Source organism: Mus caroli, unplaced genomic scaffold (assembly GCF_978045245.1).
Source record: "Mus caroli unplaced genomic scaffold, Mus_caroli_1 scaffold_17, whole genome shotgun sequence".
Lineage (NCBI taxonomy): Eukaryota > Metazoa > Chordata > Mammalia > Rodentia > Muridae > Mus > Mus caroli.
In genome coordinates, this window is record NW_028227272.1 from 56720594 (window position 1) to 56826285 (window position 105692).

At 42.9% G+C, this 105692-nt stretch overlaps 1 protein-coding gene across 1 annotated transcript; it reads right to left on the bottom strand.

The window, feature by feature from the left end:
• Positions 1–1146: 1146 nt before the first annotated feature.
• On the bottom strand, positions 1147–105112 carry Crybg3 (crystallin beta-gamma domain containing 3). The gene is made up of 22 exons (XM_021184559.3): positions 104822–105112; positions 82498–82564; positions 69680–70113; positions 58720–64834; positions 57165–57209; positions 56802–56917; positions 55034–55181; positions 50508–50644; positions 49654–49768; positions 48527–48562; positions 46244–46377; positions 43076–43202; positions 36110–36252; positions 35885–36011; positions 35019–35051; positions 29841–29950; positions 27049–27175; positions 13472–13611; positions 10310–10433; positions 3398–3556; positions 2400–2559; positions 1147–1395 (listed from the first exon to the last, which is right to left on the bottom strand). Exons 1-22 carry the CDS (start codon positions 104968–104970, stop codon positions 1307–1309), a joined length of 8835 nt encoding a protein of 2944 aa, XP_021040218.1. The 5' UTR covers positions 104971–105112; the 3' UTR covers positions 1147–1306.
• Positions 105113–105692: the final 580 nt, after the last annotated feature.

Here is a 105692-nt window from a genome sequence, read left to right on the forward strand (position 1 = left end):
CCCCATTAAAATAAACATGTTTCATGTAATACTGCCATACCCATAAGAGGTACCCAGCATCTGTGGCCGTGCAGAGCTCTCAGATGCTGCTTGGAAGATGACAGAAGAGCCAGAGATTGGAAAAAAACAGAGGCCGGTATATACATGGAAAGACCAATATAAAAAATAATCAAAGTAGTGGTGGCTCTTTGAGTCTTAAGTATCCACTGTTATTTTACATTCTAAAGTGCATACAAGTTGGTATTTTTAAAAATATTGCTGGAGAATTTCTGTAAAAATAAGTATTTTTTCTTTCTGGCCAAAATTGGGGCTGAAAGCAGTGGCCATCTGAATTAAGTCCATCTTAGGAGGGAGAAGGCTGTTGACCTGTACCTGTGCAGGTCATGGTAGTGCCTCTAAACTTGGTTTTGCTTAGCTGTAATTGTTTAAAATGGGAGGAAAACTTGGTTGTAGGTCACTGAGCAGACAAAGTAGAAGCCCTGTTTGCTTGATGTGAACTTGCGTGGAGTGCTTTACTCCAGGGAGCCGGTCAGCGCTTACACGTAAGTCACTCAGTCCTATACTACTTTTCCTCCTTAAGTCGGGTAAAATGTAAGGTTAGCACTGAGTATTGTCACCACCGCAGGACATGTTGATGGACACTCCAAGGATGTTCATACATGTGTAGTTAGAAAAACAGTAAAGGTTGGTCACGCCACAGAAAGTACTTTAAGTACTACTAGTGCCTTTTGCCTCAAGAAGCCGAGGTCCCTCCTTGTGGGTCAGATAATTAAAGAATATAAATACTTACGGGTGTTTCAGTTACAACGTTTCTATATAGAAACTAAGGTCTGTTTAATACAGCAGCAGTTTAATATGAAAGCTTTTTAAAATAAGTCTTCAGGTGGTGCTGAAAATGACTCATCTTCCTGCAGGAGCATGACAGCCTGTAGAAGTTTGTTTTCCTGTGCCTCGTTCACACAAGCATGGAGCAGGACACTAGGACACTAACTAATGCTTGTAACTGCACTTTCCAGATAGCTTAGCGCCATCAAGGACAGAATTCATGGTTAGTGCTTAGGAGAGAAAAGACAGGTTTCAGGAAATTGGTCACTACAACTGGATCCATCAGAAGAAGGAATACATTTTCTTCACAAGGATACTCCCGAACTGGCGAGAATATTTTAGCTCTCCCATGGAGCCGTCACCGCTGGGGAGAAAGTTCTTTCTGTGTGCGGTGCAGTGCGGTGCAGTAGTGTGAACACAGCGGCCTCCTTCCCATGCACACAGGACGGCGTGAGTGGGTGGAGGTGCCTTTGTGATTCTCTCACAGGATTTCAATGTCCCACTTCTGGGTCTCTTCCCCCTCCAGGGGCTGATTCACAATGACATGAGTCTTGTCATAATAGTTTCCTCCTAAGATAGAAATTTCAGAAGAAATGATTTGTTCAACACACTGTTTAAGTAGACTAATATATTATTTGAAAGCAGTTGGAAAATGGGTTTGAACCACAAAGCCAGTATTCACCTCAAATTGGACCCTCTTGTCAAACTGAAAAACTAAAACTAAATGCATAATGCCCAAAGAAATATGCCATACAAAAACAGTCTCCCAAATAAACTCTAGGTGACTGCCAGGTACTGTTTTTGTTTCTTACAGCAACAGTTGGGTTGTGCTTAACCCAACTAAAGCCACAGCCATACTAGCTCTGACCTTGTAATATTAAAACACAAGGTTAATTGCTCCTGCCGTCAATTTTAACTGAGGGCTTTTTAAGGATCACAGCAATTTGGAAAAGAAACAGATGACATCTTTATTTTGTAGATTTTGGTACTTCAAATTTAGAATCCCAACGGTTCATGAAAATTAAGGTTGCAAGTGAAATTTTTACTATTGCTTTTTTTGTTTTTGTTTTTGTTTTCCGAGACAGGGTTTCTCTGTATAGCCCTGGCTGTCCTGGAACTCACTCTGTAGACCAGGCTGGCCTCGAACTCAGAAATTCGCTTGCCTCTGCCTCCTGAGTGGTAGGATTAAAGGTATGCACCACCACGCCTGGCAAATTTTTACTATTCTAACGAAGGAAAAGCTATTTAGATTTTATTGTTGGGTTTTTTGTTGGTTGCTGGCTATATGACTCTTAGAGTTCATTATTTTCTTTTTAGAACTTTTCCCCCGCCAAGTGAACATTTTTCAGTGTGCATTGATGTGAGGGTAACCAATCCCCTGGCCTTGGAGTTGCAAATAGTTGTGAGCTACCATGTGAGTAGTGGGAATTGAACTCTCTTCCTCTGGAAGAGCAGCCAGTGCTCTTAACCACTGAGCTATCTCCACAGACTAAAAGAATGTTCTTTACTTGGGAGGAGGGGGCTTGGAACTTACACTCGGAGGCATATAATATTGGTTATTATCAAAGGCCCACCTTTAACATCCAGGACAAGTTCATCACTGAGATAAGAGCTGATGGTTCCGTTTCTGTTCATTCTCCACTTCTGCCTGAACTGCCCATGTTCAGTCCACAAGGCTACCTTGGCTCCAGGAGTGTCCCGGCCTCCAATCACATCAAGACATGTATCACTGGCCTATGCAAGAGTCAAGGAATAAAATGAATCCATTGCCAATATAAATGCAGTAGCTATGTCTTAACTGAAAAACATAATTTCCATTTATCTTAAAAAGCTGTAGTTCCAGGACAGCCAGGGCTATACAGAAAAACCCTGTCTTGAAAAACCAAAAAAAAAAAAAAAAAAAAAAAAAAAGCCTTTATAGCTGATGAGGAAGAGTAGATACCAAAAGTGAAATACGACAAACACTTGTTTTGAAAAGGCTCTGCCTCTGACACCAGGTCTTCAGTAAAGGTATGCTGAACTCTGGAACGTTAAGTCCCTGTTAGCTTAAATATATGATGTTTGGTTTTCTATTTTAAATGACAAAACACTGTACCAAAGATAACCAGATAAAGTAGGCAGGTACTAATTAGGTCATTGATGATAAAATCAAAACATAGTAGTGTTTTTCTGAGTTAGTGCTCTGTTCCCCCATAACATCAAGCATGATGAGGGGGAAATCTTATATTTCATTTTTTTTAAGCATCGTTCATGACAGTTTCTTCTACAATGGCTCCACTCTATATCCTAAAAGTTTTCTTTTAGATTTTAACATGTTTGGAATCACAAGAGAGAGAACTGATCTTATCTGGATGTCAAATAAGGAACCCTTCTCCCACAAACATATTACCTGATTTGGCCCCAGTGAGAGGATCATTTAGGTTATCTTCTTAAAAAACGGAATCTCTGTTTTTATGATTATGCAGTGAACTGTTTCTAGGAAGCCAACATTGTTTTCAGCATGCCAGCTGATCTGGTAGTATTACAGTTAGCATACACATATGGACATCAGAAAGAAAACATGATCTTTTACCTTGGATTTAAAGAGTCCTCGGCAGTAGTGCCAGATCTGAGTGTCCTTCCCACTGTAGGGAGAGATGCATACGGACATTGTTCGTGCATCTGCTGGGTTCCCGGTGACTGTCAAGTATTCATCCTGGGCTCGGTTCCTTATTCTGATGTACACTGCAGGCTACACAAAGAGGAAAAAACCATTGAGGGATGGGGACCTTAAACTTCCCGATTGAAAAAATCAAAGCAGGAAAGTGAGGAGGTACTAACTTTAATAAATACTTTTTACTCACTTCCCTTGGCTGTTATGTATATATTATTTTCTGCTGATAAATCCTTGAGCACAAAGTTTAAATTATGCACTGTCTTCTAAATGTTCTGAACAAGGGCCCATCTGAACCAGAACTCAATGTGGCAAGGCTCAGGCAGCATGGAATTCCGGGTTTAGTGACTTTCATCATGTGTCACATATGCTGAGAGGGATGGTGAGAAGGGCCTGGTACCGCCCAACACGAGTCTTAATGACAACACAGGAATAGCAAGCATGGTACTCGGGCACACTGTGTGGAGCAGTGATTAAATGGCCAACAGTTGTTAGGGAAGGTCTTGAAATCCCAGGCAGCAAGGCCTTGGTCTTTCATCTAATGAAGAAATTTCTTCTGCATTCAAAACTCAGACTATACTCTTTTGTCTGGAAAATACGTGACACACAGTTTTTAGAAGACGAAATCTGATACCACTAAGGATAAGGGCTAATATTTGCTGAGCCCTTAGACACATCAAGCCACATTTGTGTGTGTGTGTGCTCATAATTTTGTCAGAAGAATCTTTCAGAAAAAGGTTTTCCAAATAATGCTGTCACAGATGGGAGTCAGGATGACTCAAGAGACCCATGCAGGAGCACACCAGTTATCCCTATGTCACTGTCCCTGTGGTTATAAGACAATAATAGAAGGGCACTGGAACCAACTCAACAGGAATCATACTGAATCCAAGACCTCAGGTCCCGAAGATAAAATGGAAGATACTGCTATCCCCTCTGGATAGAGCTGGCATCCTACGTAGAACTCTAGCACTGTAATAAAGTGATCTGCTACTTGGAGTACTTTCACTGTGAAACTCGAGTGCTGGCCAGAGAAGTAAAGTTTGGTATGATATGGCAAGATTAACAAAGAATGTTGTAGTTTGAAAATTACAACACATCAACACGAAGGTAGGTTGCCTTTTGGTAAACTGCTACTGTGTTGAGCATGTCTAAAGAAACATCACTTAAGTATTTAAATTGCCAAGTAGAAGGGCAAATAACTTGGCTGTAAAAACCCAGGAACAAGACTGCTTCCACATTCAATGTCTATAACCATCCTGGTAGAACAAGATATCATCATGTGGCCATCCCTTTAGCTATTGACATCCTGAAAGAATTGAAATTTCCACAGGAATCCCATGCAGAGAGAAGGGGAAAGCTGAAGCCCCTTTGTCAGCCAGAGGAAGAACTGCCTCTCAACAAGAGATTGTATGGTTCTGACAACTTAACAGACCACCACACAGGTCAGACTTGTCCACCATCAGTCCTGGGAACCAAACCTTGACAAGGACTGCTGTTTTCTGCATATCTCTAGCCCTCAAAACCTATACTTCTCATATCATTGTCTCCAAGACTAGGTGGTTGCGATGGGTGGTTTCGGTGGGATCCGTTATTTATTCTGAGTGTTGTACATTGAATACATCTGTCTCTCCTTTTACTACTTCGTCCATGAGTGTATTGAAGACATGAGATTGAGACTAGCTTGTTGGGCTGCCATTACCCAGGCTTTTACTGTAAGAACTCTGGCATCAGTAATTATAACTCTAATAATGTACATAAGTATCCACAACTCAGTGTCGTCTCCCGCAATAACAATTACTAATTCTCTACACTTCAGTGAACTTTTATAGTTGTAGTACCTTGCATATACAAAGAAACAGGCATGACCTTCATGAATGACAGAACTCCAGTTACTTTAGTACTAAATAGCACAGTTTTAATCAGTAAGACCAAGCAAGGTACTAATTACCCTTATTACCGTTTGTAGTCTGATGGCTCTGTAATTACACTTAGAAATCACTGACATGCATTATAAGTGCCTTAGTGACTTCTGTATTCCCAGCCTCAAAGGAGAATCATGTTTTGATTATTTCCTGGTTCCTCAACAAGGGAAAGAATTATAGCAGCACCAGTCCTGTACCAAATTTATATGGAGTAACAAACTACTGTTTTCAAAACTGAGAATTCTTTTGTTGGGTTTTAAAGCTGTGGCCTAATTAAACAATGGGGGAAATAATCTAAAACATTACTTGAAATTAACTTAAATCACAATAGTTGTTACTGGCATGCAAGAATTTGAGGAATGCCAGGAAGAATTTGAGAGGCTGAACTTTAAGTCCCCTTGCTGAAGATACCATGTACTTTGGACACAGGACTCAGAAGGTGTGAACTGGATTTAACCTGAAAACCTCCCCTTGGACCAGCATTCAGAGTACCAGAAGATGCTATGCAAACTGCCAATGGAGGGCAGTAATCAACAGTCCTACCCAGATGTAAATCACATTAGCCAGCATGGCCACCTTGCCTTGACAATGACCAATAGCTTTCTAGTTGTACATAAAGCGCATTTAACAAGAGGGAAACCATGGGAACCACTGGAAAGCCAGCCAGACCTGGAGAGGCCGTGGGTCTTCAGAGGGAAGTGCACTACTATCACTTCACTGAGCCAGCACAATCCTAACTGTATTCTAAATACTTCACCACACAGATAACGCTAGCTCTCACCCCTCATCAAGCAAGCTTCTCCTTGCAGCAGATGGAGATTACCACAGAAGAAATACATTGAATAATGATGACACCAAAGGCATGGCAGCGTGTGTATGTGTGTGTGTGTGCATGCACATGTGAGTGTGTATAACAAAAATAAAAAGAGGCCATGAATTTTAAAAGGAGTAAGGAGGTTCCAAATGAAAAGGGTTGCATAGAGGACAGAAAAGACAGGAAATGATGTAATTATATTTCATATTAAAGTTATGCAAAAGGGACTTGCTTGTAAAAGTAAGAGGGTATTCTAAGCATTCTTGATCACAGGACCTGGAACACTGGAAATGGATCTCCATGTCCAGCAGAGAAACTCAAAAATGAGATGACTGGGGATCTAACTCAGTGGTAGAGGCGTACCATGCATTAGGCCCTTGGTTGGAAAGAAGCCAGCAGAGGAAGCCAAAACAGGAACACTGTCACACTGGCTGCTATGGTTTTTGGAACATTGCATTCGTGTTATTAGCTAGTCTTTAAAAGCCAAACCTGACTTCCCACCTCTACCTTTCTTTTCCCTGTGGCTATTTACTTTGAATACCCCTTATCCCATGAACTGGGAATGAGGAGCTTCCTGGAACATTAGCATATCAACAAATCACTACTGGTTTGGGGTCCTTAAGCGGAATGTCGCTGGCTCTCTCCTGGAGTATGGTGAGTAACTAATAAGCTTTCAAAGTCAACGTGGTACCACAGTTGATACAAGGTCAGTGTGCATCCATGTGCTACTCCATATTCACAGAGATGATAATAGCATTCCCAGTGTGGAACCTGGGGTGACTGATCAAAATCGCACTGCTAGCAAACAGCTATGGTTTGACGTGACAGAACCTGAGACTGTATCAAAGGACATGGCAAGAGTTTGGTAACTATCAAACACTGAGGTTGATAAGAGGCTCAGCTCCTGGATCTACTGAACCTACTGCTTACTTCCTGGAGTCCATGGGAGAACTCTGCAAATGCTGATCTTACTATCAAAGAGCCCATGTGCTTAAAAATCTAGTATATAAATGATCTGGGCTCAAATTACGGTGCTAACAGTTGGGTTGTCTTTGTCAAACTGTTTGGCATCCAATAATAATCCTTACCTCAGCACTACCGTGAGAGTCAAGTGAAGCAGTGTTCCAGACTGGCAACCAAAACCTAACCACCCAATCAAAGACTGGGGTATAGAACTAAACCGAGATTTCACAACTGAGGAGTCCTGAATGGCTGAGAAGCACCATGCTCAAAGTCCTTAGTGATCAGAGAAATGCGATTCAAAACGACCAATCAGAATGGCTAAGATCAAAACCACAGGTGACAGCACATGTTGGAGAGGATGTGGAAAAAGACTCCTCCATTGGTGGTAGGATGGCACTCTGTAACAACCACTCTGGAAATCAATCTGGAGATTCCTCAGGAAACTGGAACTAGATCTACATGAAGACCCAGCTATACCACTCTTAGGGATATACCCAAAAGATGCCCCACCATGCCACAGGGGCACATGTTCCACTATGTTCATAGCGGCCTTATTTGTGATAGCCAGGAGCTGGAGACAAGCCAGATGTCCCAAGACAGAAGAATGGATACAGAAAATGTGGTTTGTTTACACAATGGAATACTTCTCAGCTATTAAGAACAAGGACATGCCGAGTTTTGCAGGCAAATTGATGGAACTAGAAAATACCATCCTGAGTGTAGTAACTCAGACTCATTAGTTAGTGGATGTTAGCAAAAACAAAAGTGCATAATACCCAAGATACAGTCCACAAAACCCAAAAAGATCAAGCTGAAGTGCCCAAGTGAGGATGCCTCAGTCCCACTTGGAAGGGAGAAGAAAGCAATCCCAAGTGTGTGTTTGTAGGGGGAACCTGATCTGGGTGAGAGAAAGGACTGAAGCCCTGAGGGCCAGAAGGAGGAATGGAAACAGGCAACCTACTTAGATAGGAGGTTGGGGGGGGGGTGCGACCCTTCAGAGTGCACCAGTGACCTGGGAAGTGAGAGACTCTCAGAACTCAAAGGGATATTAGATTAAATGCCCGACAGTAGGGAGAGGGAACTTATAGAGCTCACCTCCAGCAGGAAGACAGGAAATCAAATGAGGGATGGGTTTACCATCCTACAGTCACAACTCTGACCCATAACTGTTCCTGTCTGAAAGAATAACAGGGACAGAAATGGAGAGGAGTCTGAGGAAAAGAAGGTCTAGCAACAAGCCCAAAATGGATCCATCTCAAGGGGAGGTCCCTAAGGCCTGACACTATTACTGAGGCTATGGAACACTCACAAAAAGAATCCTATCATGACTGCCCTACAAAAGATCCAGCAAGCAGCTGAAAGAGTCAGATGCAGGTATTTGCACCCAACCTCTTTTTGAATTAGGAAAGGCTGAAAGAAGCTGAGGAGAAGGGCAATCCTGTAGGAGAATCAGCAGTCTCAATTAAACTGGACCCCAAGATCTCTCAAACACTGGACCACGAAACAGGCAGCATACACCAGCTGATATGAGGTCCCCAAAACACATACAGTAGAGGACTGCCGGGCCTGTGTTCATTCAGAGATGATGCACCTAACACTCAAGAGACTGGAGGACCTAGGAAGTTTAGAGGTCAGGTGGAGTGGGAGGAGTGGGGACATCCATGTGGAAATGGGTGTGGGGAGAAGGTTTGGGATGTGGAACGGCCGGGGGGTAGGTGGGGGAGGGGATAAAATATGGAGTGTAAAAAGAGTTAATTTTTTTTTTAAAAGAGAAAACACAGGTAGATAGCTCATCTGCCACCCATTACATAAGTGGCCTGCCTGGGGAGCTTTTCAAGGTCTACGCATACCACCTCCCTTCTTGGTGTCACACACTACCTAAGGCTTTTGATAATCGTATGTTGTTTTATGTTCCAGTCTTGTGTGATGTTGGGGGCTCACAAGTATGCATATTTATATCCATGTGGAAGTAAGGTATATTTTTGGGCCACACCTACATTTAAGGTAGGGTCTTTTCACTTGCCTGGAACTTCACAACTGTTCCAGGGAAGACCCTCAATGCCCTACTTCCCTCTTGATGGAATTACACTTTATGCCTGGCTTTTAATGTGGGTGCTGGGGATCAACCGTGTCAGCTTTGAGTTTAATTAAAAATTACAGTTCAACTAAGGAACTGATGATTTCTGTCCTAGCATCTACCATATCTTAGAGGACTCTAAACATCCATTATTCCTTTATTGAACAAACAGTTTGAGCCCTTGAGTCCTTGCCATTGTGACAGGTACCAAAGATAGAACAATAAGCAAACAAAACAGGCACTTCCGCTTCTCAAAAGTGCATTCCAACATAGTAGGAATGAGCCCAACTCATCTGAACCTATGTGCTTGTAAGCTACATACCATGTCATGTAGTAAAAAATAAAATAAAATAAAATTAAAAAAAATCAAGTCTTTTAGGGTTTTAATCTAGACAAAAGAGACGGAGCAGGCATCTAAGAGGACCTGGCACATTGAATTAAAAGGATAGTTAGGAACTAGTTTGGCAAATGAGAAAACATTCTACCCAGAGGGCACAGCCTTGTTATCAGGCAGGAAGGAAAGCCCTTGGCACTTGGGCGCAAGTGATACAGACATGTAAGTGAGAAGGGGAGGCTGGGGCCACAAGGGGGAAGCAAGAAGGAATTTGATCTCAGACTGTGAGGAACAGCGATTATCTCCTAAGTGCAGTGGGAATCTTTGGAATGGAGGACTGATAAGCAGGAGGTGAGGGCTAAATACTATTGTTATTAAGTTGCAAGGATTTAACCTGAAGATTACATAAGGGAAAACTCTAAATGCAAAGAAAGTAAAACTCATTATATTAATCATGTCCCCATTGTTTATCACAGAATTTACATTATTTTAATTTTGTGAAAAAAAAAATGTGCCTGATAAAACTTTGGGTTCAACACTAACATCCAGTATTGACCTTAGATAACATTTTATGAACTGGCTAAAATGTGTAAGATTCCTGCCAAAGAGGAACCTGCCTCCCTGGATACAGTAGTGACCAAGTGGTCAATATTTCAGATCCTGTGGTTTGTGGCATTTCTGTCACGCTCTCTGGGTCTGCTGGTTCTCTGCTCCTTACCTGCTTCATAGGACGCACGGAGCCGATTGTCTTCCACCCACTGAATGCTGTCCAATTTGGAATCTCGTTAGGCATAAGGAGGATTTGCCTTCCCAAGAAATTGGAACCTTCATAAGCTATCCATCTGCAGGAAAAGAAAGCAGGGAAGAAAAACGTGGGACACTGCAACCACGAAAAGCAGCTTCTCAACTAAAACCAACTCTTACACCACCAGGAGTTACAGCCTCTAGATCTGTAGATTTTATACATAGGTAACTACACAGTTTTCCTTGGTAGGGGTTGAGAAGATAGCCACTGCATCTGGAGTCAAAATGAAATGTTAGGCTCCTGCACTTTCAAAATGGACGATGTTCCTTCAAATTAGGAAATTGTTTTCCTTCGCTATAGCAAGCCTCAAAGCATTTTAACATTGAGATATCTCAATTGGCCTCCCACCATTGCCTGGGAGGAAAATATTCCTCCTTCCTTAGGTTGTCCCCTGTGCTTCAGGGCTTTTCCAGAGAGCTAAAACTGCTCAACATTTCTTCTACATCTGTGTCCACAACTGTCTACGCCACCAAGGTCTACAAAGAGAAATTCCCGTTGCAGTCTTTTTTTTTCAAAGATAGCTCCTCTGTAAATCTTCCCCAACACTGCTGTGTTCAGTCTCGCTTGTGTTAAAGTCTCTAAACGTGGCCTAGGGTGAGAACAAGGACCGGTGCACAGTCAGCGTGCCCATTTCTTCCCAGACTGGCTATAGCTGCTTTTGTACCACTTGTGACAGTTTCCTAGGTGTGAGACAGAGCTAGCCAGCCCACAAACAGATAGCCCTTGACAGCTTGCTGAGCCCTGTGTATACTAGTTGCTGAGCCCTGTGTATACTAGTTGCTGAGCCCTATGTATACTAGTTGCTGAGCCCTATGTATACTAGTTGCTGAGCCCTGTGTATACTAGTTGCCAAACTGGGTGACTAAACACTAGGGATTGCTAGAAGAACCCAAAATTTTTAGGGAGACTCAAGGTCTCTGCAGACCCTTTACATGAAGTGTGGAGGATAAAGCTTGCTTCAGGCAACAGGACTTGGGAAATGCAGTCAGTATGTGTCACCTGGGATGAGGACCTAAGTCTGCCTATCAGCAGGGACAGTCCCCAGAAACAGGTCTCCCCCTAGAGCTTGCTGTGGTGTGGACCAGGGTCCCACAAGGTCCCTTGTGAAGAACCTGCTCTGCAGGATAGCTCCTCTGGGATGTGACACCTTGTAAGAGGTGCTGGAAAAGAGGGCTACTCTGGTCACTTCCGTTTGCTTCTTGGCTCAGGGTTTTTATTTTCTCCAACTCCCATTCCTTTGCTGGTGTACTACTCAAAGGCCTAAAGCAGTCAGTCACGCTGATGATCTCAGACTGGAACCTTCAAAACGAATCTGTTTGAAGTTTAAGTGTAGGGAACCATTGCTGCTATAGAGGAAAATGCCTTTATCTTACAGAGCTGCATTCCTTTATAAAATTGTGAGCAGGAAGGAGGAACTCAAAGCCTGATTTCTTAACTCGGATAAGAGCACGGGTAGAGTCCTGCCTCAAGCCGACTGCTGTGAGGGAAAAGTCCACCCATTTGTCCACAAGTGAGATCAGGCTTGGACAAATTATGGGTATATTGAGTGGGTGAGGTGGACTGCTTTCCTTTGACCTGTTACACTGCCTGCACAAATCTGATCAACCCTGTGCAAAGGCAGGTCAGCATGACCACAGATGCTTAACCACCTCTCTAGCTTTTAACAAATGAAGCACACACATGGCATCTCATTACCATCATAGAGCCAAAAAAAAAAAAAACAAAAACAAAACCCAACGATTTAAAAATATGAATCACAGAGTAGGTGCTTCAGCATGAAATGGTATCCTGGAAGCCCACAGGAGCCCAGGCAGGGATTTAAACAGATCCACTGTGTCCTTGAATCTGCCCAGTAACTCTGTAGTAGATACATTAAAAAAAAAATTTTTTTTTTAAACTATCAAGAATAAATGGTGTCAAGATGAACTTGCACAAGGAGTAAAAATAGAAAGGTGAGAACTTTACAGCAGTGTGTCAAATACCAGTTTGACTTAGATATGTAAAAATAAAAGTGTGAAAATCCTATAGAGTTTTGAAATGCAGCTCAAGTTGTCTTAGTTAACTGGAAAGTAATATTCTAGAATCCTATTCTGAGGCAGAGTAAATAGATTGACTTTAATAAAGGCCAAACTGTGTCAGATACTTGTCAGGGGAAAATTTAAATTGTTATGTATGAATTATGTAGGAGCCATTTGGTGTAATAGTTGACTTAGTTTTCAATTTATCTTCTGACTTTTGTTGTTGTTGATTACCTCATATGTTTAAACAGAGTTAATTACCACACAATTTAAAAGCCACAAACAGTAAAAAGTCATTTTTATACTATCAATAGCTATGCATGTTTTCTTTGTTGTCTTAGGAAAAGATGCCAGCAGTATAAGAGCAGGAGCTGGCTCCTCTGCCAGACTCTTCATAAGTGAACAGAAAGGCAGATTTCCCACGGAACAAAGCTTCAGCTACAGACCTCTCCACAGCCTCTGTTAAACACAAATGCTCAGATACATACCTAATCTGGACATTAATAACAACAGTGCTTTTTTAAAGACTATTTCCCCAAACGTAAGCACACAAGGCCTGGGCCACCTGGCTCCACATTGACTAGTAACCGAAATGACCAGGTGTCAGCAGGCAGGCTGCTTCAACCCAAATGAGCTAGATGAAAATGAGCACTTGGGTAGGGACTGAACAAGCTGTCAGGTCAAAGTCAAATCCAACCATCTTAGTCTTTTACATAGTCACTTGCCTTACACAGGTGATGCTGTTCGCAACTTAAATAGATGATTTAATGAAATTTCCCCTGAAAAGGAAGTAGGCTCAAGTATAGAACACTACCTGGTGGAACTGTTCTGTGATCCGTCCTCTGACGGGGTACCAACCCTCCTCCCCAAAGGGTTCTTGTTCCAGATCACTGCATATTACTGTGTATTGGTCATGCTTCCATCTTGTCTTAGAACCAACTGTTATATCCAGATAAACAGGAGCAGGAGTACCAACAGACTAAAAGCCATTGTGGGGAAAGAGCAACTAGTCGACTCTATCTTAAATCAGTGACCAAGACCCGCTTCCCACACTCACAAGCCACTCTTTATCCACACAGACTGGGTGTAGAAGTGTAGGTCCTTGTTCAAAACGGAATTCACGGCGTCTTCAAGATGTAGTTCTCTTCCCTCACAATGTTCCAGAGCAAAAAGGCTGATGGAAGGTTCTTCAAAAACCTAACACATACAAAAAAGAGGAAAAAGCATCAGTGTGTGTGTGTGTGTGTGTGTGTGTGTGTGTGTGTGTGGTGGGGGGTGTGGGGGTGTGGGAGTGTGGGGGTGTGAGAGGCACAACTGAAAGACAACGTAGTCTCAAATACAAGCCTAGGAGGAAGAGAAAGGGCTCTTAATTGGAAACATTTAGAATGTGAAGAGACAGAGGCAGTTCCTCACTGAAATCAATCCATGTCAGACAGAAGAAATGCCATTCTGTTTACTCATTAGTATTAGTATAAACATGACAGCAGACACGAGACTTGGGGAATGAGATACCAAAACGAGGCCACGCCTCAGTGTTTGAGGCATTATTAACTAGCAGAGAAGTTTGGAGACAGAGTAATAGTTTAAAATGTAATATATGGTATAAAAATTAACAAGTATGCCCTGTGAGGGTACCCAGGAAAATCATGGTTCCTTTTTTGCAAGAAAAAGAATCCGTGAGGATGCATGACTGGAAGGATGGAGCACATTTAGAAAGTAGACAAGATCTGGGGAAGGTGCTTATGCAGTGCAGGCATGTGGGGGGACACAGACATGCACGGGCTGCCTTAGAGGAGTAGCCAGGAGAACCAACTACCAAGCAAACAAGTCCCACAGGAAAGGTGTTAGGTGTGCTCACTGACTGTCATCATGTATGGAGTTGCCACACTTCTTGCTACACAGCCAGGGAAGGATCAGACTGACTGCCAAGGCAGAGCCAAGGACAAGACTGCAGTGAACCAACTTGCTATAAAGGCAGAAGTAGCCATGCAACAGGAACCGTGGCTGGTCAAATATGAGTAACCAGAGACTCTTGGCTTCTTCTCGTCTTCATGGATGCTTATCTATGTGGAGATGGGATGCTAACAGAACACATGCTATGAAAGAAAGGGGGGAGTGCTGGAGCTGAAGAGCTTGGGGCGGGGCTGAAGAGTGGATCAGAGGAAGTGTCAACCAAAAATATGTACCAGGAAAATGTTACAGGAACACCTGCTACTTTGTAAGCCAATTGAAGTGTGTGTGTGTGTCTGTGTGTGTGTCTGTGTGTGTCTGTGTGTCTCTGTGTGTGTGTGTGTGTCTGTGTTTAAAGAGACAATAAAACATCAAAACCCAAGTGGCTTGCTCATTAAGTGGTCTGCAGATAGATTTGCAGTGGAAAAGATGACTTGTGAGTTATCCCTTACAGAGGTGTTCAGAATTGCCAAGGCATGAGAATCTTTTAAATGGGACTCACAGAAGGGACTGGCTCAGTAAATATGACAATCACAGAGAGGGCGTCTAGAGAGCTGTGGAAAGGACAGGAAACTCTACATGGAGAGAGAGATCACCAAGACACAGTCTGCAGAGGCAGGAAAAGAGAGATCATATAAAGTAGCCTGCTTCACAGGGCTTGCAGGAAAAGGAAAATTTACACATACACATATGTGCTTATATACGCATTAAATTTTGTCTAGAAAAACTACTGCCTTTTCTGAGACAGTGTCTAAGAAACCAAAGGGCACAAGAGGAACAAAAGCTTTTTACTAGACACCTTTTGCTGATTTTTCATTTTGAACCCTGGTAATATATAATTTATTCAGAAATTTATATTGGTAGTTAATGTTAATATATTTAGATATGCATGTATTTGTGGGTTTTTTATAATATGGCCACTAGGAGATTTATCTCGCAACAGCATGAATAAAACATAGAGGGATATCCAATAGAAAGAGAACAAGACATGATGGGGGAGGGGATAATTTAGAGACAAGGCAAGGCCAGGAAACCCAGAATAGTGATAAAGCAGATATGCTAGGTCAAACAAATGGATACAAGAGGAAGAAGTGCAAAGGTAGGCCTGGGGGGATGGCTTCACTAGTAAAGTATCTGCCTTGCAATCATAAGAACTGGAATTTCGATCTTTAGCCCCCACATAAAAGCTGAGCCTGGTAGCATGCATTTGTAACCCTAGGGCTGGGGGAGAGGGGACAGAGAGATCCCTGGAGCTTGCTGTACCCAGCCATTCTAGCTGTCCAGCTGAGCTCAGTGAGAGTATTCCCTGCCTCAAAAACCAAGGTGGACGGTGATAAAGGAAAGCACCTTGTGTCAGCCTCTGGCCTCTACCTTCCCACATATGGGCATGCAGACCCACATTTTAAAGAAAAGTTAAAAAAAAAAAAAGCTATGACTAGAATCATTGGGGGTACATCGTGTTATCTACAAGGAGACCTGGAGGAAAAGCCCTGCCCAAGAGCTAGGAACAAATCATTAGAGCTGGAGGTCTTCATAAGCCAGAGAGTAGGATAAGTAGAGAGACATGTGGACTCTAGATATCCTAGACTCTAGATTTGGGCTTAAGAGGTGGCTCTGGTATAGAGAGGGTGCCTTTGGAAATGCCCAGAAGCTGTCTAATGACTGATGCCCAGGCTGAAAGCAGGGACTAGGAGGAGGAGATCACTGTCCCAGCAGACACACAGGAGGGGCGGGTGGGGAGTGATGACACACCGACCAGGACGGTAGTGGCCTTCTCACTACAAGAAGATGCCTGGTGAGTCAGAGCTGGCGATGGGGCAGTGCGGGTGTGGCGGCGAGGCACAGCGAGGGTGGCCTGAGTGAGACCCATTTTACTGGCGAGTTGGATGAGGAGAGAATCTGTGCTGGGAAGGCTGGAGAATGCACGTCAACGCCGTGCAGGCAGGGTGTACACACGATCCTTTGGAGATAACCACGCGGAGAATGAGGGAAATGGCAGAATAGGGATCTACAAACGGGCTTACGGGCACCACAGAAAGTCACAACCAACAGAAAGGAAACGAATGGTGGAAAGCGAGGGATGGCTGAGAGGTAGAGAAAGACATTTGGTCCTATTACTGTCATTTCAGAACTGATCGCTGCGTGGCCCAGGGGAGGATGGTTTTTGGTAAAGGGATTTACTACACCTCCTCTGAAGCACAGCCTGTACCGTCTGTATAATGCTGCATGTATGGATATGACCTCAAGGCCTACAACCTGGTACTAGAGAACCAATTTGGAGGTGTACCATAGTTAAGACTATCGCTCCTCTTCTCAGCATTCTGCCTGGAGTCTCACCAGCATGGCTACATGAACAAGTCCTGAACACTACCCCCAGATATGCTAACATGGAAGGGGGAAGTCTCACAGGACCTTAACTCTAAAGAGAATGAGAATGCGTACTTTTTACACCGTGTGCCTAATGGCCTAGACATCAAATCTTGCACTCTCCCCACAACCTTCTGTAGCTACAGAAACAGTGTCTATCTGCCTTGTTCAATTTAGCTCTCCTAGAGGTGCGTTGCCAATAAACACTTAGAATGTAGTTCATCTGACCGGTGGACCATGTGATTACATTTAAACTTAAATAACCACAAGTGTTTAGTACACAGGACTGGACTGTGCTGACCTAGAAATAGTAGAAAAGAAGGAAATACTACCCAGAAGCACTGGTCTTCTCGACCACGACTTACTGGCCTAGGAGGAGAAACTCATTACTAGTCACTGGCTCCCCGATGCTCTAGTTGCTTCCCCTGAGACCTACAAACAAAATATTACAAGCATTCCAATAGCTGACCAAACAGAAGTGATTAAGAAATGAGGTCATCAAAGTCCGTAACAAACTCCTGAATTTATTGTTGAGACTTTCTAAATACCCTTGTCCTCAGGGTTTTGTTTGTTTGTTTAATGTATGTGAGTACATTGTTGCTGTCTTCAGACACACCAGAATAGGGCATCTGATCTCATTAAAGATGGTGGTGAGCTACCATGTGGTTGCTGGGAATTGAACTCAGGACCTCTGGAAGAGTAGTCAGTGCTCTCAACCGCTGAGCCATCTCTCCAGCCCCTCTCAGGGTTTTTAAAAAGCATTTCAGTGACCTCTGTCCACGTATCTGTCCAGTCAGCCATGGCTTAGGAAGAAAGGGCAGACGGGCAAGGAACTTGGAAAGGGTTCAGAATAAACCACCAGTGGCTTTCTCCAGAAAAAGGGTAACGGACAGTAAAGTTCTACCCAGAAGGGGAAAAATAAATGCCTATGAACACATAATTAAAATGCTATGAAATATTCTAACTAGACCAGGCATAGTGTATAGTCCCCTTTGAGAGGCTCATTTTGAGCTCAAACTCCATCAACTTTGTTCCCTTTAGCAAGTCAACATCTTAGAAATTTATCTTAATAAAATATGGAAAGTTTGGGGGTACAAATACGATTTGTTCCTCTATTTAAAATGATGCAGGCAATGTGAGGATAACGTGTCAAACAACCAAGATAGTGTTTTCAAGGGTTTCCTAAGAGTTTTTATGAATCAAGAGAGGGCACTTGAGTGAGCAAGTAGGTTAAGCCAGCAAACAGTACCCTAGCAGCATTAGCCAAATAAGAGAGGACTAACAAGGCAAGCAGGGAGATAACCCACTTCCCTACGGACAGTAAATGGACACCATTGAGTCCAGGCTGGCAGACTTTTTACTTGTGGGCATCCATTGTTCATAAACCCAAAGGTACCTCTGACAGACCAGAAATGTCTGTGTCTGAGTTATTAAATTTTACACTGTTTCAGCTTAAATGTCTCATTTATATTTATATATGTAAATGTACAAGTTCAACTGATTTACTACATGCATTCACAAAGAATGGGAAGATTCGGAAGGAGTGCCCAGTGCTAATCTGAACAGGATCTTGGTGGCAGTGACTGATAGCTGATCATTTAGAAAGAGTGTCCCAGAAAAAGTTTATAAACTCTTCCATGTTCTCATGCACTTCCCAGATCTCAAGATCTCAGGAAACAAAAATTAGTGGTGAGTGTTCAAACCTGAACATGACAGAATCATCTGTGCTTTCTAAAGACAATAGAAACCACAAGGACTTAATTACAAATTGAGCTCTGTAAATGTCATGGCTGTGGTCCATGCTAAATTCGCCTACCACTTGGGGCTAAAGGTTCCTCTTGGGAGTCGGCAGCAACAAGACATTCCTGCTAGGTCAAGTCTAAGCCATGTAAAGTGGATCTCGTTTCAGAGAGGAGCGTGTGGGCAGGTTATGAAAGAAAAAGAATGTCTGAATAGTTTATACGTAAGTGAAAATTTAAATTAGGAAAGAAAACCAGTTCCATTAATCTATGCTGAGATAATAATAGTAATAATTACCATTGCTTAATAAGTACTTATTTATCATTTCTGCTCTAAGAGACTAATGCTGTTAGTCTTATTCATATAAATAGATATATATATTATATATAAATAAATAAATATTCATATTCCAATGATAATAAGGGTCTAAAACCGATTTCCTCCCTAATTTATTTGGCAACAAGTTTAGCCTGAACAAACATAAGTATATTTATAACATTTATCTGGTCTATATAGATATATAAAATTCATATTAGAAACAGATATGAGTTTAATTACAGAATGCTTTCTGGAATCCTTAGCGTGTTTTCTTATACACCATATATAAAGATTCAATTCTTCTTAAAATGTGAAAAACTCCAAATTCTAAATACATTCATTTATGTTAGGGATTATGGAACTCAATTCACACACTTAATCCCTAAGGTTTCCTCTGATGTGGGTACTGCCCGTACATACTCTGCAGTTGAACAGTCAAGGAACAGGTCACAGAGGAAGGGAAGGGACGACAGGCTTTTGAGCCTATACCCAATGGTCCCTGAAGGTATATCCCTCTACTGTTACTCTAAAATGTTCTAGGTGCCAATCACTTTATGATGCAGGATATAAGCAGTCACCAAGTGTGCGGTTTCCTGAAGAACTGAGCTTCCCCAAGCTCGGCTGGGGAGCATCTGAGATCCCCACTTTCTATATACACATACATCTGTCAACTGCACCTGAGGGCCTGAGACCTGTGCTAGAAAAACTCCAGCCACACCATCACACCTTCAGTATAATTATACAAAACGCTTACATCCGAGTGCTAATCCTAACTTGCTAAGAACGGATCTGTGACATATTTTGACACTGTATAGTTCTTTAGATTTCAGATCACTGTTTACAGGGGAAAATGTGCTGACAGTAAACCAAGATTAGTAACTGGGTAGGCTGTACACAGAACACTTTTACTCAGTATTAGACACTCATAGCAAGTCTGTCTGTACAGCTCAACCACTCCAGCTCCATCAGGTATTTGCCAAATGGACCACTTAAAAAGGAAGTGCAACCAGACTTAGTGACACTGACCATAATGTGTGCCTAAATATCATTCCAAAGACATGCCAAACTACTGGGAAAGGCTAAAAGAAATGACAACAACTTAATAGAAGTCTCATAAATCTTTAAAAGGAATCTAATATATCCTCTGGGCTACAAAATCCTATTGACACCATCAGTCTATCCTCGTCTATAAATGGCGGGTTTGTATCCTCTGTTGACTTTCTCTCCTTGTATTCTATACATGAAGTTTTTACAAGTTAATATAGGCTGCAAGCATATTCTTCCCACTTGTGGCCTGCTGTCGCAGACGAGTAATTAATATCTGACCATGAGAAACATAACGATTCCCCCACCCCACCCCCACCCGCATCCTAATTCTGGGATCCAGTGAATACAGTGTTATTTAACATGGAACAGGTAATTTCAAGGACATGACTAGTGGCTAAGGATCTTAAACTGGCTTACTGAGGTAGGCCAGGTATAACCACAAGGTCCCCTCAGAGCAAGGCAGGAGGTCAGAGATAAACCACAGCAAGCAGATACACTTCAGAGACAGCAGGGCCCTGAATCAAGCAAAACTGGTAGCCTCTAGAAGAGCTTAGGACACAGATTACTACCTAGAGGTTTACAAAAGAAAAACAGTCCTATCTGTACTTTAAATTTGCCGCAGAAGACTTCTGACCTCTAGGATTGTAAGACTGAATTCCTGCTCAGTGGCCACATTTTCAACAATTTATTGCGGCAGTGCTGAGTTTCAGTGTCCCTACCAACACTCATGCTGAAACAATCTTCAACATTAAGTGGGAAGTGTGTATAAACTCATCAGTGTGGGTGTTTGGAAGAGGGACCTTCAAGAGGTAATTAAGGCTTAAACAAGGATATAAGTTGGGCCTGAATCTAGAAAGAACAGTGCTCTATAGGAAGAGGAGAGATTATAGCTATGATGCTCACTCCCTCACCCAATGTGACCCTCCCCCCGCTGCCTGAGGCCCCTAGAGCCAAGGGACATCACCAGAGGCAGTTGTATCTAGCACTTCCCACATTTTCCAATCATAAGCTAAACAAGTGGTTTTTTCCTTTGCAAATTACCAAGCCTGTGGTATTCACTTACAGCAATAAGACATAGATTATGACAAACAGCATCAACTCATGTTTGCTTCTCAATTCTTTTCTCACTAGTTCCTGCTTTCTATACCTAAAAGATGCCCATCCTGCTCTGATGTCACTGGAAGTATCTCCTGTAATATCTTCTAACTCATAAAATTGGCTTTTCATACTTAGGTTATGGTTAGAGTACAAGACCCTAGTTATTGTTTTTCCCCCATGTGAGTGGTAACTATCTCTGTAACAGTGTCTGTGTGTGTGTATATATGTATGTGTGTGTGTATATATATATATATATATATATATATATATATATATATATATATAAAATGTATATATACTGTATGTTACATATACACTGTATGTTACACAGTCTTCTTATTCTAACTCTCCTGAAGACTTTATATGTCATCAGAATCCTAATTTCACTCCGACTTCTCATACAGGCTCTTGTAACATGTCTCTGTGGCTTTGCCCGCTTGTAGCTGCCAGGATAAGAATTATTATTTCAGAAAGCCGGACTTCTATGCCAAGCCTCCATGGAGACACTGGCAAAGCACGGGGTAGACTTCTGCTCCCGTGGTAATGTAGTCAACAGGTTGCCCAACAAGACACTGGGCCAGCATTTACTTGTCTCGGCGTGGCAGTCTGAAGCACACTCAGCTCAGCTCACAGCCAGTAACTGCTCAGGTGTCCTGCTCTCATGTCTGTGCCCAATATTCTTAAAACAGCCTGCTCAGTTTTAAAGCCATTCTTCAACAGATGACAGTGGTAAATGGTTCTCCCCACATCCTTCAACTTTCAAAGCTACACAGAACATTTTAAGAAGATTAGACACAAGCCCACCTCAACCTCAAAGTATAGCCCCTGTTATGGAGTAGACTGGAAAACAAGAACGAACTGGATACAGGCCCTGCCTGTTTATATTTGGAAGTACTGGATCACTGTCCTAATTTTTAAATAATGAAACCCTGAGTTTTATGGCCATGGGCTAAGCAGAGGAGACTACAGGTCACACAATTCAAAACAAGCATAATGATATGCAGCTTATCCACAGTGACTGTAGTTCAGTAGTTGTGACTACATGCAGGGAGATTTGAAAGAAAGAAATGAGGGGGAGATGGAGGAGGAGGAAGAAGATGAGGAACAGCAGCAAAAAACAAAAACAAAAAAAACAAAACAAAAAACAAACAAACGAACAAACAAACAAAACCCAAGAAAGCAGCTAGAAGCATAAAGAATGGCCATTTAGGACAGAAAAAAAAAGGCCTTGTGGTAAGTCTGCTGCTATTATGAATGTTTGAGTGCTGGGGCTGCACAGCTAGAATCATCTGGGAAGAGAGAACCTCAGTTGACAAGATGCCTTCATGATAGTGGGCTGTAGGCAAGTCTATGGGGGCATTTTCTGATGAAAGGCTGAAGTGGCCCTGGCCACTGTGTGTGGTGCCCTTGAGCATGTGGTGCTAGACATAAGAAGGACGCTGAGCCAGACCGCAAGGAGCAATCTAGTAAGCAGCATCCCTCCACGGCCTCCATCTGCTTCAGTTCCTGCCTCCAGGTTCCTGTCTTGGGTTCCTTCTCCGATTTTCCTCAGTGTTCGTGGGACCTCAGAGTTTTAAGTCAAAACCAATCCTCTCCTCCACAAGGTTCTCTTGGTTGTGGTATTTTAGGACGGTGATAAAAGCAAACTAAGACAGACTTCAAACATGAGGCCACCCGTGGTTCTCCAATTTAGATCCTAAAGGACATAGGCAGAGGAATCAAAATGTGCATTTGTTTCCACAATGCAGGGCAAAATAGAAAAAGCTAAATAATAAAGGGTACTGGCAGGGGCCAAGGGGAGAGTTTGGTGAAGGAGACTCAACAATGGAATGGGGATGAGAGACTACCAGAAAGCCACACAAAAACTTTAGGGAAGAAATGAAATGTACAGCTCAGAGGGAAAGAGTTAAGAGGCTTTCATGGTGGTTTGTATCTGTGTGTAAGAGAGAGGGAAGAGTGGGAGGGAAGGAGGGAGAGAAGGAGGGGAGGGAGAGAAGGAGGGAGAGAATATTCCTAAATTCCTTAATGGGATGGAGAGTGAGGAGAGGGGAGAGAAAACAATTCTATCTAGTACTCTCCACAGATTAGATGTTTGAAAGCTGTCATAGGAGCAGTGTGGGATAGTGATGATGTTGGCCTTTAACAGGACGGGGAATGAAAGAAGACGCCCGAGAGGGAAAGCGGGATGCCCAAGCACTGCTGTGGAGGGCGCACTGGGGACCTGAGAGGTGTCGGGGACAGCAGGCTGCTGCTGCGTGGGCTACAGGCAAGGAGTCCACTCTGTGGGCCCAGGGGTGCGGTACAGAGCCACCAGTCACAGAAACCCCCAGCTAACAGAGAACGTGGCCAAGGACAATTTCCAGGAACCACACACGGAGGGAGGGAGGGCAGGGCGATAAGGAAATCTGCATTTCATGGCATGAGTTCACTATACTAATCTCTACTGCCTTTTATTTAGTGCTTACTAAAACCTTGGTACATGATTGGTACTCAGTAATTAAAGTTCAGTAAAAATCATTCTTGTGCAGTATTCTTAATATATCTATAGAGAATTCAGTCACTTTAAACACCGCCACCATGCCAAATCAAAGCAAAAGAGAAAGCCTTTAAACTTTCTTCTCCCACATCACTAATCAGTTGAGCTTTCTATTCCCGGAGGCCGCAGGGCATGCCACAGCCACCAGGCTTGCGGTTCCTGTTGTCAGCTTGCTCTCTCGCACCCAATACAATCATTTCTAAATATAGAAGGCTGTGGTTTCAGCGAAACACTTAAGCTTCTTTAAACCTAGCAGTTGATCTCTTTCATCTTAGGAAGCCATCTGGTAACCATCACCAAGGTTGGTAAAACCCTTACAGAGAAACAACCCCACACAAACCCGCTCCAAGGGGGCTTGAAACTTACACTAAGGAACACTGTCAAACACATCAGCTTCCATAAACACGGCTACAGCTGGAGGAGATCTGGACGAAACCTCCGGGCCTCGGTTCTCTTTGCCAACACCACCTGCTCTGCCATTACTTTTCTCAGACACTGATACAACAACCAACAGTTCCCCATGGTAAATCCTACAGGAAATCTAAGAGGGAATTAGGACCATAGTCTATGGTGTGCCATGCTCCTCATGTGACAGGTCATCAGACCTCCTCTAGGCCAACAGTCCTTTTGTTCTTTTTTTAAAAAGGAGGCTGGCTTTGTGACAAGGACAGACAAAGAATATAGTGAGGACTTTTAAATGTGCCCACCTCATTGCCAAAACCCTGATAACAGAGACCACCTCCCTTGCCTCCATAGGTGTATGCTATGCCGTTTGAATATTATCTTGTCAGCTTTAGCTGTCCTCTAAAATGAAGGAGAAAAGCCAATTGATGACTCTGTCTTAAAAAGCTTTCATCCCTTGAACAGAAATGGATGCACGATGCTGAGTTTCTGCAGAAGCCCCAGATGTGACTCTGACTCCTGCCCTCCACTGTCATGAAAACAACCACGACCCTGATCAAAGGTCCATCATACCCACCCATCAGTAAGACACAAAACAAGTGTGTGTCTACAATCAGTGCTCAGTCTGAAACAGAAGCTACTCAACTGCTCTGTGACGGCTAAAAGAAGATGTGGAAAGTTAAAAAAGAAATTTTGTAAACACCCATGTTAGAAAGTACAAAGATTCTGAGACTTCTGTGAACGTTAATTCACAATATTACCTCTAACCATGTGAAAACTTGGGTGGGCCAACTTCTTTTTCATGCTCACTATATTTATCAGTCGATTTATCTGCACTAGAACTATAAGCTGTCACCAGTTCGATAATTCCTGCTGTAACTGGTTTCGTTTCCGAGGTGTTAACTGAGACCCAGACAAATTAAGAGACTGTCCCAAGTCACATTAGTGGGGCAACAAGTCTGGGAAACTCCTTCCACAGTGAAATCATCGCAACACTACAGATCATATATCCATGGACCTCTCAACTGTAACCTTCATCTCTACAGACAGAAGTTAGCCTGGATAAAACTGTCATTTATAGCCCAGGCTGATCCCACATGAAAATGAAATCTTAAGGCTCTCAGTGTGATAGCATTAAGGCACTGGGCACTTAGTCTTAACGTGTCCACAGAACTGCAGGCGATACCCTCAATAGCTGCAGGGCTCATCATTCAAAACAAACCCAACAGATTAGCTTTATATGTAAACTTAATGCAACCAGACAGAAACATTTCCTAGGATGAATCTAGAATCACACTGGCTAGTGGCACAACTACATACAAAAAGGCATATCATCTTAAGATCGCTATGGAGCAACAAAGAAAGCAGATGGGAGGGGGAGACAGAAGACCGATGTCTAGGACTCTCCATGGGAAGGAGACATGGAAACTACATGTGACTGGGATCTGGAGGGATGGCTCATTTGTCAGGAAATGGTAGCCTATAGGTATACTGATTTTGACATGCCTACTCCCTTATTGTAACCAAATACCATGCTCAAATACTAGCCTTTTGGTGACTGAAACAGTCTCACATGTTCCTCCTGATGGGCAGAAAATGCCCCGCATTTCAAGCATTCCAGCCATTAGGATCTACTTCTGTACAGATTACCTAAAATTGAGTTGATTCCATTCACCAAATTAAAAATCTTTCAAAAACCTTTTACTAAGGTACTTTCCTATTTAGGGCATCTTTTGTTTTCAGAGTTAATCGACACCAGGCATTATCTCAGTTGACATGACCACTAAAACGTGCTTTAAAAATACAATCCCTTCCCCTGTGAATACGGCCTACTTTTCCAATGCTTTTTCAAGATTGGTGCTGAGCATATCACACTTCTGTCTCCGTGCCTCTTACCATTTTAGCGGTCTTCCCTTGACAGACAGGAAGCATTAGGGGCCACTTACTCTTTCAGAGTTAGTGTCCATGGGGCAAGAGGGAGAGACCAAGAAGTCTATTTGTATTCTCATTCCTTAGCCAAGATGCTATTCTTAGCCTGATACCAAGAATACTCTCTCCAAGAATGCCTTGGGAAACAAGATGACACCACTAAGGTTCAGATCAAAGGAGCTGAATATGGACCTTACCCCCTAAAGTCACCTCTGGTTGGAAGGTCTGAGTCGCCCCTGCTATAACTCAGGGCTTATCATCAGCTCTGTGTGCATCTCAAGCTTTGACCAGCCATGTACTTGGGGAATCCTCTTAGTCAGATCCTTGATGTATCCTGGACTCCTGTTACCTCCCTCGCACAGATCCTGGAGAACAGAAGCCTAGGACAGAGAGCCCAGAGTGCTGGCTTTCTCACACTTAAGTTTCTAAATATACCTGTGGCAAAGAAGAACTTATGTACTCTACAGACGTGAGCCTCCATGGGGACGCAGTCTACTGCATAGGCCAGGGAGTGAAGTCCTTGCTTACCAGAATTCAAGTTGAAGTCAATACTAATGGTAGTCCATGTCTTAATGTGCACTGGAAACCTGAGTAGCAAGTTGTCCTGTGACTCAACTACTATGTAAATGGAATGATGCTATCCTTTTCATAATTAAGCAGCCATAACAATTTTAAGCATTCACTTAATACTGCAGTGGCTTTAGAGAGTCCATTTGTTGTTGTTGTTGTTTGTTACAGATAATAAATGAGAAAGTGCCAAACATCAACCAGGCAGAGGGAAAGTACCAAACTGAGATGTAAGCACACATCTCCATTTCCCTAGTACCATACTGAGATGTAAGCACACATCTCCATTTCCCTAGTGCTTGAGGTTACATCCTGACAGGTCCCCTTTAGCTGGATTTCATGACTGAACCTCACTTTCATAATAACCAATAGTTGAATTATTTCTGTTTTAATAATGTGGTGTTTCCCATAATAATATTTCTCCTCATTTCACACTATAGACCGTTCTGCAAAGAGCTTTGCCTTTCATGCACGTCAGGGTACTCCAGAGTTGTTAAGAATCCCGTGAGGCACACATGAGCACAGCTGTCTCCTTTTGCGCGCTCAAGTTGAGAGACACGGCCCAGTTTGCGTAGAGTTACAGGGCTGGAAGTGGTGCAACCACTGGACTCCTTGCCTCACCAGTACCCCAGGTCCTTAACACACCTGTCTCAGAACCCAACGCCCAGCAGGTTACTCACATAGTCGATGGGCTTGAGCGCTCTGATTCTAGCAGATGGGCAGCCGCAGGAAGTGAGGTCAACGTAGAGGCCCTCTTCCAGTACACACTGATGATAGAAACCGTCTTCTTGGTAATACAGGAGCCAGCTGTTAAACAAGCAGGAAGAGACTCAAACTGCAATCAGCCTCCAGGTTGTCCTGTCTCCAAGCTACAGAAACTAGGGTTCAGAAGTCATGTTGCTGAGGCATCCTGGTTCAGGAGACAGTGACTGCTCTTATTTAGTTTCTGCTTACTCCGCTCTGGGTATGAGTCATAGACATTGTTTCACTGTGCCCTCAATAACTGCTTAAACTGAAGATGTACGTTCGTTTTTACAACCAACATAATAACGATTATAAAAGCTAATATGCTTCTCCTAAGATGCACCAGTACATGGCACAGTTGAAATCTGAAATGAAAAGACATCTGCTTTATACTAATGACATTTGTAAATTTAGGGTCTTCAAGTAAAAAACCCTGGGATCAATTTATGGTGATGCGTAATCAGAGTGATTAAGTTATGTTGGGGAAAAGTTTTACTTTAAAGTATATCTGTCACTTTTGTGTCAGACAGTGAGGAGAATTTTTTTTCTTTAAAGTGAGTCCTTCACGTTACATTTCATTCACTACACCACACACTGAAAGCCTGGTTAAGGATTCAGGGTTTCCAAAGGAGGAGCCCAAGAGAATAATTAATTGGCTATCAGTAATGTAGTTTGGGCTTGTTTAAATTTTAGCCCTATAGTTTAAGAATGCCAGTACTTTACCTAGACCAGGTTAATTCTAATTACCACAGGAATGAGTGCCAGGGGGCACCACAGTTACTGTCATTTTTTCCCCTATGTAATGACATTTATCAGGGTTTTTTTTTTTTTTTAAATGTATTAGGCAAGAAGCAAAGTTCTTTGCTCGCATTATTTTATGTATAATTGCTTACAAATCCTTTGAAACGTGGCTCAGCGGTAGAGCATTTGCCTAGGTTCGATTCCCAGCACCAGGAGGAGAAAACCGCCTTTTGGGGAGGACACTATTACCATTCCTCCTTCATACAGGAGGAGTCTGAGAGCTGGGGATGGCCCGACTTAACTAGTTGCACAGCTGGGAAGGAGGGGGACTGGGCTTATATCCAGATCTCTCACAAAAACTCAGTGCTCAGACAATCCCCATGGCTCTCAAATTCCTTTCAAGGACTGAAGGAGTTGAAGGGGTTTGCAACCCCATAGGAAAAACAACAATACCTATCAACCAGACCCCCCAGGGCTCCCAGGGACTAAGCCATCAACCAAGGAGTACACATGGCTCCAGCTGCATATGTAGCAGTGGATGACCTTGTCAGGCATCAATGGGAGAGGTCCTTGGTCCTATGAAGGCTCTATAGATGCCCCAATGTGGGGAAACTGAGGGAGGTGGCAGTGGGTATGTGGGTGGAGGAACACCCTCATAGAAGCAGGGGGAGGAAGGAGGGGTTAGGGAGTTTCTGGGAGGGGGAGAAACTAGGAAAGGGGATAACATTTGAAATCTAAATAAAGAAAATATCCAATAAAAAAAAAAGAAAGAAAAAAATGATTATTTTTTTAAAAAATTCCTTTCAATTAACTAGAATTTAAACGTATACTTCCAGCACATGTGACTAGTTTGTCCTAGACTTCAATATCAGGAGAGAAAACAAAAATTTCCTTGCAGTGAAACTTCAATGCCTCTTTTTACTTGAGGGGTGAAAATTCATCTTGCAGAACATTTTCTTTTCCACCTTGATGGAGAAGAGACTCAAAGCCAGATGATGGTACGGAAACTATTTGGAGTCCTTGCTACATATTTCTCTCTCACAACAGTGAGAGCTGGTCATGTTTCTGAACTCACAAGACTTTATGTTTTAGAGCTGTAAAATTATCAAACCCTTTGGAAGTAAATATCAAAGCAGTAAGAGACGCAGAAAAGATCAAACTATAAGAGGGAGAAGGAAGCACAGAGGGAAAACTCTGCTTGATGGTTGAGAGTGGAGGTCAAGGAGGCCATGTTGGGGTTGGACCCTGAAGACTATATCTGGATGGGTAGTAAGCAAGGCTTACAACTTTGCAGCATGATGGAGGACAAGGAGGTAATGAGAGTCCATGATTAGAGTGCCCGGTGGAAAGCAACTGGGACAGACAGTGGCTCTGGGCAAGTGGGGAGCAAACGTGCCATCCATTAAGGCCAGCAATTATTTCCATGGTGACGGCTTTCTCACATTCACTTAAGGGGACGGTGGCAAGTGGGTGCTGCTGAAATAATATATATACTAGATCTCATGATCAGTCTGAGACTTTTGATTTGCTTTGTTTATCTTATTTTACTTTGTTTCTCAAGACCAGGTTTTTCTTTCTGTGTAGTAGCCCTGGCTGTCCTGGAACTCACTCTGTAGAACAGGCTGGCCTGGAACTCAGAGATCCGCCTGCCTCCCAAGTGCTGGGATTAAAGGCATGTGCCAACACTGACCACTCGACAGTATGAAGGTTTTTAACATATCCTACAGGATGAATATCATTTTTCTGGCTCCATTTACCAATAATCCACAGTCTTTGCCAGGATCAGCAAACACAACAGCCTTATCATTTATTTTCATACAGCCTACACGCTAAAAAGGTTTTTTTTTTTACATTTTAAGTGCTTTATAAAATTAAATTACTGTGTATGCCAAAATAAAATTAAAAAATTAAAAAAATAAAAAGCCAGACCTCCATAAACTTAAACACTTAGGACAATCGAAGGGAGAAGAGTCGGAAGCGCACTCACCAGCCACGGAGAACCTTAAAGGATGCCGGCGTGAACGAGGTCAGGTCGGCACATTCTTTTATGAAATCGATACACTCTCCTTGGAAGCTTGCTTTACTGAATGCTTTGAGCTGTGAGAACATAATAGTGATTGACCGTGAAATGGCTGCTTAACATCATCACAGGCTAATAAACATTTAGGCGCTCATAAAAGTTCAGCAGGACACTAGACTCATGTTTTATTTAGTATCAGTCAAGTTATGTGAAGAATGGTGACAGTCTCCTGAGTGCACCTTTATTCCTCCTTACCTGAGAATGAAATTTTTATATTTACCATATATTCATCATAGCTTGTGTCACACTGTGTGGGGTTTAACCCCAAATTTATGGTGAAGAACGTGAGAGGTATGTATTCTAGATTATGGGCTCACTTTTCTGATAATATCTCAAGTGTACAGTTGAGAGTTGATACAATATAACTGAATATCACACTATGTTTCTATTTGAGTTTTTGTCATGGTAAAACAGAGAATGAAATCCCAACTAAAATTCCCCCTTTGAGCTGGGAAAAAACAAAACAAAACAAAATCAAAAACAAACAAAAAACTAAACTGCAGTTCTAGAGGCCTTGAATGAATGAATGAAATGAATGAATGAATGTATGTCTGCGCCCTATGTACAAATATCTCACCATCCTCTGGAGACTCTAACAGGCCTGGCCCCAGGCCCATGCTGCCGCACAGACATGTTTGCATGGTAGCAAGGAGTGCACTGTAATAAATGCCCTGCACACAGGAGTCCTGCCAATGCAGCCATCAGAAACAAGGCTCCCTAAGCAGAGGCTGCTCGCCATCACCCTCATCCTCTGGTGGCATCTGGTTCTTAACAGCTTCATTCTTTGTTCACTCTGATACCAAAGAGCCGCCAAAATCTGGGCAGCAAGAACCCTGGCACTCCCCTGGCCCACAGAGGTGGCTGTCACAAGGTGGCTTCCTGTTGTGAAAGCACACCATACAGGGAGCATCAGGCACCAAGGAACTCCCTGTTTTAAGAAGATCCATCACATTTCAGTCGAGAGAAGAGTCCCAAACGAGATGTAGGCTTCACAATGAACACGAAGCACAAACTTCTAAAACTACAAATTTTCTACAGCTTGCAAACACTATCAAAATTCACAGAACAAACCAGAAACACTACTTGAAAGTGGATCCCACAGATGTTTTACTCAGAACATGTGCTTCTGGTTGGTAGGGTGTATTTTTCATGTAGCGTTGGGTTTAATGTTCATGTCTCATTCAGGCTTGAGACACTAGTATCCATGTAGACTTTGCTCAGCATGCAGGAGTTCGATCTCAGCACACTGCCCAACACACACACACACACACACACACACATACTCTTAAACATTTCACCACAAAGTCAGGAAATGTCAAATTCCAGACAGCAGTCAGGCGGGTGTAGTACAGCTCAGATAATTCAGTGGGAGGCCCCTTTCAGGTCTGAGTCTATTTTCATACACAGAAAAATTTAAATTCACACATAGTACTTTGATAAACTATTTCTGTGCAAACATATGGAAACTGGGTTCAACATATATTTTGAGTTTATTTCTTTCTTACCTGTAAATTAGAAAGTACATGGTTAAGTCAACATTAGACCAAAGCTACAAAACCACCCCCTCATTCTGGTGACCCCATCAGTGCATGGGAACAGAACAGCTCTCACAACGATGCTCTGAGAGTGGCCCGAGCTGGCCCACCCATGAAGAGCGCCCTCGAGATATCAGAAGCCAGCTCTAGGCACAGCAGCTGCAAACCGTTAAGCTGTAGTTTCCATTCTTAATAAAATTAACTGATAGTGGTTTTGAAAAATTAAGGTTGGAGAAAACCTAGCCATACAAATCACTATAGTATTTTCCTTTAGACTTTCTTGGACAATAGATGTACAAAACAGGTTGATGTGTTGCTTAGAAACTAAGCAAACAGAGGACAGGATATGAGTTATCTTCAAACTACATGCATTGCCATGGGCCATGTGGGAACTCGTCTGTGCTTACCAGTCTCCTCCATGGAAGTACACAGAAGCAAGAAAGTAGGGAGATGAAAGAAGAGGAGGAGAGAAGAAAGGAGGGAACAAGGGGAGAAGAGAAAAGGAAAACATATTCTGCCAGGAAAGAGAAGGCCATCTCCTCACATCACTGCCACATGTCTCCATTCTAACCGACCCCTTGAGGCACAAGTTGTCAACACTTTATGACTTAGACTTTGCAGAAATACATCTCACTGTGTAATTTTCATTTATGATGCACCCTAAGAAAATGTAATAGAATCTAACTTGACAAAATAAAAATCCAGTAAGTTAATTACTGACCAAACACAGATGGGCTGCTCAATTTATTTCACAGGGTCAGCTGGGACTCCTGAAATCATTTTATTTACTTTTACACTAAAATAACTTAAAGAGAAGTTCTCCTCTCTAACACGTCACACAACCATGTGGACCATCCTCATAGACAATACACAAACAAAAATCTGTTGGTTTCTAGTCTTCAATTAGACTCTACATAAATTGCTCACTTCAATTAAACACACCATAAAAATCTTATCTTGCTGGTTACCTAGGCAAGATCTTATTTGTTTAAATAATTCTTCCTGGGTTTTGACTGTATAAGAATCCCCGTATATTACCGCTTCTCAGCCTTTTTTGTGCTAGGAACATTTCAACAAAGTTTCTCATGTTGCGGGGACCCCCAACCATAAAATAATTTCATTGCTACTTCATACCTATAATCTTGCTATTGTTATAAACCATAAATATGCAGGATATCTGACACGTGACCCCCTCCCCCAAAGGGGTCACAGTGTACAGGTTGAGAACCACTGGCCTATAAGTCAACAGCAAACATAGTTATTATAAACCCTCCAGTCATTCAAAGCTTAATAAAGCTAAGTTATGCGGCACAAGAAATTGCCTCGTTTCTTTTTCACAGATACAATTATGTGTAGAGTAAAATAATAGTTCAGTGTTTCAAGAATATTCTAAGCAATTACTTTTGTAAAAAGAAATGAGAAAGGTCCCCAGGAATCCAAGGTGGCTGGCTAGGTCAAAGGGTAGAGTAGATTAGAATTCATACAAAATACTGGGTCACTCTAACTTCCCATGAGAAGAAATTACATTTCATAATAGTTAATCTAGTAATGGTTATGACATCAGGCACCTGCTAAGTCAGAGAGACGGTGACAATAATCCATAGTCTGCTCACTGTTTGCTTTGTTTGGGGGGAAAGTAGAAAAAGCAGAAATAAAGTGGCATGTCACCTCTGAGGATGGGGATCGCTACTCTGCTATGTGCATCTTGAGTTGGTATCAGACTTAGTGCCTGGTTTGCAGTCTTGGCAGAAGAGCCCTCTCCTCCATGAATGTTGGTTTTCTATTAGGATTAACAGTTAGATATAGTTTTTCACGCCTATCAAACCACCAGCAAGTGTATGTTTATAACTCTCATGGTGTATATATTGCTCTCTACACATTTTCTAGATTTCCCCCTCCCGAGTGGCTTGAAGTTTCTCTTGAGATAATGAACATAAAACACAACAACAACAAAAAAGTCCCTCTCTGACTTGAGCCCTAAAATGTAACTGTCTCTTTACTCAGACAGGAAAAAAATACCTTATGGGAACACAGCCAAGATTTGCTTGTTCTTGTTTATATAAACGTAAATAAGCAAATGTCTGAAATGGGGAGGGGCTTCTGACTCTCAGTATGCAACTTAGCAAGCATAACCTCTCACATGCCTGCTGCTTCCCCTCTTCAAGGTTGACCTGGAAAGTGAAAACACCAAAAGCCCAGCAGTCTGCACCCCCCCCCCCAAACATTGAAGTTCCTTTTTGAAAAACAAAGAGCAGAGGAGTTGGGAAGGGGAAAGAACTTAAAAGAACGGGATGTTTCATCCGCAGTTGAGAAATTATTCTTGTTAGCTTCATTATCTACACATGCTGTTTTGACCCATGTAAAACCCGGTGCTCTAGAAAAACCCAACAGCTGAAGGTTTCCAAAAGTCCAGAAGAATATTTCTGGCAAGACATGTCTCTAAAGATCAACCACTCAATTATGTCTAAGAAGGAACTGTCCCTGAAGGCCTCGGCTAACTAGAAAGTAATAAAACCATCAAAGCCTTTGCAGTGAGTGGGAGCATGGTTACACTAAGCTGAGCACTGACAGGAACATGGAGACTGGACATGCTCAGAAAAGACTTACACTATGGTAAGGCAGTGAATGTCACCGGTCATCAATAACTACACATGGAGTTTGGACAGGGGTTTTTTCTAACAAGGTTATTTTATAAGAAACAGAGAAAACAGTATTTGGCCTCCTCCCCCTCTTTCCCTTCCTTGGTGTTTCTGTCCCTATTTAGTCTTTCTTTCATGTAAGGTCTACTTTCCTTCCTCAAGCTGACTTTAATTTAGACAATAAACCAACACTGGGCTTTGGTGTCTTATCCAATCCCTTTTGAAACACACACACACACACACACACACACACACACGAGAGAAATAGAGAGAGAGAGAGAGAGAGAGAAGGGGGAGAGAGAGAAGGGGGAGAGGGAGATGGGAAAGTGAGTGCATTTAAGAGCTTTAAAAAATGATGCAAGTATCAGAAATCCCTGTGGACAGCACAATGAAAGGCTCAGTGGGAAAAGGTGCTTGTGGCCAATCCTGATGGCCTGAGTTTGAACACCAGAACCCACATGGCAGGAGTGAACCTTCTCCCACAAGTCTGCCGCACATAAGCACAGCCCTCCCCAGAAAAGAAATAAATTAACGTAGTTAATTCTCAGCCTGTGTCTATAATAAGCACTGCAGGCCAGCCCCTCTGAGGACACGGGGGCCGGTGGGGCTCAGCAAGATGGCAACAGGACAGAACAGGAAATGGCAAAGACAGAGAGGCAGAGGTCCCAAGGGCCCCACTGTGGGCAGAGCAACAGCTCTGTCAGGAGGAAAGGAAGGATGCTGTGACACATCCAGCCAGTCCAACTAACAAAAACCGACACCCCTCGCCCCACTGTCACTGAGGACATGAGGAACTTGCTTTGTGACAAAGCAACAAAACTAATCTCAGGGAAAGAGAAATGTTTGAGAAAGTCTAAGTGCCTTTGGTAAAAACTCCAAAAATGATAAACTAAGAATATTTTGAAACATACCAAGTGTGTAGGCTCATTTATCCCGAGTGGTTCCTGAAAGACATATTAAAATATTTTTAAGGAGTTGGCATCACATCATCTTAGCTGACTTCAGAGTATTTTGAAAATATACTTTGAAAACGATTTTCACAGTCTCATCAATTTCCTGAATTCCCTCACCTGCCTCTGCTCCAAATAGCCTATAGAAATTCCTTGGAATGATTTTAGGATTCGGGACTAGTTTATTTTGAGTGCTACTGCAGCTAGGAGCAAAGAGCTCCTGGGTACATTCTAGAAAGGGCCTCAAATTTCCGACGCTAAGGCACAGGGATCCAGGCCAACTCTGCGGTGCTTCTCATTACCACAGCGTTTGATGCTTCAGTACTCTTCCCAGGACGGGGAACTCCCGTAAGGTATGGAGGGAGTTCTTTCCTTGGGGAAGGTCTTGACCCCACGAGACAGAGCGTCCTCCTCCGCCTCTTCCAGCATGACCTCACACTTCCTGCTGACCACGCTATAACTGCCCACGAATCATCTCTCTCCCTTGAATGAGCAAGAGTCACCAGGGTCGTACTCATCTTGGATCTCCAGAAAGTGACTCAGCAGCAGCTGATTCATCAGGAGCACCAAGCAACACTGAAAGAACGAACGACCCTTGCCCGAGGGTCAACTGAGACCACAGGAAAACTCAGATGTGTACCTTATGACTCATAACTAGCAAAAGCACACTAATGATGGATTAGCAACAAAATAATCTTATGGCTGGGGGTCACCACAACACGAGGCGCTGGTTTTCGAGGGCTGCGGTGCTAAAAAGGTTAAGGACCACTGTTGTATAACAGTCAACTGTATCCTTCCCGCATCCGCCTGCCCCACGCTTCACTTACCAGTTGGATTGGTCGGATAGACAAGATTGTATTACTTGATCCTCCCCAGTCAAAAAAACATTTATATTTTCCTTTCTCTAAAATGTACTGATCGCCGCAGAAGAACTTCTGGTGGTAGGCAACCCACCTAGGAGGGAGAGAAGAGCAGAGTGTAGAATTGAGCCGCCACCAGCTTTGAGCGCGCCCTGCCCAGGCTCCCCAGGCTCTTCTGTGGGGGCTACTTACACTCCACTCTTCACATGAATGGATCTTGTCTCGCTGCCAAAGCCGATCTCTTCTAAGTCAGAAATTTCCTGATTCGTGATGTCAATAAACTTCCCACTTTCTAGGTCAGATTCAAACAGTGTGATCGAAGATTCTATAAAATTCTAAAAAGGAGGGAAAGGGGTCTGTTTAAGGAAGCAGACGCCAACCCAGTCCCACATGCTGTCAGGAAAAACGTTCACGCTGATGACTCCAGGTAGAGTTTTAAATGGCATGAAATACGATATTGTAATCGCTATTCCTATATAGTTTAGAGGACAACATTAAGCCTGGATCTGCTCTAATCTGAAAATAACACATGTCAAATAAAAGGAAATTAGCCAACAGTTTTAGGTAAACTGATAGGATCAGATGCATCATGTGTATCACTGATTAGAGGAAATACTCAAAGTCTCACTTGAGCAAAATCTACACAAAGCCAAGTGAAACATAATGTACGTGAGCAACAGCGGGTACTGGTTATGAGCCAGCCTTAAATACAACTAAGCTTAAAAACAAATTAAAACATTTTTTTAAAAAGCAGCTACTTGTTCAAAAATTAAAATGAGGTCAGGAAAATTGCTTTTAAAGTTGATATATTTATGATCTTATAAAAAACTTTAAACATGGACACAAAGGGAACTAAAGACATAGGCTAATCACATGAGCAACATTAAAACCAAACACATAAATTCCCAGTTTCATCAGTAAATTAAGGAATTTTAAAATGACTAGATGCAATTTTGTGCCATAGCCCTCCAGGAAGAGACTTAAATAATATATAATAAAACATACTTGTTATCAAAATTGAAAAAAAAATTTGAAAAAAAAAAAAGAAAAAACATTGAACAAAGTTTTCCATTTCTCTCTATCCAATGGTAAATACTCTTGATTTTATGTATAGATATATATTTATATATAATCTATGTATAATTTCCTTATAAACATCTTTATGCATCTGTATAATGTGGTGTTTGTTGGTTAAATTCCGGTCCTCTCCTTTCTATAATGACTAACAGCTTGGGGTGGATAGATACGCAGATGGACCAGGATTCACTGTCAGCCTTTCCCTAGCCCTGTGACCTCCGCCCCATTTCCTCAGGTGAGGAGAACCGGCTGCTCCATGATGCAATGCCTGCTGTCCCACACTCACCTGGAGAAGGAGTAGAGTGGAGGTCACACGGCTAGAGGGAGGGGTGGGGAGAGCATGGGAAAGAAAGAACAGTCCTGGCCAGTCATGCAGCCACGCACAGAGGCAGCACTTAACTGGACTTAAAGGGTTTTCAAAGTTTTTATTTGAAAAGGGCATGAACACGAGGCTTGGGGTGCATGACGGGGATATAAGAGCAGCTGGAAGTAGTTAAGCTCCCTTTCATTGTATACATGTATGAACTTCTCAATAACAGAGGAATAAAAAAAAAAAGCTGGGCACAGTGGAGCACACCTGTAGTCCCAGGCTGTTCCCTAGGGCTCTCTGGCCAAATCAGTGCCGTCCAGGTTCAGTGGGAGACCGTGGCTTCAACAATCAAGTGGAAAGTTTAAATGGAAAGTATGTGTTGACTGTCAACCTCTGGCCTATATACACAGGACCACACACAAGCCAACATGCACATACAGAAACCCATCTGCTTACGTACGTGCAAATGTCATCCTATTAGTTCACTGTAAATACAGAAAATGCTGTCAATTTCTCTATACCCCACAATACTAAACCTTGCCTTCTTAATTTATAAGCATAGGATCTATAAATATAAGACTTGTGGGAGAACACTGTTTCTTATGGACAAGTCAAATACAGTTCAACACAGAAGAACAACATAGCTAGTCAGTAGGGGAAAATGTTCATTAATCATTTTGCACTGGACAATTTGTCAAAACTTTCTTACTTTGTAGCCTAGGCTGGCCTGGAACTCAGAGATCTGCCTTCCTCTCTGCCTCCTCAGGGCTGGGATTAAAGGTACATGACATTACCTCCTCCTCTTCCTCCCCCTCCCTCTCCCCCTCCCCCAACACTTTCAAGGACTTAAAAATTGCTGACAGAGAAAATTCAAATGTTCTGTCAAATCTCAGGGCAAAAGACAACAGTCTTTTGCCTAAAATTTTTACCACAAAAATAATTTTTAATCCATAATTGAGTTTTTAATTCTATCTCCAGAGGAACCCTTTGTAATTCAAGAGAATGCACCACGTTTGGTACATTGCTTTCATGAGCTGCATTTAAAAATAAAAAAGTAAACTGAAAAGGTTCATTGTGGATCAGGCACCATCCCAGATCCTACTAAAATAAAACTTCATTTCTAAAACACATTTCTTGTTTCTTTTAATCTCTGGTTTTACACACACACACACACACACACACACACTGCCATATGTAACCTGTGATCACCTCTCAAGTCCCCAGATAATCTTCCCAAGGAGGGTGTAATGTTTATCCTGAGTGACTTAACAAAGTTCACTGACAACAGGAACCTCCCCCGGAAGGAGGAGCAGAGACACCGATACACCTCTTTTCCTCCATGCTGAAACCGCAGGGACCAGCTTACAGCAACCATGAGGATCCAATGGTGGCTGGACAGGGCACAGCCTGATAGTCATCAGAAGCCAGGATCAAAAGTGACCAGCAAAACCAGGCCTGACCTCAATGGAAAGGCTCAGGGACAGCACTCAATTAGTGACCTTCCCCATTTCTCACAAAGCAAGCTCCCTGTCTCCAGTTCCTCTGACCCTCGGGTACCTGTTCTTTACTCCCTGCTGGCATCTCAGGACTGAAAAGCATGGGTGTGTTGAGATGTCCCTTGGATCACTGTGCTTCACTGGAGAAGGACATAGAAAGATACTGGCGTTTGCTCCTGTGTCGTGTATCCACCCTTTTGTTCAGAAACACTCGTGTTGAGTAAGGACTTGCACAGCGGCAAGGAGTGTAAACTGAGGGATCCTCTGGAGCCTCCCTGGGCCACATGTGACAGCTAGGCTTGGAGCTAAGGAGAGGAGGGGCCTCCTGTAGAATTCTGTAGAATCACACTACAGAATGCAAGTGCTGAGAACACCTAGGACCACAGAAATACACTCCCATACCCAGGGTTCTCTACATTGTCACCCAGACACTTGCAGCCATGTCTAGAGTCTGCCTAGGTGGCTACATCCCTGATTTAAGTCACTGTCATTCCATGGGCAAGGGTAGGTTTTCAACTCAAGGAGGATGAACAGGTAGAATGACTTTTGTCTTAGTTAGGGTTTTACTGCTGTGAACAGACACCATGACCAAGGCACCTCTTATAAGGACAACATTCAATTGGGGCTGGCTTAAAGGTTCAGAAGTCCAGTCCATTATCATCAACGCAGGAGAATTATCAGCATCCAGGCAGGCATGGTGCATGCAGGCGGAGCTGAGAGGTCGACATTTCCATTTGAGGGCTGCTGCTAGAAGACTCACTTCCAGGCAGCTAGGATGAAGGTATTAAACCCCACGCCCACAGTGACATGCCTTCTCCTACAAGGCCTCACCTCCTAATAATGCCACTCCCTGGGCCACGCATATACAAACCATCACAATTTTAAAGGCGATATTCACGCCAGGCATGGTGGCGCACACCTTTAATCCCAGCACTTGGGAGGCAGAGGCAGGCGGATTTCTGAGTTCGAGGACAGCCTGGTCTACAAAGTGAGCTCCAGGACAGCCAGGACTATACAGAGAAACCCTGTGTCGAAAAACCAAAAAAAAAAAAAAAAAACAAAAAAACAAAAACAAGCTATACTCTAGTTTATATTTTTTTAAGCACTTGAATTATTTAATTTAGTACAGCCACAAGTATAGTCCACCCTGTGAGGGGAAAAAAAAAAAAAAAACCCTGAGAGCTGCTTTAAGTCCAAAGACGAATCACAAGTCTCAGCATTTTGATGACTTTTAAGTTCCCTAAATGCTCTTGGCTGATCCAGCCAGTGAGCTCTTATGCTACACCCCTGGGTGGGCACTGTGATCTAGGTGCCTACAAAGGCCTGGTGTATCTATTAACTTAAAGGCAAGAGTGGTCTGCAACACCGCCTGGGTTCAGAGGTCTGAAGACAGACGCTAGGTATGGCAAACAGCAAAAGTAAATCTAGGCAGTAAAATCTAGTAGCAAACTGCAGGAAAACATGCACGCGGAGCAAATGTGATTGAGGGGGAGGAGACATGAAGACTCCCTGAGGCTGAGGCTGAACCCTACCCCATTCCTTGCAGTGTCCCACTTTCTTAAAAAGCGACCAGCATCTGAGTATCTATCTGACTGACTCACTTGGAGCTGGCGAATCCATTTCTCCTCATCCTCTTCCATGGACTGAAATGGGCCCGGTTCCCATTCTCCCCAAGGGACATATCCGCTATTTGACCTTAGTACATCCAGAGTGTTCCACATACTGATGCCAGGATATGTGAACCGACACGACGTGACACAGCTTTCCTGCCTGCTCGCAATGGGGGTTTCACATGACATTGTCAACTGAGACTGTGCATGCTGTGGTTCCCCTTTCCCAGGTCACAGACATTCCAGACTGTGGGATAAAGGTGTGTCATATGAGTTTTCACTGTTAACTCAGCCAGGCTGCCAGGGTCACAATCACTCCTTCCCATTTATGTGCCTGACTGAGGAATATTCAACAGGAACTCGAACACCATGTCTAAAACATATACACATATGTGTGTGTGTAATATATATGTGTATATATATATGTATATACATACATACATACATATATATATATATATATATATATATATATATATATAGTCAAGACTCTTTATATGTATGTGTGTGTATTTACTGCTAGCTATCCAATCACTAAATGGCCCAGTTCCCATTCTCCCCAAGGGACATATCTGCTATTTGACCTTAGTACATCCAGAGTGTTCCATGTACTGCATCCAGGATATCTGAACCAACACTACACATCATAGCTTTCCTCCTGGATAGCTAGCAGTAAAACCACATGCCTAGTAAGCCTTCAATGGAATAAGATCCAGCTTTCTGTCGTGAAGGTGCTCTTTAAGGGCCGTACTTTTGGAACTGTGGAAATTGGCAACATGACATGTGTTCTACACAAGTCATACTTGCTCCTCAACCATCCTAACCCCTAACATGTTCAGTGAGCATGCAGGAGCCTTTCTCAAGATTGGAGCTGAGACGAAAGGATGGACCATCTAGAGACTGCCATATCCGGGGATCCATCCCATAATCAGCTTCCAAACACTGACACCATTGCATACACTAACAAGAGTTTAGTTATAGCTGATATATCTGTCTCTTGTGAGACTAGGCCGGGGCCTAGCAAACACAGAAGTGGATGCTCACAGTCAGCTATTGGATGGATCACAGGGCCCCCAATGGAGGAGCTAGAGAAAGTAACCAAGGAGCTAAAGGGATCTGCAACCCTATAGGTGGAACAACAATATGAACTACCCAGTACTCCCCAGAGCTCATGTCTCTAGCTGCATATGTATCAGAAGATGGCCTAGTCGGCCATCAGTGGAAAGAGAGGCCCATTGGTCATGCAAACTTTATCTGCCTCAGTACAGGGGAACGCCAGGGCCAAGAAGTGGGAGTGGGTGGGTGGGGGAGTGCGTGGGGGAGCATGTGGGGAACTTTTGGGATAGCATTGGAAATGTAAATAAAATAAATACCTAATAAAAAGATTATAAAATAAAAAAAAGATTAACGCAAATTTCTATTAAAGCCATAAATTAATACTTGATGAATACTAAGATTACCATGAGGATTATAACTTCATCCTGAAATCTAACTTATAGGCAAAGCAGAAAAGAGCACCTTGGCTTATTTATTACAAAAACTACATCATCATTTTCACACATGCTCTAAACGTTTGTGTACAGCACAAATTAATGTGTGCCACCTTTTCTACCATACCTTACTATAAACTCTTGACTACATCAAATCTCTCTTGATTTAGCAGTACTTGCTATAATATCTTAAGGGTCAGAGGGTATCTTAATTTCCTCCTTCCACCACGTGTGTCCCGGGGATTGAACGCAGGTCATCAGGTCATCAGACTTGGCATTAATGGCTTTTACCCAACTAGCCATCATCATGACTCATCCAATAATGCTTTAGTGTTGGGGAAGGCCTTCCCAACTCAGGGACATAGCAGGATTTCCTGGCTTCTACCCACTAGATGTCAGCAGACCCACATCCCCTGAAATGACAATCCAAAAAGTCTCCAGATTATTGCAGCATTAGTAAGAGCACCCCCAGCTTACACCCTCGACTTCGCCCATTGGCACGGGACAGTCTCTTGGTACGAAGCAACACCTTTGCTTTCCTTTAATGGCATGCCCTCTGTCCATCGTGAAAACTTTTCACTTGGGTAACCCTGAGTTATGGGAGCCTCAGCTGAGACAACATCTTTCGTATGCAGTCTTTCATATTCCAAGTAGGAAGAACTGACCGACGGACCATTTGGGGGATACAGTCACAGTCCAACAACACAGGGCATCTATCTGTGTGCTATCTTCCCCACCAGACTGCCTGCCCTGGATGTTGGGAGGGCACCTTATATCTCATAAAGAAGGTGCTCAAAAACTAACTGTGGGATTGATGGATGAAAAAAAAAAAAAAGCAATCCAGGTGTGATGACACACGCTTGCAATCCCAGCACACAGGAGGCAGAGGCAGGAGAATCTCTAGGGATGCTAGAATAGCCTGGTCTACAAAGTGGGTCCCAGACCAGCCAAGGCTACAATGTGAAATTCTGTAACCACACCCCCCCCTGAATAAAATAAAATAAAAAAGTAAAAAATAAGTACTCTATAGTAACCACCACAGGCAAGAAAAATAGGCAAGTCCTGGTCAGTTGGAGGCTCTCACGTGCTATGACCTCCGGCTCTATCAGAAATCATGTCCAGTTATCATGAAAAGATCAAACAGGTCTGAATTGATGTGAAGGAAGCAAACTCACAGCTTGTAGGTACCGGAAAGACATGATGGGTCCACTTAAGGCCCCACAAGCGCTGCTATCTTCAAAGTCTCCTTCTTCTAGTAGGAATTGCTGGCCTTTGAAATGTTCCTTTTCATAGGCAACCCACCTAAAAAGACAGGATACTCAGTTGAGCCACGGAGAAAACTAGTAAAGAGAGGGAAAGAGAAAAGCATGATAAAGGACAAAGCTGTTTACCTCATAGTTTTAAAATGACCTTACTTGTTTCCCTGCACAAAGGTGGGCAAGTGGTGTGCATCTCAGGGCTCGATGGCTTTTAGAGTTTGGAAGCTTTTTCCAACAAAACGTCACTTGCAGAATCGCAGCAGAGCAAGCTATGTTTGTGGCATGACTTGCACCCTATCTCACCATGGTCAGAGAAGGATTGCCAATCAGAAATAACAGAAAACGTGGCCAACGAGAAAAGGTTCAAAACCACACCAAGACACAAGGACATCTTTTTAATCACACTTACTAAATCCTCCTGGAACCAAGGGAGGACTGCTGTATTCATCATTTACTTGGGGTTTAAGCCAAAGGAGCTTTTCACCCAGTTGCAGATAAAACACAACACCGGGAGGTTTTCCCAAGGAGAAACTGGAAAAGGCCACGAGACTGGACTAAACATACATGGACTAAAACGTCTGTAAACAGTTATGGGTGGGAAACCTTCGTCCCAGCATCTTATCAGTGCTCATCATGGAAACAGGAAACGTTACTGCAGAGCACTTGCCAGGGACACAGCTTTCCTGAGTTCTAGCTGACGGGTATCAGGAGACACTGATAAAGCTCTACCAACTCTTAGGCTCCTCGGTGAATCTTCTCCCTTTATAAAGATCATACCCACCGGTGCCTAATGCAGTGTGGGCACAGGTGACTCACCAAATGTGTGGCCTATAAAAAGTCTAGCCTTCACCTGAGCTGATCAGTAAGGGTGGGACCTTCCAAATGGATACACTGTAACTTCTCAGTCAGGACCTTCCAAATGGATACACTGTAACTTCTCAGTCAGGTTAAGTTCTGATTCAGAAACTTGAAAAACATGAAGCCCAAGAAGGCTGCCTGCTACTCCTTCTTCATTCCTCTGAAGCAGTGAATTAAAATCAAAACAAAACAAAACAAACAAGCAAAACCAGAACTCCTTTCCCACAGTGCAAAGCTGTACCCTGTCAGCCACCCTTCCCTTCTCTTTGCCTTCTTTTCTATGTGTATACAATGCTAGGGAGTGCAATGCCGCAGTAAGTGGAGTGAGCCTATGAACATACTGGCAAGTTTTAATGAGTTTAAAAAATGGAGGGTAAAGTTCACAGAAAGCTTAGGGCAGTCTAAGCTGGCTTCTATACTAAGGAAGTTGTTTGAACTTGTTTTGAGCTATATTTGACTAAGAAAAAGAATGAACAGTACAAAGGCCTTAATCCTAAAAGATGGATGACAGTCACAGAATCTATTTCATAATGTCCATAAAGAAATTATAGATCACCAGTTTTGCTGCAGATTCCTCAAAATGGAAAAGGGATGAAGAAGGGCCACATTGTAGCACCCACATATAAAGCCAACCAGCCAAAAATCCATGAGAGAGGTGAGTGACAAGCCAAGTCGATTATCTTCCAAGTGGGAACATTGTGTTTTTCTTCTTGACTGTCATATAAAACTGTGTGTGTGTGCTCTCTATCAGAGGCCATTCATATGAAACTGTGTATTATCTACCAGAGGCCATTCATACGAAACTGTGAGTGTGTATTTTTTATTATCAGCCATTCATATAAAACTGTGAGTGTACATTCTTTATCAGAGGCCATTCATATGAAGCTGTGAGTGTGTATTTTTTATTATCAGCCATTCATATAAAACTGAGTGTACATTCTTTATCAGAGGCTGTTCATATGAAACTGTGAGAGTGTGTTCTCTATCACTGGCCATTCTTTCACAGGCCACTTTTTTTTTAAAGCCATTTTAGAAAATAACAATATTCATCACACTAAATTTTAACAAATAATTGTTTCTAAGGCAGAACACTAGCTTTAAATTCACCTAGTTCACAGGGAGGGAAAAAGAAAAACATGTCTATAGCAACGTTTTAACAATATGCGCATGTTCACAAACCAGAGAACATAACAAACAAACCAATAGAATAAAAACATGTCTGCCCAAACTGTGTATGTCTGTTTAACACAGAGCATGTTTTAAATTCAGAGGTAAGTAATTAAATGATCACTGGAATTCTAGACCAAGTGTCAATATGGCCTGCATATCTACAATACTTTTCTTCTATTCTCATTTGGCTGAAATGACAGTCATCAGTTTGTATCACAAGCCGCAAATAAAGAACTGCAGTAGGTGACTAGAGACAGGTCACACACACACCTATGAGTGTTTTAAAAGCACCATTCGCTGCTGGGGCCTAAACGAGTTGTACAATGTTACACTGATACTTGACATTAAAAAGAACCACATCCAAAATAACCACGCTTTTCAGGTGGATCCCAGCACTGACCTCTCAACAGCAAAGCAGCTTTGAACAAAGTTTCTCCTTAGTTGTTTTTACCCCCCACAGAACACAAATACCAAAATAAGCACTAGCCTGCATACCAGTTCTCTAGGGTTTTTGCTGTGGTAATGCTGATTGAAGCTGGGGTTATAGCAACACCCCTGGGTTTGGAGGATTTCATCAAAAATGGTTCCAAGACAAGGGACCACAATTGTCAACACTTGTGACTCTGGGATCACAGGTCTCACTCTACTCCTTTAATGAGATAACTTATCACCAAGGCCCTTAGAACATAAGTTAGCCAACAACAAGAGATCAACAGAATAACAGATTAAAAAAAAATGGGCCTTATTCATGCTCATAATCTATAGAAAAAGGAAAAGTCAAGAAAGAGAAGAAATTGACCTTGCAATTCTTCTATAGTTTTTGAGGAAAGCTAGGTATTACATTTTTTGCATTAAATACACAATATAGTTTCTATTTCAAGTCTTTCAAACCAGTAAGTGGGTTGTCGCTACTAAGGTATACATGTCATTTCCTACATCACAGAAGGGAGGTAGACTGTAAGGTTAAGGTTGGCAACTTTGTCTTGTTTGGCACATTTTTTGAGCGAGTCTTTACAAGTAGACTAATAAGTCATGAACTGAAAACAGGACACTCACACTCCGCCAATGACACGAATCGATCCGATGCCACGCAAGTCCTTATCGCTTTTTAAAAACTTAGGGACAGAATCTATATGTTCACTAAACTCTTTGGTATGTCCGCGGAAGTGAGGTTTCTCATAAAGGATAACCTGAAAAACACGAAACTGTTACTTAACGTGTTCACAGTATAGCACGGAAACATTTGCAATTACATAAGTGGCATTAGAGACAAAACATGAGTAGGGGGGCAATATCTGCCTTTTAAATTACTGTTACCACTTAAAATAGTATTTGGTGTTCATAGGGCCTACTGCTAACTTTCCTGCATCTCTCATATTAAAGGGCCTGGCTGGGATTACATTTTTTTCTCGTAACTCAAATGTTAGGACCACTATGTAGGCTCAACTCTCTTGTAGATGATTCTGGAATTTTCTTTGCATCAACCGTGTGTTGTGAATTCACTGTACATTTGCCTTGTATCCCATAAGGTGTAAAAACATATGGAGCGTCCGGTACATAAAAGTTCAAAAACCAAATACTTCTTCTTGTAACACTGGCTGCTTTTTATAGTTTTTAAGATTTGCTGAAGAGAAGGCATGAGGTGTTAAACTTAAGTGCAACCCTCTCTGACACTGGGAAGTGACTGGAAACTCAAGTGTTCTGCAAACTGGACGCTGTGTTCTATAAGGAGGTGGTACTATGAGTGGAGCGGGGACAGATGGACAGCAGGAGAGAACTGTCACCACACAGTGCTCTATACTATTTTGCTCATTTTACTTTGCAAGTGACCTCTGCCCTAAATACACAGCTGTGATAACAGGGTCAATCTGTCCACACTTCATTTGTAGTCCTCGCTTTGGCCAATCAAATAATTGGTATATAACTAAACCCTGAGATATTGGTGAGTAAGTCCCCAGGCTTAAATACATAAAACTAAATAAAAACTATAACTTGTTCCTAAAATATTTGTAACATTATAGATAGCAATCTTGATGCTTCTACATACTAGATTTTCACTAAAAGTATATATTTTATTATATGTTACGTATACATAAAATAGTATATATTTGTTGTATATATGTATGTATATTCATACACACACATATATATGCATATGTATGTGTATGTATATATATATATATATAACACAAAGTTAAAAAATACACACACACACAAAATGAAGTTTTATTCATGCTTAGGACTTGCTGTTGATGATATTCAAGCTAAGTAAAAAGCACTATTTCTTCATGAATAAGCTCTCATGACATCATCAATGTAAATTAATTTCTAACTGACAAGCTGTGATTACTTATGAAAATCAATCTGCTTATCAAACTGCATGAAGTTGTGATTTGCCCTGCTTGAAAGCTGCAGCAGGGGTCACGTGGGCAGTGTCACAGGTGACTCTACATTTGTTAGTCAGGTCAGCAGTTCACGACATTTGCTGCAGTTTTAATCACCTGAGAAACTTTGAACATTTCTGACCTCTTTCAAAATCAAGAGAGTATACTGAGAATAGAAACAAAGCTGGAGTATTTTTAAAATTCAGATGATTCCAGCATGCAAGCAAGGTGATAAAAGATGCATTCAGACATGTGAGTTCTAAAAGACTCCCTCTGTGTGATTGAGAAATTTTGCAGTCAATTCTATAAATTGTGATGTGGAGCAAAGAGAACGACCGGAGGCACTGGCAGCATCTTGCTTTGGGAAAAGGGGATGAGGGGCGTCTCTCTCCACGCGCACCTCTGGCTGGCGAGGCTACCTCCTACCTCTGAAGGCTGTCTGCATCTTGACCAATAAGCTGACTTTCTCCCCATCTCTCCTTACACACATTTTGTAGCTCTGCTTCCTTCTCTGTAAGTGCTTGATCCTGTCTCCCCCCACTACCCCCCTTTCATTTCCTCTACCTCTGCCCACCCAACCCCCTCTTTCAGGCACTCATACTTACAACACACTGACACATATCCAGCAGTAGCTAGCTGTGCCTCTTTCCAAGCACTGGCCTCAAATCGGGCTGAGTTCCATCGGATTCACTTGGGTACCAACTTCAGTCTCAGAATCTCCAACACCAAAGGTGATAGGTTTATCACCTTCCTACACATTTGGCGGGCGCTGGGAGGTGACCTAGCAGAGCTCCACCTCTGTACATCTTCTTCACTCCCCTTTCCACAGCATGGGCCCTCAGAAAACTACAGCCACTTCCAGCTACTGCCGCCTCCACTTGTTAGGTTAGCAGGTAGCATTGTATCAACACTTAAAAGGTTAGCAGTCAATCTTCTGAGCCAGTTCAAGACTTACCTTTAAGTTCATAGGCATTTCCACTTTCAGTCCACCCTAAAGATAACAAGACATTTAAAGACAATGTGAATATATAAAGAGCGAGAAAGTAACAAAGTTATGTGTAAGTTACAAAAATCTCCTCAGTTAGGACATGTAAATTATGCAGCAGTCAAAACTTAACTCTGGTAAATTCAAAACCCTACAGTAGTCCAAACCACATCAGACTCATCTACACCAGTATAGATGGGGCAAGAGATTTTTTTTAAAAAATGATTTCAAATCACACAAAAGTAATAAAGACTTAACAGCAGCTGTGGAGTATCCCAAACAGAAGAAGAGAACTGCTAATGGCTTCAGAAGTTACACTCGGTAGAGCAGATTCCTATGCCAGTATCCAACGCATCTCCTAGGTTCCCAATGGGCTTAGGTTTTCTAAATTAGGGCACTGCCCCATCTCCATAACTCTACCTCCCAGTTCTGCCAACACAGCTGACCATACCTAAAGCCCTTGTGACATCAAGACTGTACACTACTTGTAGCAACATCATTCCTACAAAAAGTCCTAACTCTGTAATGTTAGTGTCAAAAGTGCCGTTGCACATTGTAAGATTTCTTATAATGCCTGCATTTGTCCTTATTTCTGTTTTTCAAGGCACAGAACCAAGAATGTTCTATCACATAGCCTGCACTTAATTGAACAGTTTGTGCCTCAAAGGGGGGAAAAAAAAAGTTTGCCACAGAGATGCTGTAGGCGCTCATTTAATCTTTAAGAAGGTAAACACTGAAAGAGCAACCAATTTATTATTAATGCTGAGTTTCTTATTCATTTCAAACTGGAAGTGACAATCTACTGCAACTAATTTTCCAATGAGCATCAACAAGGCAGACTCCAGACTTTATTAAATATTTAAAATTTCAGACGACAATACTTATTAAAAAATTGTATGCATTGTGACAGACTCACCACAGTTCAAAGTAAATGCAAACATTCTGTATAATATGAACAGACACGCAATATGCAGTTGGGCAGTTCAGGGGTGCATGCATTCTTGGGGCTGAGGGCTATCAGCAATGACCACGGCTGCTTGGTCTGCACACGTGGGCGATGGGGAGGAGGAAGGCCTCTCGTTGAATCTGCTGCTTACCATTTGAAGAGGATGCAGTGATTTCATCTCGGCTGCAGAAATCTCAAAGAGCCCCTGGTCTTCCTCCAAAATTGTAGCTTGCCCCTTAAAGTGAATATCTGGGTAGGCCAGCCAACTGGACAAGGTACAAATGGGTGGTTAAACTATGACAATAATAGTTTAGCTTGACGCTCTAAGAGTAAAACGGATGATCAAGAAATTCCATGATAGAATTACACTAGTAAAATACACCAAAGTAATTAGTCTACTCGAGGAGGTAGGCTAACACGTTTAAAGTAGTTATGTTCATATACTCTACCTTCTAACTTGTTTCTGAGTATTGTGTATTAATTTCTGCCTTAGAATTTTCTGAGACCTAAGACCTGGGGCATCTTTAATACAGGCAGAGTATAACTTAAAAGTCTCTGCTTGCCAGCTCGTACCCTAGAACCGATCACTCATCACTAGGTGAGTGACACTTATCTTTTTCCTCTGGGAAGAGGGAAGTAGAAGACAGAGCACTGACGGATAATGGTAACAATGTAAGCTAGAAAACGCTCAGGCTATAAAGTTTTAGGTTACAGACGTGTTTTTCTCAATCCCCAAATGTGTTAGATAAAAAGACAATGTGATCTATCTATCTATCAGCAGGCTGTGCCTGCTCCTGGAAGTCATACATCAAAGCCTTAATTGGATCCGAAGAAAGATGGAATCTGTTTTAAGCCAGGAAGTCGTCTTTCTTGGGTACCCAGAAGCATAAACAACACTAACTAACTAAAACTTCAGAACGCATATGTCATCTATTGAAACATGAGGCAAAAAAAGTTAACTTTGGTGGCCATTAATCATTATAATATAGAAAGGCTGACACATACACTCCTGACTTCACAGTGAAGGACGTAGACTTGGGGATGTTCAGCTCTTCCAGATTGGGGACAGATCGGTGTATGTAGATGGGGCCGCACCCAGGGTCAGTCTTGGGGCACAGCTCTATCTCCGGAATGCTGCAATCCTGGAGAAGAAAAATCGCCTTTGAAGTCATCAAGAGACACAGGGCTGGTGTTGTAAACACCCAGGACACACGGTTACAATGATTTCATTGTGGCATGGGATTTCTTCACAAGAACAACTCGGGGTGGAACGGGGGATATTTAAGCATGGGTTTTAAACACAGTTTTTCTCAACTCTGGAATTGTGAGAAAAGTTACCAGCTCTCTTTTAATGTCTTCTCTTTTTTTTGTTTGTTTCTTTTCGGCTTCGTTTTTAAAATATTTGTCCAGTTAAGAATGGCTCACTTACTAAAGGGGTGGAGTGCCAAAGGCCTGAAAGTCTTTCTTCTCAGAATCAGAACAAAGCCTAAAGGGAGGAAGGGACTTAAAAAAAAAAAAAGGGCTGATCTCCTGGGGGACATAAAAAATAAATACTGGAGAGGCCCTGGCCCTGCAGTGCGTTTATCTAATTTACATCAACAAAGGAGGAGGAACTGGAGGTGTGGAGAAAGGAAATGGGCTTTCCTCCTTGCGGGACTCTTTTTTTTTTTTTTTTTTTTTTTCAGTGCAAGTTGGCTTATAACTTATGACAGTATTTGACACTACCCTGGCCTTTAAAAATGAGACATAGCCTCACACGAGACAGCTATATCAGGGTCCTTTCAGCAAAATCTTGCTAGTGTATGCAATGGTGTCAGCGTTTGGAGGCTGATTATGGGATGGATCCCGGGATATGGCAGTCTCTAGTTGATCCATCCTTTCGTCTCAGCTCCAAACTTTGTCTCTGTAACTCCTTCCATGGGTGTTTTTTTCCCAATTCTAAGAAGGGGCACAGTGTCCACACTTTGGTCTTCGTTCTTCTTGAGTTTCATGTGTTTCGCAAATTGTATCTTATATCTTGGGCTAACTTGTTCTAACTTTCTAACTTGTTCTAAGTTTCTGGGCTAATAGTACCCCTGGAGCTCCTGTCTCTAGCTGCATATGTATCAGTCGGCCATCAGTGGAAAGAGAGACCCATTGGTCCTGCAAACTTTATATGCCTCAGTACAGGGGAACACCAGGGCCAAGAAGTGGGAGTGGGTGGGTGGGTGGGGGAGTGGGTGGGGGGAGGGGCGTGGGGGACTTTTGGGATAGCATTGGAAATGTAAATGAAATAAATACCTAAAAAAAATAAATAAATAAAAATGAGACACGCACTGTCTGCATGCCCCAGCAAAACGTCCTTTAAAATGACACTTGCCTAGCTCTTTTGAATCTAATTCAACTGCTGCTGCAAACTGCAACCTTAACCCTAACTCACAAACCGGTGTCAGGCAGGAGTGCCTTTAAACACCCCACCTGCAAAGAACACTCCTTCCCCTGAGCCACTCCCAGGATCCGTGCTCCGCACACAGGAGTGCTCTTTGTTTTTGCTTTTCTACAATACCAAGACCCACAGGCACTTCCTGGAGCACAGCCACACCCTGGCCACTCTGCTTATCTCCACCCAGTTTGGATCTCTGGAAGTTTTATACAGGAGTTCTCGAGGCAGCTAAATAGATAACCCTCTTTATAAAGGGAAATCTCTTATAATACCTAATTTTCTCTTGAATGATGGTGACAAGATTGTCCTTTCTTAAGGAATTAGAATCACAATAATTTCTCTCTTTTCCATACCATTCTGTCTAGACACACAACCCTGGGAACTCCAGTGCTTAGTCCTACAACTCAAATTTGGTATCTAATCCTCACCTATAATGCTTGAAATTCATAGGAAGGCATTTTAATAAAATGAGCACATGTGATAGTCATGAGAGACATCACTAACTACAGACTGAACAACTTCCTTTTGGGGGCGGGAGGGGGGGAGGTGCTATGCCATACACAGAGTTCTCAATCATTGTCATCAATAAATGAAGTAAGATGTTAACTAGAATCTGTTACTCTGGGGAATTAGGCACCCAACAGATTATAATAGTCAATATGTGTTATCACAGTTGTCTTCCCCATACGATACAATTTAGCTATCCCACCATAAACAGACTATTTATAGTGCCAACAGACCATGTTTATTCTGTATAGGCTTGACATGTCTTAAAATACAGTTCTAAAAGCAATTGAAATGTCTCCTTTTCAGAAATAAGTTCTAAGTCTTAGTAAACTAAAGCAACACAAGTTAACCGGCCTTCAATTAAAAAAAAAAAAAGTCAACTTCCTTCCGAAGTTTCACTTCACAATTAGGCAGAAATGCCCAGAACAGTCACCTGTCAATCTTCAATGGTCCTTTGTGCACAGTGCTGCTAATGCTACTTCAAACGCTGCTGTATTAATGTTCCCCCGGGGAGCCGAGGTACAGTAGTGGAATACAAAACTAAAAGCCTCACACAAACAAGTTTCCTCCACATTGTGTTACACAAACAATGTCTGGGTGGTGTACTCTAAAAGGGAAAAAGCTAACAGGCATTCGTGCCTACAGTAACTCAGAAGGAGGCGGCAAGGCAGCCAAAGCATGATGCTTGCTTGAGGAGGAAAAAAAAAGCCAACCAACCAAACAAACAAACAAAGAAACAAACCAGAAAAAACAAAAACCAAGAAAACAAAACGAGAAGCCTTTTGTCCTCAGATACTACAAGCCCAGTTTTCACTCAAGTCCATTGAAAGAGATTTCACTAAACTGTCTCTGGGGAGGGTAGTCACAGAAATAGCATCTTTTCAAGACTTGTATAATTACTGACAGGCAAAGGCAGCCAAACTCTTAACAACCAGAGGATCCTTTATGGTAACCTAGCAACAATAAACAGCTGACTCAGAAGTGGGCAGCCTTCGGCCCACACTTTCCTACTAACGCCACCTTTTACTCATGATGGTTATTAATATGCTTAAGTCAAGATCATAGGGGAGGAAAGTAAGAATGAACCGTAGTTAACTAAAAGAGTAGGACAAAAGTATAACCGATTTCTCTCCATGTTACACAAGATGCCTTTAGTCTCATCTAACAATGCTCCCTTGTCATGGTTCACTAGTGACAACATTAACTTCCGTGATTTCTAGTCATGACAGGATCATAACTACCTTTAAGAGCAATGTACAATGCCCAGGAAACAAGGGCATTTACAATGCTGGCTCTGCTTTCAGAAAAGCCTGCTCTGGAGTCACTGCACTGTCCCTAGCCCCCAACCCTTGATCATCTTCACTGGCTGCAAGTGTGAGCCTTAAATAGAATGTGCACCAGCTGAACCTGAAGGGCCCTGCTGCCGCGTCTGTTCGGAATCAAGCGAAGACATCTTTAAATCAGAGCCTTAAATTCGGAGGAGAGCAACTGAAACCAAGATGACGAAGCAAGATAACCTTGGATTAGGCAAGCCTAGGCAGGGCTGAAGCTGCCAGGAGAAAGAAGCTATCCCTAGGCAGAATTCTACCATAGCCGGAGGGAGAATGACTCCATGAACAAACAGTGGAAGACGAGGGGAAACGTGAGCAGAACTCATTTTTCCTCATAATATTATTCTAAGCAAAAGGCAGATGTGCAAATATGCATTTAGACTTCCATGCTCAGCAGATTAAATCTGTTTGCTTGTGCTCTTGTTTGATCCAGTGGAGTTGTAGGAATGGCCTGTTGCCAAATCCTGCTCTCTCTCCTCCCCACGAGGGTTGGCACGGTGCCAAGGAAGGCTCAAAACCACAAGCTACGCAAATCCCGAAAGATTGTACCTACAAATTAATAATTCATTTGAGGAAATTTTTATCAACTTAGATAATTAAATGACCACTTACATGGGCTTTGCAGACACAATCACAGTAAGTTCCAACTATGGAAGAAGACACAATCCCCTAGGCCATGCTAATCTTTGTGCAGTGCCATGGACTCACTAATGCTCTCGCCCTACTATCTCGTCCGTACTATCTCCCAACACATTCACATAGATACAATACCACCCACTCCACGCACGCGTGCGCACACACGTGCACACACACATGCAACAAGTCACACAAAGTAACAGGATTTCAGTTAGCAAAAGATAGGGTTCAAACAGCTACCTTTTCTCTTAAAGAATGCCATAGTGGCTATACCTAGCATTAGATCTATGCCAGATACATATACTTTTTAAGTTAGCATTTTAAATTATTAACTTTTTTTTCATGTATACTTTTTTTATTAGATATTTTCTTCATTTACATTTCAAATGCTATCCCCTTTTCCTAGTTTCCTCTTTGAAAGCCCCCTATATTCTCCCTCTGCCCTGAATTATTAACTTTTTTAAGTCATCTTAAACAACTGATATGTAGAAGTGTAAATATGAAGATGACTACATTAGCACAAACATTAGCAAATACTTCGTAACCCTGTCAAGCCACAGCACAACTTTACTACTCGACAAAAGATTAAAAAAAAAAAAAGAAAAGAAAAAGTGGAAAATGAGCAGCTGTCTTACCTTTAAGACACGTTTGATAGAGCCCAGGACAAAGTTCCTTTCTGGGTGCTTCCTGTTCTGAAGAAGCCAGTCCCGGTTTAACACTCTTTCCCCTTCTTCCAACACACACTTCTGACCTTGGAAATGGGGCTTCTCATACAGAATCCAGCTAGGCAAATGGAAGCACAAGGAACTGGTGAGTCTACTTCTCTTAGAAATGCTACGGAGTAGGGCACAGGTCACTGTATGCATCTTTTTTGTTTGTTTGTTTTTTTGTTTGTTTTTCAAGACAGGGTTTCTCTGTGTAGCCCTGGCTGTCCTGGAACTCACTTTGTAGAACAGGCTGGCCTCGAACTCAGAAATCTGCCTGCCTCTGCCTCCCCTGGGACTAAAGGCGTGCGTCACCATGCACGGCCTGTATGCATCTTTTAACACAAGGTTATCTTCCTTTATTTGCATATAGTGCTACTGTTTAAAAAATAATAGATATTTTACTTTTAAAATATCTGTAGAAATTAGAAATTAAAATACTGATGATATGGGGTGGGGGCGGGGGAGCTGGAGACATGACTCAGTAGTTCAGAGCTTGTGGCTCCTGCAGAGGGTCTGCCTCCAGTCCCCAGTCCCCATATGATGGGTCACAATCATTCATAACTCCAATTTTGGGAAATGGAACATCCTCTGAACTCCACAGGTGCCAGGCATGCACGTGGTACACTTATAGAGATGCAGGCAAAAACACTCGTACACATAATATAAAAACTATCTTTATATAAATATTTTATACAAAATCTACTTATTTTATGTATGTGAGTACACTGCCACTGTCTTTAGACACACCAGAAGGGGGCATCAGATCCCGTTACAGATGGTTGTGAGCCACCATGTGGTTGCTGGGAATTGAACTCAAGATCTCTGGAAGAGCAGTCAGTGCTCTTAACCGCTGAGCTCTCTCTCCTGTTCATATACATTTTAAAATACTACTTTGTAGCATGTGGTATACAGCTACATATATGGAGGCAAACCACTCATACACATATAATGAAAAATATTAAATAAATTTAAAAATATTAAACACTAACACAGTAGAGGCCTGGATATGTATTTATACACACATACACTTTATAATATGTGACATACACAAAGCATACATTTATATAAAAATAATGTAAGGACTCCAAGTTATGTTTCTGCCTTCATTTTTCTAACACTGGGTACTACAGAAAAGAATTTGTCTTCCTTCATGAAGTTAAGACTACACCACACTGTTTATAGCACACATACTGGCCCGGGCTAACCTAAACACTGGACACAAAAACTCTGGCTCCAGTATGTCCACAGAGCAGTGTCTATAATCACAAGGGAGGTTTCCCTCATTTTCAGACCATACTAGGAACTCCTCTACGGTTGAGTGTGTCAGCTATACAAACGACTCCATGCGGCCTTCACATTCTGTGGCTCCCCACAACTCTGAACTCATTTCTCAAAGCCACGTTTCATTCAACTTGACTTGCAAATCTATCTTGATAATACTACAATTGTAAAAATAACCTTGACTGTATACATTAGGTCTTGCAAATCACTGCAGGCATTAAGCCCTTAAAGACAGCCTCTTTAGTGTGTCATAGTTAATAAAAAGAGTATGTTATAAAACACTAAACAGCATTTCAGATATCCTAGTACAATGAAGAAAGAGAATATGGCACTCATAAAAAGTACAACGAGCACAAATGTAAGACAACATGGGTACTTCTAAATGATCGGTTATAACATGGCAGGAGGTTCTTACCAGCCCCTTACAACTTTTATCAGTGCCCCATTCGGGAACGACCATGTTGTCGCATCAGGGATGTTACAGTAGACCTCTTGTTTATATTTACTTCCATGGAGATCATAAATTATCATCTGTAACATAGAGTAAGTAGGTGGGCATAATGACTAACTTTAATAATGCATAGAACAGTTCAAAAGGTCATACAACATAAGACAATAGAATTCCCTGCATGAGTAAGGCAAATACTTGAAGCAATTACTGCAGATAATGCCCTCCCTGTCTAAGTCAGCTAAAAGTATTTGTCTTCAATCCCACAAACCTACAAGCAACCAGGTTTTTCAGCATTTACAGTAACCCACAGGCAATCAATACGCTTACCTTCCCAGGCCTTGGATTACACTTCAGAGTTTGTTTGTCAACGTTCTGAAATAATAAAAGTGGAAGAACTAAGAGATAACTGGGTAAAAGTAAATATACATTTTGTGTGCGTGTGTGTGTGTGTGTGTGTATATATATATATATATATATGCACATGTGTATATATACATATATGTGTGGGGGTTACATGTGTGTATGTTCACATTCTTCACAGTGATAAGCCCATTTGTCACACATTTTCTAAGTAACCATGCCACGTACACATCCTTCTATAGACTAAAAAAAAACCAAATAAACTGCAAGTATAGAAGAAAGTAACATAATGTCCCTGCCTTCAAAAGAGCACAGAGGGGAAGGGGTTAACAGATGACCAAGCTCCAATAATAGCTGAAAATGTTGACAAGAGCAGCAGGGAGGGGAGGCTGTGGGACAGAGGGTGTCAGGAAGGGCTTCCTGGGATGAGCGGCAGTAAGAGAACTTAACAGGTTTTTAAAGTGAAAACCTGGAACCGGTTGGAGTATAACGAGGGAGGACATAGTCCCGGGAGAGGGCAGAGCCTCTCTGATAGCTCCTTGGGCTGGAACCAGGGCAATCAGTCAGGGGTGGGGAGACAAAGCGGGCAATCCAGAACTCAGGTTTTGTAGCGGTGAAGACTGACTGCCCGGTTTGATAAGCGGCGGAGACCAGAGAACCAGCATCTCATCTAACACCGTTGTTTCTTTTAAAACCATCTTGGCTTTTAGGGTGACTGCTTGCTAGTAAACTATTAGTGCGTTACTAAGGCTGTTCAAGATCAAGATACACAAATGAGGGTTCTCTAGAAAGTTCCCTAATATTGGCAGTGCCAGCAAAGAAAGCTCCATGCTAGGCGCTTGTCTGTCTAACATTTCTAAGCCAAGGAAACACAGTGGCTGAAGTTGAAAGTGCTTTTTCAGCTATGAGGTGGCGCCATGGTTTTCATAGCGGGCTGGGCAGCACCCTGCGTTGTGTGAAGCACCTCCCAGAAAAGGGCATGGATAATAAAACAAAGAGGTAAAGATGTTACCGCGCATACATTTGCATGAGATAAATAAGCTAAATGGGAAGTAGCAACTCCATCCTCCATCGTACACTGTTAACTTGAGAAATTCAGTCCATGACCGCTTCACTGGCAGTGAAAGTATTAGTCAAGGATGGGGAACTCACTCGTTTCTACAGCAGAGCCTTTATGTTCCGGCTGAGCAAACCTGCTTTCTTGTGAACGGATCACTAAAGCATATACTATACTTCAAAAACTAATCCTCGAGTTTTAAGAAACAAAATTCACACCTCAAAGTTGTGTGTATGTGTGCATGTGTATGTGTGTGTGTATGTGTGTGTGTGTGTGTACTGAACCTGAACTCCCATCACCGCTGATCCATACAAGGCCCCTTTTGTTTATTTTCTTTTGACACAGTGCACCACTAAGTTGCCAGGCTAGCCTTAGAACTTGGAATTCTCCCGTTTTAGAAGGAGCCTTCAGGCAGTCTCACTACCCAGAGCTCTGCCTCATTGCTAATAATCACAGTTAACTTACCTCCACATACGGACTCAGTCTGCCTGCGTGGTCCTGAACACGGAAATACTTGGACACTGGTTCCTGAAGGGTGCCACCAAATCGGGTCCCCGTCTCTGAGGAGTGAGTCCTGGAAGTCTGCAAGTACTGATGATAGGCACTCTTCAGAGAAGAGTGCAACTTAGAAGTCATGTCGGATTTTTGGAGAAACGACGCCTTTTCTGACCACAGGCTGTGCTGCAGACTGGAGGTCGTTGGTTCACTGAACTCTACATAAGACTTGGAAATTCCAGCGCGCTCCTGGTTGTCCTCAGGGTAAAAGGTGACAGAAGGATCTGGCAGGTGGAAGGTGACATGCTCCCTCCTTTCAGTTCTCCAACCTTTGCCCGAAGCTACGGCTTCCTCCTCCTCTTCTTCGGCCACCTGTCTGTCATCTCCATCGAAGTTTCTCTGTAAGCGCTCTGATACGGACTGTAGGAGGGATAAGACAGAAGAGGGCTGGTTTGCACTCTCCCTTGACTTGGAGGAGCCATGGTGACCAGGCGAGACCTCACTGGACAGAATGTCCTCCTGCGAACTGTCATCCTCATAGATGGGGCTCAGGGCTAAGGGATAGATTTTGTACCTCTTGGCTTCCACTGATAAGAACATCTCTGAATTGTCTCCATCAAACGCCTCACCCAGTTTACCTTCTTTTTCAAAATGATGGACCAGGTCAGTTCTGCTCTCAGACCGCTCGCAGGCCAGGCCAGGCATGCTGGAGGTGTCGGGAAACAGGAGAGACTGTGACCCTCGTAACTCTGCAGAGGTGTACCTGTCCTCCTCTTGAAGGGGTTCCTCATACAATATGGTAAAGGAAGAACTGTCTTGTTCGTCTTGAGAGACAAAGGCTAAATTGGACTCTTCCTTTTCTTCTCTATAATCCAGATTTCTCCTCTTGTCATATACTACAGGGACAGACATTACTTTTTTGAGCCTTACTACTGTGTCCTCCTCTTGGAAATCTGGCATTGCTGAGGCCGGGTAGCCCTCATAATCCTTACTTAATGTAGGCGACTCATAGCCCCTGAAATGCGAAGCAAGTCTGTCGTCGTGCAAGATCAAGCCTTTTTTGACCTCACCAGGCAGCTCTTCTATTTCTCCAATGCTCTTCTCCATGTACTCCTGAGGATCCTTTGTACTTTCAAAAGCAGGACCTAGGGCGTCCATTTGCGTAATGGTCACCCCTGGTGTTGTTCCATTGGTGCGCTCCATAGCTACCTCTATAGGTAACAGTTCACGGTTCTCAGTGCTGCCACTGGAATCCTCTGGAGCCATTACTTCCATTTCTATCTTAGAAGGTACAGGCTCCGTTGTTCCATTTGACTCTTCAGTCTCTCTTTGGACTCGTTTTTCAAAGATGTCCGAGGGAGGATATACTGTCCCCTGGTATGTTTCTTTCACATCTAGCACAAATGGGACTGTTCCAGCATTTCCTAGGACATCTTCAGCATCCCTTAGGGGAGACACAGTTCTCTCCATCCTTCCAGTAACTCTGTCACTGTATTTTTGATGGACATTTACTACTTCTAGCTTGACAGGCATCCCCTCAGAGATACTGTCAGTATCTCCTTCAGAGTCCTTAGGATAAATATTTTCCATTTCTAGTTCGGCAGGTACCATGCCTACCACACCAGTCTCTGCAACAGTACTTTCTTCATCCTTTTGGTAAGTGTCTTCCATCCTTAATGTAACAGTTGTCGCTTCAGCCTCTGAAGCAATCCCTACACCATCCTTTTGGTAGAAAATGTCCACTTCTGGCATCACAGATGCAACCCCTGCCTTGCCAACATCCCCTTCAGCGTGTGTTTGATAAAAACTTTCCATCTCAATTGAAATAGGTGCCACCTCGGTCTTTACAATATCTCCCTCAGCATCTTTTAGATGGACAGCTTTCAATTCTGACATAGCAGGCATCACCTCAGCTTTGCCAATGTCCCCCTCGCTATCCATCTTAAAAGCTTTTTCCATTCCCAAAGTGATGGGTAATTCCTCGGGTTTTTCAACATACATCTGAGCATCCATTTGGTGTACACTTCCTCTTGCGAAAACAGCCTCTGGCTCAGCTTTCATACTGTTCAACTCAGTGTCCATTTTACATGCCTTTTCTCTATGTGGCGTAAGAGGGGCTGCTTCATGTTTCATAATATTCAACTCAGCATCCCTTTTATTTGTCTTTCCTATCTCCAACGTGGAAGGTGTAAGTGCCATGTTCCCTACATTTACTTCATTATCGTTTTTGTGCGCTTTCCCTAAGTCCGACATCGCAAGGGGTGTGCTTTTATTATGTCCTGGGAAACTTTTTTCAGATATGCATACAAGGCTATCAGAAAAACTGTTTTTGGAGGTGCTAGGCACATGGATGTCATCACTTGCAAGAGGCAAGTTGAAATTTGATACAAGAGTTCTAGTATCTGCTGTTGCCATCTTGTGATTATCCACACGCTCTGATTCTGCTGCCTTTTTATAGTCCTCACTGGCAAGTAAGCGAGTCTTCACTTTAGCATCTAACCTTGTCCGGGGCACACCTTCACCTTGGAAAACAGTCTCTAATGTCTGCAACTTTACACTATCAGACTGTCCAGCCCCACTTCCAAAACCTGGGCACTCTTGATAGGGAACAATTTCTCTTCCTTTAATTGACTCGGTGCCACTAACTAAGTGACTCACGGAGGAGAATTTACTTAATACTTCATTTTCACTAATTTCACATGTGCTTTGATTTACTGCCTGTTCTGATACCAAGAACTCCCTAACTACAGCGTGTGGATCACCACCACCGCTACCGTTCCAGTTTTTTGAAGTGTTAGCCTGAGGTTCAGAAACCCGGGTATTTTCAATCTCATCAAAAGCATCATTTATCAAATTTTCTTGGGCTGCATAAATAACCTCATTGACTAATTCCCTGGCCCGTTCTTCTAACATACAAGAGCTATTCCCTCTATCAAAATCAAAAAGGAGGCTTGTCTCACCAACTGCAGATGAAACACTGGTCTCTTCTTCCTCTTTGACTCCTGACATATTGTCCACACCTTTCTCGTCCAAACTCTCTTTCAGTTGGATCCCTGCTAACACCACTTCTGATGGGATATCTTCTTTCACAGTACCTGGATTCATTATATCATCTTGGGCTAGATGCTCCTGGCAGGTACCAACCGTGTGTTTGGATTTTAGTTCTTCTCTGACAGAACTTAAAATCTCCTCAGTCAATGTATTAGCTTTTTCGAGTAAACCACTTCTGAGTAAAAGTGGATCACGTGCTCTTCTCCTTGTGTCTGTCTGGTCAGCAGATGCCTCAGAACACTGCTGGCATGATCGGTTAACTGACACTGGTGCCCCAGCAACTGTTCCGGTCTCTGCTTTCATGAGATTGTCAAAGTAGGCAGTGGTTGGGCAATCAAGACATGCCTTCTTAGTATGAGTGCCCACACATCCTTGGAGTGAGGTCACCTCTGCTTCTTTTGGGCTAGGTGTATCTAATGCCAAATAAAAGCTATTATGGCCCAGTGGGTCAATAACAGAAGCACCTTCACATGTGAGATTTACAGTAACTTTTAAAGACTCAAAATTACTTGGGAGATCACGTGAATTTACAGCTGTGCTCTCTCCAGTAGTGTGACAAAAGGAGGGAGATGTGGTACCAGTACCAGCACTCTGGAAATAAGAGTTGTCTCTGCGTGATGAGGCTTCCTTTTCTAAACCCAGGAGAGAAGGCACAGTCAGTGAGCTGGAGCCCTCAGGTGCAAACACATTTTTCTCCAAATGGGCATCAGAACTCAGAAAAGATGTATATACGTGTGTGTTGTCAGTTTCTTGGAATTTTGGAGAAATGTTGTCTAAGCTCAGTCCTTCCGTTTCAGAGATGCTAGAACTCTTTTTCGTCCCACAAATAGCCAAAGAGGGAGTGACTAGGCAAGTGCTAGCTTCACGGTTCTGTGGCCTGTGCCTTGTGGATTCCTCCTCTGGAGCCAGCGGCAGAATCCCAGGCAGGTTACTCTTGAGAACAGCAGCAGAGCCATCTGGGGTGTTCATCTCTGTTTCTTGTCCACTGTGATGTTTAGAGGCAGGAGACATCCCAGTCTGGTGATTCTCTTTAAAACCACCACTGAAACACAACTGTTTGATCTCTTTGCGACCCACTGGTTGAACATCTTCGTCCTTTTCCATACCTAGATAATTTAACTCCGATAAAACAGTCTCTGCTAGCTTTTCCGCAACTGTTACTTGAGAAGAGGAAATGTCGCACTGAGGAACATCTCTGGGTTCTGCCTGAGAAACAGAGGGTGTGGACAAGGCTTTTCGTCTTCCAGAACTCGACTCAACAGGGAAGCTGCTCTGATCACAAACCTCTCCTTTTCCTAACATTTTAGCAGTTTGAGTTTCCAGGGGGAAAGAATCAGACTTCTCTACAGTGCTCTTACTAGCTTTAGCATTTGAGGACATTAACTCTTCTTTCTTAGGACCGTGAGACGGAACAGAATTGAGATCCTCAGAGGTATCTCCATGCTCAAAGTTTAAAGCTACCCCAGCTAAATGAGTGCCAGCAGTTTCAGGACCTGAAGGAGATTGGCACTTTTCACCATGAGGAAGAAATTCCTTGGATTCAAGGGTTGAGGATGCATGTCCAAGGTAAAGGGCAGGAGGATTCTCCCTGTCTGTAGCCTCAGAATGAGTTCCCACACCTTCTTCTTGACACTCATTAGGGTGAGAGAAAACCTTGCCCTGTCCAGTTTTACTGGACGTAGATCTCTCACTCTTTAAGCCCGGGAAACCCAACTTGCCAAGCCTGTTGATTCTAGAAGCCAAGGTAGGAGGTGAGGCACTGTAATCAGAAGTTTTACAGTCAAGGTGAAGAGGTGCCTCAGCATCAGAGGAAACGCCTCCTTGTTGAGAATTCTCTGAGAGAAAAGGAGATTCAGAAATAGGATTTCTGTTCGGTTCAGATTTTAGTTCATGTGCTGCTTCACTTCCTGTGCATGCGACAGCCACCGAGTCACTGACACCCTTCACAGACCCAGGGTCCTCTTGAGTTTTTCCCATATCGTGAGGAGTTTTGACATGTAGTTCCCAACCCAGCCTTTTGGTTTCTGTTTCACACGGTGGCGGCGGTGGCTCCAGTGACTCCGTTTCGGGAGTTCTTACATGACTTAAAGTTGTGGGCTCACTGCCTGAGGCACATTCTGTTTCTTTCAAGATTTCTGAAACCACATTTTTCTGCGAGTCTCGGGCAGGTAACTTCTTTCCTTCATTTACAAGTTCTGAGTCTGTCACAGCATGTCCCCGGAGAGCCATAATGCAGGCGTGATTGACAGTCCGCCTTGATGGGTTATCTACAGCTGGCTTGTCACCACACTTATGCTCTGGCAACCGTACATCTTCATGCCTAATTGATTTATGTGGACTTGACAAATTTGTACTTTCCATTTTGGTAGTGTCACTCCCATCAGATTTACTACGGGAGAAGTCAGGAACAGAAAGCCTCTGAGGCCGAGCCGGCTCCTCTCCCGGCACTGATGGCAGCCCATCAGTCACCGCAGAGCTGTTTACTCTCAGTGGACTGTCGGTTGCAGTTTTCCTCTGAAATTCTGGACAAGGGCCTTGGCTACTTTTGCTTCCTCTAAACACTGATGAACATACTAAAACACTTTCTGTTTGTGAGTCAGGCTCTCCAACAACATAGCTGGGGTTAGACACGGAAGAAGGGGAGGCCCAACTGCTCCTGAGGCCTCCATGGCTATTTTTATTTGAAATGCACTTAGATGAAGCAATATCCTGCAGTCCTGGGACGCTTTCCTGATTGCTTTCTAGGTTGGTATTTATTTGGCTATAACCAGAGGCTTCTAATGGACCTCCAAGCAAATATCCTTTTGTGGCTACGTCTTTGCTGTCTGTTGACAATGGGACTGTCACAGTGTCCCTTATGCTTCTGGAGCCAGCATGTGCCTGGGGACTTGAGTCAGAGCTTCCATCTTCTCTGTCTAAGTGATTCACAGTTTCCAACACAGGCTGTTGCTGCAAATACTTTCTGATTTGTGTGGGGCCTCGGTATGTTGCATATGTCACTGAAGGCTTCTCTGGCTTACCGACCGTATCTTTTCTATAAAGAGACAGCATGGGTATCAGATAATTTAATTAATAACAGTAAACCATCAATTGTGAAGTATATCCTTCAAATTCCATGCCTCCTATAATACGTTTTAGAGGAAATTCTAGAAATTTTTGGTTAACATTTACCTGTTTTATTAAAAATAGTAAAAGTCAGCCGGGCGTGGTGGCGCACGCCTTTAATCCCAGCACTCGGGAGGCAGAGGCAGGCGGATTTCTGAGTTCGAGGCCAGCCTGGTCTACAAAGTGAGTTCCAGGACAGCCAAGGCTACACAGAGAAACCCTGTCTCGAAAAACCAAAAAAAAAAAAAAAAAAAAAATAGTAAAAGTCTAAGAACCAGCCTGTGAGTATCGAGACTGCACTGCAGTTTGAGCTTCTCCAAACTATTCTTCCTTATCTCACGCCATAATATTTCTAACTGTGGGTAACAGAAAGACCACGGAATGACAAACCAAGACTTAGGTTCTTGTTTGAACCTCCCCCGCCAAACATCCTCCTCTACCAGAGGACACCGGCTAGACTCCAGATTAGTACCATTAAACTCACACACATTAATGTGATTTCTCCATCAAATCAGAGTATCACGTGAATTTGAATTGCGACTTTTTATGTGTAAACTGAAGAACTTTTAAAGAAAAACCCTGGTAAGCTGTACAATTCATAGTTAATATTGAATACACATTAATCCAACCAATGGCAGAATTCCTAGCAATATTCTCTCCTACTAAGTATTAAATATTCAACTCATAAGTACTAAATTGCTTTGGCAAAAGCAGGCATCTTGATGGCGTTCTAGAATAACTGGAGAACCAACCGCAGCAGGAAATTCGTCATATTTTCTCCATCCAACTGGCTGTGAAGAATATACCTCCAAAAGCTCAGAGATAAGACAGGCTGCTTTGTAGCCCTTTATAAATAAATACCATTCCTAGTTTCTTAATTTTATCATCAACGTGAAAGTGACCTCAATCCTAACCCATAAGAATTAATATCATAGATTACCTCCACCACAAAACTGACCCCTCTACTACGATGGGTATTTAGTCTCTGATCTTCAAATGCACAGATCACAATATTTACCACATTAAGATATAAAAAATTAAGAAGTTTCTCCCTCCACTATGCTATTAGTTATCTGAGTGGGCACAGTATGCCATCATCATCATCCTTGCATATTTCAATACTTTATAAAAGATCTACACAATATCACCTATGGAATGATGTGTGTGCATTATGCATAGCTAATAATTGCTCTAATGTTAAGCAATCTACTTCAGACTATCTTACTTATGATTTACTTATTTTATATATATATATGTGTGTCTAAATATAGGTGCCACATGAATGCAGTTGTCTATGGTCATCAAAGGATGACTTCAAATCCCTGGAACTGGAATTACAGGTGGTTATGAGTCACCTAACCTGGGTGCTGGGAACTGAACTTAAGTCCTCTTCAAGAGCAGCAAATGGTCTCAAACAGAGTCATTTCTCTAAGACCCCTTTTTAAAAGATTTATTTATTTATTTATTTATTTATTTAATGTATATGATGAGTACACCATTGCTCTCTTTAGACATACCAGAAGTGGGCATCAGATCCAATTATAGATGGTTGTGAGCAATCATGTGGTTGCTGGGAATTGAACTCAGGACCTTTGGAAGAGCAGTCAGTGCTCCATCTCTTCAGCCCCATGTTGAATCTTTCTTACAGGTGATACTAAAGTGTATAAATTCTAAACTCATATTAAAATGTAGAACCCTGCTGGGAGGTGGTGGCACACGCCTTTAATCTCAGCACTTGGAAGGCAGAGACAGGCAGATTTCTGGGATTTCTGTGTTCAAGGCCAGCCTGGTCTACAGTGTGAGTTCCAGGACAGCCAGGGCTACACAGAGAAACCCTGTCTCGAAAAACAAAAAAACAAACAAACAAAAAAAAAAAACAGAAAAATGTAGGACCCTGAATATGAAGGTAAACAGTGGACATATTGCTTATATGTTTTAGGTGACGCTTTCAGATAACATCTATCATAATCTAAAACATTACCATAGAATCCATATTTAAAGTGGTATTCCAATACCTTAAAAAAAAAGCAGTTCATCTTTACTCTTAAAGTGATGTTAAGCAAGCTAGATTTATCTCAGTGATAAGTACCTCTCCTACAGCATATATAAACTTCAGCATCTTAACATCTTAACTTTTATGTCGCTTATATACATCTTAAATTTTAGCTGAACTAGTTTATTTCACCTCATATAAATTCTGGTTCCTAAAATTTTACCAAGCCATAAGTATAGACAAGAAAAAAAGGCTGTTCCATTCATTTATTTTACTGTTTATCATAAACCTACCAAACTAGACGCTGAGAGAAAAGCGGAAGCGACTTTAGCTACAGCATGAATTTCAAACTAGATCAAAGAGTCCTTAAACAAAGTCTGACTTGGGAGAAAGCAGCCTTCGTAAGAAATATTTAAGAAGACACAAATAAAGGCTGGAGATATGGCTCAGGGATAAAGACTACTTGTTTCTCTTGCAGGGAGGGAGGGGACCCTCATTCAATTCCTAGCCCCGACGTGGCAGCTCACACCCACTCTTATTCTGGTTCCAAGGTATCCAGCCCCCTTCCTCTTCTGAACTCTACAGCCACTAGGTAGGCACAGTGCATAGACATACCTGCAGGCAAAAATTCATACACATAAAATAAAAGAGAAACACAGTTAAGGGATAGTGTTATTGGCAAATCCCTTATAAGCATATGTAAGTTTTAATATAAGTAATAAACTACAACATTCCCCCCCCAAATATGACCGAAATTCTGAAAAAATTGGTAGCCAAAGGAATGTATATAATGCCAATGAAACGGGAAATAATAGATAAGAATCCATGTATATAGAAAATGTAGGCCTTAGAATCAGCTCTGTCTGAGCAAGATAGCAAAGCATTTTATCCTGCACAATAATTACAAACTTACTATAGAAATGTTTTGGATAACTCTGAAGAGGGGAAATTCCTGTTATACCTTTGTATTTTAAGGACTTTCTGCCTAATTTCAACTATGATGACTTCAATGTCTCAGTTTAAAATTCTAGCCAGATAAGCTTCTGTAGCATCCTGGATGGAAGTACTACATATCTATAACTCGAGTGTATATTCATTATATCAAGCAATTGCCGTGTTTAAAGCATCCTACATCAAAGCTGCATAGTAATTAGTTGCTTCAGTTCTGAGCAGCTATACTCCATGAAAGATCAGTCAGCCAACACTCTGGCTTCTACACAGTTGTTTCGTGGTCCTTACAGCCGAGTCACTACAACTGAATAATGATTAGAAACATAAAAGGCCCCATTTTTTCATTTTTAAATAAAATAAACCTGCTAAAAACAAACAAACAAACAAACAACCATGTGACTTTAGCTGGGCATGGTGGCAAACAGTCAACAGCCCTTGGGAATCAGAGGCAGATCTACCTCTGAGTTTGAGGCCAGCCTGGTCTTCATAGCGAGTTCCAGGATAGCCAGGAACTATAATAATAGAGAGAGCCTGTCTCAAAAAACAAAAACAAATAAAAGCTAGAAAGTTTATCTTTCACAAGCTGAACAGAGGAGAGTATCTCATGCACATAATTATAGATGTGATCTACAGCTCACGGCATCCAGCAGCATATCATCTCCAAACCAATAGGAATAAGGTAAGGTAAAAGACATTACAAGTATTGACAAAAACAGGCACATTACTACATCATATGATTGTTTATTCAGCCTTGCAATGCTGTGCTACAGTCTGGATAAATTTAATAATATACCTGTTTTCTCAGCCAAAAAATATTTCATTTATCAAAAAAAAAATTCTACTATAGCAGCCTTCAAATAACAATTAGCCTTTTTAAAATGTATCTAATATCTGACTTTGGAAACACACGGCTAAGCTACTTTACAAGCAATATTTATTTTCTTTTAAAGAATATAGTTAAACACATTCTCTCTCACGCTAGGGAAGGTTTTTTTTAACGGTTTTATGTAAAGGAAAGCAATACAAATAGCAAAGCTGTTTCTTTGAGAGGAGCTACATGGCAGAACAGCTTTTCACGATGACTGTGACTTGTGAAAACCTTAAAAATGGTAACAGGAATTCCCCGACATGAAACCACAAGGACTGTCCGGAGTCCACAGTGAAGCCCCTTTGTTTAACTGGGTAGATGCTGAAGGCATTTCTCCATCTAACAGAGGAGATTCTTAATCAAGAAGGAAAGGAAAAGTCTAAGGTACCTAACACAATAGGGAATGGTAAATATTCTGGCTAGTGTACTGGAGTATAAGAAAAAACAAGCTTATACCTGCTCTTTAATCAAAGGAAGAAAAAGGAGTGTTGAAAGACTCCTTAAAGTTCAAACAAGCCTTCATTTTATTAGAGCTGTACAGAGGTTCATAAACCTAGTTTCCTGATAGAGCTGACTTATTGATTTGTTTTTAACCTCTTTAATTGGATTCCACCAAAAGAAGAAGAAGGAAGGAAGGAAAGGAGGGAGGGAGGGAGGGAGGGAGGGAAGGAGGGAGGGAGGGAGGGAGGGAGGGAGGGAGGGAGGGAGGGGAAAGGAAAGAAAAGGAAAGGAAAGGGAAGGGGAAGGGAAGGGAAAGGGAAGGGAAAAGTGAAGGAAAAAGGAAAAAAGGACAGGACAGGAAAGGACAGGATAGGAATTAGGCACTCTGGCAGTGGAGACTACCTTTTCCAAGTCCTTCAGTTAATGAGGGTTACCACCTAGGCTCAGAAAGCTAGGTCCAAAATCGTTGGAATTTTGTTTGTCTTTCATTTGTTTGTTTTCCAAATAACTTTCCAACTTACTTGGGCATATCAGCGGTTTCCTGTTCGCTGTCTTGTGTTGTTGAATCCAAAGAAAAGGCATCAGAGAGTTCTGAGGAGGTGGATTCCTGTTGGTCCCCAGGAAGTACCTGAGTCCTCACTGGGCGGCTGGCAGTCTCCTCCTCCCTTTGGCTCCCCTCCTCAGGAGGGCCCCTGGGAGTCTGTGGGTCCTTCTCAGGTTTCTCCTGGTCATCTTTGAAGGAAGACTGCTTAACCTCTCCAAGAGAAGACTTTCCTGAGATGTTGAATAAGTTCCCAAGAAACTGAAAAAAGCTTTCTTTTGGCTGCCGGTCGCTCTCTCCTGTTTTGGCCTCTGCGGTGGAATCCGGAAGGTCCTTTGGCTTTGGGAGATCGTCCACCATGGGGAGGATGGCCGGCTGTTCAGCATGATTCCTTCTGTCCTCAGCTTGGGGAATCTGAACACAAAAATACATGAGCATCATCATTTGCCAACCAATATAGGCTGACTAGATAGCTAGGGCATGGCAGAGGCACACACTTGTGACCCAGACCCTGGGGTTCTACTCTCTCATGCCCTTTACAACCAACCCACTTCTACAGTAGTCTGCACAGCTTAAACCAAGCTGTACATTAACATCACAAAGGGAGACCTACAGAACTCCAACACTTCAAACAGGAGTAACCAGTCTAGGTTGGGGAGAGGTGACAGGTTCTCAGTAGGTGATCCTTGTGAGAGGAAGTAAACCCTCTAAAGGAAACCTAAAGTTGACTATGTAATATCTGTCTGTCTGTCTGTCTGTCTGTCTCTCCCTCTCTCTTCTTCTCTTCTCTTCTCTTCTCTTCTCTTCTCTTCTCTCTCGCTCTCTCTCTCTCTCTCTCTCTCTCTCTGTGTGTGTGTGTGTGTGTGTGTGTGTGTGTGTGTGTGTGTGTAGTAAGGTATTCGCTTTTAAGGGGCTTACTCAACTGGAAATTAATTAGGATGCCAAACTGAGAAGATGTCAAAATGGAGATTTGGGACAGATCCCAGCAACCGTGACAAGTATTTAAACATGTTCTTTACCATTATAGAGCTACTACTGTATAGGTATTACCTCCAACATCTAGTATATTAGACAAATAAACCCACACTGACTTTATCATTTCAGCATTATAGTAACCCACGGCTCTGCTACTGTATTATATAAAATTGTTCCTCAACAAGGTGAAGAAAGACAGGAACATGCTGCACCATTCGGCATAAAGGAGCACGGAAACATGAAGTCCTGACAGGGAATTCCACACAAAATAAGGAGTGCCCTGGCCATTCTTTAAAGACACTCACCATCTTCAGAGATGCATTTTACCCGCCCAGAATTCAACTGTCAGTAAATCATACTCATAATCATACTCACATTCATATGAACCGCTCAAGCTAAGAGCAAACTAGGAGAGCAGAGAACGTGTTGGCATTCCACCTCACACTCTTCCAGGATTCCAAAAGGCTTCAAGCAAATGTGCCAGCCAGCTCACCCTGCCTCCCAAACATGCCTGCTCACATAGCTGCATACTTGGAGGTGGAATGCACACCCAAAATTGTCTGTCACTCACCACGCTCAAGAGTCCTCATAAAAGAAAAACACAACTGTGAGTCAGGGAAAGATCAGAACATCAAGGTAAAACCACCCTAGGGCACTGGAAGCTCGCATGATGGAGGTTTGTAAGAAGCCGGTCTTCAAGAAAGCAAAGCCATCGTAATGACCTGTCGGTTGTTCACCTCGGTCCTTGTTTCAGGAAACAGCTTGGAAGGGCGTTTCACTAACCACTTATCAAATATTGTACGAGGAACAAGCTGAAAATAATGGTAACAATATGATGATGCAAAACGATTTCAAGTGAGTATTTTAAGTTGGTGGCCACATTAGAAGAAAGATTGCGGTTTTAATTATTGTACTTTTTTTTTTCTTACTTTTTTGGTGACAGCGTTTTTCTATTCTTATATCAAGGTAGGACTTACATAACTTGTAAGCCTCTATTGTTGGAATACACCAGCCTTTTGGTCTCTAAAGGGCTTACTTTCTATGGCTTTCATCTGCTTTGATCCCACTTCACTTCCACCTCCTCTACCTGCCCAGTTCATCAGTACAGCCCTCCTCTACCACCCCCCCACCCAACCCTCCCCAGCCCTGCTGTTAAGCCCTCTCCTCAACTGCCTCAGAGTTTGGCAGGAAACGTGCTAGTTTGTTCACATATATCACTGTTGTCTGTTGACTACTCCGTGCAATTGGTTCTAACTTCTGGGCAGGCAATTCCCTCCCTGCATCAAAATGAGCAGGCACTGCAAGTGAGTGTGTGATTCACTCTGCTGAAACCAGCCTGAGTGAATGCGGCTACCTGACCGAGGTAACTGTGGGCCACCAGAATAGTATTGAAACACTGGCCTGTCACATCAATGCTTGTTTCTCTTGGTTTTCAGTGTTCGGCTTCTAGGATTTGTGCAGTGCAAGTTTAACAAAGGATGGTGGTTTTTTTTTTTTTCTTTTTTTTCCAAGGTTCTTTAAAATGTCTCAGTTGTTCAATTTTACCCTCAGTCTTCTGACATTTTTTTCCCCTCAGTAATTAGAAGATTCTCAACAAGAAGAAAGCTTCTAAATTTAGAAACAAATGTGAACAAGCTCCAACATTCAACTGAAACACCTACAATAAAATCTGCATTTCTATATTAAAACGTCAAGCCTGATCTAAAGCAGCTGGTCTTTGCCCTGGGCCTGGAAAACAATGAAGTTAGTCCAACTGCAGGCTCTCACTAGGTGGGGCCCACTTCCTTCTGCCAATAGGCCTGTTTACCATTGTTCTTAGGAGGCAGTAGATTAAAAGCACTCAGATTCGGGCAAACACTAACAAACATTAATTCCACTTACGCACAAAGACACAGTTATCCTGCATATAAAATGCAAACGCAATGAGGAAGGCCTGGGTTGAGGATTTATTTTTACATTGTAGGTTGTGATGTTGCGCAATCTTTAAGTTCATCCATCTGCACCGACTTTGCCACATGCAGTACAAGGAAATGGCAGAAAGCATTATTTATACTGGTTAAGACTCTTAGTAATGGGCTTCAGGGAGTTGGCAGTTGAGGCCGATGCTGACGATTGCGGGTAGGGGGCATCTAGAAGAGGAAGGTGCACCATAGAGGGCCTACTTAACTTGAGGGCAGGCAGAAGGATAGCGATTCACTGTGCAAAACATAGCATTGTAGTTTGCCAGATCCAAGGTCTAACATGGGAAGTATGAATGATGTGTTGCCACCATATAGGTGTGGCAGAAGACTAAAGGACACTAGGAAAAGGGACCAATGACAGAGCACCAAGGCCAGGGTACAAAACTACAATTCACGAGGAAAGAAGAAATCCGGGAAATATATGGAGAAAGCCAAAAGCCAGTTCCCTCTAGTATAATCTAGATAAGGAACAAAGTAACTCCGAACGCAGAAGGAAATAAAGACTGCCATGACCACTGCCAGACTATAACAAGACGAGAGCTAGCCCCTCACAGATGTCCTGGGAATCCTTCATTTACTCTGCTTTCTGCCTAGACCATCAGCTATTTAAAACTCACTCTTCATCTCCTTCCGAACACTTGTTCATGTCTTACCGCCACCATCTAAATTAATTAGCAAAGTCCTGTATTCCAAACATACCTCATTCTTTTCTCTATCTCCATCCGTCTGGTCACTACACTAGTAAATCTCTCAGTCTCTCTCCCTCGCCCCTTTCTCCCCCCTCCCTCCCTTTAGAAAATAAAACTCACAAATGTAGAAAGCTCCCTTTTGCTTGTCTTGGCACTCAGTACACCCAAACGAACCTGACAGTAAAAGGTGCCCCGATTTTTGTTTGTTAGAAAAGAGACAATGAGTGAACTACAAAAATCATTCAGTGTGCAAGAGAAACATTTGTAAGTGCTTAGAAGTTCAGAAGGTCAAGAGTCCATCCTAGACCCAAGGTGTTATGCAGTGTGATGCAAAGAAACAAGGAAAGTCGCAACAGAGAAGGGAATCTCTGAGAGACTTTAAAGCAGGAAGAATGACAAATGGTATTTTAAGTTCCAAGACAGAACTGGCCTTTTGTTCCTGTTGTATGAGGCAGCTCTTCACTTGTGGGGAAGGGAAGAGGACCCCAGAGGACAGAAATGTGATGGGGAAAAGAGAGCAATCCCTGAGAGTTCCAACAGACGGGAAGTATTAGCCTTAGAGAGAAGAAGAAACACTGGTCTCAGAGAAGAGGACAGGGCTAAAGCCTGAATAGTTCTCTACCTGGAGAAATTTGTAAACCCAAGTGGCTCTGATGTCAGGAACAGGAAAGGGGAGATAAGGAACAAAAACGGGGGTTTGGGGGAGTTGGGATTTGGGCTCTCTGAACAAAAACAACTCGGAAAATATGTTTCTGGAAAATGCAGCCCCAAATCAACAACAGACTAAAGCAGGGTGAGCAAAATAGCAAGCAGCTAGGAGGAGGCGGACTTCAGCATTCATTCATTAAAACATACTGAACAAGACACGACCACAGCTGTTTAGAGCTGGCTGGGAAAATATACTCATATCTCTGCTGTCATGGAACCTACATCCTAGTGCTACAAGAATTTTTTTTTTTACTTTTTATTAGTTATTTTCCTCATTTACATTTCCAATGCTATCCCAAAAGTCCCCCATACCCTCCCACCCACTCCCACTTTTTGGCCCTGGCGTTCCCTGTACTGGGGCATATAAAGTTTGCAAGTCCAATGGGCCTCTCTTTCCAGTGATGGCCGACTAGGCCATCTTTTGATACATATGCAGCTAGAGTTAAGAGCTCTGGGGTACTGGTTAGTTCATAATGTTGTTCTACACTACAAGAATTTTTAATAAGCTGAATGAGCACTCTCTTCCTTTATAACAGCCTGCAGCAGGTAGGCATGGGGTGTGGGGTAGGGCTGTACCAACATCCTGAGCAGCAGTGTTTTGAGGATGCTGGGACTGTTGGCCAAATGAAGATACTTGAGTGGAAAAGAGAAGGTCTGGGTGACTCTTCCGACAAGACCCTATTTGGTCCTCCTGCCCACACAGTTACTGACTGCCTGCTTTGTCCATAACAAGGACAGCCCTTCAGCACACTCTAGCCAGTTCCTCTCCAATCTCGCCTCCAGGGACCACACTCCTGCTCCACCTCCCTGGCCTGCTCTATCTTGCCATGACCCAAACTCTGACTCCTAATCCCAGACAACCACAAGTGTTCACTGGTACCTCTGCATCTTTGCAACTCTTCCTCCACCGACAGAGATGTGCCCATTCATCCAATCCTCCACCCTTGGCACGGCCTCCTTACTTCAATTTTTCTTTTCAATCTCCACAGATTTGCATCCTTTTTACCTAACTTTCAGGTATAGCCACTACCTGCAAAATCTTTCTTGACCCTTGGTTATTTTCTACTGATCTCCAGTCACCCAGACCATGAGAAATGCAGTTTTGTTTTGTTTTTTTTCACACTGACAAATGAATCTTGGTTTCAAATTAGGCAAGACTTCATCAGGAAGTCTATTGAACACTTTTGCCAGTACTTAGAACAAGCATTCAATACCCATTCACATTCAATAGAGGACCTGCCTTCTATTTAAAATGCATTCCCTCATAGTCTGAACTTAGCCTCTCTTCTACCTGAAAGACAGCATCAGCTTCTGTCCTACTTCTTTCTCTGGTTCTGTATGCAAGGAGAAAAAAAAAAAGTCTACACTTCCCCACACACATTCCTCCACGGGGTACCAGCTCACCATCCTTGGTATCTCCTTGGAGATGCCAGCTACTCATTTGCCCGTCAGTAAACCTCTACCATTCAAAAGTCTATGCCCAGACACATCCAGGCTCTTCTCTCTCCTCAGCACCAACTGCCTTAAGAAGGCATTACTACTTCCTAATATCCTCTCTTCCTTTCCCTACCATAATCACTGCCTAAGTCCCTGCAAGCTGACTTGTTCTCCGCTTGTGCTCTGGCCACGCTTCCTTAAAGACGCAGTCTTGCTGGCTAACTTAATGGACTCTTTTCGCTCTGTGTTGAGATTATACACATCTGAAGACAGAGACGGAGACTCTGACTTTCGGTTTCTGTACAGACATTCTGTGGTTCTCCTTCCTCTCTGACTGTTCTCTCCATACCACTCCAGATCACCTCCTGTAGCCATCTCCTACAGAACATTTTCCTCCGATTCCAGCCTGGATGCATAGTGCTTTCATGCACTCCCAAGGAGACCTCATTTTCCATGAATTTAATCAATCAGATGGTCCCCGAATGTGTACTCTCAATTCTAACTCTGGGGCCTGCACATCAGACTGTCCACCCGGCACCTTCTCTCCATCTTTTGGATGCTGCGTTGGAATCTTAAAGGCAACACCTCTGAATGAACTTGGCCATTCTCTACCCTCATTCTTCCATTTTCTCTGAAATATAAAATCCTCCTGTAGAGCTAAAGTTATATAAAACCCATGTCCTTGATCCCTTGTAATGGTGTGGTGTATTCAGCTTACTTGCATTTTGTCTCTGTTGTTTTCCATTTCAAACAAAAATTATACAAACCTTGTAAGTATTAAATTTCAACATTAAGTATAAAAGATACTGAATATAAACACAGAAAGAAGCATTAAGGGCAGAAAGTCTCTATGTGAGACAGGTGAGTCTCTATGAGTTCAAGGCCAGCCAGTGGTGTGAGTAGAGTGAGATCTTATCTTAATCAATCAACCAATCCAACAATAACAAAATTTTAAAAAGAAAATGCTAGGATGACATAAAGAAAATTTAACTTCCTTTTGAACACACTATTTCTTCTTGGGGGCGGGGAATATATTTATATGTTGTCTATATTCATGTGTATCTATGTTGCATGAGCATGCTACAACCAGAGGACAACATCAGATATCCGACTCTATTTCTCTCCACCTTACTCCCAGTTCAGACAAGATTTCTCACTGCCCGTGAAGACAGGCAGGTAGCTAGCTAGCCCCAGTGATGTTCATCTCTGATTCCCATAGTGCTGGGGTTATAGCTACTATATCCTTGACCATGATTCTTGTTGTGAGGGCTGGAGATGCTTACACAACTGAGCCATCTCCTAGTCCCTGATCATATTATGGCTTATACCTAATACCAGTAGGGATGAAAACAATATCAGAGAGTTGTATATATGAACCCAAGTTCATGAATACACATTAGGCTATGGCACAATGGTGTATTTTGGCATAGCCAATAAAATGAGAGAAATGAAGAAGAGGAGAATGTGGGAAAAGCCATTCCTTCCTATTATCGTACAGATTTCTCCAGTTTGAGAAGAGTCTAATGTTCTAGAATTAATGTTCAACACTCATGGAACAAAGGTACTCACATATATCTAGAGTGTACAAATGCCCGAGACTCAAAATTCTTCATAACAACATAGCAACCTCTTAGATCTACAACAGGTTGGGCCTGTTGCAAGTCAAACCAGATGCCTTACAACATAGTCAGCATCCAGGAACTCAAGAGATCCTAAGGCCCGAGACCAGTGCAGCCAGACCAATAGGCTTTGGCTTCTGCAATCCCTATGTTCATCAAGAGAGCAAGGGGACAAAAGTGCATTCTCTACTCTGGCACCTGGCACTCTTTCTTCACAAACCAGTGAGGAGGGGAGAACTTTGACTTCACGCAAAACACTCCACCAAAGTTTATATCAAAGTTTAAGCCACACTTCTGATGGCAAGAAAGCAAACATTTTCCCAAGTATCTCTTGTGACCAGTATGGCACAGTGCTTGAGACAGCATCTCAGCCAGCTCTAAAATGCCTCTGTGAAACAAGGAATGGCCAGCCTAGAACAGATCAGGAAGCCAAGGCTCAGAATGGCTGAGAACATTTTCCAGGGTTACAAAACCACATTAGGGGAGATGTGGGACTTGAGCCCAGATGTTTGGTTCCAGAGGCAATGTTCTTTCCATCCTCACACATGTCATTTTAGAACTGCTCCAAGGAGGTGTTACAGTTGGCGGAGAACAAGGAAGACAGAGAGGCTCCGGGGGGGCTCACCCCATCATCAACAGTGTTGTAATCTGTTTACACAGGGAACTGCAGGGATGGTTAGAATTGAGGGGGAAAAGAAGTGTTCCCACACCTGAAAAAGAATGTTTTGCTATTTTTATATTAAATTAATATGATATTGCTATTGTCTGAGTGTCTGGGAAAATAAAAGATAGTTAAATTTTATTAAGACAGCAACATTTTACAAACTCAGTTTAGGGAGTGAGTCTCTCTCACTAAGGAAACATGTAATACACTTAAATTTGACAACCATTTCACCCAAGAAGGAAGGGCCACATACACAAGACATATGAACATCTGCCTAAATTGATATATTCACTGTATAGGCTCACCAAGATGGCTCAGCAGGCAAAGGCACTGGTCATCAAATCTGAAGACCCAAGTTCCATCTCGAGAGCCCACCCGATGAAGAGAGAAAAGCAACTCCTGAAAGAAGTTATTCTCTACCACACGTGCACCGAGCATATGTATGCCTATACACACACACACACACACACACACACACACACACACACAGTGCCACTTATATTCTGCGAAGATCCTCCTGTATTTCTAATATTGTTGTTCTACCAACAAGTCCAAATCAGAAAATTCTCTCCACCTCCCAGCTCACACGCCAAATAAAACCATGCACAAAAAAAGTATAGTACATTCCAGGATATACTGGGATTTTTCAGGCAGACAGAATCCGAGATTTCAAAAGGACATGCACAGAAAATGGCCAGGAATGTTAATAATCAAGTCTGAGGCTTTCAGGGAAGAAAAATCAGGCAGAGACCTGATAGTGAGAAGGTCGTGGCGAGGTCGGCAAGACGTCTTGTTGGATGAATGACAGTGAGGAGGGTGGGTGCTCTCAGCAGTGGTCCTCAACCTTCCCAACGCTGTGACCCTTTAAGACAGTTCCTCGTGTTGTAGTGATCCCCCAGCCACAGAATTATCTCATTGCTACTTCATGGCTGTAATTTTGCTGTTATGAATTGTAATGTGCATATATGATATGCAGCATATCTGATATGAGACCCCAGAGGGGTCACGAGTCACAGAGAACCTTATTTAGCCCAAGGAGAATCATTGTCCAAAGGGAGAAGGAACAGCCCGGGGCAGAAGCTAAAGCCCAGTGTCATAAAGCGAAGACAAGCCAAAAAGCTTTCGGAAAAAGAAAACAAGACTTGGAAGATGAAGTGTTTCAGTTGGCCGGGCAGACCGAGAATGGGGAACAAAAGGCTCCCAAGGGTCAGCGGCAATGGGTCATGAGTGACCTTAAGTGTACTTCTTTCACGGAAAGGCCTCCATTCACTAAGGAGCCATGGACACAGCACCAAGCTTCCCGAGTCTGAAACACAGGAATCAGACTAGAAAGCATGAAGAACTGGAAGCGCTTACAGCACACTCCATGTGAAATGTCTGAGTCGAGTGAAATGAGAGACCGAGAGGAGAGGTGGTCAGATCCAGAGAGCCTACTGCTGTCACTTTTGTATACACGTGGGGAGAGCTGAGGCACATGGGAAGAAGCCAACAGAGAAAAGGGCCAGAAGCAGACAAGATAGGACATAGAGACATAGGGCCACCAATGCCCTGGCACAGGACATGGGATGCAGACCTTCATGAGGTCATCTTTAAAAGTGAGAAAGGCACAGACAGCTTCTGAAATCGATGTCTTCTATCTCTCTTCAATAAAATGGGGGGAGAGTGTAGTGACATAGTAAGACCACAGGACACTGGTATGGTGTAGACTAGATAACTGGTAAGTTTTTCCAGCTAAAATAACAAAACCCAATTAACAGGAATACATATTTCAGTAGAGAAAAATCCATGCAAGTATTAGAAATAGCTAACAATGTTAGAGAGGCAGGAGGATTTATACAACAATTTTAGGAATTAGGAATTTAATGATATCCAAATGTAATAGAAAATTGTAGCTGTAACTTTTTAAAACTAAAATAAAATTTTGTATCTCCGGCATCTTAGGAAACATCACTGATGTCTTGATTTGATATCTCAATGTCAAATACAAAATAAGATATATATGACGATGTCAACTACTCATAAGTCTGTTATGTTTCAGACTCCGGAGAGAAACTCCTTCATATTTTTCCCTTAATATTGAAGGCATAAAATTCAGGTTAATAAGATGCAAAGAGGAGAGAGATGCCACACTGCAGTGCTGCGGATATTTCAGAGAGCTGATTAACAGCAACAAAACAAGCAGCATATTCAAGGTCACTTGCCAAATGAAAAATCTCCAATTGGAACTTCTCAAAATAGCAATATACTAAGTGCTACGGCTAATCTTTTTCAACAGTTTGTATTCTCAAGCTATGGGACTGATGGTGGCTTCACCCATACATGTGGAGAGCAAAGAAGCCCTGGGTGTGTGAAGGCCTGAGTGAACTTGTGTTGTGGACACCGGCACAGATGTATGAAGGACCCCACAGCCTCAGAGTCAAGGGAATGGCAAAGCCTTCCACTGAGGCCTGAGTAGGAAGGTTGACAGTGTGTGCAGAAAATGCACATGCCACCATGTACCTGCCCCTTGCTTCTGATTGGGAGACTGCTCCCTACTGAGAGAGCAAAGCCTGCCTCTTTGATCTAGTTATATATTATAAACCCCGACCTTCTGTTCAGACTATGTCTAAGAACCCCATCTCCTTGATCAGCTCTATATAATAACCTTCCTCCATTCAACTGTATGTGATAAGCACACTGTTTTCCAGGTCGCTACAGAGTCTGCATCTGAGAGCCCAGTCCTCCTGTTCCCAGCTTCTCTGGATGTCCCTCTGTCCATCTTTTCTTCATTCCCATGCTGTCTCCAGTCAGGTGTATCCCTGGAGCCATGTTAGAACACACATACTTGTTTTAACCCCATGTGAATGGGCTGAAGAAACCATACCAGTGGTTTCAAGGGGGTGAAGGGAGAGAGGAAGGGAGGGAGGAAAAGAAGAAAGGAGTGAGGGAATGAGAGGAAGAGGGAAATACATGGACTAAAATGCCAAAAATTTTCCAGCATAGAGTGCCCTGTGTCCTTTTTATCATGAACTAAGTGGGTGCCCCCATATTCATAGTTATGGACAATGTTATGACTACAAGTGGCATTTATGCAGCTGCCCAGACCCCAGAATAAAATCCTGAACACTCAAACTTAAACAGACCTTAGCGATGGAAGGAAAACTGTTGGGAGAATAGACCAAGACATGCAGGATGGGAAGGTTGCTGGCACGGAGGCCCTACCACCATATTTGCTGACGTATGTACTCATTGAACCCCAAAAGCTGTGACTCCCAAACAAATCTCTGGAGATAAAAGATGGACTGGACTCGTGGAAAGTAAAGGCTGAAAGTTTAGGCAACGGGCAGATGCCGGCTGAGTAGGGCGATAAGCAGAGACCAAAACAGGGAAGCAAGAGAACAGGAAGGTTTGCTGAAGGTGCACAGTGGAGAAGCAATGTGGAGTTGAGAGATGCATGGACAAGAGTTGGTAGCCAAAGAATCCCCCGAGTTTGAGATCTCAGGAGTAGCTGTGGAACACAGAGGCAAAGTTTCATGTGTAGCATTAGAAGCGAGACACTTGTGTGGGTTCTCTCAGAGGCTGAAGGAGAGAGCAAGCTGCAGAGTCTGTGTCGTGGTCATTCAGCAGGCTGCCAAGTGCTGTCTGAAGAAGAGAAGTAGTGAAAGGAGTCAGGAAGGCTGAGGGTGGAGCCAGCATGGTGATGCATACTGCGATCCCACCACGCAGAAGCCTGAGAAGGGACTACAGCAGGGGTAGGTCCTGCCTGTGTTACACAGTGAGGCCCTGTGTAGGGAAAAAATCAATCAATCAATCAATCAATCAAAATAAAAATTAATCCACAGAGCATGATTCAGTAACCAAACTCAAGCAAGGGAAGAAAAGAAAGATGATTCTGACCTAGTTCTCTCAATAAAGCAAACATTTTCACTCTCATTGAGAAAGCAGGAAGAATACATGCCTTAATTTTCTTAGATATAATTCACAAATTGTATATAATTGAACATGTTAAAAAAAAAAAACAAGTACCCACAACAGTAATAGAAAATTCAGAGAACTTTTTAGTCTTCTAACCAGATTAATTTAACCTGGAATGCCCAAACGAAACCAGCTGACTTTCACAAATGTGACTTTCACAAATCACATACAAGGAAAGCAAGCAACGAATACCGAATGTCACCACTGTGGTGGCACAACTGGTCGGACGACCCAGAATTCCATTTTCCTAGAAACCCGCTTAGGAAAGCTGCAGAGGTCTATATTTCAGTCTCTCACCGCAACTGTGCAGGTCAGTAGGTCGCTTGGACATGGCTAATTGCCTGTCCTGTAGTGCTCAGCAGGCTTATACATGAGCTAGCCGAACAGATCCCTCACACGATAATGACATCCATCAGTGACATATTAATTTGTACCTCCCCAAAGCACCATTAGGTTTCGATACCATGCCATAAACCGCAACCTAAAATCTGTTGGAAGAGACTATGAAACTCATATGCTCTCATTTAGATATTTCAAAACTAAGGCAAAACCATCTCAACGCCTCAAATGAAGCTTGCGTTGTGGCCAATGCAAACCTCTCAAGGTTGTGTCCCACCTCATGGAATATGTAAGGCGGGGCAAGGTTAGATATCATAACAATGAACGTGCTCTTCAATATATGGAGAAACAAAAAGGTAAAAGGAAGAATATGCAGAAACTTAAACTCTTTTCTGGGGGGGTTACACCATATAATTATTATAATTAATTAATAATATTAATTTAAACCATACCTTCACTGCTTCTGATGAAAGCGCACTCTCCTTTTTCTGACTTGTGCTCACGGGCTCATTTTCAACACTGAAAAATAAAAGCCACAGTGTCGTCTGAAATTAAAGGGAAATTATTCAACACGTACAGTTTCTCTATATAAGACAAGAATTGAAACCTGCAAGGATGGGGGAGTCCTAGGAATAGGCTGAGTGAATCTAAGCTGAAAAAAAAGCATCCAATTCTCCTCCTGCAGACTTTGGGACCTTCAGTGAATTCATGGTGATCCATGTAGCCTTATAGTGATGATCATATCACAGCAGTGTCAGAGCCACACAAAGGAGTGCTGGTATACCGCCAACCTGACCTCAGAAAGTGCTAGCTAGCACTCTATCCTTATTTATATCAAGGTTATCCACAGTGTGACATATTTTAGTGCCTATGCTGAGTGATACTTCGACTCAGTAAATCGGTATATAAACATATAGCTTCAGCGGGTGAATTCTGTGAATACTCAAAAATAGATGCAGGTTTATCTGGGCACCTAAGTGATTCAAATTTGCAGTCACTTTTAATGGTCTCCTGTGGAACTTCACAGAAGCGCCAAGAAATGACACCCCAAACTAGACTGTTGCTAATAGGCAGATACACATGTTAAATATAAATGTGTCTGTTCTTATACACTATTATGTTTGCACCTTTTCTTAACCCTTGACAAACTAAATATCCCAAGTGAAGAAGGGAGTGATACTATTAGGATGTGTGGCCTTTTGGGTGTAGGCATGGCCTTGTTGGAAGAAGTAAGTCACTGTGGGGACAGGCTCTGAGGTCTCATATGCTCAGGCTACGAGCAATGTGGAAGACAATCTCCTCCTCGTTGTTGCCTGGGGATGGAGATGTAGAACTCTCAACTCCCTCTCCAGCAACTCTCCAGTCTGCATGGATGCTGCCATGCTTCCCACCATGATGATAATGGAGTATACCTCTGAAACTGTCGGCCACCCCCAATTAAATATTTTCCTTTATAAGAGTTGCCATGGTCATGGTATCTCTTCACAGCAATGAAACTCTAAGACAATCGTTATGACTGCCTACCACGTACCAGGGGTTGTGCTTGGCTTTTAGCAAATCAAGACAAGGAAGTCAGGGTCCTCACCAAAGTCTGTCTATTCGGGGAAACTGGTGCAGAGTCTTTAACAATGCTATCTGTTAAATATTACAGCTGTTGAATGAACAAAGTATTTTGGAGCACAAAACAAACAATAGCTTCTGCACGCTTCATAAAGTACTGCCTGAGGAGGTTGGAAAGAAGGGAGTCCAAGAGTGCAGTACTTTGGGAGACACATGTTCTGTTTTCAGTTTAACACTAGTGCACACAGCTTGGGACAGGCAGAGGTAATCCTGTAGCAGAGGAGAACAGAGGATAATGAATTCCGCTCTGTGTAAGAACTGGCTCAACCCGTTTCAGAATGCAATCCTTCTTTGTCCTGACTGCAGAGTGAAGGCTTCAGAGCCCTGAGACGGGAGGCAGGTATATCCACGCTGACCACAGACCCATGATGATGGCACGGTGCAGCAACCGGAAAGAGGAAGCGCCAGTCACTCAGATCAGATAAAGACCAGTCCCAGAGGAGAGGGGATGGGAAGAAGCGGCTTAGGCTCCATAGACTTTCCTAAGCATAAAACCAAGAGCTGCTCTTCTAGAGAACACCCAAGGAATCAACAGCGATAGTCAGAAGAAAAAGAGTATGGCAAAGCGCACCAACACCCGGACAACATACTGGATTACAACGCCCTAAGTCCAAGATTCTATGCAAGAAGATAGGGACAGAGAGATACAGCTGTGCCCCTAAATGCCTTAAATGTCAGAAGAAAAAGTAACCATGTTTTAAAAGAAGAAAAATGTGTCAGCTATGGGCTAAACAGATGAAAAAATTCTATGGGAAGAAAAACAAATATTGATACTTCTCGCCCATGCCCCTCTAACCAACCCTGATTCATCTGCATGTTCTTCCAAAGAGATACGCAGAAGTGGGGGATAATCCAAGATCATTAGATACATGCATACACTTGTCAAAAATGAGAAAGAATATTGAATACAGGACTGTAACATACATACACGTTTCATAGAATAAGAATTTGTAAGTGTTTTAAAAGAGAGGATTTTTTCCTTAGTGTGTTTTGTTGTTGTTATTGTAGTTGTTGTTGTTTAATAACCTTACCTGTTGCTACAAGGTTGCTTTTTATCTCAGGGTTTAATTTATATTTGTTTTTGTTTGTTTGTTTGTTTGTTTAATTATACTAGTCTACTTACGCTCTAACCAAAGAAAATAAACTGGCAAAATCCACATAAAACTTGGCACACTGTAAAGAGCACCTCAGGATAATACTGTGACTGTGACTGTGCTGAGTGTACAAATGAATCATGGGACGCTACCTTCAACAGCCTGCCTAGAAACTAGACAGGAAAGTGACTGCTTAATTTCGTACTCCACTCGTCAGTTACCTAAAGTTCATTTCAAACAGGCAGCTCGAACTGGCATGGGCTGCATGTGTGGCCAGGGTCAGCTATGAACCCAGTCCAACACAAAATTTAAAACTTACTGAAAATATTATAAAGGTTTCTTTGCTTTTCTCACTTAAAATTGTGTAATTTAAATATGCATTTCTTAAGCATGAACTCAGTAATCACAAAGCCATGTTAGGATATCAACAGATCAGACACACCTGAGTTTTGAAAGTCCTTCCTATAAAATATATTTCCTTGGTAAAACTGTAAATAAACCTAACAAAAGTTCTTCTAGTACAAAAGTTCTCCTGAAAATGCAGTTTTGTCCTTCTGCAAAGTAGAGAGTCTGCAAGGAGCTGTGATTATCTGCAAGTGTACACACATGGGAGCATACACACAGACACACACACCACATACATGGTAATAGTTATACAATACACACTACACCCCTGCACACAGGCACATACATAGACATGTATATGTTACACTCATGGAAATAGTTATACAATACATACTACATACCTACACACAGGCACACTCATACATACACATACACCCTACATACATGGAAATAGTTATACAATACATACTACATACCTACACACAGGCACACTCATACATACACATACACCCTACATACATGGAAATAGTTATACAATACATACTACACACCTGCACACAGGTGTGCGCACACACACAAACATTAGATGCATGCAAATGGTTACATAATACACACCACACACTTGAACACACACACACACACACATACACACTTAAAAAACCCAACAGTACTCAGCAGAAAGAATATTAACAATAAAATAAAGCTCAAACCACAACTCAATGCGTCTTCTAGTCTCTAAAACTTATTTCCTAAATTTAAACCTATGATTCTAGCCAGGTGTGGTGGCGCACGCCTTTAATCCCAGCACGTGGGAGGCAGAGGCAGGTGGATTTCTGAGTTTGAGGCCAGCCTGGTCTACAAAGTGAGTTCCAGGACAGCCAGGGCTATACAGAGAAATCCTGTCTTGGAAAAACAAACAAACAAACAAACCAAAACCAAAAAAAAACCTATGATTCTTTTCTTTAAGGCAGACTTTAAAATGTGTTGTGTTGTGTTTTAGCCGAGTGCCATAACATATTGTAACACTGTATTTGGGCTGAAGATGATGATCCTCCATTGGAACCACACTGTAGAGACACCGCAGAGGCAGGAGGGCTACCTAACCAGGCTGCTTTTAAAAATAAGTTAACATTGTGATAGTCATCATCATTACTGCTCATGAAAGGTTCCAACACTTCTTTTCCAAATAATTACAGTCTTGTCTTAATTGATCTCTTATATCTGTAGGACTCCTGAGCTTACATCAGCTCTTCACAAGAAGGTCAAAGTGACTATTAATGTCCTCATGACATTCTTCTGTTTAAAACATCCAACAAATCTTTATATTCATTGGTGAATAAGATGAAGGGTGTCACACACAGAGTTACAGAAAGATTACACATACACACACACGCACTTACTTCTGTACCTGGTTGAGATACACCTGCCACGTAGAGTCATTTGTCACTGCTAGAACAAGCCAAATTCTCAGCCCAACAAACTATACTCGTGTGTTTGCAACACTTCTGCCTGAACAACGTTGACTCATTTAGAGTTCTGTTTCACCTGTGTGTTCTTTCTTCTCACTGGATCCAGAAATACCTGAGGTTTATTGTAGCCACTGTCTGTTCCTTTGCTCAACTCACACTTGAACTTTTAAATTCAGTAAATGGATCCTTTCTGTCTATCACACAGCTGAGGATGGTGTGAAGTCCTCTTTAAGTACTCAGATATGTGCTCAGGTTTAAGAACCCGTAACAGGTTACCAATTGTATCTGCATATCCCACAAGAAACCAGGACCCACTGAGAACACCTTGCCTGATCTCTGTCATCTTGCTGTAAGGACGATAAAGAAGGAGTCCAGTTAGGGGAAAGATGACTCTGCAGGAACAAACTTTTTAATGTTTTTCTGCCATAATTAATCATGGATGTTGTTACACAATCCTGTGAGATGAAATCTCAGAAAGCAAAAGTACTCAATAAAAAAAAAAAAAAACTTTAATTGAATTTTTTTTCATGTTTCATTTTGGATAGTATTTAAAATGTGTTTCCCAACTTGGACACTGAATCATTATGGGTCACAAACAACATAAAAAAATGTGTACATATAACATAATCTCTTAAAAAGCATAGAGAACTTGGGGCAGAAAGTACTCATTGCAGAAAGTCATTGTAAATAGCCTGTAATTTTCATTTTAAAAGGGAGCTATGTTCTCTCTCTTAGCCGTCTGTATCTACACAACTAAGAAGGTTCTTATTTATCAGGAATATTCACATCACACAAGGGTAACTGAAGTGGAAACGTACGGGTTCTTTGGAAAGCCGGTTGGATGGTGTTTTGCTGGGGCAAACACGTGAAGAAACATTTAGCTCAAGTGGACACAGGTGCTAAAGCAAGCACGTGAAAGTACAGGTGATGAAGGATTTTTTGCTAGCAACATGCGTGTATTGGTCTGCCTTACACTGCATAGTTGAGCTGTATTTTTCAGGACTCTAGATAGAGAAACACACCAAAAAAAACTTCCGGTGGTGTACTGTAGTTTCTTGCAGCTTCCTCAGACTTTGGCTGATTGGCAGAGTGATTGACAGCTGAGACAGACACACGTGCTAAGGCAAGACCTGTGCTGAGTCAAGGCATGAGTTTGGGCAAGACACAGGCTGAGGCAAGACCTGTGGAGGACACATGATGTTTGGAAGGTACAAACAGGACTTTCTTACAGAGTTAGCTGTGCTACGCTTGTGGGTTCCGCATCTTTGCTGATCTTCACTTCCCTGAGAGAGGAACAGGCAAGAACTTCCCCTGATGTCCCTCCTGGTCCCTCCTGCTGACTCATGCCCAGGCTGAGGCCTGGCTGTCTCTGCTAGGTAGTGCCACCACGACTGATTCATATTTGCTATCCTGACTTTACCAAACTAGACAGCTGGTGCAGCCATGAAGTGTTTGCGAGTGGATCAAGCTGCCACTGCTAACCTATGAACTCAACTGCCAATTCCCAGATAAGTCAGATGGGAGCTGCTCCAAAGAGCCATTTCTAAACAGGTCCACTGCCCCCTCCCCTTTCTCTTCCACTACCTCTGGTGGGTGGTGAGCTAAAAGGGAGTTTAAAGCACTTAAGAATCATCATTAAATATAAGGTTTGAAAAAATCAAAGTGACACATAACTGATGCCAGAAACCTACATACTAACCTGAACTGGTCAAAATCTAATGTGCTGGTTTTCAAGCTCAAGAAAGTTTCCTCTTTGAAAGGAGACCCAAACCTAGCATGGTGTCATACCTTTAGTGCCAGCACTCCAGAGGTAGAGGCACAGAGTGCATGTCTATGAGGTCTTACACCATGAATTCCTGGACTGCCAGGGCTTCATAGCGAGGCCCTGTCTCAAAAATACCAAAAAAGATGAAGAAGAAAAGGACGAGGAGGAAAAGGAAAAGAAAGAAGTGGAGGAGGGGGAAAAGGAGGAAGAGGAAAAAAGAAAAGATGAGGGATAGAAAGAGAGAGGGAGGAAGGAAGGAAGAAAGGAAAGAAGGAAGGGAAGAAGGGAGGGAGGGAGGGAGGAAGGGAGGAAGGAAGGAAGGAAGGAGAGAGAAGGGGAAGAGAAAGGGGAAGGGAAGGAAAAGAAAGGAAAAGGAAAAGACCCAGCTACCCAGCCATAGGGCACATCCCACAAGAAGCAGAAACAAACAGGGCCTTCTCCTTTAACTTCAGAAACAAAGTTGACAACATTCTTCCTCTCCCAGAAGGGAGATCAACTTCCTTCCATTAAGACCTCACTTCTCTTGAATACCTGTCTTACTATAAAGGCAATATTAAAGTTATCCACACTCAGCATCCTACTAGAAATGAGCCAAGCTGTTTGAAGGGTTGAACAAAGCTTTAATTCTAAATATTTGCCACTTTTTCCCCCAGAATCTTTGTCCAATAAAAGGGTGCTTTGTCATCCTGACAGTGGACTACAAAGAAATGGGTGGGTGGGGGGGGGAGGAGGAAGAAGGGAGGGGGAAGAAAGGGAGAGAGGGAGGGAGAGAGAAAGAGAGAGAGGCAGAGAGATTCAGAAACAACACAGTGGTTATGACTCTCCAAACAGTGGACACTGGCATGCTATATAGTAAAAAGAAAATGAACGAATGAGACAGAATGGTACTTTCATATTCAAAAACATAAGAGAAAGTGACACATACACAAATCCAGATAATCCCAAACTTTTATGTAGGACAACAGAATCCATTCCTATGGTTGCTCGCAATATCCTTGGGACCAAAGAATATTTCAATAGTAATATTTTTAGAGAGCCTCAGTTACCTCGAGGTAGGGAGAAAAAGGCAAGAATTACAATTATAGACACAAATAATACCTGTCATCTCTCAATAGCCTTGTCTTACTTAATGAAAACAGACACATAAGAAGGTCAATGTAACAGACAAGCTCCTCACCTCTATGCAACAGATCATATCTGAAAGTCAGAACTCCAGCATGTGCCTTTTAAGCATGCACTGGCTATCTGTTAGACATAAAGCAAACTCCTGGGCAATGAAAACCAAAAGTGCACTCTAGCATCCGAAAGTCCAAATAATTTCCATGAGGTTCTGGCCTGCCATCTAAAATAACTTATCCTCTTGCTTTTAACTGAGTTCTCACTAGATAAGAGAACCTTTGGCAGATAAGAAATGTGAAGCAGGTCCCAATAACTGACCAACGTACCATACACAGAGCAACCCACTCACATGTTCAGGCACCCTCCCTGGTACAAGCTGCTGAGGAGTAAAGGGAAAGGGGGGAAAACAAACAAACAAAAAAACCCAAAAAACCAAAAACAACAACAAAAAGTGTTGTCTTCCTCAAGCATTTTGCACATAAAACAGAATCGCACAGGTGGCTGGGTTTTTAAAACAAACAGACATCTGATTGTCAAGCATACCAGCTAAAGTGGGCAGAGGAATCTATACTGTACTAGTCACGGCCATTCCCAGGTGTTCAGCTGAGGTCACCCTCCAACAATGAACTGAGCACCTATCAGGATTCAGCTGAAACCAATGCCTGTTGGTAATACAGGGAAGAGGGAAATCTTGTCAGGGAAGACCACTATTTAACACTATCCAGATGATGTCAGTGCTGATACATAGAGATTAAATACTAATTAGAAAAACCCATAGGAGTAAAAGTAGCTGTTACCGTAATGAGCACACAGAATATCCTGAGTACAGAGTGGGACCCACAAGTGAGAAATCTCCTCACTGTAGCCCACATTATAGACTAAGGCACAGGGCACAAGGCACAAGGGCACAGCCAGTTATGCATTCACGTGATCAAAGAGCTGCTTCCAGGATGGAGGGAGGACAGGCTTGACAAAGCAGCCTTTTACTGAACAAAGTTCCTTGCGGGGAGGGGAGGGGAAGCAAATATTTATGCTTAAACCTTCCAAACATCTTGGCTTCTTTCAAAAATAAACCTGGCAAGTGGGGTGTGGTCAGTGGGGAGGGGAAGTCACCCTTGGAAAGGAAAGCCCTCCACTCTCTACCTCCTGTAACACGTGGCCTCCCATGGCATTTTCTCACACATCATGCTTCTGGCTTTGTCAAAAACATCTAGAATCTCAAAATCCACAGTACAGTTTCCTCAAGTGTCTTCCGGAGGGCTCACCACCCATGTCTCTGCAGATGCTGGAGTGGACGATGCTTTGGTATTTCTAGAGGGACAGGCATCTTTTGTCCTTGGTGGTCATTCTGAGCACTGCAAAACACAAGGTCACTTGACCTCATTGGCCAAAATCCTTCCATTTAAGCATCACCTGCCAACTGGTTGTCCTTAGGGAAGTTGGCCACACCTAGCCCTTCCTAAGAAGAACTGATACTCCCTTTCTCCCCGATTCTTCTCAGCCCCTTGACGCCTATCATCTCGTCCCCCTCTCGGTATGTTCATTTCCATGGCACACAGGACACCGTCTCGAGGGTCTGCAGCAACAGGACTGGTGATGTAGCAGGAAAGGAAAAGGAACCAGGCCACACACTTCCTCAGGAGTGTCAGCTGGACCTAGACCCTGGTCCACTGAGCCACATCTCTCCCTCTGCATCCTCACTTGGCCTGTCCTTCCTGCTATGTGCTTCTTCGCCACACAGACTACGTGACCTGTGATGAAACTCGACATAGCCAGCCTCTGGCCCTCCTTATACTGTGACCACATCACACTCCAGTCCACCCAGGACTAAAAGTAAAGATGATATGCAACAAAGGCTCTTTCACAGACCCACTGCCTAACTGTGGTCATCAGCAGTAGACTGTTCAGCAAAACATTAACGATGTCAACAGTGGACAGGCTGTTGGGGGAGACAGAGTCTTTGTTCTCACTGCTACAGTCATTGCTGGCTTGCTGATGCTGTATTGGATAGCTTCACAACTCTGACCATCCCGATGGCTCACCTTAGCTTGGGGGGCAGGGGAGGGGAGGAACAAAACAAAAAGACCAGAGAGGTGGGTGAGGACTTGCTGGGAAGAGCCTTGGTTGCTTGCAGTGGAAGGGGCTTGAGAAAAAAAATGGGTGACAAAGGTGTATGAAATTAATAATAAATAAAAATTTTAAATGACACTTCTTTTTTTTTTTTTAAAGATTTATTTATTGATTATATGTAAGTTCACTGTAGCTGTCTTCAGACACACCAGAAGAGGGAGTCAGATCTTGTTACGGATGGTTGTGAGCCACCATGTGGTTGCTGGGATTTGAACTCCGGACCTTCGGAAGAGCAGTCGGGTGCTCTTACCCACTGAGCCATCTCACCAGCCCCTAAATGACACTTCTAAAAATATCTTCTCAAACTCTTTCAAATGGCAGCGCCTTAGGGACAAAAGGCTTTTCAGCCAAACCCTCATTCTGGATGTGATTTTACTAATACATAAATAGCGGGGCAGACCTGCTTATATGAGATGGCTCCCGGGCCTGTAATTCTGGGACGCTGTGAGTCTGTAAGTACAGGGTCGGTGATAAACGAAAACAGACTAATCTAGAGTGTTCTGTGGGAAAGGAAGAAAAAGACCATGTCCAGGAAGCCAAGCACCAATCACAACAAACGCCAGTGCATTACAACAATGAGAGGTGCCGGTTGCACGTTATCTTGACGTTACTCGAGCTGCATCCAGGTCTGCCTTCTACTCCATTAGTCATCACTGTCATCCTTAAATATAGTACGACCATTACTTTCAGACCCTCCTAAGAAGCTGCCCATATATGGAAGCCATGCACATGAGAGCAAAGGTTCTTTCCTAGAAATACACCTTCCCACGGCAAGAGGATTTCTCTTTGCTCAGTGATCTACTGAGGTCTATTCTGAATGAAACTGACTTTCAGGCACTAGGGTGCGGCCCCATCCAGCAGGCCCTTCCCTGCCTCCATGAAGAGAAAAGACTTGTACATCAGTGATTCAGAGACAACCACCTGGCAAACTGTCCGTTCGTAAACGCCGACTGCCTGCGGTACAATGGCACTTGTACTTTTTAAATGACCATTAAGAGGACATAAAACAGGTGGTTATGGCACTATTTCTGGGCTCCAAATTGAAAGGTAACCAGAGGCTGCAATTTTGAGGCAATCAAACAGCATGTATTTCGGCTCGAACATCTGGCATCCCAGCGATTTCGGGAATCTTGGGAGAAAACCAAGGGAAGGGGTGAATGTAATGGGTGTGATTGGAGTTGGTTGCTTTGCAACCTTGGAGTATCCGGTGCTGCTCTTCTCCATATGCTGTCCTTCCCCTGTGATCCATATCTACTGTGCTTAATTTCCCGTCTCCATCTCAGTCTCCAACACAGACCATAATTACAGTTGACGCTTGGTCTGTGCAGTAAGACTCTCGGCAGCTTGAGCTGCACCTGAGCTGCCTACCACTCCTTCACTGTAGTCCTGCATGACTGTTCTTTCCTTTCCAGAGTCATTGGTCCATCTCATGCCCTTCAGATGCCCTTGTGACTCTGAATATCTGTGACCCAACTCAAGAGAAGTGAGGCAACATTGGACACTCTCTGCCCTGGTGTGAACTCGAACTGGTATTCCGGTTGTTGTCTAAAATGAGGCACTTGGGGCTGGAGGGCTTGTCTAGAGTGTGAGGCTGTGGGTTTAGATGCCCAGTATTACAAAAAGTACAGCACTGAACACCATGGGGCATTTATCCAGGTACCATCCAAAATAGTCCTGAAGGAGACAGAAGACCGAAGGATAAGCCAAACTGTGTCTCCCCAGCGCTCTACAGAGCCTGGTCCTGGCTGACATTTCCCTTCCACCTCAAATCCTTCCTTTTCTTTAAATTCCAAGATGAATATACACATACAACGTAAAAACATAAGCACAAGGCTATGAAAAATATCCAAAAGCTAAACTGTATTTCACCTTCTCACTAGGGCCTCCTCACTCCTAATTCATCTGGCTGCTGGCCCCTCCCCATGTCATGGACACCGTTCCTTCCATCCTGTTGAGTTTATATCACCTAACACACAATACTGCACATTCTCGGGACCTTCAAATGGTGTTCTCCCACTCTACAAAGCTCTTGTTTGGACATGTTCATCCATTGCTCCCAGATACGGTTCAGGTCTCTGCTCAAATGCTACCCAGTAGAAGCCTCTGTCAATCACACCTCCTTACTCCAGACTCACCCCTTCCATCTCACCTCATTCCTTCATCCTGCTTTATGTTCACTGTGAAGCATACTGTGTATCAATTTGTAGAATTGATTTTCTTCTCTCCTCCAGTAGAATACAAACCCTCCCTAAATAAAGATATTGGGATCTTTAAACCAAAATTCTGATAAACAAGGGCCACAACAGAGGTTTTTAATATAAGAATTTCATTGTAATCTCTACAGCTTATTTAAACATATGTAATTGTAGAAATATATTAAAGTACTATTGTTAAAGGCACATGTTTAAATTCCAATCCTAAAGAGAACATTTTACTTGTAAAAATATCTGCATATGTAGATAGTCACACAGCAAATGACCTGAAAGTACAGGACATATCTGAGAGTTCTGAATGTGCCTTTATTTCATATTTTCACAGGATTTGATGCCTGTTTTACAAAAGCATCAATTTTAAATGACCTAGTACTGGAGTTTAAAAAAAAATGGTGAGAACGCAATTAAGGACAAATAACTAGGCACTTAAACTACAATTATTACATGGTAATAAATCTTTGTTATATAATGTGTGCTACACTGTCAAAGAAGATCCTTAGATCTACTTAGAACAGGGAGCCAACCAAAATTACTACAGCTTACAGCTTCAATTCTCACTAACAAACAAGAGGCCACCTCAAGTTGGAGCATGTCCCCTGGTACTTCACTAGAAAGAGACAGGCAGCAAGCTTACACCTCACCTAACCAGTTGCCAGGGTTGAGAGTCAAATATGAAGGGTCCCTCTGTAGAGGAAAGACTGGCAATTACAGGAGATTATACTCTGACTGGCCACGGACATTTCTGACATAGAGCTTCTGAAATTACATGACATTAGTATGTGTAAGAACTCAGAAATGCTTCAGGTTGTTTGAACTTCATGCCAAAAACAAAACAAAACAAAACAAAAAACCAACAAACAAAAATAAAACAAAACAAAAAATTGGGAGCTAGAGAGATGGCTCAGCAGTTAAGAGCACTGACTGCTCTTCCAGAGGTCCTGAGTTCAATTCCCAGCAACCACATGGTGGCTCACAACCATGTGTAATGGGTTCTGATGCCCTCTACTGGTGTGTCTGAAGACAGCTATAATGTACAATACATATTAAAAAAAAAAACAAAAAATTAAATTACAAAAGATTAAATACAAGGTAAGATCCTAAAAAGCATGTTATCCCAGTGATGCCAGAATATTTGGGAGCCACCATGAGTACTAGCCCCCACCATGGGTCTTCTCTTTGTTCCAACAGTTTCAGAGAATGTGGCCCTGAACACTTAATGTGTCTTTATTAGCAGAGACCTTGACTGTGCAGTCCTCCAACAATCCTGCCCATGGTCAGTAGAGAGGGGGCATTATGGAGCTCAGTCCATACCAGATAAAAAGTTGGAAAGTTTTGAGCAAATGGATTTAATTCTGTTCTTTTGAAAAACACTAAAGTAACAGAAGTAAATAAAAGGAAGTCAGTGACTAGATAAAATAAGCAAGAGGTACCACATTCGAGAGTTCTGAGGAAAGAGAGCCAGACAGAAATTATTTAGAGCAGATAAAACTACAGTGTAAGTGGCCACAAATGCAGTTGTCATTTTGGCTTAGCCTAAGGATTCCAGAAAAATTCCAGTGACTCGGAGGCCAAAGTAGGGGAAGAAACACAAGGCTAAAAAATGTCAAGTCACATCCCGACTAATGCTCAGAAATTACAAACATTTGGTAGGAAATTAGGGGGAGGTCTTCAAGGTCTGGAATCCAAGCACACTACCACCAGAAAAGGGAGTCTTACCCTTCAGCCTTGAAGGCTAATACACCTCTAGCGGGGCCGGACATAGCAAATGCCCACCAAATGGAAAAAGAGTCTACATAAAATCTATTATTCACCTTGAACTGGATTAGAAGGAAACTCAATTTTCTGAAAATTTACAAAGGAAAAGAATTTAGTCACAGACAAAACAAGGGGGCCCCCAAATCATATGCTTAATCAACAGCAAAAGAATTACAGAAAATGGAGAAATAACTTCAGGATGCGTAGGGAAAAAATATTCAGAAATGTAAAAACTGAATCTTTCTTACAACTACGATTCCATTCCTTGTTGGAAACAATGCAGCAGAACTACGAACTTAACCAAGAAAGACAGGGGGTAGAAAAATGGAAGAGAGTGTGCAGATTTGAACAGGGGAGAGGAGAGAGACCAGTGGGGGCAGATCTCAGAGGACACAGAGGTGACTGAACAGAGTCATGCTGGGATATGGAGAGAAACAGAGATCATTATGAAAATGTGCCTGGACGTCCCAGAAGAAGTAAAGGTGAGAAAATGAAAAACGACGTAGTTCGCTCCAGGAAAAAAAAAAAGTCACATCAAAGAAAGGAATCATAATACAGGGCTTAGCCAAACAAAATATCTTTACACAGTAATAAAAATCTGAAGGCTCAGGTCTTACTTCATCCCTCAAATTATAGGAAGTGCCTTAGATGGAACTGGAAAGGGTATAAAATAACTAGTACTAATCTACCATCGTCAGAAGTCAACAGACACTGCCTGAAACAAATAAATAATAATAAAGCAGTATTATTTAGACAGATAGAAATACTGAAGGAGATTATGTGTAACTAAAGCAATTTCCTCTTTAAACACACACACACACACACACACGAATGGTTCACACTACTCTAGCCCCCGCCCTCCATCTTGGTACTTATTTTTAGGAGAGAATCTCTCCTATACTGTGTGGAAGCATCACCTGTCGATAAAAAGCTGGTAGCTTATGTATTAGCTGAGGCGGGATTAGAAGGTGGGAGATAGAAGATACAGGAATTCTGTGATAGAGTCAGGTGTGGGGAGACTTGCAACCGGGGCTCTGAAGAAGCTGGATGTATAAAACTAGAAGAGACAACTAACCAGCCATGTGGTAGACTTGGAATAGGATAAACAGGTTATATAAGCCACACGCTAGTGAGGGGTGGGGGAGGAGGTGTAGCCTAACCTTACGGCCATAAGCATTGTAATAATCAATAGGCCTCTGAGTTGTAATCCAAGAAATTGATCATGGGTGAAAAAAAAAAAAAAAAAAAAAAAAAACAAGGTTACCAGAGAAAGGAGTTTGCCAATATACTGGCGCACGCCTGTGATGCCAGTATCATAGAGGCTAAGGCAGGAAGGTCTTAAGTTCAAGGCCAATCTGAGCTACTTACTTGGTGGGTTAAAGAGTGGCATCCAGTCACAGAAAGAGAGAGAGAGAGAGAGAGGGAGGGAGGGAGGGAGGGAAGGAGGGAGGGAGGGAGGGAGGGAGGAAGGAAGGAAGGAAGGAAGGAAGGAAGGAAGGAAGGGTGCTAAATAAGGAAGAGTTGAAAACTGTGTCACACCATGCTCACGGCTGGATTCCCAGACCCTAGGAAACTGCCTGGCACAGAGGAAACTCTATTCTTATCGGCGGGAAGCTTTCAAATAGTATGATCCACAAAGTGAGGCTCACAGGGGAATGAGCCAATGCCTTTGTGTGTATGACTTTTCCAATAAAATATTACTCCTGCTAATCTATAAAGCACTTTATCTTATACACACCTGGTAGCCTGAAGAGGCTTGGCAACCAGGCTAACTCTGGAGCCTGGGAGGTAAGAGCCAAATCCCTTTTACTGTACCTCAGGGCCTGGTCAAGGTGGATGGCAGACAACTTAAGAGTTTTGTGGTTCCATCTGTTCATTCAACCAGGCTTTCCATTATAGATTAATAATACATAAGTCTCAATTATACCCTTAAAGAGTGTCCAAGGAAAATGGTCCTGCAGTATACATTCTACAACTATCTGACATCCTTAATTTGGATTTTTGTTACTTGGGGAAAAAATTATTGCATCAGTAAGTTTTAGGTTTTCTTCTTCTTTCAACAAATGTTCACTAGGTCTCAAATCGATCTTTTTTTTTTTCTGTAACAGGTAATCCACACAAGTTTCAAGTGTGAAGAGGTGTACCGTGAAGGCCTCCCTGGTCCCCAGCCCTCAGCTCCACCCCATCCACAGAGAACGGGCAGCATGGCTCTAGCAACACCTCTTCATCTCCTCCCCTTCTCTGCTGTCTTCTTTTCAAATATACCTTGGAGATGTCTCCTTAAGGTACACATTCTTTCCAACAGGTACGCGATATTAATGTAACAACATCAGATAGATGTGCAGCTTTCTGGTTAACAGCAATCCACTCTTCGTCCTTCTGCTATTAAAATAACATGAACACCGACACAATTCTCCTAAGCAATTTTATCCTGTTTCCGACTTTATATGGATGATGGAATTCCTACAGGGGAGTTGCAGGACATGTGGTGGGTCTCTAACATCATCAGACACTCCTGTTTCCCTCGGAAGTGGCATATCAATTCACCCCTGCCTTAGTTTAACTTTTAAATTGCAGGGACAGAACATGTGCATCCATGACCAAGGCAATTTACAAAAGAATCCATCTAATTGGGCTTACACTTTCAGGGGGTTAAAGTCCACAAGCACAGAGCAAAGACATGGTGGCAGGAAGAGCTGAGAGCTTCCACCTTGATAGACAAGCAGGAGGTAGAGAAAGCTACGTGCTCTTGAAAGGCTCCTGGCCATACCTCTGTACAAGGCCACACCTCCTGATCCTTCTAAACAGTTTCCACCAGTTGGGGCCAAGTATTCAAAGGTATGAGTATATGAAGGCTATTCTCAGTCAATCCCTCCCTCAGGGAGTACATGAGTAGATTCTGTTCATCCCTCTCTAACTTGAGTTTTGTTTATCACATAAACAGGATATGCTGTCTTCCTGTAGTTTTAACTTTTATCTCTTATTTGAAGGAGACTTGTGTATATATTTAAACATAGATTCATATTGCACAGGATATAATTTCCTTTCCTCTGCAAGCTCAGAAGACTATAAGTGAATTGTGCAGACACTGACCTAGTGCACCTGGGCAGATGTCTGGCTGCCTGCCATTGTCTTTTCCTTCCATCAAAACCATTTTCCAAGGCCACACCTCTCTTGCAGGTCTTCCCAAGTTAAGCAAAGAATACTGCTATATAACGTAGGCTTTGGATTTAAAAAGAGCCACCCGACTTCTGGTTCTACCACTGGTGCCATGAGTCTTTTGATTAGCCAAGAACCCTATGAAAGCCTTCAATCCTGTGTGTGTGCAAGATGGAGTAAAGAAACATCTGCCAACTTTGCACAGAGGAGTTTTCTAGGACAAAAGAAACTCCTCAGAATCCCATGCACAGAACTCTCATAAAAGGTTGGTTTCATTTTGTCATAACTAATCTGCCAGGCCCAGAAAGGAAAAACCTAGTTGGCTAAGCACACAGCTGTTTCTGTGTTTTGGGACACTTCCATGAAATAACTTCTAGAAGTTAAACACTGAGGGAAAGGCCTCGCCGAGTTGTTCCACGTCTTAGCTAGCAACACCTGCCCAGTAAACATTGGATATGAGAGCTCTCTAATTGCAAACCTTCAAGGGATTCTCTCCCAGAGTCCCACTGCTCAGTGAACCGGTCACTGCCCACCTGGAACTCGGATTCCTCAGGGCTGGCTCCACCTATGCATAAATTCTTGTCGAGGCTGCAGAGTCAAGGAAGAAGAGGAGGAAAGGAGAGAAAGCACTGCTGTTCACCTCGTGCTACAGTTAAGGCCGCATTTCCCACACTCTTCTGACCAGGGAAAAGTTACTGTGAGATGCGAGGTCCGATTAAAATTTTTATTCAGCATATGACATTGGTGAAGAAATATGGGCCAGTGACATGGCTCAGCGGGTGAAGGCACTTGCTGTCAAGGTGGATAACCTGAGTTCAAACCTAAGGAGCTCGGGGTCAAAGACAAGAACAGACTTCTGTAAGCTGCCCTTTGACTTTCATACCTGTGTATCCACGAACACACACACACACACACAAATAAAATACATGTAATAGATATTTTCTAAACCGGAAAATTATCTGAACAAATCTCCTACACTAAAAACATACTTAGTTTATATTGAGTTTGTCTAAAATATATATATATACAATATATATAACATATATAAATATAAATACATATCCTAAGTTCTGAGCCTCTGAGGTCAGTTTTTAAATCAGGCTTCTTTATATACTGTCCACAATGCAGCATTATATGGAGAACATACACACAGAGCAATCACCTCAGCTTGTAGAGGTAACACACTCTGACGACAATTTCTTCAACTTTCATCTCACGTTAGCCCTCTCTCTCTATTCACTGGAGCCCCTGGGTTGAGCTAATATCAACCGATAGCTTTCCTGCCGCCACTGTTTTATGTAGCATCCCAATACAACTGAGCGTCCACGTATTTCATTAGAACTTTGCGGAGGGAATGCATTTTCCAGTTTGCAAACTGTCGTGACTCTCTCTATGTATTTTCCACTAATGAGTACAAATGCTAAAACCATCCTTGGCTCAATAAAGCCAGGAGTTCTGATTACAATTCCAGCAGAGTTAAGATTGCACAACTGAATCCCTTTCCCAAGGAACCACACAACAAGAATTCACAAATGAGCAATCCCACGGGCATCCCATGAGAACCCAAGAAACACACACACACACACACACACACAAAAATAGATCTCTCACTTACAAAAGGTAGCGTGTCTTGAAACGCTCCAACAGACTTACCATTCTCTCTGCTGCCAAGTGTAAGTTCCATGATCTGAGCTAGCCTGGCAGACCAGTACGGTGCACACCTCTGAGAGCTTCTAGAATTTGGTAGGCATTTTTATGACTTCTAGTATGAATTGCTGGCATGGCATAAGCATACCCTTATTCTTTTCAGCTTAACCAAAGGCCAATAGCTCTCAGGTTAGACATCAGAACCATTGCTTTTTTTTTTTTGGGGGGGGGGGGAGGGCAATCTTATCTTCTGCTCTACAGCCCATTAGCTTCCTGACCTCTGTCATTCCACGCTCTCAGCTGTGATGCCAGGTCACACCGCCCAACCTACATCTCACAAAGCCCACTTGGGGAGTAGGGAAAGTAGTATCCGTGGCTGAACATCACTAATCACCTCTTTAATGCTCCACCCTACAAGCACAGACCCACCTATCCGTGTTTGGGAAAGACGATGCACAGATGGACATGCTCCTGACCTTAAGTTTAGGGAACCTGTCATATCCTCTTCTATCCCTGACACACTAGGTTCCAGGCCCCACTCTGAAACAAAGAGCTTCTTTATTCAAATGTGGATTTCGTTTCTTTGCTTCCATTTGAGACAGGGTCTCCCACCCTGCTGCCCAGAATAATCTGGAACTCATTGCAGAATTCAGGCTTGAATTTGAAGCAGGCCTCCTGCCTCCGCTTCTGGAATGGCGGGACAACAGGAGCGATCCAGCATGCCCAGCTTTTAGCTTATGTTGGAAAAAGTATGGGTTTGAAGGGTAGAGGGGAAAACGGTGTCTAATGAATCCGAGCAACAGTCAGAGACCTAAGTTCAATTCTTACCCCTGACTCTTCCTCCCTCTCTGACCGCAGGTCTTTCTCCACTGGGCGTATTGCCCCATGCCCTTCCCATCCGCCCGCCTGACGGGACTCTGAGTTATCCAAATGACCAGACATGTTACTGGCAACTAGTAGGTGGAATCGTGGACATCAAAAGTCCCGCAATGGACAGGAAGAGTCCAGTTTAAAGAACTGTTACACCCCAAATACAAATAGAATCTGCCATTAAGAGCTGCCCCAGCCTCAGTGTCCTCAAAGTCATAAGAGGCTTCGAAGTGTAGCACCCCTTTCGCCCTGTGGCTATCCTCAAGCCAAAGCTCTCTGCCCAAGATAGGGACACAACCAGTCCTTGAGAAATGTTCTTGCCGTATTGTGTTAGCTCCCTTCTGGCTTACAGGTATTGCGTGGAACCCATAAACAGGTTCACCATGTGTGACCCAGCAAGGCCACAAGCTTGTGCAATCATTTTCCCAAAGCAGGTAAAATAAGAAGGTAGGCGTTCACCTACGGAGTTCTGCATTCCAACAATATCCATTTAACAGACCCGTTTTTAAAAAACATTCCAAAACTCCCAGTGAAGAGCCAAACATTTTCTCCAGAGACCACATTACTTAATTCTAACCTAATTTTCTGCATGCCTCTCTCTGTGGGCCATACCAACACACATCTCCTAATAGACCTTAAAATCTTGCAGGCCACAACTCAGAGGGTCTCTTAAAGTCACCTGTGACATCAGACACCCCCTCTGGACTCCTCTATCTCTTTTAATGACCACAGGCCTGAACACTACAGTAAGGATTGTCAAAATGAGACACATTGACTTCTGGGAGTTCGGAAAGTTCCCTGTGACAGCTTTCAGTTGCGTTACGTAGAATTTTCATTTCTGAATAATCAATGCAGCCACCATAAGCACTTCCGAGAACTGGTTGGCTAACAGGTTAGTTTAAATACTCAACAAAGGAACTCTTCATCCTCCTTGGCCATTAAAGGTGTAGTATGAACAGAACAGCAGCAAACTCAATAAATAAATGATGTGCTCACACCAAGTGAAGCCCCAGCAACACACAGCACACAGCAATAACAAAGGTTGTCTCGTGCTTCAAACAGGGGGACTATTCAAGAACTCTATCAATGTGGGGCTCACTAGAGTAGAGACCTGGCAACCTCTCCAGACCCTGTGTTTATCCCAGCATCCCCTGCCTTTTACTTTCATGGGCAGCACACATCTGTGGAGGGGGGCGATGCCGTGAATTTGACTTTCATTAGTCTCGTTAATACGTATGTTTCATTTTAATTCTGTTCCTAAGAAGTTGCTAGGGGTTCTGTTCTGAAGACCGTGTGCATCCTGTTTTGTATTTGGGCTTGAGTAAGCCCAGTAATGAAGCACTCGTAAGCCAACACAATGAGTTCAGGCAGGAAAGGAGCCTATGCAACATAAGCCTGAGAAAATCCATTTCATCCCAAGACATTCACACACACACATACATACACACACACATATGCACACACATACATACACACACACACACATATACACACACATACATTCACACACACATACATACACACACACATACACACACATACACACATACACACATATATATACATACATACACCTATATTCACACATACATATATACACACACATACATACACAGATATATACATACACACATGCACACATACACACATACATACACATACATACAAACATACACACACACACACACACACGGGACATCAGGGTCAGGTCACAGTACATGTGAAAAGTAGCAATGTCATTTTGAACAGCTCTCTTTAAAAATGCTTTTGTTTTTATTTTTACAGTAAAATACAGATTGTGATCATTCGAGCTTGTGGAAAGTTGTGCCAAATCAATTCCTAAATTTTGGACCACTGGACATGTTCCAGGTTGTAATTACTGTTTTTTATGTGGGAGACCTTTTCTTGGCTACCCACTATTGCAAGCAAAGTCACATCACGACTGCAAAAGATCAACCCTGCTCCCATTAAAAGGTTTTACTGCCACAAAAAGAAACAACCAAAGTGTCCTTTCAGTTTGAAACAGGATCACGGGCACAAATCCCAAGTCTGTTTCCAATCTTGTCACCACCAACATTGTTCTATTACTGGGAGGATGGGACCTACTGAGTGGTTCCATTTGTTGCCTTACACTTTCAATAAGGGCTTTGTGTTTATTTCTATCTGTGAAAAAGAAAGATTTAAGCTCCTATAAAACAGCTAAACACACACACACACGAGGGATTATCTGCAATCCCCTTAACATCTGGCTAGTTCTAAAACAGATGAGAACAAAATTAGTGCTCGCATAAGCATAATTAAAACCGCATCGTGAAAAGCCATAGCCAGGACCTATCAGTGGTGAGGAGAGACAGACAGGGGTAGGTGAAAAGGATCTATCTAGCTGCTGGATTAGTCAGCCCGGTGCAGAAAGAGTTCAGAATGGAGGAGTGCCTGCCTTAAAAGGGCAAATAGGCCAGGGGAATAGGCAGGATTTCAGGACAATGCTGATAGGAGCTGGCCTGCTTACTCAGTTCCACCACTCTCAAGTTTCCAGAGGGTGCAGAGTCTACTGCTTTCAGATCATAGGGGACTGTTAGGGACAACGTTAGAGCCACGACAGGGGAGACCTCCCAGATTTCAGAACTACCATTAAGGACAGGGAAACTTCGAATCTTAAAAGCATCAACAACCAGGCCAAAAGTATCTGAAACTTCCTAGTAGAATCACCAGTCAATTATAATTGGCCATTTCTTGGAAAGACGTATTATGCTAACAGGTGATTACACTGGGAATGATTCACAGTTAGGAAAACCAAGGAGCACGAAGGGCTCACAACAAATCACAAACCCTAAATAGTAATGGAACTAGAAGCGTCAGTTGTTTCCGATCCATTTTTCTTTGAAGTCCATCAGCAAGTCTTTAGTCTGAGGTAAATATAGCTCTCTAGAGGGCAACCTTCCAAGGACATGGGTTACAGGTTCTTCTGGTGCAAGTGAAGTTGGCTTCACTTCTCAAAAAAAAAAAAAAAAAGGAGAAAGAAGCGAATTACCACCTCTCCTTTAGAGTTGATGAGGAAATTTTAAAAACGGGCATTTTAATGAGACGAATTTTTAAAATGTCAATCTTTAAAGCAGCAGGAGTAGAGGGGAAAAGATTATGGAAAGAGTGCAACAGTGCACATACTAATCATTAAACCGAGCCAGCTCTCAGCTCCGGCCCTAGTTCCCCAAATCGGAGCGCTTCAGTCAGATGTCCCAAGTGAGGGAGACAGAGAGAAAGGAGGAAGGGCGGCAACATTTAAACTGTAAACAAATCTGGCGAAGACTTCAGATTCTGGATGTCGTCTCAGAAAGCTCTGATCGCAACTCTTTTAGGTATCACTTCGAGAAAACCTTAAGATGGCAAAGCACGACGCGGAGGGGCGCGAGATTCCCTCGGCAGCTGCAGAGCCTCCCCGAGTGGAGGGGACAGAGCCGGGAGCCCCCGATGGCGGCGGGAAAGCCACCGGCCGGGAGCAAGAACTTCCCCAGATCTAAGCCACCCAGGGCGGGACCGGAGGAAACCCGAGCGGAGGAGGAAGGCGCGCACAGCGCCCCCGCGGCTCCCACCTGGCTGCACTCCGGCTCGCTCCCGCCGGCTGGCCGGTCCCCGGCTTCTCCTCCTCTTCCTCTTCCTTGTCCCGAGAAGGGTTCCGCGGAGCGAAGAACCGAGAGAAGCTGTGCCAGGGGGCGCTGCCCCTCCTGCGGCCGCCGGACATCTCCCCACCGGCTCGGCCGCGCCGTCCGCGGGCCCCGACGAGCCGCTGGCCGGAGCGCGGGTGGCCGCAGCCCTGGCTAGCTGAGCGCAACGAGAGTCGGCGCGGGCCGCCGGCGCGGCTCCTCCAGCCGGGCCGGCACGAGCGCTCCCCGTGCGGCTCCTCCTCCCGCCCGCGCCCGGAGCTGCCCGCCCCCGGGAGGAGCCAGTGGCCGCGACCGCCCTGTCGGCCACAGCGTACAGATCCGGGAGGAGCAGCCTGGGGATGCTAGGCTCCGGCTTCCCGCCCAAACCAGCCCAGCCCGCAGCCCACTTGGCTTGGCCAACAGTCAACTGTAAATGCTTTGCTTCCCTTTCCCGAGTTAGGGCTGTTTTAAAACAGGGTAATCAATTAAAGTCTGGGGAAACACCTGGCAAGAAGCAGCACCCGCGTGCCCTGCAGCCTGGAACCTGAGCACAGCCTTTCTAAAGACAGTTTCAGCCGGCAAGGGTAGGTCCCATCTGTCCCGCTGTCAGCACCTTGTTTCTGCTTCAGCTGGCTCAGATGTGGAGCAACCAACCCAGGTGTGTTTTAGCGCTCACCCTTCACCTGTGGGCCACTCCCTGAATCCTTTTTCAAAAAAACTGTCCCTGATCACAAAACCATGTATGACTCAAACTAGATTCAGGTATGACTCAAACTAGAAAAATGCTGAAACAAATATTTTGTTGTTGCGTAGATGCTCC

Excerpts from the sequence above, each read along its gene's own strand:
- Crybg3 (XM_021184559.3), bottom strand. The coding sequence starts at position 104,970 with ATGTCCGGCGGCCGCAGGAGGGGCAGCGCCCCCTGGCACAGCTTCTCT. Across the intron at positions 46,378-48,526 it reads AAATGCCTATGAACTTAAAG|GTTATCCTTTATGAGAAACC; the intron begins GTAAGTCTTGAA and ends CGTGTTTTTCAG. Across the intron at positions 36,012-36,109 it reads ATTCATGTGAAGAGTGGAGT|GTGGGTTGCCTACCACCAGA; the intron begins GTAAGTAGCCCC and ends TCTCCCTCCTAG.